The sequence below is a fragment of the Chiloscyllium punctatum genome, chromosome 46, assembly GCF_047496795.1.
Source record: "Chiloscyllium punctatum isolate Juve2018m chromosome 46, sChiPun1.3, whole genome shotgun sequence".
NCBI classification, from domain to species: domain Eukaryota; kingdom Metazoa; phylum Chordata; class Chondrichthyes; order Orectolobiformes; family Hemiscylliidae; genus Chiloscyllium; species Chiloscyllium punctatum.
In genome coordinates this window covers 5096604-5240782 of record NC_092784.1, presented here as the reverse complement: position 1 = coordinate 5240782, position 144179 = coordinate 5096604, and positions in this window count along the sequence as shown.

Genomic DNA, 144179 nt, shown 5'->3' with positions numbered 1-144179 from the left:
GCTATTGTTATTTTGGCATTCTCTAATTAGACTCAGGGGCTCAGCTTCTTTTTTACATGAATGTTCGCGTTTGCTTCGGTGTTTGTTTGGAACTGAGAATTAACCGATGTTCAGTCTGGTTAGTGTCATATAACTTGAGCAGTCATTTAAGCCATGTATCTGCTCAGATGTTCCAAGTATTGACTCACAGTCCATGACTTACAAAGGAAAGAATATCAAGCTGACATGACAAAGAAATTTTAAAACATAACCTCAGAGGATGTTGGGGTGCCATAGAGAAATATAGGTTAAGTAAGTAGTCAATGACCTGAAAAATAGAGCTTTACATGGATAAATGTGAAGTTGTCAATTTTGACTGGAAGCAAAGCATTTTTTTTAAATAGAGGGAGATTCCATAGCTCTGAGATGCAGTATGATCAGAGTCTAACATTACCTGAATCAAAAAATTATAGCATACGATACAGTACGCAATTAGGATAGTGAATAAATGTTTTCCTTTTATCGTGGGGGAATTTAAACACAAAACTGGAGAGCACCGATGCGCTCGTATCTTTAATACTCTAATTCTTATGGTTACCCTGTTTATGGAAAGAAATAAATACATTGGAGGCGAATTCGGAGAATGATTACCAGAATAATACCTACAATGACTTGACATACAAAGGGAATTTGGATAGTCTAGGATTTTGTCAATTTGTGTTTAGGAGAGGACGAGGCAAATTCATTGTAACAAGATGTTTCGTCTTACAGAAGAGACGAGAATGAAGGATTACTGGCTAACCGTCAGCGGTTGTCCATTCAAAACAGATCGAGATGATTTGTTTTCTCTCAAAATGTGGAAACTCTGGCAAGTTATTAAAGCAGAGCTATGGAATATTTCAAAGGCAAAAATAAATAGTTTATTGCTGAGAGAGGGATGGTTTAAGGTTTTCAGAGTAGGCAGGAATGTAGATATAAAGTTACAATTCATGAGACATACTTAGGTGGAATATCTAGTTTATCCCTGTTTGTATGGGATGTGGCGGGTTGATCAATCTACCAAATTGGAGTTTCAATGTAAAGATTCAATAAACAAATTTATAATGTTGAAATCCTCCATCTTCAGAGCTTTTTCAATGGTTGAATTTTTTAAGTGCTTGTTTAAAATCATTTAATTTGTGCTGTTACACCAATTGCAGATATGGAATCTGTGAAACATCCAAGGCAGAAGAGATTCCAGTAATGAATGCAGTGACCACTAAGGAAGTTTCAGTCCAACGTGTGACTTAATTTAGTTTCATCCAGAATACAACAATGTGAAAGAAAATTCGTGCCACTTCCTGTAAATTATATGGAATGGCTTCTGTCTGAGTACATGCCACAGCAATGCAACAAACACCAGCCTGCAGCAGTCACATTAACAAAGTTGCTTTAATATGTCTATAATGTTTGCATTTTTCTGAGAGATTGGAGATTTTGTTTGCTTAAAAAGTAGTTGCATCCGTGCAAAATATTCAAAAGTGGTCAGTGGAAAATTGCTTGTCCATTCAATATTCAGATCTCAATTTGTAGTCGAGCATTTAGACAGCTGAACTCTGAAAAAAGGATAAATATATTGAACAGTTTGGGTTCCCATCTCCTCCGGTCCCCTCATTCTCGCTACAGTGTTATTCAAATTCTCTGTGAAAGTTTTAAAGAAAAAACTACTGTTTTCCATTTTACCGCCACTTCTGAAACTTGATTTACTTGATAATAACAGTAGATCAAAGAATGTGATACTGAATCCCTGAGTATCCAACATTTTCATACCAGGCATCAGCCAATTGTGGATTCAATAGCTAGTTCAAAATGTCTTTTTTCATGACAAATTTAAGCTACGATCGCTGAAGAACCTGGAAATCTAATATCTCCAGGGACTGTTGTAGTGTTCAGAAAATATCTTGGAAGGATTTTCTAGCGCGGCTTGGTGGTTGTAGCTCAGGATCAAAATCATGACATACACACTGCTGGGGATATAGTATAGACTTCCAGATAAAAGAAAGTGCAGGAGCAGATATATAAGCAATTGACTGAGGTGTGTAAAAGCAATAATAGGATCATTATATTCAGGGATTTCAATTCCAAACATTCATTAAGGCAGTGATAACCTTTGAAGATGTGTTGCCTTGAATTTTTTTCCAGAGAGCTTCTTATATCATCATATAGCATATGCAACAATGCGCGGTACAGTGCTAGGTCTCAGTGTGTGGAAAGAAGCCAGTCAGGTGTTCCTGGCAGGACTGGGAGAGAATTGCCGGATCAGTGAATGTGACATCACACGTTTAGAGTTTGCCAAGGAAAAGAATCAAAGAAAGTTTGAAAAATAAATTGTTCTTAGACTGGGGAGACAGATTCTATATAAAAAAAGACAGGATCTGGCCAATGTGCAATTGCTTCTGGATGAAACTGTAGCAGAACAGCGTGTGACGGGGGGTTGTGGCATCACTTGATGAAAATGGAATTGATGAGACTCTCGTCCCAACATGTTACACCGAAGGCGACATTTAGGAAAACAAACTCAGAGAACCTCAGATGTCAATAAATATTCCGAACAGAATTAAAAACGAAGTCGAAGCTTAAAGCAGGTAAAAGTTGAGCAGGTCAATGGAGGCACTAAAATAATACATGGCTAAACTTAAAAAGTCATTAGAAAAGCAGAAGGATGCATGATAAAACGTTAGCGGGTAAGATTAGCAAGAATCCAAAGCCATTTCATCGGTTTACTAAGAGGGAGAGGAAAACACTGAAAGGACGTAGAGTATTAGGGACCAAGGTGGAAGCCTGTGCACTGAGTCGGAGAGTATGGTAAACATCTACTTCATATCAGTCTTCAGTTTGGAAAAGCAGTTCCTCTATTCAGGGAGTGTGACCATGTGATCCTTGAGTGAATTGATACAGAAACTGAGGAAGAATTGGAAGTTTATGCAGGATAAAGAGAGAGCAAGTCCCCAGATTAGGATGACCTTTATTGTAGGCTGACGTGGAAGATGATGAAAGAGTTTACAGGATCGTAACCTTTGATTTTTGTTTTGCCTAGAGCCACAAAGGAGGTGTTACAGGATAGGATAACATCTAATGTCGGTGCAACTTTCAAACAGATTGCCAGAAATACCGCATGGGATTAAAGACCAACAAGTCTCATATCAGTGAGAGGGAAACAATTGGAGAAAATTCGGACGTCTGTTGTAGCTGGAATATTAATTATCTTCAAGTCTGAGGCAGGTTGTTTTTTAAACAAGGTTTACGGGGAAAACGCAGACAAGTGGAATGGTGGATTATCATAATACATATAACCTAATTTATTGGAAAAAGCAGACTCAGAGACCGGATAGGCATACAGTTGTTCCTATGTCTAATGGTATCCTTTTTCCAATAGCCCTGTATTCACAGGAACATTAACCTCTCTCGCTATGGAGTGAGGCACAGTTTGGAATGCAATCGACTGATTTAAGTACAGGTATTTCATAAATGCAATACTAGAAGACTGAAAGTACCAGAGCACTGTAACAACAATGATTGGCTGTCGGGGTGAGGATTTGCATCAGTGCAGTCTACAGAAGGAAGACGTCAGCAAGATACCCTCCAAGACAAGCAGCGTCCTGCTTTGGAGAGCAAGTAAACATGGGTTTAGTATCAAGGAGTGTTTAAGGTCAAACACTGCATCACTACAGTATCTCCCTAATTCCCTAACCAAAAATAAACGTGCTGGAGTGAAGTGACATGCTGTCAGTAGCAAAGTAAGTGGTAAGGCTTTGGTTTGATAGACTTCAGTGAGCAGTCGGTCAGCAAAATGTACAAACAATCTGAAACAAAGTTCTTTTAAGTTTGGTCTTGCAGCATTCCAGACAGCAGTTAGGGTAGTCGCACGATTCTTTTGCGGGATATGGGAGCTCAGGGAGATTGCCAACGTTCCTGATGACTACACGTGTTGGCAATGCATCCAGCATCAGCTCCTGGGTGATCGTGTTCGGGATCTGGAGAAAGATAAGTGCATAAATATGGTGGTCACAACTAAGACCCGCGTCTATCCATGTTTCTGTAATGACTATCATATCCCAGTCCCACGTAAAGATCCACACCCAGAGTTCATCAGGCTTACCTGTAAGGCCTATTGCATTTAAATGAATACAATTTAATTAAACAGACGTTCCTTGCTCCCTGTCGTGTTCCAGGCAGAGAGTAGCTGGGCGACCACCAAGAATGATGAAGGGGGTAGGCAGAGAGCGCAGGAATCACCTGTGGCCATTCCCCTTGAAAACAAGTTTACCATTTTGGATAATGATGGGGGCAATGTCTGTTCAGGGGAAAGCAGTAGTAGCCAGGTTTGTGGCACTACCATTGGTTCAGGGACACAGCAGGAAAGGATAAAGGTAAGCAGGGTCTTCGAGATAGGAGCGCTCTTTGTTAGAGGAACAGATTGGAGATTCTGTGGCCTCAAATGGGAATCCAGAATGGTGTGCTACCTCCCAGGTGCCAGGGTCCAGGATGTCTCTGAGTAGCTGCAGAACATTCTCAAGGGGAAGGTGAGCAGCCAGCAGACATTATGCACGTTGGTACAAATGAAATCTGTAGAAATAGGAATGAGGTCCTGCAGAGTGATAACAGAGAGCTAGGAGAAATATTTTAAAAAAAACTTGACAGCGGGCGATTACATCAAGAGCCGAAGGGCCTGTAGTGCGCTATTACCGTTCGTGACTGTTGGCACATGCAATGGACGAGGCATCAATATCTTGACGGCCAGTTTTGCTCGTGCTAGAAGGGAGGATTTAATCTAGATTTGCAGGGGTGTGCTATACTCAAGAGCAGGGAGACAAGTGCGAGGCTGGAAGGAGATGCAGCAATCAGAAATAGTAAGTTGAAGAGATAGGTTAGACTCAAATACGACAGAGAAAGTAATGCCTTTTGGATTAAATTGCATGTAGTTCAATGCAAGAGGGCTGATATGTACACCCGATGAACTCAGGGTGTGGATAGGTACGTGGAACTGGTATAGTAGATCTATTACTGAAACATGGCTAAGTGAGCGACAGGACTGGTAGCTTAATGGGTCAGGGTACAAGTGCTTTAGACAGGACAGTGACGATGGAAGGAGGGGAGCGGAAGTTGCATTTTTGTTTAAGTGGAGTACCGCAGCAGTAATCAGAGATGAAATAACTGAAGGATCATCCAGTGAGGCTTTGTGGGTGGAGATAAGAAATAGGAAGGGGGTGGTGATGTGATTGTGGTTGTACTATAGTCCCCCAAATAGTCAACAGGAATGAGTGGAACAAATATGCAGGGAGAGAGGGGAGACCTGGAGGAGCAATCGGGTTATTATAATTGGGGATTTTAATTTTTCTAACATTGACTGGGACTGCCAGAGTGTTCACTGATTTGAATGAGTAGAATCTGTAAAATGTGTCAGGAAAGTTTCCTCAAGGAGTGTATAACGTGCCCTAATCGCGAAGGAGCAAAATTCCAAATACCCTTAGGATATTGGGCAGGACAGTTGACTGACTTAAGAGTGGAGGAGCATCTTGGGACCAGTGATCATAATTCAATTAAGTTTCAAATAGATATGGAGAGGAACAAACTGATCCACAGATTCAAGTTCTAACTTGGGGCGTGGCTCGGATACAGGCAACAGGGATCAAGGGAATCCCTGGAAGTATATGGGGGACACAGGAGTCGACGGAAGAAGGAAATCAGTAGTGTGAAAAGGGGGCAAGAAAGAGCCTTGGCAGAGAAGATTAAGGTGAATCCAAAAAGGTGCTTTAAATATTTTAAAGGAAAAAAAACAATAACTAGAGAGGAAATAGAACCCCTCGAAGACCAAAGTGGACATGTATGTGTGGAACCCTAAGAGATGGGCGAAGTCCTCAACGAATATTTTTGCTCTATGTTTACCATGGAGAAAGATACTACGACTTGAGATCTTGAGAAAGTTAGTGATGATATCTTAGGGACAATCCATTTCATAATAGAGGAGGTTTTGGCCGTACTAGAATGTTTCGAAGTGAACAATCTCATGGTCCTTATCAGATATACCTAAGAACACTGTAAGGGGCTACAGGAGAATTTGCGGGGACCCTGACTGATAACTTTGATCATCACTAACCACTGGAGGATAGCAGATTTTGTGCCTTTATTCAATAAGGACTGAACAAAAAATTCCTGGGAACTACAGACCAGGAGGTTTAACATCTGTGGTAGGAAAGTTACTTGAGAAGGTTCTGTGGGATAAGATGTTCATGCATTAGGAAAGATACGCTTTAATTAGGAATAGTAAGTGTAGCTTTTTGCGAGGAAGCTTATGCCTGACAAATGTCTTGAAGTTATTTGATGACGTGACCAGCAAGCTTGAATTGGGCAGGGTTGTAGGCATCGAAACGTGTGGTGTTGGAAAAACAGATCAGGCAGAATTCGAGGGGCAGGTGAATCGATGTTTTGGGCATAAGCCCTTCTTCAGGAGTATTGAAAACATCGATTCTCCAGTTCCTCGGATGCTTCCTTAGTTGCTGTGATTTTCCAGTGCTACACTTTTTGACTCTAATCCCCAGCATCTGCCATGCTCACTTTCTGCAAGGTGGTAAACTTAGCTATATGGATTTCAGTTACACCAGAACAGGATGAGGTTTTTCAGCCCCTGGATCCTGATCTGCAGTAACAAGAGGAGGCCAATCAGCCCCTCGAGCCTATTAAACTGTAGAACATGCAGCACCAATATCCAGTCACACATCAATAGGATCAGTTTATTCAGCTACTTGAAGTCTCTAACACCGGAAATGGAAGAGGCCACAAAGTGACTGGCCTATGGGGTGTACTGGAATAACACCAGACTACATCGCCCCTCGGGCCTGGCCTTCCCTTCAGTAAGGTTAGGGCTGATCTACTCTCAGCTGCAATTTCTCTTTTACGCCTAATTCTTTGTAACCTTCAACTCTCTGATGGATCAAAATCAATTGAAAAATACCCTCTCACCAGCCCCCCCCCCCCCCCCCCAAATATTTCTGTGATGTAGCCTCCTTAACTGTATGGCATAAATAGGTCCCATATACCTTGGCCTATTGACATGGGCAGAAGATATGAACACAATGTCAGAGTGACTGGCCCTGATATCACGGAAATATTTGTCTGAGCAAGGTGTCAAGGAGACTGAATAAGATTCAACTTAATGGGAATCAAGTGTGCACTCCCCATTGGTTGGGTCATTCAGAACAAAACGTGGCTGGTGAATATCAATCCTACCAGTTCCAGGATATCTCTGTGGGTGATCCTCAGGTAGTTTCCTCGGCACAAACACCTTCAGCTGCTTCATCAATGGCTTACCCACCCTTATATGATCAGACGTTGGAATGTTCAGTGAAGATTACATAATGTTCTTTACACAGCGAGTCGTGAGTTCATGGAATGCCCTGCCAGTAGCAGTGGTGGACTCTCCCTCTTTATGGGCATTTAAACGTACGTTGCACAGGCACATGGAGGATAGTGGGCTAGTGTAGGTTAGGTGGGCTTGGATCGGCGCAACATCGAGGGCCAAAGGGCCTGTACTGCGCTGTATTCTTCTATGCTCAATGTTCTATGTTCTAATTTGTCACCTGCTCAGTTGCTAAAATATGAAATCGGACAACATTCAAGCTTGTGCTGTTCGTATATGAGTAACATTAATCGAAAAGTACTGCTAGGCACTACGCATTTCCATGGTTAAAAAGAGGAGCTCATCAGCAACTCAAGCAGGTTTCACAGTAATATAAGAAAGTCATTCAGCCCATCGAAACTGTTGGATAAGAAGAGGAACAACTCATTCACTCTATCCTGACTATTACACAGGAAGACTTTAAAAAATCATGCAGATGTTGGAATCCAAAGTAGACACGCAGGAGGCTGGAAGAACACAACAAGCCAGGCAGGATCAAGTGGTCGAGAAGTCAATGCCTTGGTTATCACCCTTCTTCAGGACTGGGGGTTGGGTGTAAGGTGTTATACAAATAAAGGGGTGCGGTGAGGGAGAAGCAGACAGGGTGGTGAGTGAGGATAGGTGAACACAAATAGAGGGCACCACTGGGTTAGTAATGCGAGGAAAGACTCCAGTTGGAACATTGAGGAAGGTTTGATCAGAGAACTGGAAGGTAGGAGGAGGAGCTGGAAAGGGAGTTGGAGGATTGGAAAGGAGGTTATTTGAAAATGTAGAACTCAGTGTTGAGTCCTCTGGTTTGTAGGCTGGCCAGGCAATAGATGATGTGTTGTTCCTCCAATTTGTGGTTTGGTTCATTCTGACAATGGAGGAGGTCAACGCTGGCCATGTCAGAAAATAATTTGGTGGGAGAATTGAAAATGGCGGTGATTGTGAGGTCAGGTCTGGCCTGACAAGCCTGATGGAGATGCTCAGCAAAACATTCCACTAGTTTACATTTGATCTCCCCCAGGTAGAGAAGACCAAATCGAGTACATGACATGCAGTAAACTAGGTTGGATCCCACCACCTGGCACACCTTCTACAACCACTGTTATCATTGCTTATTGTGCCACACCCCCCACCAATCACTGCAATCGGCCCCAAGCACCTTCTCCTGCAATTGCAAAAGATGCATTACCTTCTGGCACCACACATCCCTCACCTCCTTAAAGCGCCCCCAAACAGTCCTTCCTGTTCAGACAGAGTTCCACCCACCTCTCCTCCAACATAGTTTACTACATCAGGTGCTCCCGATGTTGTCTTCTCTACATTGGGTAGAACGAACGTAAACTAAGGCCACGTTTCACTGTCCATCACAGCTGGGCCTGCAGGGGCCAACCTGACCTCCTCGTCACTGCCCATTTCAATCCCCCTTCCCACTCCGTTTCCAACATAACTATCCATATCCTCCTTTGCTGCCACAGTGAGGCAGACCACATATTGGAGGAACAGCATTGTATCTTCCGCGTGGATAGCTTACAGCCTGGACGACTCATCAATGAGTTCTCCAATTTGAAATAACCTTCCCAGCCATGTCCCTACTAACTTACTAGCCCCTCACCCTCTCTTCAATTCGACTTGATACCTTGCTTTCCAGCCGCCAAACGGGTTCATCCCTCCTACCGACCAAGAATGTTGCACCCAACACTTGTGTCCATGTATCCATACCTCACCATCCCGCTGCTCTCCACACCCAATCCAGTCCCTTCCCTCTTTATCTGCTGCTCCCGCTACCCCCACCCGCCATCCTGAAGAACGATTATAACTGAAATGCTGACTTCTCCATCTGTTGATGCTGCCTGGCTTGTTGTATTCTTCCAGCCTCCTGGTTGTCTCCTATGATGCAGGAAGATAAGGAGTCTCGTCAGCACAAACGCTGGTAAGCTGGAACCACGGGTTGCCCACTGAAGTCCTTGAAACTCTGCCTTGGGGCCAGGAAGAGGACAGTCCTCCCCTAGAGACACTGACATATGAACAGAAGAAGCCGCTCCAAACTGTTAAACTGAAATAGTGGGATGTAATTGATGCTGCAACATGACAAACCGATGAATCAGAGACTGCACAGACAGACTGTTCCATGTTGTTCCTCCTGGCTCCATTGCTAATGGCACACCTGTGTTAGATTAACGTGATTTGCAGATGGTGAGGAGTGAAGTGAATGATTTTTACCAAGCCCCAAGGAGGTTTCTTTCATATCCGAGACTTTATGGACTAGTCTAGACCCCTCAAAGGATTCTTAAGGAGTCAGCTCAGACCTAAACTTTGCAATTTGTTTCGGTAAGTGCACAACAAACATTACCAAGAGTAATTTAACTTGGTTTACTAACAGATTTTAAAACAGAAAAACACTTTATTCACAAAATTACACAATGAAACACAAAAAACAGAATAAAGAACTCCTACAGATCTCAACCTGTTCAGCTAGACTTAATTATTCTGTTCCAAATGCAGACAACAGTCCCAATAAGGAAACTCCCTTGAAAACCCAGTATAAGTGGAACACATGTTTTCAGGTTGAAATTGAAGGGCAGAAAAAAGATGGAATTTCCACACAGCTCTCTGTTGAACTTCCCAGTTCAAGACTCAAGTGAAAACTGCTCAGTCCAACTCAGCAAGTTCAGCTAAATTAGCTGACCACTCGTCTTTCATTATACAGGTCACTTCGAAAGCATGACCACTTTGCCCTGATGACTCATCTGTTTCCATATGAACAAAAGGCCTCTGAAAATCATTTTCATCTCTGTACCAAACCAGAATGATCGGAATCATGCCCCATGTTATTGCCCCTCTGAAAATAAAATCAAGGACAAACTCTCCCTAAGCCAAGGAACAGCTTTTAGACAAAAAAGGGGGTTAGCTGTGTGATACCTCCCATTCCCTCCCCCTCCCACCACCCCAAATGAAAATGACTCATCAATACCAAATGATGGCTGCATTTTTAACTCTTCAAAATTAGTTCGTAGTCTAAAAAAGCATATACACTATACCAACTGTCAAAATGCAAACATGCAGAAACCCATGGAAATTCAGTCCGCAGCACACCCGCCAACGAACGCCTCTGCAACTCATTCGAGTCTCGATAACGCATCAACAATCCTGTTTTCACGACGTGCCAAATGTACAATTGTTAAACTGAATGATTGCTCCATCTATACAGTCTGGCATGTCTGTCCTTAAATTTTTCCACACTTGTCAATGAGTTATGATCAGTGTATATGAATGTCTCCGATACATTGCTGGTAATATAAACACTGAAATATTTTGATGCCAACACCAAGCTTCAATTCTCTTTTTCCACCGTTGAATATTTCTGTTGATGTACGTTCACCTTACTTGAAAAGTACCTAATGGGTCTTTTGATTACCTCATCATCCACTGCAGGAGCACCGCACTGACACACACATCACTGGCATTGATAGACATGTTAAAAGGCTTCTTGTAATCAGGTGTGGTTAACACAGTTTTTAGGCTATCAAATGTCTTTCGACAGTCCTCTGTCCACTTGGAGTTCTTGACCTTTTTTAACAATTCGGAGACTGGAGTTGCCACACTGCTAACGTTTGACACAAACTTTTGGTAAAATCTAGTCAATCCTAGGAACCGTGGTATTGCAGCTTTTATTTGACGACGGTGTGGGAAATTCCCTAATTTCTTTCATTTTCGTATCTGATTGGACCATTTGTCCATGTCTAGCAACGTAGCCCAGGAACAAGTTGCCTCTAGGAATTCCCTCGCCATTCCCTGTTCACAGTGAACAGCCAGGGAATACCTAGAGGCATGGCACTCATCCACAGATTCAATCAATAAGCACATCGATCTGGACCCAATATACTGGCCACTGCAACGGACAGCTGGAACTGACAACCGGAAGCGGCAGATTAAAAATAATGCCGGTGGAAAGATCGCAGAAGCACTACACAGGAGGGTCCCAAGCACTGAGGATGTCACCTAGACGGGGGACGAAACATCTGCAACACAAATGCCCAGTGGCTTGAGCGTTTTTCATAACAAATGCTATGTATGACTTTGAACTAATATAGTCCATTTGATGTTATGAAAGATAAAATTGCCTTTGCTTTCTCTGACAGAGGTACTTGCCAGTTGCCAGTGAGCAAGTCCAACTTAGAAATGTAAGTGGCTTCTCCCACTTTTTCTACGCATTCCTGCAAACATGGAATTGGATATATATCAGTCTTTATAATGGCGTTGACTTTGCGATCGTCCACACATGACCTCTGGGTACCATCTGGCTTGGTCACCCTGACTATAGGTGTATTCCAGTCACTGTAACTCACTTTGATTATGTCATCTTGGAGCATGCACTCTATCTCCTTCTGAACCTGTGCCAAATTTCGGCGGTAATGCCTATAAGGATGTTGCTTAATCGGAACATCATCTCATCTATCTACATCATACACAATTAGCACTTCCAGTTTATTTCTGAAGATGTCTTCATGTGATAGGAAAAAATCGTTCAGGTCATTTCGATTTTCATCTGGAAGGTAACTCAATAATTTCTCCCAATTTTTGGCAACTATCTCATTGTTCAATTTGATTGGAGGAATGTCAAATTCAGAATCTTCTGAACTTATTTTTCCTTTCTGTGTTATTATCATGAACACATTTTCCTCTTAACTTCCTTCTCTATCAAAATACCTTGTGAGCATATTCACATGACACACTCTGTGAGATTTCTTCCTGTCTGGAGTCCTTATCAAGTAGTTAACCTCACCAAATTTCTTCTCAATTTGATAAGGTACACGAAACCTTGCTTTTAAAGGCTCACCTGTCACTGGAAGGAACACCAATACCATATTCCAAATTGCCCAATTGCGAAATTGTGCATTCTTACCCGCTTGCTGTTTCATTGTATGCTGCGATACTCTTAAATGCAATTCAATGAACTCTCCAGCTCTATGCAAGCATTCGCTAACATTTTACACATCGGCCAAATGGATGGCCTCTGAATTCCGGCTTATTAATTTCTCCATAACCAATTTTCTCCTCTTACTTCATGCCTAAAATTTCATTCAAATGGACTGCATTTGGTCGATTCATTCGGTGCATCTCGGATCACAATATGTTCAAAGGAATTTCCTTATCCCAATTATATGCATAGTCCTGACCATAAATCCTCAGTATGATATTCAGTGTTTGATGCCTTCTCTCCTGCACTCCCTCCGATTCTGGTATGGTTTGAGTTGTTTTATTCCCGAGTTATCCATCACCTCCCTGAATAATTTGGATGCGAAGTTTGATCCTTGATCTGACTAGCTCTCTTTGGTGGTCCGTATCTAGTAAAAACAAGTAAGTAAATTTTCTACAACACTCTTAACTGTGAAGCTGCATAATGTGTTTGCCTCTGGAAATCTAGCCGATACATTCATTACTGTTAATAAAAACTTATTCCCACTTTTTTTTTGTGGTAAGGGACCTACGCAATCAATCAAAACTCTTCTGTGAGGTTCCTTTTGTGCTGGAATAGGTATTAAAGTTGCAGGTTTAAATACAGCATGTGTGACATGTTTAACCATCTGGCAAAATTCAACGACATGCTTGTGTCGTCCAGGCCAGTAAAAATGTCTTTATATTTTAGCCGGTATTGCCCTCACCTCGAAATGAGTCTCTCATGCGTCACTCACACCACCTCCTTTCTATACACTACTGGCAAAAAAATTTGATGATTTTCTGCCCATATCTAATCTGCTTGAATGTATGGTCTCCATTTCCTCATTACGACATCATTTGTAAATAATAACAGACAGGTATTTATTCATTCGCTTTCTTGCTAAATATCTTTTGAAATAACTGTTTTGACTCCTCATCTTTCTGCTGTAAATCAATCAGCTTACCAGAGCTAAACATACTTGCATGTTCTCCCACTTGCTCCTTCTTTATTCTACTTCCCTGATCAAAATATGTTTCGGATAATTCTATGTCAGCTTTCTTACCTGTGCATTTGAAGTCTCCTGCATAAACCTGTACATTGGCGATCTTTTGATCACACAATCAAGGAAATTTCCTGGATAAATGTTCTCCAGGTCTTCAGTTTCTTGCATTTCCACTGGCTTTTCAACTAGAGTAGGCAGCACACCTACCAGTGAATCAGCTATATCATTTGCAAGGACAAATTTTAATCCTGGAGCTGAGGGTTAGGGGTCCAGTACTCCTACCACACATTCGCCGCTCTTCTCTGGACTCTCCAACCTCACTTTGCACAACTGAGCACTTTTTTGACTCACCATGAATTCATGTTACCAGCACCTTTTCTGGCGATAGTCTCTCAGGAGTGCTTATCTCCTCATCCCTCAGCATTGCAGACTGAGAAGATCCTGTGTTACTTAATATTAGACCCTCCTTACCTATGTCTCCTGGCCTATGTGAATAAACTTTACCCTTGCATGTAGATTGTTTAAGCAGATCCGGCACGTCCTCCTTAAACAACCCTGATCATCTTGTACACTATGAGGCCGTTGTCTAATTTCCCTTGTGCTTTTTGTTGCTAGTTTTAAAAAAATCAGACTTGTCTGGTTTTCCTACATCTTGCTTTCTCCTAGCCTACCAACACTGATTTCATGTGTCCCACTTTATTAAACTGAAAACACCGGAGATTTTTAACTTCTTTGTCCCCCTCAAGGGTTACTTTTTTAATCCTGTGGTAAATTATGCTTACGATCTTAACTGAGATCTGTCTCTCCCTATCCACGTGAGGATATCTCTTTCCTGCAATTCCTACCCCTCATGGACTGAAATTGATTCTGCAAGGCAAAACGAGTTTATGGACCAGTTCATAATCATCAGTCACTTCAGCAGCTAACCTTGCTGTTTCAACTATCTGCTCTTCTCCAAGTTTGCACTACTTCAGGCATTAATTTTTGAATTCCCCAAAATATTTATCTCTATCGGGTTTACTTGATTATTAAAGCTCTTATCCATTAATCGAAATTACTCTGCTTGAACTTTTCAAACTCAATCGAGGTTTGATCAGAGTCCCTCTTAGATCCCAGAAACGTTACCTATAACCTTCTGGTACAAGCTCATATGCAATTAAAATGGCATTTTTCACCTCTTCATATTCCGCAGATACCTCCTCTGATAGGGATGCGAATACCTCACTAGCCCTACAGCACGTTTCGTTTGGATTAACAAAACTCACATTGTCTCTGGCCACTGCATATGATTAGCCACCTTTTCAAATGTGTTGGAAAAGACTTTCACATACTTGTCATCAAATTTAGGCAATGCTTGAACATACTTAAACAGTTTCTCAATAGGCTTATGACTTCCAGGAACTTGTTCATCCTCACTCTCTTCCCCACGAACACGACCCTCTGCAATTATGTTCAGCCTTTTACGCTGATTTTCCTTTAAAGTGTCAGATTTTTCTGTTCAAAAGCTCTCTCTTTCTTTCTCCTCGCATGCTGCCTCCTATCTCTCTCATCTGCCGCTCTCTCTTTTTTCCCTCTCTTCTGTTTTTAATCGTAACTCAAACTGTTTCACTTCTGATGCCTTTTCCTTAGCTCTCACCTCAAACACGAGCTGGTTTATTTGCAATTGAATTATTGCTACCTCTGGAGATTCTGATGGTTTCTGTAGCAAGTTTATATGATGAGCTATTGCTGTAACTACGTCTCCTTTCCTCACAGAAGCAGGCAGTTCCAATTCCAGCCTCTCTGCTAATTCTTGCAACTTAATCATATTCACGTTTTTGCAAACCTTCCAAAGTCACTGCATCCATATTCAGAAAATGTTTGTCGACTGAAAGAGCCATTACTATCTCAAGCTTTGTCTACCCAACACAACCAACACCCGAAATAAAGACTCAAGCACCTCACACTCACTGTTTAAAATTCTGCAAAGAGCCCCCAATCTGTTATGGACTCGGCTAGACCACTCAAAACATTCTTAAGCAGGCAGCCCAGAGCATAAATTTGCATCTTGTTTCTGTAAGTGTACAAGGAAAAAACCCATAGTAAGATAGCTAGGTTGCCTCCTACATTTTAAAACAGACAAAAAAGCTTTATTACACAATGAAATACAAAGAACAGAATTGAGATATCCTACAAAACTCATCTTATTCAACTAGAGTTAATTATGCTGCTCCGAATATACACAACTGTCGCAATAAGCAAACTCCCTTTAAAAACCAGTATAAATGGAATACATGCTTACAGGTTGAAGTTGAAGAACAAAAAAGAGAGAGTTTCCACACAGCTCTCTGTTGAATTTCCCAGCTCAAGCCTCAACTGAAAACTGCTCCACTCAGCTCAGATTGTTCTGCTAAAAAGAGCTGACCAATCCCTTTTCATTGTACAGGTCACTTCGAAAGCATGAACACTTGGGCCTGAAGTCTCATCTGTTTTCATATAAACAAAAGGCCTCTGAAAATCCTTTTCATCTCTGCAGCAAACCGGACTGACCAGTATCAGGTCCGTTTTATTGTCCTCCTGAAAAAAAAAACAAGGACAATCTCTTTGAGACAAGGAACAGCTTTTAGACAAAAGGAACTATCTTTGAGACAGAAAAGACAGTCTTGTATTCTGTATGGAGGTCACAATCTTGTGAGAATGGTTAATTCTAGAGTGTGACTGCTGACAGATTTGTGAACAACATGACGTTCAGTGCAGGGTCACACACCAATTGCACATTGAGGTGGTGTGAGTTCATTCAGAACCTGGAGACCTATCTCAACCTATATGGGGGCTCAACAGAACTATGCCATCTGTGAAAATGTCATAGATTCCTACAGCAGGGAGACAGGCCCTTAACCCACCTGGTTCATGCTGACAAAAATGTCTATCCATGCTAACCCCATTTCTCTGCACTTGGCCGTATCCTTCTCAACATTTCCTATCTATTTACTTGTCCAAATGTGAAGACATCTATCGGAGAAAACATGTTATATTTCATGCTACGAATGTTTTGTTTTGGAAATAATGAGTGTTAGTCCATAACGATAAGGTTTTAATGCAATCAGATATTTTTTATTATTTTGTAATGATACAGTAGACAATAGACAATAGGTGCAGGAGTAGGCCATTCTGCCGTTCGAGCCTGCACCACCATTCAATATGATCATGGATGATCATCCTTAATCAGTGTCCTGTTCCTGCCTTATCTCCATAACTCTTGATTCCACGATCCTTGAGCACTCGATCGAACTCTTTCTTAAACGAATCCAGAGTATGGACCTCCACTGCCCTCTGGGGACGAGCATTCCTCACAGCCACCACTCTCTGGGTGAAGAAGTCTTTCCTGATCTCTGTCCTAAATGGTCTACCCTGTATTTTTAAGCTGGGACCTCTGGTTCGACACTCACCCATCAGTGGAAACATGTTTCCTGTCTCCAGAGTGTCCAATTCTTTAATAATCTTATATGTCTCAACCAGATCCCCTCTCAGTCTTCTAAACTCAAGGGTATACAAGCCCAGTCTCTCCAGTCTTTCAGCATAAAGTAGTCCCGTCATTCCAGGAATAGACCTCGTGAACCTACGCTGCACTCCCTCAATAGCCAGAATGTCTTTCCTCAAATTTGGAGACAAGAACTGCAGACAGTACTCCAGGTGTGGTCTCACCAGGATGCTGTACAACTGCAGAAGAACCTCTTTGCTTTTATTCTCAATCCCTCTTGTTATGAAGGCCAACATGCTATTAGTCTTCTTCAGTACCTGCTTTACCTGCATGTTTACCTTCATTGACTGGTGTACAAGAACACCCAGATCTCTTTGTACTGTCCCTTTACCTAAATTGATTCCATTTAGGTAGTAATCTCCCTTCCTGTTCTTGCCACCAAAGTGGATAACCATACATTTATCCACATCAAACTGCATCTGCCATGCATCTGACCACTCACCTAACCTGTCCATGTCACCCTGTAATCTCCTAACATCCTCATCACATTTCACCCTGCCACCTAGCTTAGTATCATCAGCAAATTTGTTAATATTATTACTAATACCAATTTCTATATCATCAATATATATTGTAAAAAGCTGCAGTCCCAGCACTGATCCCTGCTGTACGCCACTGGTCACTGCCTGCCATTCCGAAATTGACCCGTTTATCACTACACTTTGTTTCCTATCAGCCAACCAACTTTAATCCAAGTTAGTACCTTGCCCCCAATACCATGCACCCTAATTTTGCTCACTGACCTCCTATGTGGGACTTTATCAAATGCTTTCAGAAAGTCCAGGTACACTACATCTACTGCATCTCCCTCATCCATCGTTCGAGTTATATCCTCCAAAAATTCCAGACGATTAGTCAAGCATGATTTCCCCTTCATAAGTCCATGCTGACTCTGAACCTATCCTGTTACTACTATCCAGATGTTTCGTAATTTCGTACTTTATAATAGACTCCAGCATCTTTCCCACCACTGAGGTCAGACTAACTTATCTATAATGTCCTGCTTTCTCTCTCCCACCTTTCTTAAAACGTGGAAAGACATTAGCCATCCTCCAATTCGCAGGAACTGATCCCGAATCTATCGAACTCTGGAAAATAATCATCAACGCATGCATGATTTCTTGAGCCACCTCCTTCAGTACCCTGGAATGTAGACCATCAAGCCCCGGGGGCTTATCAACCTTCAGACCTAACAGTCTCTCCAACACCAATTCCTGGCAAATATAAATTCCCTAAGTTCAGGTCCTTCAGCCACTGTTCCATAAGGTAGATTGCTGTGTCTTCCCCAGTGAACACAGATCTGAAATACCAATTCAATTCTTCTGCCATTTGTTTGTTCCCTGTAATATATTCCCCTGTTTCTGTCTTCAAGGGCCCAATTTTAGTCTTAACCATTTTTTTTGCCTTTCACATACCTAAAAAAGCTCTTACTATCATCCTTTATATTTTGGACCACTTTACCTTCGTACCTCATTTTTTCTCTGCGTATTTCCTTCTTAGTAATCCTCTATTTTTCTTTAAAAGCTTCCTAGTCCTCCGTTTTCCCACTTATCTTTGCTATGTTATACTTTTCCTCTTTTAACTTTATATGTTCCTTAACTTCCCTCGTCAGCCACGGCCACCCATGCCCCCTCCTAGAATTTTTCTTCCTTTTTGGAATGAACTGATCCTGCATATACTGCATTATACACAGTAATATCCGCCATTGTTCCTCCACTGTTATCTCTGCTAAGGTATTGCACCATTTAACTTTGGCCAGCTCTTCCATCATAGCTCCATAGTTCCCTTTATTCAACAGAAATATTGTCACTTCCAATGGTACCCTCTCCCTCTCAAACTGCAGATTGAAGCTTCTTGTGTTATGGCCACTACGATACAATGGCTCTTTCACTTCGAGGTCCCTGATCAATTCTGGTTCGTTGCACAATACCAGATCCAGAATTGCCTTCTCCCTGGAAGGCTCCAGCACCGGCTGCTTTAAGAATCCATTTCGGAGGCACTCCACAAAGTCTCTTTCTTGAGGTCCAATACCATCCTGATTCTCCGAGTCTGCCTGCATGTTGAAATCCCCCATAACAACTGTAGTAACATCTTTGCAACAGGCCAAATTCAGCTCCTAATTCAACTTACAACCAACATCCAGACGACTGTTTGGGCGCCTGTAGATAACCCCCCCAGAGGGTCTTTCTACACTTAGAATGTTTCCGTTCTATCCACACTGACTCTACATCCCGTGATTCTAGATTCTCCCCGCGCAAGGGACTGAATATCATTCCTTTTCAACAAGGCCACCCCACCCCCTCTGCCCGTCAGTCTGTCCTTATGAAAGCACGTGTAGCCTTGAATAATCATTTCCCAGGTCCTGTCCACTTGAAGCCACGTCTCAGTTGTCTCCACAATATCGTATCTGCCAATTTCCAAAAGAGCTTCAAGCTCATTCATCTTATTTCTAATGCTTCGTGCATTCATGTTTAGTATTTTTAATTTGTTACTGCCCTCGCCCTTCCCATCAACTCCTATTTCACTCAACCTTACAGCATGATCCCTTTTTGAGTTTTCTGTCTCATTGATACAATTGTCTTTCTTGACTTCCCTTGTTCTAACTTTCCCTTCAATTTCCTTTTTAAACATCCAGTTTTCCCCTCCCCCGCTACTTAGTTTCTTTGCAGCTGTGCTGGAGCAGCAGACTTGTCTGTCAGAATGCTGGGCCCTAACCTATTAAGGTGCAAACCGTCTCTCTTGTATAATTTATCCTTACCACAAAATATACCCAGTAATCCAAGAATTTAAATCATTGCTTCCTGCACCAGTTCCCCAGCCACACGTTCAAGTCCATTATCTCCCTGCTTCTGGCCTCACTAGCCCGAGGAACTGGAAGCAAACCGGAGATAACTACCCTGGACGTTCTGCTTTTCAGCCTTCTTCCTACTTCTCCTAAGTCCCGCTGCGGTATGTTCCTCCTCTTCTTCCTGACTTCATTTGTGCCGACATGTTCCACCACCGGTGGCTCTCCACCTTCATCCTTGAGGATTTCCTGCACTCCGTCTGTGATGTCTTTAACTCTGGCATCAGGAAGGCAAAACACAACATTCTTAAGTCCCGCCTGCTGCCACAAAAACCCCGGTCAGTTCCTATCACTATGGAGTCCCCTATTACCACGGCTCTGTGCGATGTCCGACTCTTCCGCTCTCCCTCCACGACGTTTGATTGACTGACGTGGGCACCTCGCGGACTAGCAGTTTCATCTGTCTCTATTGTTTCCAAAAGATTCAATTTGTTCATGACAGGTACAGGACAGAAAAATAAAAAAATTGCAATTTTGCAATCAGGAATGAGGTATTACTGTTACTCCCAGTGAAAGGTGAACCTTGAATAGAAAGTTTTAGTGTAAATTATCGAATACCAAGGATATTGAGTGAGGGTAACTACTTGATAAGCTCTCCAGACAGTAAGAAATCTCACAGCGTGTATAATGTGAATATGCTCCAAAGGTATTTTCACAGGGAAGGAAAGCCAGGGAACAAGGTGTTTATGATTCTGGCACAGAAAGAAGAATCATGTTCAAGGATTCTGAAGCGGACATTCCTCAAATTAAAGTTGACAATGAAGCAGTTGTCTAAAATTGGAATGAATTATTGAGTTACATTCCTGAGAAAAACTGAAATTACCAGAAAGAGTAATTACTGTCACATATGGAGATAAGCAGAAATTAACTTGGAAGTACTAACACAATTGTACATAATGTAGCTATAGGAGATCCTGTTATGAATAAGCAAGATTCTGACAGGGTTAATCCTCTAAAGTTGGCACAGGTTCAGATTGAAATTGAATGCGTGGTCTAAGATGACATAATCAACAAACGTTTCAATGAGTGTAACTCACCCAAAATCATGGTGCCAAAGCCAAATGGTACCCAACAGTTATGTGGAGACTATTGTAACATCAATGCAGTTAAAAAGATTAATGTATACTCTTTCCATGGTTGGAAGACTGTGTTGAAATTTTGGGACAAGCAACTTACATTTGGCATGAAAAATGTTGTTTCGTAAAACTCTTTGCAGGACTTTTCACTCCTTCTACGTATGTCATTCGTATCAATGTGTACCACGACCGCTGGCTGTTCACCCTCCCCCTTCAGTTTGCCCTGAACATGCTCGGAAACTTCCCTGTCCTCGCACCAACCGCCCTTTGTATGAAGAATTCATAGAATCATAGAATCGCTGTGGTGGGGAAACAGTCCATTTCTCACAGCATGTCCACGCTGACCCTCCGAAGAGTTACACACCATAACTCATTCCCCTACTTTATGACTCTGCATTTACCCCTGACGAATGCACCTTCCGGCACATTGCTGAACACTATTGGCAAAAGGTCAGCAACCTAGACCCATTCCGTTACCCTGTGTTAAATCTGCTTTCTCACAACAGATACTTCCAGAAAAACTGAGCATTCACAGCAATTTCTGGTTTTATCACCGGTGATAGTTGCATATTGATTAAAACATATGCAACTCAGACTTGAAACAAAGCTGAATTTAAACTCTCAGTAGAAAACTAAATATTTGGTCATTCAACCATCCCTTAAATTACTCCTCTTCCGTCCGTGAACGTCATTTGTTTACATTCCCAATCCTGAATAAAGGAGTTTTTTGCATTTTTTTTAAATATCAGAAACCTTGGAAAAGTTGAACATCTACTTCTTCATATGGGAATGTGATTACATCACATTCTTTCATCTCAGTTCAATTACAGAGGAGTATTCACAAAACACACACACACACACACACACACATTAGTAAATGGAATCATAACGGGAAAGACGGATTTAGATAAAGAAAGGAATAGAGAAAACGGGTCTTTTTTTTGAAACAGAATAAAACGTATTATGAGAGCTTAGATGATCGAATTTATGGAAGACTATGTAGGGCTGACAAACTATATTGTTATGAAAGAAGTTAAAATGAAACGTTTGACTGTGAAGCCGATCGTGAGTCTGAGTTACCATGGAACAAAAACAAATTCAGTTTAAATTATGCCCCAATACATGGAAATCCAATCGAGTTTGAAATCTAATATATTTGATGACGTCAAGATCAATGAAATAATCCAAAGTTTTGAGGTGTAAAACCGGTCATTTTGAACATTTAGGTGCAGAACTCTCAAGGAAATCCACAAAGATAGATTGCTGGTGGAAGAGCTTTCTGAAAGGTACCTGTCTGTAAGAATTTTGCACAGCAGAAGATCGAAGCCAACAGAGATAAAAAAAACTACATTGCAAAATATACAAAGGAGAATTGAGAAAGTTGACTGGTTTTGAAACGTGATTTTTTTTTTGTAAATCTTAATCGCATTTTGTTTCATCTGACCAGTATTGTAGAGTGGGAGTTAAAATATAGGTTTAACGAAACGAGTTCTAAATAGTGACTCTTTTTAATATTCTCTGTTGGACTTAAATAGCAAAATTGTCCATTTTACTTTAAATAGTGACCTATGTAAATGGATCTTTGCCTCTCGAAATTTAAGAAATTCTGGCATGAGGAGAACCTTTTCTCTGTGGCTGGTTTAAATTAGGAGAGGGATTTTCCCTGTGTCATAACAGTTTGGGACCCATCAAATGCGATTTGAACAGGTTTTGACAGATCCAGTCTGGGATTCGGACAGATTTAAATAGATTTGGGGTATGAAAACGCACAGTAGATTTAAACATTTGCACGTTATTGTCCAAGAGCTTTAAATAAAAAGACGGTGAAACACTTTGTTTAATTTCGGTGACTTGTGGTTAGTTAAATTAAAGGTGAGAGAAATGGCTCTTAAAATGTTAAAGACGTTCTGGTGTTTGAAGATGATTGTCACATTTGCCGAGGGTGTTTAGAAGGAAACATAAAGACAAAACTTTTAGAATTAGCAAAAAAACTTTGATTTGTGTTTAACCAAGAACAAGAGTAAAGCTAAAATTATCAGGAAACTACTCAAACACTAACTTGTGTCAGAGAAACACACAAGTGCAGTAGATTTTGAAAGAAAAACTTAATTTACAGTTCAAGAAAATGCAGTTTAAAGATAAACGAAGGGAAAGTGACAGAAATAATAAAGAGAACGCAAGACAGAAGAGGGAGAGAAAAAAGAGGAGAAAGTTCTTAGCTGAGCAGAGAGAGAGATGAAAAGGAGAGAGAAAGAGAAAGACGGTTTTTAGCTGAGCAAAAAGAGAGCGAATTTGAACTTGAGAAGTTGCAATTTAGTTGGTAAAGTCAAGTTAACATGATGGAGATTAAAAGGGACATTTGTGACATATACAACTATGTCAAAACTCTGCCACATTTTGATGAGAAAGACGTTGAAGCCCTTTTTCTTTCATTTGAAAAATTGGCTAGGCAGATGGAGTGGTCTGAGGATTTATGGGTAATGCTATTTCGGACTAAGCTGTTCGGCAGAGCGAGAGAAGTGTTCGCTGCGCTGTCAGGTGAGAGGGTCAAGAGATTATGAAGACATCAAACAACGTGTTTCATGTGCTTACGAATTGGTACGGGAAGCATATAGATAGCAGTTTCGAAACATAAAGAAGGAACCAAATCAGCCTTATGTTGAGTTCGAAAAAATTAAACATAGACATTTTGATAGATGGGTGTAGGCTTTAAAGATTGATAAGACCTATGAGACTCTAAGGGAGATTATTCTGCTGGAGGAATTTAAAAACTCACTTCCAGAGATGATAATAATTCGCGTGGAGGAACAGAAGGTTCAGGAATTGAAAAGGGCAAGATAATTAGCAGATGAATACAAGTTGCTGGATAAGACAGGCTTCCAGCCAGAATTTCGTCCTGTGAGGGATAGAATTTGGGAGAAGGGGAGATGCTACACTATAAAACAAAGAGTAGAGAATAAGAGTTTACCACAGATTGAAGAAGATGCCCAAGAGAGTGAAAAGGAGGTGAAAGGCCTCGGCAGTTTTCATTGTAATTGAAGGGTACACAGAAAATTCCAGTGCCTGTGGTTTCAGATAGACATTGGGAAAAGATGTTTGCACTGATAAGAAGGGATATGTATGCACACAGTGCTGATCGTTAAGAAAAGGACTGTGGGAAAAGATGTGGTGAAAGAATGTAAGCCAGTGGCATCAGTGAAAGTCTCAAAGGAGACCCCAACAAGAGCCAAGAATCTGCAGTAAAGTCGCAGCCTAGGCAGGGGCTGGGTATGGAGTTAGTACCAAATCTCTATAAAGAATTCGCCTCTGTGACTGAAATTTACTCAGAAATAAGAGGGGTAGAAGGGCAAGGAGTTATAATTTTGAGAGATCCATGAACTAACCAGTCACTAATAGAAAGAGATGAACGATTTTGCAGTCTTTCTGATAACAGAGAGTATAGTAATTTATGGGAAAGATGCACAGAAATTTAGCGTTCCTCGATGTAAGAGCAGGTTGCAGGTCCAACTCCAGACTGGGGAAGTTACAATGGGAATGATTGACAGAGTGTCGGATTCAGGAATTCAGTTTGTTCTTGGGAATGATTTCGCAGGGTCCAAGTTGGGAGAGACACCCCTCGTTGTGGAGAAGCCCAAGGAAGACCAAGAAAGTGACGAGTTAAATCAGAAATATCCTGGTATTTTCCTAGACTGTCCAGTCGCCAGATCCCACCATCATAAGTCACAGCATGAAGCACAGCTAAAGACAAAGATTAAGGAGTTGAGGTTCAGTTAGCTGGTACTCTGTTTGCCTTAATGGTGCAGGGAAAACCTGAACAAGCAAAGGTTCAGATAGAGGTGTTTTGTCCTGAAAGGCAAAGGGGCTTGCAACAGGCAGACAAGATGATAAAAGATTTGTATGTGAATGTGTACTCTGAAAAGGAGGCAGAGGATATTCTTCAGAGTTATTATCTGATAGATAGATCTTAAGACGGAAATGGTGACCACATCGGGTTCGTGCAGAGGAGACATGTGCCAAGGTGCACCAGATTGTGTTGCCGGTAGCATAGACACAGGAAGTTTTACGTGTCGCATATGAACGACTTGTAAGAGGTCACCTAGGGGTATGAAAGACTCGGGCTAAGGCAGAAAACATTTTTATTGACCTGGAATGTACAAAGATGTGGTTAACTTTTGACATACATGTCATTCATGCCAAATAGTAGGTAGGCAACGGACAGTAATGAAACTAACACCTCTGTTGCTAATTCCCTCATTCGAAGACCCCTTCATGTGGGTTATAAATGAATGTGTATGTCCCCTCCTGAAAAGTAGAGTAGAGAAAGGATTGGAAAAACAGGTGTCAGTTACTGCCCCACAGAGTAAGGAATCAAATCCAAATGTTTTGGATCTTGGTATACCTTAAAATATGTTTAAAGTGCAGAAGTCCTTGAGCAGTGGGTTGAGTTCGTAAGCTATCTGTCTCAGGAGCATAGAGCACAGCTGAAAGGTTTGTTATTGCAGTATGTGGACACATGTAAGGCTCATATGGAGGGGGACTAATGCTATTGTACATGAAGTAGACGTAGAGAATACTGTTCCTATGAAACAATACCCATATCATCTTAATCCTCTCAAAGACAGACAGATCCAGAAGGAGGTGGAGGCTATGCTCAATGAGAACATCATCAAACCGAGCCAGACCGCGTGGAGTTCGCCGATCATCTTAGTTCCCAAAATGAATGGGACTCAATGATTTTGCATGTATGAGAAACGAATCCCACTTCATCAATAATTTTCAGTCCGAGTCAAAGAATTCCGAAGCAGCACGTTTATTCGAACAACTTTAAAGATGGGTGGCTCTACGAGGAGAGACACAGCCGACAGTAAAATACAGAGCTTTTTATACTTTTCTGAGGGGTCTCTCGACACCCCTACACTGAGCAATAAACCTTTCATAAGTGTCTATTTCATTCTATCACCTTAATTGATTATTATTTGCGCCCGTTATTCCTTCATTTGGTAATTCCCAGCACCCAAGTCTAACTCTATCATACTTATTAATTACCTCATTTGTTTTTCTTTAAATCTGCCTTATTTGTCTGCCCTTGTTCGTTACAGCCTACCTGTTACTTTGTCCAGTTCCTATTTTCTTATCTAACTGTCTGACTTCTGAGATCATCCTTTACTATCTTGATAGTCCAAAAAGCGGACTTACAAACTATCAGCTTATTGCGAAATGTCAGTGCTGCTTTTTTTTTTCCTTTTGTGGTCAGCTACAACACTCAAAGTAATTTCTTAGTTTAAAACTATTTCTTAAAAGACTCTCTATATCCCTTAAAATCAACATACTCCTGACAACCTGATTTTTTTTTTCTCTGTCGATCCGTCCTTTCATTTTTATCAGTGTATGTTGACCTTCTTGATTGTGGGTTAATGAGGCCTCCAGGTTAGAGAGCATCAGACCTGAAAGTTTATCTTCTTTATAAAAGCATTCGGGGGTTTTCTCAACGTCATAAGTTGTTAACAAGTAAAGGTCGTCCCCCTGCATACCCTTCAGGGGCATCGGGTTTGGTCAAGGCCGTCTCGATCATTCTTTGAGCGAGACCCCGAATACAAGGAATAATACAACAGCCTAGTGCTGCCAGAATCCCAACGACCACGGTCAAGGAGGTTAGAATAGAAACCACAACTCCTTTCCATTTGCCGAACCAAGACTCCAACCACTCCATTATTGAAGCGTCCGCTCCAGACTTTTCAGCCAATTCACGTGAGAGTGTCGTCAATCCTTGTAAGGCTCGAGTAATCGAGCCGTCTGGGGCGTTGTTCTTTGGAATAAAGATACAGCAATTTCCCCCTAACATAACACAAACTTCCCCTTTTTCTGCGAACATCATATATAAGGCCATCTTATTTTCCCAGGCCATCCTGCTTGTGGCATCTAACTATTCAGCTATTTCTTTAACAGTGTTTCTGGTGCAATTTATAAATCTTTGTTGGTTATAAAAAGTGTAATTAAACCAATCGACATTTTTATTAATCGTTACCCACCAGAAAAGAGTCCCAAATCCAGCTGATATCTGGTTATGAGCCTTAAATTCATCAGGCACCCCCTCTTTGAACCCCTATACAGTCCAAATAAATATCATCATCAAAGGGGGCACCAAAGACTGACCATGCACTCCTCGTTTTCCCCATTTCAGGAATCTTACCTTTTTCAAATGCTCGGGTGAATGGAATAGCCAATTATGCAATTGCACAAGAGCCTCACCAGTCAGAGGGCATAGTGGGTCTTAGAATCTTTGCAACAAATTACCACCACAAATCCACTCGGGGTATCTTAAAAGCTGAGTAGTTTCCTCCCAACTCTGTGTCGGGAACCGATTCAATTTCAGAGCAGAACTTTAAGTCTCCTTGAAATCAGGACTGGTCTGGCCCCTGCCTTCACACACAGTGGTGTGATTCCCGACCATGTCCGAAAATGAAGGCGGAACATTTAATTCCTCTTTCTTCAGGGAACGGAACAACAACAGCAAAGACCGACAGCCTGGGTGGCCCCATGCCGTCTCATCCTGGTACAGGGCTATCATACATATCATACCAGCCCTGTCCTGCTTCCGTCCGAGCGGAAATAGAACCACACAAGCCACCGGTCTACCTGAGGCACATGCATAGAAAATGCTTTTGTGTAGACTTTTCACAGTGTACTTCACCCATTCAACCCAGGCATTTGTATCCCCGTATACAGTTTCTATTTCAATAGACTGTTTCAAGTCTTTCATCTCGACAATTGTGCCCCCCCAACCTTGGTATTCATACTTTCCACTACGGTCCCGTTTCTCACCTGATGGACGAAAGCAACATCCCGAGAAAATCAAATACTGCCTGCCAATTGTCATTTCTGTGCCAAGTGTTTCATTGAGCTGGACCCTCCCATCCACGCTGCCGGTCATATATCCCTTCCATCCACGAGGTATTCTTTACTGTAATGTACACTGGGTTGCATCTTTGGTCTGGACAATCAGGGGGTGGCTGAACAGGGCTTTGATGTATTTGGGTGAGTGGATTTTCCCAAGGTTTTCCCTTACCGTAAAATGTATTCCAAAATATATTCCTATCACCAAGAGTAGCCATCTCTGCCATGGGGGCCAGGGGGTCAGAGGTTTTGATGTGTAATTTATTTCCATTTTGTACTGAGTAACCTCCATATGATTGGAGATGAACTGCTGAGTTAATATACTTCCTCTGACTTTCCACAGTCCCACAATCTACCAACTGCAAATATCAGCTTCTATGACATTGGGATTGGTTCTGTCAGGGACCATTAGTATCACATAAGACATTCCTACTAAAGTGCAATCAAGGAAGGGGAGCAAAAAAGCTAAACTATACACTTTCTCCATTCGTGAAAAGGGCATGCCGAGAGACTAAACCAACAAAGTGACAGAAGCTTTTCCTGCGATCACGTCGCAAATGTACAAACACTCACTTATCAGTCCATTAAACGGTTCGTTAAACAGTTCTCTTTCACTTGAGTTGAAGCAGGTCAGTTGTTGTTGCTGCTCTCCAAATTCCCTTGTCGTTCGGGGGTTTCACAGGCACTTTGATTCTTGTATAATGTGGCCAGCCCTTTTCGGCCGTCCTAATTGTCATCTCTGTCGTGAGGAGGGCTTGATACGGAACTTCCCAGTCTGGCTGAAGTTTTGTCTGCGACCATGATTTGATTAGGACCGAATCGCCCGGTCTGAGCGGATGCACTGCAAAGTCAAGGGGTGGCGTCTGGGCAAGCAGACCCTGAGTTTGAAGAAAAGATAGAGAACTGGACAGGGCAAGTATATACTTCTTTAACTTCTGTTCGTTAATTGGAACTAGCCCTTTTGTGGCCAAATAAGGTAAGCTGAACAATATTTCATAACGGGACAATCCCAAGTCGTTTCTCGGTGATCTTCGCACCCGTAGGAGGGCCAAGAGTAGACACTTTGTCCACGGGCGTTTGGTCTCAGTTAGATAGTTGCTTTTTCAGCGTCCAATTCATTCTTTCATCCTTTCCTGATGAGGATGGGTGCCAAGGGGTGTGAAATTCCCAGGAAATTCCTAAACTCTTCATTGTCTCGTCTAATACTTTGGAAGTAAAATGTGCACCTTGATCTGAGTCTATATGTTCTACTACCCCGTACCTGGGAATTATCTGTTCAAGAATCGCCTTTGTACCCCATTCGCAGTGGTGGTAGCCAAGAGGTATGATTCAACCCATCCGGATAGATGGTCAACGATCACCAACAGGTACTTCAACCTTCCCACGCGGAGTAACTCGGTATAATCGACCTGGATATTCTGAAATTATCGTGGCCCAGGTGGTCGTCCTCCCTGAACCTGTCTCCTCAAAACCTTTTTTGTTTATCTTTTTACACGTTATACATTCTTCGCATATCTGTTTGGCAATGGTATATACTCCTTTACGCCCATATTTTCGCAGGACTAATTCGAACATTACCTGCCCCCCCACCCCCCCCAATGACCTCCCTGATTCAAAATGGTCATAATTTATTGCGTCATCATTTTATTAAGCATCTCCCTTCCATCAGGTAGCAGCCAACGCCCCTCTTCTGTTTTAACTGCACCTATGTATTCCAGTTCCTCCTCCTCCTTAGTATTAAATAACGGAGTACTCGGAGGATCAAGGAGCGAAGGTCTCAGAGAACATATTTCTGCTTCAGGTGGACTGATGGCTACCACCCTAGCTGCCTTATCCGCTTATCTATTCCCCCTTACTTGTAGGGTATCCCCCTTCCTCTATCACATCCTTTGTCTTTCTCATCCTGCCACATATTCCTTCGGTTATCTATTTCCTTTGTTTCAGTCTTTTTCAATGCATCTTATCAACCGTGGGCTAGCATTATTTTTGCCTTTTGTTTCTGCTTTTCATCCTCTCTCCTTGCAAATACGCTCTGAGCCTCCCTCAGCAATTCATCTAATGGTTTCTCACTCCACCCCGATATTTTCTGTATTTTCTTCTGAATATCTGGCCAAGACATAGTCACAAAGTGTATTTTCAACAATCCTTCCCATACTGGCCCATACATAAGCAGTATATCCTGCACAGAACTATAAATACATATCTGAGTTTACCCTATAATTTGTAGTTATTCATAGGCACAGTATAACCTGCAGTGGACTGTAACTAGATCTCTGATTTTACTCTGTATTTTGTTTTTTATTGACATGAGCAGTGTAATCTGCACTGAACTGTAAATCTCTATCTGAGTTTACCCTGTAGTTTGTAGTTATTGGCATGAGCAGTGTAATCTGTGTTGAACTGTAAATAGTTGTCTCAGTATGCACTGTACTTTTTAGTTATTAACATGAGTAGTATACCCTGCTCTGAACTGTATATAATTCACTGAATTTACTCTGTAAATATTTAATTATTGACATGAGCAATATAATCTGCAGCGAACTGTAAATAGCTGTCTGAATTTACACTGTAGATTATATTTATTGACATGAGCAGGTTAGCCTGCACTGTAGTGTACATAGATGTCTGATTTTATACTTAGTTATTAGTTGTTGAAATGAGTAGTATAACCTGCACTGAAGGAGAAATAGCTTTCTGAGTTTACCCTGCAGGTTGTATTTTCTGACATGTGCAGGAAACCTGCACGGAATTTTAAATATCTGTCAAGTTGGTCATGTAATTTGAAGTTCTTAACATGAGCCACTCTCCACTGAACTGTAAATTGCTGTCTGAGTTTACCTTACACTTTGTAGGTATTGACATGATCAGTATAGCCTGTTCTGAATTGAAAATAGCTTTCAGAGTTTACCCTGTAGTTTGAAGTTATTGACATGGGTGGCGTATCCTGCACTAATGTGTAAATAGATGTCTGATTTTAAACTGTCCTTATTAGTTATTGAAATGAATAGGGCATTCTGCATTGAACTGTAAATATCTGTCTGAGTTTACCCTGTAGTTTGCCGTTATTGACATGAGCAGTATACCCTGTGCTGACCTGTAAGTAGATCTCTGAGTTACCCTGTAAATGTTTAGTTATTGACATGAGCGGTATACCTTACTGTAATGTACATAGCTGTCTGAGTTACTCTGTAAATGTTTAGATATTGACATTAATGGTATACCTTACTGTAGTGTAAATAGCTCTCTGAGTTACCCTGTAAATGTTTAGTTATTACATGAGTTGCATATCTTAATGCAGTGTAAATATCTATATGAGTTACCCTGTAAATGTTTAGTCATTACATGAGCAGTATACCTTACTGTAGTGTAAGTAGCTACCTGAATTTCCCTGTAAATGTTTAGATTTTGACATGAGCAGTATACCTTACTGTAATGTAATTAGCTCTCTGAATGATCCTGTAAATGTTTAGTTATTGACATGAGCGGTATACATTACTGTAGTGTAAATATCGCTCTGTGTTACTCTGTAAATTTTTAATTATTGACATGTGCATTATACCTTACTTTAGAGTAAATATCTATTGCAATGACCATGTAAATGTTTCGTTACTGACATGAGCGGTGTACCTTACTGTAGTGTAAATCTCTATCTGAATTACCTTGGAAATGTTTAGTTATTGACATGAGCAGTATACATTACAGTAGTGTGAATAGCTCTCTGAGTTACCCTGTAAATGTTTAGTTATTGACGTGAGCGGTATATCTTACTGTATTGTAAACATCTGTCTGAGTTGCCCTGTAAATATTTATATATTGACATGAGCGGTATATCTTACTGTAGTGCAAATATCTATCTGATTTACACCATAAATGTTTAGTTATTGACATAAGTACTATACCTCACTATAGTGTAAATAGCTCTTTCATTTACCCTGGAAATGTTTACTTATTAACATGAGTGGTATACCTTACTGTGCTGTAAATATCTATCTGAGTAACCCTGTAAATGTTAAGATATTGACATGAGAGGTATACCTCACTGTAGTGAAAATATCTATCTGAGTTACCCGGTAAATGTTTAGTTATTGACATGAGCAGTATATCTTACTGTAGTCTAAACAGCTCTCTGAGTTACCCTGTAAATGTTTAGTTATTGACATGAGCGGTTTACCTTACTGTAGTTTAAATATCGATCTGAGTTACTCTGTAAATGTTTCGATATTGACATGATAGTTATAACATACTGTAGTGTAAATAGCTCTCTGAGTTACCCTGGAAATGTTTAGTTATTACATGAGCAGTGTACCTTACTGTAATGTAAATAGCTGCCTGAAATTCCCTGTAAATGTTTAGATATTGACATGAGTGCAATACATCATTGTTCTGTAAATAGCTCTCTGACCTACCCTCTAAATGTTTAGATATTGACATGAGTAGTATACCTTACTGTAGAGTAAATAGCTCTCTGAATTACCCTGTAAATGTTTAGATATTGACATGAACGGCATACCTTTCTGTAGTGTGAATAGCTATTTGAATTACCTTGAATATGTTTAGCTATTTCATGAGCAGTATAACTAGCTACCTGAGTATCCCCATATGTGTTTAGATATTGACATGAGTGGTATACATTGCTGTAGTGTAAATAGCTCTCTGAGTTACCTTGTAATTGCTTAGATATTGACATGAGCGGAATACCTTACTATAATGTTAATAGCTCTCTGAGTTGCCCTGTAAATGTTTAGATATTGACATGAACGGCATACCTTTCTGTAGTGTGAATAGCTATCTGAATTACCTTGAATATGTTTAGCTATTTCATGAGCAGTATAACTAGCTACCTGAGTATCCCCATATGTATTTAGATATTGACATGAGTGGTATACATTGCTGTAGTATAAATAGCTCTCTGAGTTACCTTGTAATTGCTTAGATATTGACATGAGCGGAATACCTTACTATAATGTTAATAGCTCTCTGAGTTGCCCTGTAAATGTTTCGATATTGACATGAACGGCATATCTTTCTGCAGTGTGAATAGCTATCTGAGTTACCCTGAAAATGTTTAGTTATTTCATGAGCAGTATATCTAACTGTAGTGTAACTAGTTACCTGAGTATCCCTGTAAATGTTTAGATATTGACATGAGCAGTATATCTTAATGTGGTGTAAATTTCTATCTGAGTTACCCTGTAAATGATTAGTTATTACATGAGTGGTATACCTTACTGCACTGTAAATAGCTATCTGAGTTGCCCTGCAAATGTTTCGATATTGACATGAGCGTTATACCTTACTGTAGTGTAAATTGCTATCTGACTTACCCTGTAAATGTTTATATATTAACATGGGCAGTTTATCTTATTGTAGTGTAAACATCTATATGAGTTACCCTGTAAATGTTAAGATATTGACATGAGCAGTATACCTTACTGTCGTTAAATAAATCTGAGTTACCCTGTAAATGTTTAGTTATGACATGAGCGGTATACCTTACAGTAGTGTAAATAGCTCTCTGAGTTACCCTGTAAATGGTTACTTATCACATGACTCGTATACCTTACTGTAATGTAAATACCTCTCTGAGTTACCCTGTAAATGTTTAGTTTTGACATTAGCGGTATTACTTACTGTAATGTAAATATCTATCTGAGTTACCCTGAAAATGTTTAGATTTTGACATGAGCGGTATACCTTCCTGCAGTGTAAATAGTTCCCTGAGTTACCCTGTAAGTGTTTAGTTATTGTCATGTGCGGTTTCCCTTACTCGCTTGTAAATATCTATCTGAGTTACCCTGTAAATGTTTAGATTTTGACTTGAGCAGTATACCTTACTGCAGTGTAAATAGCTGTCTATGTTAAAATGTAAATGTTCACATTTTGACATGAACGGTGTACCATACTGTAGTGTCAATATCTAGCTGTGTTTACCCTGTAAATGTTTAGATATTGGCATGAGCGGTATACCTTACTGTAGTGTACATATCTAAATGAGTTATCCTGTAAATGTTTCGTTATTACAGGAGCGGTTTACCTTACTGTCGTGTAAATAGCTCACTGAGTTACCCTGTGAATTTTTAGAGATTGACATGAGCGGTATATCTTACTGTGGTGTAAATTTCTATCTGAGATACACTTTGATTGTTTATGATATTGACAAGAGCGGTATACCTTAGTGCAGTGTGAGTAGCTCTCTGGGTTACCCTGTAAATGTTTAGATATTAACATGAGCAGTTTATCTTACTGTAGTGTGAATATATATCTGAGTGCCCTGTAAGTGTACAGTTATTAATATGAGTGATATACATTACTGTCTTGTAAATAGATCTCTGTGTTATTCTGTAAATGTTTAGATTTTGACGTGAGTTGAATACCTTACTGTACTGTAAATATCTATCTGAGTTACCCGGTAAATGTTTAGTTATTGACATGAGCGGTATACCTTACTGTAGTGTAAATAGCTCTCTGAGTTACCCTGTAAATATTCAGATATTAACATGAGCAGTTTATCTTACTGTAGTGCAAATATATATCTGAGTTGCCCTGTAAATGTTTAGTTATCTCATGAGTGGTATATCTTACTGCAGAGTAAATGGCAATCTGGGTTACCCTGTAAATGTTCAGATATTGACATGAGCAGTATAACTTACTGTAGTGTAAATGGCTCCCTGAGTTACCCTTTGAATTGTCAGATATTGACATGAGCGGTATACCTTGGTGTAGTGTAAATAGCTCTCTGAGTTACCCTAAAATTGTTTAGATATTGACATGAGATGTATACCTTACTGTAGTGTAAATATCTTTCTGAGTTACCCGGTAAAAGTTTAGTTAATATCATGAGCGGTATACCTTACAGTAGTGTAAATAGCTCTCTGAGTTACCCTGTAAATATTTAGTTATTGACATGAGTGGTAGACCTTACTGTAGTGTAAATATCTATCTGAGTTACCTTGTAAATGTACAGTTATTTATATGAGTTATAGACATCACTGTAGTGTAAATAGATCTCTGTGTTATTCTGTAAATGTTAAGATATTGACATGAGTTCCATACCTTACTATCGTGGAAATAGCTCTCTGAGTTCCCCGTTAAATGTTTAGTTATTGACATGAGTGGTATACCTTGCTGTAGTTTAAATAGCTTTCTGAGTTATCCTATAAATGTTTAGATATTGACATGAGCGGTATTCCTTACTGTAGTGTAATTGGCTCTCTGATTTACCTTGTAAATGATTACTTATCACATGAGTGGTATAGCTTACTGTAGTGGAAATAGCTATCTGAGTTACCCTGTAAATGTTTAGATATTGACATGAGCGGTATATCTTACTGTAATGGAAATTGCTCTCTTACTTACCCTGTAAATGTTTAGATATTAACATGAGCAGTTTATCTTACTGTAGTGTGAACATCTATCTGAGTTACCCCGTAAATGTTTAGTGCTCAGATGAGTGGTATACCTTACTGCAGTGTAAATAGCAATCTGAGTTACCATGTAAATGTTCAGATATTGACATGACCTTACGGTAGTGTAAATAGCTCTCTGAGTTACACTGTAAACATTTAGATATTGATATGAGTGGTATACAATACTGTAGTGTATATAGCTCTCTGAGCTAAACTGTAAATGTTTAGATTTTTGACATGAGCGGTATACCTTACTGCAGTGTAAATAGCGGTCTACGTTACAATGTAAATGTTCACATTTTGACATGACCGGTGTACCTTACTGTAGTGTCAATATCTATCTGTGTTGACCCTGTAAATGTTTAGATATTGACATGAGCGGTACACCATACTGTAGTGTAAATATCTATCTGAGTTACCCTGTAAAGGTTTAGTTATTGAATTGAGCGGAATACCATACTCTGGTGTAAATATCTATCTGAGATACCCTGTAAATGTTTAGTTATTACACGCGGTATACCTTACTGTAGTGTAAATAGGTCACTGAGTTACCCTGTGAATGTTTAGAGATTGACATGAGTGTTATATCTTACTGTGGTGTAAATTGCTATCTTAGATACCCTTTGAATGTTTAGATATTGACATGAGCAGTATACGTTAGTGTTGTGTGAATAGCTCTCTGAGTTACCCTGTAAATGTTTAGTTATTAACATGAGCAGTTTATCTTACTGTAGTGTGAACATATATCTGAGTTGCCCTGTAAAAGTACAGTTACTTATATGAGCGATGTACATTACTGTCGTGTAAATAGATCTCTGTGTTATTCTGTAAATGTTTAGATATTGACATGAGTTGCATACCTTACTGTACTGTAAATATCTATCTGAGTTACCCGGTAAATGTTTGGTTATTGACATGAGCAGTGTACCTTGCTGTAGAGTAAATAGCTCTCTGAGTTACCCGGTAAATGTTTAGTTAATGACATGAGTTGCGTACCTTACTGCAGTGTAAGTATCTATCTGAGTTACCCTTGAAATGCTTAGTTATTGACATGAGCAGCATACCTTACTCAGTGTAAATAGCTCTCTGACTTACACCTTATTAACGTCTCTATTCCTTCAAAGCTGATTCAGAGCAAGGTTATTAATTCTTCCTTCTGATCACACAACACCAAATCCAAAATAAACTGCTCTATAGTTTGCTTCACAACATACTCTTCAACCCACCTCACATATACATACAGAATTTATTTTGCACCGCATAAGCAGTCACTTAGTTAATACAGTTTAGATGCAACTTGAGAACATCCAATAAAACTGCAGTATCCATGATACTTACATATCTAATTTCCAGAGCATATGATGCTCAGATATTCTGCAACCGATACATAACACACCAATATTTGCTGTGCCTTGCTATTTGTAAGTTCTACATAAACAGATTCTGTGGAATCTGAGGGACAGGTCTGTGTCATTATTTGTGATAGACTTGGACAAGATATTCGGGGAGGCTCACCTTGACGCTGAGAAGATCTGAAGATATCTCCATCAATACAGGACAAGCATCAATATCCTTCCCACTCTGTCAGGATAATGTTCACCGAATACTCTCTGCTCCGTCACCCTCTCTGTATATCTGTTATAGCACCTCGCCCCAGAAAATCCTCATGCTCTATCTCTCAATAAGGCTCAGACACTACCGCTCTCACTATTGAATTCAGCAACTTCCTTCCCACACTTTCTCTGTCACCTATGCAATACGCCCACACATTAATAATACTATATGGATTCAAGACTGTCATTCTGGACGCCTCACAATTCCTCCCAGATACACCTCCACCAGTACTAACAGCAAGGCCATTTACTCCTGACCTCACCCCTTCCATCCCTTTCTTCAATTCCAAGAGAAACAGCCTAGAATAGGACAGAAATGGCCAATCCGGGTGGTGGAGTACCCAATATTATTCCCTCACCCCTCCCCGACACCCGTCATGTGTGGAGGAACCTAGTACAAGATGAAGCGGACTGGGATGCCTCGCGTGAAATTTCTGAAACATCCATGTCCCACTGACTGATTAAGGAGCAGTGCTCAGGGAAAGGCAATTCTCACTGTAAACACACTGGCATTTCAAACGACAGTCCTTTAACTCCCACCTCCTCCCCCCAAATGCAGTTACCTCACTGCACAGAGATGCAGACACAGAAATACACAGAATTATTGGTATCACCCCAATATACGAACAAACACAATACATACAAAGGAATAGGCATACACGCACGTAGAAACACACGCAGACATATAGAGACACACACAAATAGACACAAACGTAGATAGAAACACACAGGCTGATACACAGAAAGACAAATGTAGATGCACGAATACACAGATGACAAGCAGATGGACAAACATACGCACACGTCGACACAGATACAAATTGCTAAGTTTTTTTGTTTTAGAATGGGATCAAGGATTCTTGGGGGAAGGCAGGAGATGAGGTTGAGGAACATATAAGAAATTATTGAATGGCATATCAGACTCAATGGGCCGAATGGCCTCATTCTGCTCCTTTTTTCAAAGTGGTGCTATGCTAACAGGTATTCTCTTTCTGAGACAGCAGCAGAGGCTGGGTTTGATACATATTCGATTGGAAAGGTTCAGTGGGAATATGGGACAAGTTTGGAGTCCGGAATGGTTTATGTTTATTCCTAATTATTCTGTCCTTATATCTGCCAAGAGGTGGTGATTTGATGATCAGTTAACAAAGTTTTAAAATAACACGTCCCACAAAGAAATAAGGACGTACCTTTCACTTTAGTGTTGAGCTACCTATGGTGTCCTCATCCTCAGGGAGCAGTGAAGACTCGTTTATAGAGCCATAGAGATGTACAGCATGGAAACAGACCTTTCAGTCCAACCCGTCCATGCCGACCAGATATCTCAACCCAATCCAGTCCCCCCTGCCGGCAACTGGCTCATATACCTCCAAACCCTTCCAATTCGTATACCCATCCCAAAACCTTCTCAAATGTTGCAATTGTACCTGCCTCCACAACTTCCTCTGATAGCTCATTCCATACAAGTACACCCTCTGGGTGAAAAACGTTGCCCCTTACGTCTCTTTTGTATCTTTCCCCTCTCATCCGAAACCTATGCCCTCTAGTTCTGGAGTCCCCGACACCAGGTAAAAGACTTTGCTTATTTACATTATCCATGCCCCTCATAATTTTGTAAACCTCTATAAAGTCACCCTCAGCCTCCGATGCTCCAGTTAAAACAGCCCCAGCCTGTCCAGCCTCTCCCTGTAGCTCAAATCCTCTAACCCTGCTAAAATCTTTGTAAATCGTTTCTGAACTCGTTCAAGATTCACAACATCTTTCCGATAGGAGCGAGACCTGAATTGCACGCAATATTCCAACAATGGCCTCAACAATGTTTATTACAGCAGCAACATGACCTCCCAACTCCTGTACTCAATACTCTGACCAATAAAAGAAAGCATACCAAACGCCTTCTTCACTATCCTATCTACCTGCGACTCCACTTTCAAAGAGCTATGAACCTACACTTCAAGGTCTCTTTGATCAGCTACACTCCCTAGGACCTTGACATTAAGTGTATAAGTCTGCACTTGACTGATCTTTGTTGGACAGGAGAGTCAATGTTTATTGGGAACAGACAAGAGACGGATGGACAGACACACTCGGATCAGCCATGAGCATTCTGAATGGTGCAGCCAAATGACCAACTGTTGCCCCTACCCCGTGTGTTGTTCCCTCAATCCACCCTCGAGGCTAATACATGGTAGGGGACAACCCCATTCAATCAGACAGGATCGATACAATGAGACAGGAGGAGACCATTCTGTCACTCTAAGGAATTGCACAGCAACATAGAATGAAGTAATTCAGTTCGTTGAGAACATTACACAGCCCAGCAGGTGGCCATTCAACCTGCCTGAAAGGCTACCCAGGAGCAGGGAACATTGACTCTCCTGTCCAGCAAAGATCAGTCGCTAACAGGAAATCGAGAGTAGAGACAAATGTTTATTTTCAGGCTGCAAAGCTGTAACTGATGAAGTGCCTCAGAGATCACTGTGGGGTCATCAATGATCAACAATTTGTATCAAAGAACTGAAAGAAGGGGAGGGAAGTGCTTGGAGCTCAATTAGCTCGTACACCAAGATGGTCATTTAATGTGTCATCAAATGGAGGTAGTGAATCTGCAATGTGAAACAGAGAGGGAAGGTTAGTGAGCAAACCTTCAGCAGAAATAACATAAGGTAGGTTGTCTATTTTAGTATGAAGAATAAAGCAATGGTAAAAAATGTAAATGCAGAGAGATTGCAGAACTCTGTGATACAGGCGGTTTCCATGTTCCTGGGACATGAATCATATGAAGTCTGTCTGCAGATGCAGCAAGTGATTTTGAATTTTAGTGGAATGATGCTGTTCTTAACAAAAGAGCATTGGTTTTAATTGCAGGATCGTTTTACTGCAACTGTACAGGGCATTGCTGAGCCCACACCTGAGGCACTGTATGTAGTTTTGATAGCCTAAACTAAAATAAAATGATGTATTATTTTCGAAAATTTTCAAAGAGGTTTCCTTTTACTCATTCCTGGAATGCCAAACTATTATATGGTATTATCAGTTTCGATCTTAGCTGAGGAATAGCATTGAACCGTCCATGACTTTCTGAAAAGTGTATCCATTGGATGCATATTATCTCTTGTCAGGGAGACTAAAGCTAGAGAATACATTTTAAGAAAAAGCTGTCTTGATATTTACACACATGCTATGAAGGCACTGACCAATATTTTCAAATTGCACAGACATATGTAAGCATGTCATCAAATTATAAAGTGGTGACTTTTTTTGCGATTGAAAGGAATGACACACTTGCATATAATCTATAATCAAGTTTTCCAGAGAATGTTCCAGGAGAGCACACATGGTCCAGTTTGGTGTTCTGTTGACATCATTGTATGTTTCAACACAGAGAGGGAGAAAAACGTTACCTGCCTGAGAAGCAGCAGCATATTTATCTCTCTCTCTTACATTGTTCCACCCAATAGCAAAGTGTCAGTCCATAAAATCCCTGAGTTATCTTTACCAATTGTGAAGGATTCCTGGTGAGGATTCATTGAAGTCTCTCCACTGCCTGAAACAAAGGGAACTCAGCCAAATCCAACTGTTCCAGAAAGAAATCCCACTACCAGTATCTTGTGTGAGCGTAATAACTTCAAAAGCAGAATAGCGTTTGGGACACTCTATCATTTTACCATTTGTTATGAGTTTAACTTTTTATGTCTCCCATTTTTCTAGAAAATGACCTACTCTGAGACCTATATCATTGGACACATCACTAAACTATTTAAGATTGGTGTAACTAGTGGAGGAGTGGGACTGCGAAAGGAAACAGTGACCCTCCAATATTGGTTCTAACACAAATGAGAAATTCTCAAAGGACTGCTCAAGTGGAAATTCCCTTCCACAGATGTTTGTGGTACCTGGATGTTTGCATTTGTACAAAGTTGTTTTTGGTGACATTTGACAGACAAGTGAATGTAGGAAAATGGTATGCCGACAGAAAAGTGCTGCTGAGACCACAAACACATCACCCATGATCTTGGTGCATGATGGAATAGTGACAGAGTGACTAATGTCCCAATCCTGTTGCTTGTTCCTATGTTCCTATGTTCTATTCAGCCCCTCACAGTTCCTGAAAGGAGCAAATGGATGCCACATGCTCCAAATACCTGGTCCACAGTTACTCAGAATATCTATCATTCCCTCTAGACTGTCACACAAGGTTTGATGTGGGTTGGAAAATATTTTTGGGAATTTGAGGTTGGGTTCGAAAGATACCTCTAGTCTCTTTACAGAGTGTGTCCTCTCTGCAACTTGTGCTTCATTTGTTGGTCATGGTGTTGACCCAGATTCCCTGTGAATACAGCCCACATACCTCACCCACAGGTAAGTCACAAAATGCTTTGCTCTTTCTGATTGCAATGTTCAACAACGGAACGTTCAGGAATATTGCAATCATTAACATCGTAATGACAGAATATGAGGACATAGGAAGAGAATCAGATAATTCGGATGATCAAGCCATTGTATACCATAATGGCTGATCAACTGTTGACGTTAACTCCTCTTTAATGCCCAATCCTGCACCCCTTAGCTCTCTGACAGCTCAAAAATGCATCTACCTTCTCTTTAAATACTTTCAGTGATTTAGCTGCCATAACCCTCGATCCCAGAGCATTCCTGACAGTGATTACCCTCTGTGAGACACCCTGCACAGACACCATCACTTATTGATTCGAATAAAAGGTGAGCACATGGGCTCAGAAAAGGGTGAATGGCTTTGATATCAAGGCAGTATTTGTCTTAGGATGGCATCGGGACCCCCTACTTTATTGGGCTGAAGAGAAATCAGGTGTAACCTCCCACTAGTTGGGGTCTTTCAGAGCACAAAGAAAGATGTTTGTGCTCGATTGCCAACAAACATCTCTGTCCCCGGATATCTCCGCAGGTGATCCTCAGATTAGCATCCTCAGCACAAACATCTTCAGCTACTCCATCAAAATCTTTCCCCATTATAAGATCTGAAGTGGGGTTGATGACTGAAGATCACACAACGTTAAGAACATTTTGTCCCCCATCAGCTCGTGAACCATTCTGTGTCCATGTGCAACAAGACCCGGACAGCATTCCGGGTTTATGCTATTAAAGTGTTGGTAACATTCATGTAACAGCACGGCCCAGACGCTACACATGTCCACAGTGGAAAGAGGAGCGCATTCAGCATCTCAAGCGGGTTACACACTGATATGTGGAAGCTATTCAGCCCATGGAAACTACTGAACAAGAAGAGGGACAGCCGATTCAATCCTCCTGCCTGTTCAACTGGAAGAGAAGGTGTCTGGTCAGTACATCGAGATGTTTAACAGGAACAGATCCCAATCCGACCCTTAAAGCTGCTCCATGTGACGAGGAGGAAGCTATTCAGCCACACGTGATAGTTATAAAGGAACAGGAGGGTGGCACTGATACTTCAACATGACAAACTAATGAAACCCAGTCTGCACTGATAGAGGGCTCCATGATATTAATCATGGCTCCATTGATTATAAATGGAAACGTACAGTCTGTAACTACTGATCAGTGATTACAATGTCTGTAAAACATGGAGAGAACTGTTCTAGTCCATAATCTGACAGGGAAATGTGCCTACGAGCAGCATGAGTTATAGCAGACAAATGGGCATGAATATGTTTACAGAGAATATGGTGTGATACACAATTCAGATGGTTATTCGACGATCAGAGAGGGCAGGTGAGGGACATGATGTTAATGTTAACGACGTCAATCAACTGTGACTGAGTACCATTCACTGGATTTTAATTCCAGTGTGATCATGATATTGGGGTCGTGGCTACTGAGACTGGAGGGAGAGAACATGATATTTCCCAGTCATCAGTATTGGAATGTTACTCTTTATAAATCATATTAAGATCAAATTCCAGGATACATCTCCAATGAGGAATGAGGAGAGCCAATATTAACAAATACGACCAGAAGACATAGGAGCAGAAATTTGGCCATTCAGCCTATTGAGCCTGCTCCATCATTCAATGATGGCTGTTAAGCTTCTCAACTCCATTCTCCCGATTTCTACTTGTAACCATTGATCGTCATTACAATAAAGAACCTATCTGTCTCACTCTTAAATATACTCAATGACCTTGCCTCAGCAGCCTTCTGTAGCAGTGAATTCCTTAGATCCACCACTCTCTGGCTGAAGAGGTTCCTCCTTTTCTTTGTTCTAAAGGTCTCTTCTTTACTCTGTACCCACGGGTCCTAGTCTCTCCTACTATTGGAAAGATATTTCCAATATCCACTCTGTCGAGGTCATTCGGTATCTGTAAGTTTCAATTACAACTCCTAATATCCTTCTGAACTCTATCAAATATAGACCCAGAGTCCTCAGATGTTCTTCGTATGTTAAACTTTTCATTACTGGGACCATTCTCGTGAACCTCCTTGGAAAACGTTCCAGGGCCAGTACATTCTTCCTGAGATTTGGGATCCAAAACTGTGCACAATAATCCAAATGTGGTCTCACCAAAGCCATAGAGAGCTTCACAAGTACATCCCAACTTTTATAGTCAAGCCCTCTTGAAATAAATGCCATAAGTGTATTTGTCTTCATAACAGCCGACAACATAAAGTTTGACTTTCGAAATTCCAGGACTAGATCTCCCTCGTCTTTTTGCACTTCAGACTTATGAAATTGCTCTCTATTCAGAAAATTGTTCATGTCTATATTCTTCCTGACAAAGTACATGACATCCCATTTTCCCACATTATACTCCATCTGCCACTTCTTTGCTCACTCTTCTAACCTGTGCAATTCCTTCAGCAGAAGAAAGTGAGGACCGCAGATGCTGGAGATCAGAGTCAAAAAGTGTGGTGCTAGAAATGCACAGCCAGTCAGGCAGCATCCGAGGAACAGGAGATTCAAAGTTTCAGGCATAAAGTTTTCATCAGGAATGAGGGGGTGGATGTAATGGGGCTGAGCGATAAATGGAGGGGCTAGGCTCGGAGGAAGGTAGCTTGGAAGGCGATAGCTGGATGAAGGTGGGTAGTGATAGTGATAGTGATAGGTCAGAATGGAAGGTGGACTGGATAGATGAGAAGGAATATGGACAGTTAGGACAGTTCAAGAGGGTGGTGCTGAGTTAGAGGGTTAGATCTGGGATAAGGTGGTGGGAGGGGAGATGAGGAAACTGGTGAAATTGCCCTTCATACCGTGTGGTTGAAGGGTCCTAAGGCGGAAGATGATGCGTTCTTCCTCCAGACAACTGCTGGCTAGAATTTGGCAGTGGAGGAGGCGGAAAACTTGCAAGTCCTTGGTGTAATGGGGGGGGGGGGGGGGCGGTGTTGAAGTATTCAAGCACAGGGAAGTGGGTTGTTGAGCGTGTGTGTCCGAGAGTGTTCCCTGAACCGTTCTGCAAGTTGATGTGCAGTCACCCCAATATAGAGGAGACCAGGAGCAATGGACAGAGTAGATGAAGTGTTTGGATGCACAGGATGTTCTTTGCCTGATGTAGAAGGACTCTTTGGGGCTTTGGATGGACGTGAGGAGGGTGGTGTTGACACAGGTTTCATACCTCTTGTAGTTGCAAAGAATGTGTCAGGAGTGGAAGGTGGCTTGGTGGGGGTTGGGGAGGCGGGCGTAGACCTAACGATGGGTTGTGAATGGAATATTCTTTACAGAATGCTGATAGGGATCGGGAGGGAAGTAAATCTCAGGTGGTGGAGTCTGACTGTTGGTTGTAGAAATGTCGGAGGATGATGCCTTGTACCCTGAGGTCGGTCGGATGGGAGGCGAGCATTAAACGTGTTCTGTCTTTGTTGTAATTGGAAGGGTGAAGTTCAAGGCAGGAAGTGTGGGAAGTTGAGGAGATGCGTTACTGCACCCTCCTGCAGCCGAACCACCTCTTTAATGCTACCTGTCCCTCTATATATCTTTGCACTCTGTGAAAACTTAGCCAGAATGCCATCAGTTCCTTCATGTAGATCATTAATGCACAAAGTGAAAAGTTGTTTTCCCAATATTGAGTCTTGTGGAACACTAGTTGTCCTTGGCTGCTATCCTGAGAAGGATATTCCAGCTCTCTGCTTTCTGTCAGAATGCCATGCTACTATCCATGCTAGCACCTTGCCTCTAACACCATGGGCCCTTATCTTTCTCAATAGCCTCCCGTGTGGCACCTTGCCAAAGGATTCTTGAGGAGAAAGTGGATAACATTTATTGTTCTCCTTGGTCTAATCTGCTTGTTACTCCCTCAATGTACTCGAGCCGTTTTTTCAGGTCTGACCTCCCCTCGATGAAACCATGCTGACTCTGTCCTACTTTGACCAAAGACTTCCAAGTGATCAGAAATCCCATCCTTCACGATGGATTCCAGGTTGTCACCCACAATTAAGGTTAGGCTAATCAGTCCGTAATTTTCCATCTTCAGTCTAACTCCCTTATTAAACAGGATGTGTTGTTAACAATTTTCCAGTCTCTTGGCCCTTTCCTGATTTTAGTCATTCCTGAAAGATTACCACTTATGCTAGCACTAACTCTTCAGCTCAATTACAAGGCTGGGGTGTAGTCCACCTGGTCCAGGTGATTTATCCACATTCAGGCCATTCAGTTTTCTAACATGTTCTTCTTGATGATGGCCGCCATACTTAGCTCTGCCCTCTCACTATCTACAATTTCTGGGAAATTACTCATTTCTTCCACCATGAAGATTGATGCAAAGTTCCTCATTCATTTATTTGTTTCCCACTACTGTCTCTCCAGCATCATTTTCTAGTGGCCCATATTACTTTTACCTCTCTTTCGCACTTTATATATCTAAAGAACCTCTTACAGTCTCTTTTAGATTACTGGTTCGCTTACCCCTATATTTAATCTTCTCCCCACCTTATAATTTTTGCCCTCTATTGGCCTTTGTAAGTTTTCCAATTCTCTAGTTTCTTCCTGTCCTTCACCACATTATATGCTTGCTCTTTTGCTTGTATGCAATCCCTGACTTCCCTCGTCAGCCTTGGTTGCCTTATCCTCCCTGTACCATGCCTCTGTTCCTCAGCATGAATTTCTGCAGTGTCTCCTGAATTAATCTTGGAATCTCCTGCCATTGCTGTTCCCCAGTATTTCCTCACAGACGCTCTCCTAGTCAATCCTACCCAGCTTCTCCCTTATGCCTCTGTAGTTGCCTTTATACAGCTGAATTACTGTTACTTCGGATTCTATCTTATCTCTCTCAAATTGCAGAATAAATTCAACGATATTCTGATCACTGCTTCCGAAGTTTTCCTTCACCTGAAGCTCCCTTATCTAATCTGCCTCATTAAATCCAGCATCATCAGTTCCCGAATGGGCTCCACAACAAGCTGTTCCAAAAAGCCATTTCGTAGACATTCCCCAAACTCCTTTTCTTGTGAATCATCGCCAACCTGACTTTCCCATTCCACCTGAATATTGAAACTCCTTATGGTCACTGTACTTTGCCTTTCCTATCCATCTTTACTATCTCCTGGTGCCTGTTGTCCCCCAGCTCCTGACTACTCTTTGGAGCCCTGTACAAGACTCCAACTGTGGTTGTCTTACTTTTGTAGTTTCTAAATTCTACCCAGGCTGATTCTACACCATCTGACCTTACGTCCTTTCTTACTATTGATTTAATTTCATTTTGTACTAATAATGCAAATACACTCCCTCTCCCCACCCACCTAACTTTTCGATAGGATATATGTCCTTGAATATCCTGATCACCTTTCAGCCACTTCTCCGCAGTGCCCATCACCTCATACCTGCAAATTTCAACCTGCGCCACAAGCTCACTTACCCTATTCCTGATGCTGCATGCATTCAGTTATAACCCCTTCAGTCCTGTATTAAGCATCCCTCTTCTCGTTGTCATTCGTTTGATCAGTGTGCTTGAAGTTTGATTGTTAAACATTACCAAATGCTCTATCCTATTTGTGTCTGTGCTGGAGATTTTATATAACACTCTGAACACACACACACACACACACACACACACACACACACACACACACACACACACACACACACACACACACACACACACACACACACACACACACACACACACACACACACACACACACACACTCCTAACCAGTTTAAAGCTCTGTCTACAGTGCTAATTAGGACTGACCCAGACTCTGGTCTCAGCAAGTCTCAGATGAAGACTGTCCCATCAGAGCAGGTTCTTTTCTCTTCCGTAATAAAATGTGTTTACTCAATACAAAATACAGGGCCAAAGATAGCTTTTCTGTACATACCAAAATATGAAAACTAAAAAGAGACAAGATTGTGAAAATACACTTACTATGTGGAGCTATATAAATTGAAATGTGTATTACAAAACCATGGAAATGGTGTGCAAACTTCATCAATCATTATTTGAACGAAAGCTGAGACCCTGATTTCCCCTCTGTCTGTAATCCCCCTTCCTGAGATTCTCTCGCCCTGTCTCTCACACAGTGTCTAGATGGCTACAAGTTAATGATCTCCCTGGAAAAAAATCTATTGGTCTATTGGATTCTGATTAGCTGTCAGCAACTCAGCTCTGTGATGTCTTTGGTGATAAATGATCTGGGATGACAGCCAGTATCAGCATGGTGCTCAAAGGTATGGCACCAGACAAAGGGCTTACAGTCTCTGGCAGTTTCTAAATAAATTTTCAGTGTATTTCTCCTCATGCTGTCTCCTGATCTAACTTCACACTCATCTGACACCCCTTCCTCTCACTCAATCGGTCGCTCCGTTTTCTCTCCACTTTTTTTTATCTCACTTCACTTGCTTTCTCTCTGTTTCTTTCTCCCTCTCATTCTCAGTCTATATCCGATCATTCTCTTTATTTTCAAGTTGTCAAATTGGAGAGCTCGTGGACGCATGGTGGGCTGATTGGCCTCCTTCTGTGCCATATTAATTCTAAATTTCTCTGACCCATAATAAGCACTTTAGATGCCTGGAGAGACAAGCTGGTCCAGTGAAGGACACAGTGGACAATTAATCACTGTCTCCACCAGTTTTCTGACATGCAGCAGCATTGAAATATCTGTTCAAACAAACAGACTCCTCACATTAAAATCAGCACACTTCAGACTGCTAGGTCCATTATGTTCAGTACCCTCTGGCTGTTTGCAGTTGGTCTTCGTTGTGTTGGCATGAATCTCCAAATCCCCCTCTGTCACTGTGCCTGTGGACATACTGCTGTGGTTTCCAACACCCCTCCCGCCGCCCCCCACCCGCACTCACCGCCGCAACACACTAGTTTAAACCCTCCTAAGGGACAATAGCAAATCTGCCTGCCAGGAGACTTCTGCCAGTTCAGGTTTGTCCTGTCCTTCTTGTGCAGGTCCTACCGACCCGGGAATCCCAATGATCCACATCTCGGAGACTGCTGCAAGTTCAGGTCCATCCCTTCCTTATTGTGTATATCCTACCGACTCGGGAATCCTAATGATCAGAAGTGCTTCCAACTAACCTACTAGCTCTTTGGCCATTTATTTAACTGTGCTACCTTCGTATTTCTAATCTCACTCGCACGTGACATATTCTAGTGTCTCGAAAATTCAAATATCCTTGCAACATAACTCCTGCTCGGCACTTTCTTTAAAGTGGATAGACTTGATAATAAGTGCGACCTCAGGAAAGTGCAGTCCACCGAATCAGTACAATGAACAGAGGAACTGATATCTATTACGTTTCGAAACCTGTTTGACAAGGTATATATATGGACCATTTATTTGCAGGTGGACGAGGATAAACAGAAGACTAGAAAATGTCAGTGCAGATGAACGTCATTCAGCTTGTTTACTCTGCTTTGCTATTCAATTGGATTTTAATGATTCTGTTCCTTTCATTTGCAGGATCTTTACCCAGCATCCCCAGTAGGTCAAAACGTGCCCAGTGTCGTTGGGTGCACAATCTTGTGAAGGAGTATCCAGTACCACGCAATCGAACATAGAACATAGAACATAGAGCAATACAGCACAGAATAGGCCCTTCGGCCCACGATGTTGTGCCGAACTTCTAACCTAGATTAAGCACCCATCCATGTACCTATCCAAATGCCGCTTAAAGGTCGCCAATGATTCTGACTCTACCACTCCCACGGGCAGCGCATTCCAGGCCCCCACCACTCTCTGGGTAAAGAACCCACCCCTGACATCTCCCCTATACCTTCCACCCTTCACCTTAAATTTATGTCCCCTTGTAACATTCTGTTGTACCCAGGGAAAAAGTTTCTGACTGTCTACTCTATCTATTCCTCTGATCATCTTATAAACCTCTATTAAGTCACCCCTCATCCTTCGCCGTTCCAACGAGAAAAGGCCGAGAACTCTCAACCTATCCTCGTACGACCTATTCTCTATTCCAGACAACATCCTGGTAAATCTTCTCTGCATCCTCTCCAAAGCTTCCACATCTTTCCTAAAGTGAGGTGACCAGAACTGCACACAGTACTCCAACTGTGGCCTAACCAAAGTCCTGTTCAGCTGCAACATCACTTCACGACTCTTGAATTCAATCCCTCTACTAATGAATGATAATACTCCATAGTCCTTCTTACAAACTCTATCCACCTGAGTGGCAAATTTCAAAGATCTATGTACATAGACCCCAAGATCCCTCTGTTCCTCCACCTGACTAAGAACCCTACCAATACCCCTCTATTCCACATTCTTTTTTGTTCTTCCAAAATGGACAACCTCACACTTGGCAGGGTTGAACTCCATCTACCACTCCTCAGCCCAGCTCTGCATCATATCTAAGTCCCTTTGCAAACGTCAAATGCCCTCCTCACTGTCCACAACTCCATCTATCTTCGTATCATCTGCAAATTTACTGACCCACCCTTCGACTCCCTCATCTAAGTCATTAATAAAAGTTCCAAACAGCAGAGGACCCAGAACTGATCCCTGCGGAACTCCACTTGTAACTGGGCTCCAGGCTGAATATTTACCATCCACCACCACTCTCTGCCTTCGACCGGTTAGCCAGTTTTCCAACCCATTGGCCAAATTTCCCTCTATCCCATGCCTCCTGACTTTCCGCATAAGCCTACCATGGGGAACCTTATCAAATGCCTTACTAAAATCCATGTACACTACATCCACTGCTCTACCCTCATCCACATGCTTGGTCACCTCCTCGAAGAATTCAATAAGACTTGTAAGGTAAGACCGACCCTTCACAAATCCGTGCTGGCTGTCCCTAATCAAGCAGTGTCTTTCCAGATACTCATAAATCCTATCCCTCAGTACCCTTTCCATTACTTTGCCTACCACAGAAGTAAGACTAACTGGCCTGTAATTCCCGGGGTTATCCCTATTCCCTTTTTTGAACAGGGGCACAATAATCGCTACTCTCCAGTCCCCTGGTACCAAACCCGTTGCCAGTGAAGACGAGAAGATCATTGCCAACGGTACTGCAATTTCCTCTCTTGCTTCCCACATAATCCTCGGATATATCCCGTCAGGCCCGGGGGACTTGTCTATCCTCAAGTTGTTCAAAATGTCCAACACATCTTCCTTCCTAACGAGTATCTCTTCTAGCTTAACAGTCCGTTTCACACTCTCCTCTTCAACAATACGGTCCCTCTCGTTCGTAAATACTGAAGAGAAGTACTTGTTCAAGACCTCTCCTATCTCTTCCGACTCAATACACAGTCTCCCACTACTGTCCTTGATCGGACCTACCCTCGTTCTCGTCATTCTCAGGTTTCTCACATACGCATAAAATGCCTTGGGGTTATCCTTGATCCTATCCGCCAAGGATTTTTCATGCCCTCTCTTAGCTCTCCTCATCCCTTTCTTCAGGTCGCTTCTGGCGATCCTGTATCCCTCCACTGCCCTGTCTGAACCCTGTTTCCTCAACCTTATGTAAGCCTCCTTCTTCCTCTTTACTGGACATTCAACCTCCCTCGTCAACCAAGGCTCCCTCACACGACCATTTCTTTCCTGCCTGATAGATACATACATATCAAGGACACGTCGTATCTGCTCCTTGAAAAAATTCCACATTTCCACCACATCCTTCCCTGACAGCCTATGCTCCCAACGTATGCTCCTCAAATCCTGTCTTACAGCATCGTAATTTCCCTTCCCCCAATTGTAAAATCTACCGTGTTGTGCGCACCTATCTCTCTCCATAACCAAGGTGAAAGTCACAGAATTGTGGTCACCGTCACCAAAATGTTCACCACTAACAAGCCCACCACTTGTCCCGGTTCATTACCGAGTACCAAATCCAATATGTCCTCCCCTCTGCTTGGACAATCTACATACTGCGTTAGAAAAGCTTCCTGGACACACTGCACAAACACCGCCCCACCCAATCTACTTGATCTAAAGAGCCTCTAATCAATATTTGGGAATTTGAAGTCGCCCATGACTACGACCCTGTGGCTTCTGCACCTTTCCAAAATCTGTTTCCCAATCTGTTTCTCCACATCTCTGCTGCTATTGGGGGGCCTATAGTAAACACCCAACAAGGTGACTGCACCTTTCCTATTTCTGACTTCAGCCCATACTACCTCCAGAGGCAGATCCCCCTCAAACTTCCTTTCTGCAGCTGTTATACCATTTCTAATTAGCAATGCCACCCCCCCCTCCTTTTTACCACCCTCCCTAATCTTACTGAAACATCTGTAACCAGGAACCTCCAACAGCCATTCCTGTCCCTCATCTATCCACGTTTCCGTGATGGCCACAACATCGTAGTCCCAGGTACCGATCCACGCCTTATGTTCACCCACCTTATTTCTGATACACTTATACTGATAATACGGTATGGAAATCCCAAGTATGGCACAAGGAAAGGCTGCATGTAGTGACGATGGACTGAGGGACTGAAAGAGATGGAATGGGTGTCCAGGGACACTGCGCTCAGACAAGTGGCCGGGCAAGATTCCTAAACACCCAGAGGAACCCGCGAACCTGTTACAAAAATCTGTCACGTTTGCTGCATTTCTCCATCGAACCAATGCAAAAATACTGTAGATGGTAGAAATCCGAAGCAAACACAGAGACATATTGTGGAGAGTCGAAAGAGTTATGTTCCCAATGCAAACACGGGAAGAATTCACACCGTCCGCATAGATAGGGTCCACAGATTGGAATTGAACCCGAGTCCCTAGCACTTTGAAGCAGCAGTGATATGTCACCGTGTTCCCCAGTGATGGATAATTGGAGATTGTATAGTTAGAGACATAGCTACTGTTCTCTGTCATTGTAATTGGGAGTCCTGAAGATTGTGTTGCCTACCTGGTGCTTGGGTTTGGGATATGTCATCTGGGCGGCAGAAGAACTCGGAGTGGGCGGGGAATGATCCAGTGGTTTTGTTCGTGTAGGTACCAACGGCTGGACAAACAAATGACAATGAGGAGAGAGACGGGTAATACAGGACTGAACTATTACATCGGAATGCATGCAGCATAAGGAATAAGGTAAATGAGCTTGTCACTCATTCACAAATTGGCAGGAACGACATGGTGGCCATTACAGTGACATAACTGCAAGAAGATTGGGATTAGGAGCTGAATATTCAAGGATACTCATCCTGTCAAAAAGATAGGCAGGTGGGCAGAGGGATAGAGTTGTTTCATTATTAAGAATGGAATTGAATCAATAATCAATAATAAGAAATGAAGTAAGGTCATATAGTGTAGAATCTGTGTCAGTAGAGTTGAGGAATCAAAAAGGTGAAAAAAATGCAGTTGGAGTTATGTACAAGGAGCTGGGGTGCAAGATACACCAGGAGGTAGAAAGATCCGTAGGAAAGACAAAGTTGCAGTGATCCTGTGGGAATTCATTATGCAGGTGGATTTGGAATTCAAGTAGGCAGTGGTTCCCAAGAAAAGGAATTTGTGAAGTAACTATGAGATAGCTTTTGGGAGAAACTTGTACAGGCGAACTAGATGAGGGAGCTTAAGGTGAAGGAAATCGTCGGAGGCTGTGATCATAATATGATTGAACTTACTCTGCAATTTCAGATGAGGAAGTTATAATCAGAAATAACGGTATTACAGCTGAATAAAGGCAATTGCAGAGACATGAGGGAGGAGCTGGGTAGAATTGACTAGGGGCCGAGCCCAGCAGGAAAGACAGTGCAACAGCAATGGCAGGAGATGTTTGGAGTAATTCAGGATACAGCAGAGATTTATTAAGTGGAAAAAGAGGCTTGTTTAGGGAGGATGAGGCAACCATAGTTGACTAGGGAACTCAGGTGTAGCATAAAAGCAAAAGAGAACGGTTAGAATGTGTCAATGTGCAGAGGGAAACCTGAGGATTGGGAAGCTTACAAAGATAAAACAGAGGGCAAACAAAATAAAATAAGGAGGGAGATTTTTAAGTCTGGGGTAATATAAAGGAAGACTGTAACAGTATGTTTCGATATATAAAGAGCGGCAAAAGTGAATTTTGGACGGCTGGAAAATGATACTGGAGAGATAGCAGTGGGGAACGTGAAAATGGCCAAGGAATTCAATAATTGCTTTGAATCAGCCTTAACGATGGAAGACACGAGTAATACATTAAACATTCAAGAGATTGAGGGGCCAGAGCTGGGTATGATTGCCACTACAACGGAGAGCATGCAAGAAAACTTTAAATGGCGTAAGGTGGTTAAATAACCTTGACCACATGGACTACATCCCAATGCTGAAGAAAGAATAGAGGCGATCGTCGTGACCTTTCAGGAATCACTAGAGTAATGAGCAATTTCAGAACACTGGAAAGCCACTAATGTGACACTCCTCTTTAACAAGGGAGTAAGGAAAAAGACAAAAAATCCACAATGAATAGCTTAACTTCGGTCGTGGGTAAGACCCTGTAATCCATTGTAAAGGATGAGATTTCTGAATACTTGGAAGCTTTTGGTAAAATAGAACAAAGTCACTGTGGTTTCATCAAGGTAAGGTCATGCTTGATAAATCTGTTGGAATTCTTTGAAGACGAAATAAGCAGGCTCGACCAAGCACAGCCAATGGATGTTATCCACCTGGTCGTCAAGAAGCCTTTGACAATGTGTCACACAGGAGATGACTGAGTACGATATGGATCCCTGGTGTTCGAGGCAAGGTAGTGGCATTGGTAGAAGCTTGGCTGTCTGACAGAAAGCAGAGAGTGGGGATGAAAAGATCCATATCAGAATGGCAGCCGGTGACAAGTGGTGACAAGGCTCAGTGTTGGAATCGTAGCTATTTATTTGTTACGTTAACAATCTAGATAAGGGAATTGAGGGAAATCTGGATAGGTTTGCAGATGATAAAAAGATAGAGAAATGGACAAGTCGTATTGAGGAGGCGGAGAGGCTGAAGAAGGATTTGGACATGTAAAAAGATTGACAGATGCATTCCAATGTGGGAAAGTGTGAAGTCGTGAACTTTGGCACGAAGAATAGAGGCATGATCTATTTTTTAAATGGGGAGAAAATTCAGAAAGCTGAAGTGCAAAGGGACTTGGGAGTTCTAGTGCAGGGTTCTCTCAAGGTAAGCTTGCAGGTTGAGGCAGTAGTTAGGAGTGCAACTGAAATTATTATTGATGGCATTTATTACGAGAGGAATTGAATATAAAACAGGTTGTATACGTCTCTAGTCAGACCACATTTGGAATATTGTGCGTAAGTTTGAGCCCCATATCTCACGAAGGATGTACTGGTCCTGGAATGTGTTCACAACATCTTCACGAGAATGATCAAAGGAACGATTGTATAAGGCATGTTTGAGGACTCTGAGTCGATACTCGATAAAATTTAGGTGAATGGGAGGGATTGAAATGGAAGCATGTAAAATACTGAATGACATGGACAGAGTGGATGTTGGTAAGATGTTTCGATTGGATGAGGACGCGAGGGCACAGCCTTAGATGAAAGGGTACACCCTTTAAAACAGTGATAAGGAGAAATGTCTTTAACCAGAGAATGGCGAATCTTTGAAATTTATTGCCACAGAAGGCTGTGGGGGCCAGGTCATTAAGTTTTTTCTGAGACAAAGATAGATAAGCTTTTGATTATCCAGGGGATCAAAGGTTACAAGGAGTAGGTCATAGAATGGGTTAGACAAAACTGTCAGCGATGATTGAGTGGTGGTGCAGACTCGATGGGCTAACTGGTCTAAAGTCTGCTCCTATGTCTTATCGTCTTATGGTCTAAACCTCAAGCAGCCACCTTGCATCTTGGAGAAACTTGATTCATGTTCTTCATGAAGGTCAGAAGCTGGTGGGAATAGTTAACCGTTTTAGGATGAAGGTGTTGTGGCTGCTGTCGAGGTGGTGGATAATGTGATATTCAGTGCACAATCACACACCAAGTGCACTGTATTAATAAGGGGAGAGTTTATTCAAAACCTGGACCTTTCTGTCTCTGTCAATGACCGTGGGGAGTGGGGGTTGTGGTAAGAGGGCGTAACGTCCTCCCAGGCACTTAAACTATCCAGAATCATGCATCCTGAGTGAAACAGCAGACATCGAATTTATGACCTTCTCATTGGCTGTTTAGAATATAAGGAGTGATTGCCCATCCCACTCAGTGTTCAATGCAATCACCTCTTTTTCCCTCACAGTGTCCCCGATCAACCTTCACTCACTCCTCATGGTGCCATCATCCCAGGGGTTAATCTGGTGGAACTCCTCTTCACACTCTCTGTGGTAAGGAGCTCCCACCTTCTAAAGGAGAGAAAATCTGTCCACAATGCCCCACATGCTCCATCAACAACACTCTCAGGTTTGATCGCAATAATTCCTTTCTCTCACTTAGCTGGCTCCGTTTCTTTTGTGTGAAATAGGAAACTATTCATTTACGATGCACTGTCACTGAATTGGAATTTAAAACATCCTTACATCTGTAGGTCAGCATCAATAAAGCCAGCACTGGAGGTGCCTAGTCAGATGGACATCACTCTAGGGGAGAGAGTCAATCACAAAGAATCCATCTAAAACAGAGAATGGCCACCGACCTGAATGGAAATGAACTGTTGGAATTTGGGATACAGGCAGAGGAAGGGAGCTATCTTTCCTTTTTATCTGCCCTGACGGGATGTGTGCAGACCTGATCAGGTCAGCGTCTTAGGCCGGTCTTGAACTGAGTGGCTAGGTCAGCTGTTCCACAAGACAGAAAAGAGTAAAACGCAGTACTGTGGGTTTGCAGTCACACAAAGACCTGACCAGGGAAGGATGACCCGGTGCTTTCTCTAATCGGCATGAGGCAAGCCGATATCACCAGATAATTATTCTGTGGCTCCGGATTATGAACCAATGACGTGACCACCATACACTGTCTCCCCATCTTTCAGATTCTGTGCAGACAAAAGGTTAAACATCTCAAGTGCAAATTGTTCGCAATGAACACGTTGTAAGAGGGGACTTGAAACAGCTGTATGCGTAATGAACAACAGCACAAACGATGGTTTATTCAGGAGTTGCACTGAGGATGAGGAGGACACTAGATGTCACAATGGTGTTACTGGAAATGATTGGTGAGAGGGGAGGGTATGGAGATGTAAACTGTGCAGGTGAAAATGAATCAAGGAGGTTGTGAACAGTTTGTTTCATCATCGCATATTGGTGAGAAACTTGTATTGAATAATTTGCTAGTTACAATTTCTAAGGAATGGAATCTTTGATTAAAAATGAAAACGTTGACGTGCCCCTTTCCAAAATTTAAATATTATGAGCATTAATTCAGTTCAGACCGTTTCACTCGACAGCTCGAGTGACTTACCAGGAACAGCAACTATAACAAGGATAGGACAGTATCCAGCTTGAATAACCATCAGTACATCTTCAATCCGCGATACTAATTATATTCAAGGCTGGGAAAGCCAGACCAGACCCAAGGATAAACTCCTGTGCATTGCTGGCACATTCCAGTCTAATGCTCACAGATTCTGATCCATTGTTGGAACATTCCAGTCTAATGCTATCAGTTTCTGATCTCTCCTCACCCTCTCTTTGAAGTTGCAGATGCCTGTTACTGGTGTGGGTGATGGTCCCGCTTATACGATGGGATATAACACTGAAAGCATTCCCTTATTCATAGGAGAGAGAAACTCTCCAGGGACGCATAGGATCCATGGAGACTGACATAATCACAATCGCTGAGTAAACAGCTCAGTTAATCCCTTTCAATTCAATACTATTTCATTAAAGGTCAAAATAACTTTGAACATTCATGCATTCTGGGTGTGATATGTGAGTGTGACTGAAGGATGGAATGTTGACGATGGAAGATCGATTGTGTACAATCGTTCAGTCTGCCTTGGATATGGAATTAATGCCAGAGGTTTAACATAACATAAACATGCTTCTCCGCTCATACATGGAGAAACAAATCCTGTAACTACAGATCAGTCATTGCAATATCAGTAAAACATTGAGAGAACATCTTTCATCCATGATCTGATGTCAAAATGTGCCTGAGACAATGTGGTTTTATAACAAACAAACGTCATGGATATGTTAATGCAGAATTGTACATGATAAACACAATTCAGATTGTTATTCCAGAATCAGAGAGGGCAGGAGTGTTGGTCTTGTTGTTGATGTTGTCGATGCTAAAGAACTGTTGTGAAGTATCATTTACTGGACTTCGTTTTCATTGTGATTATGACATTAGGGAAAAGAGACAAGATGGAGAGGACTCAGGGACATGACTGTTCCGTCTGGGCGGAGGGACAGTGGTGTTCCCAATCACTAGCATTTAAACGTTATTCTTTATAACTCATATCCAGAACAGATTCAAGGGTATATCTACAATGAGGAATTAGCAGAGACGAGATTAATGAAATGAATTTATGCAATGCAAAATACAGGGAAAAAAATATTTCCTGTACAGACCGAAATATGCAAACTACAGAGATAATGTTGTTAAAAAGCACTCCTGATATGGAGCTATATAAATTGGAATGTGGATTACAAAACTATGGAAGTGGTGTGTAATATTTATCAATCATTATTTGATCCACAGCTGAGATCCCGATTTCCCCTCTGTCAGTGTAACAGAAAAGTAACAAAACTAACATTTCTGTGAAAGAGAATGCTATGCTAAATTTAAACATTTTCTTAACTTTGCTAATAGTTCGCTGAATTCTGCAGTCGAGGAGACAGCTTTTCTTTCCTGAACTTTGTATACATTCAACCTGGACTGGCGAGCAGTCGAATTCAGCAGAAAAGCGAAGGAAAACAGAAAGCGAGTTATGTCCACGGCAAAGCATTTGAATGGGAGCAGCGGCCGAGTAAAAGCGAACCCGGGAGACTACAGCTAAGGTAAGACAGTTTGTTTCAAAATTACTTACCAGTAGCGGGCAGCGGAAGTGAGGTTGGAGCGCATAGCTGGGCGGGAAGGTAAGTGATTAGTATTTGAGTGGTTGTGTTCTAAACCCCAGGTCCTACTTTCGTAGGACCTCCCTCCCACCCTGCTCCTCTAACCTAACTTTAGAGTCCACAGGTAAGTGACTCAGTGTTATTGACTCAGTCTTGTTTTTGGAGACAAAGTGTACAGTCATGGCAGCGCAGGCGGTGGAATGTTCCTCCTGCAGGATGTTTGAGGTAGGGGTGACCACCGATACTCCTGCCGACTTCGTCTGCAGGAAATGCAGTCAGATCCTCATCCATACCGAACGAGTTAGGGAACTGGAACTGGAGTTGGATGAACTGAGGATTATTCGAGAGGCTGAGAGGGTGATTGATAGAAGCTACAGGGACATAGTTACGCCGGAGAACAGAGGTAGCTGGGTAACAGTTAGAGGTGGGAAGGGGAAGAAGCAGGCAGTGCAAGGTTCCCCTGTGGTCGTTCCCCTAAAAAAATAAGTATACAGCTTTGGAAACTGTGGGGGACAGCCTTGCAGGTGTAAGCTGCAGTGAAGGGGTCTGTGGCTCTGAGACTCAGAAGGGAAAGGGGGAGAGGAGGAGAGCGCTAGTTATAGGGGACTCTCTAGTTCGAGGGACGGACAGGCGGTTCTGTGGACATGGGCGAGACTCTCGGATGGTTTGTTGCTTCCCGGGTGCTAGGGTCCCAGACGTCTCGGACCGTGTCTTCAGAATCCGTAAGGGGGAGGGTGTGCAGCCAGAAGTCGTGGTACACATTGGCACCAACGACATAGGTAGGAAGAGGGGTGGGGAGGTCATTCAAGAGCTCAAGGAGTTAGGCTACAAGCTAAAAGCTAGGACAGAGAGTCGTCATCTCTGGGTTGTTGCCGGTGCCACGTGACAATGAGGCAAAGAATAGGGAGAGAGTGCAGTTGAACACGTGGCTGCAAGGATGGTGTAGGAGGGAGGGCTTCAGTTATTTGGATAATTGGACTGCATTCTGGGGAAAGTGGGACCTTTACAAACAGGAGGGGTTGCACCTGAACCAGAAGGGCACCAATATCCTGGGGGGTAGGTTTGCAAGCACTCTTCGGGGGGGTTTAAACTAATTTGGCAGGGGGATGGGATCCGGACTTGTAGTCCAGCAAGTAAGCTAGCTTTGTCAGGATGCCCAAGACTGTAGGGAGGCTGTGGAGAAGGTAGCACTGACAGGGACTACTTGCGGACAAAGAGATGGGCTCAAGTGCGTATACTTCAACGCAAGGAGTATCAGAAATAAGGTGGGTGAACTTAAGGCGTGGATCGGTACCTGGGACTACAATGTTGTGGCCATCACGGAAACATGGATAGAAGAGGGACAGGAATGGCTGTTGGAGGTTCCTGGTTACAGATCTTTCAGTAAGATTAGGGAGGGTGGTACAAAAGGAGGGGGGGTGGCATTGCTTATTAGAAATGGTATAACGGCTGCAGAAAGGCAGTTTGAGGGGGGGCTGCCTCTGGAGGTAGTATGGGCTGAAGTCAGAAATAGGAAAGGTGCAGTCACCTTGTTGGGTGTTTACTATAGGTCCCCCAATAGCAGCAGAGATGTGGAGAAACAGATTCGGAAACAGATTTTGGAAAGGTGCAGAAGCCACAGGGTCGTAGTCATGGGCGACTTCAACTTCCCAAATATTGATTGGAAGCTCTTTCAATCAAGTAGATTGGATGGGGCGGTGTTTGTGCAGTGTGTCCAGGAAGCTTTTCTAACGCAGTATGTAGATTGTCCAAGCAGAGGGGAGGCCATATTGGATTTGGTACTCGGTAATAAACCGGGACAAGTGGTAGGCTTGTTAGTGGGTGAACATTTGGGTGATGGTGACCACAATTCTGTGACTTTCACCTTGGTTATGGAGAGAGATAGGTGCGCACAACAAGGTAGATTTTATAATTGGGGGAAGGGAAATTACGATGCTGTAAGACAGGATTTGAGGAGCATACATTGGGAGCATAGGCTGTCAGGAATGGATGTGGTGGAAATGTGGAACTTTTTCAAAGAGCAGATACGACGTGTCCATGATATGTATGCACCGATCAGGCAGGAAAGAAATGGTCGTGTGAGGGAGCCTTGGTTGACGAGGGAGGTTGAATGTCTAGTAAAGAAGAAGGAGGCTTACATAAAGTTGAGGAAACAGGGTTCAGACAGAGCAGTGGAGGGATACAGGATAGCCAGAAGGGACCTGAAGAAAGGGATGAGGAGAGATAAGAGGGCATGAAAAATCCTTGGCGGATAGGATCAAGGATAACCCCAAGGCATTTTATGCGTATGTGAGAAACCTGAGAATGACGAGAGCGAGGGTAAGTCCGATCAAGGACAGTACTGGGAGACTATGTATTCTGTCGGAAGAGATAGGAGAGGTCTTGCACGAGTACTTCTCTTCAGTATTTACGAACGAGGGACCGTATTGCTGAAGAGGAGAGTGTGAAACGGACAGTTAAGCTAGAAGAGATACCTGTTAGGAAGGAAGATGTGTTGGACATTTTGAACAACTTGAGGATAGACAAGTCCCCCGGGCCTGACGGGATATATCCTAGGATTATGTGGGAAGCAAGAGAGCAAATTGCAGTACCGTTGGCAATGATCTTCTCGTCTTCACTGGCAACGGGGGTGGTACCAGGGGACTGGAGAGTAGTGAATGTTCTGCCCCTGTTCAAAAAAGGAATAGGGATAACCCCGGGAATTACAGGCCAGTTAGTCTTACTTCTGTGGTAGGCAAAATAATGGAAAGGGTACTGAGGGATAGGATTTACGAGTATCTGGAAAGACACTGCTTGATTAGGGACAGCCAGCACGGATTTGTGAAGGGTCGGTCTTACCTTACAAGTCTTATTGAATTCTTCGAGGAGGTGACCAAGCATGTGGATGAGGGGAGAGCAGTGGATGTAATGTACATGGATTTTAGTAAGGCATTTGATAAGGTTCCCCATGGTAGGCTTTTGCGGAAAGTCAGGAGGCATGGGATAGAGGGGAATTTGGCCAATTGGATAGAAAACTGGCTAACCGGTCGAAGGCAGAGAGTGGTGGTAGATGGTAAATATTCAGCCTGGAGCCCAGTTACAAGTGGCGTTCCGCAGGGATCAGTTCTGGGTCCTCTGCTGTTTGGAATTTTTATTAATGACTTAGATGAGGGAGTCGAAGGGTGGGTCAGTAAATTTGCAGATGATACGAAGATCGATGGAGTTGTGGACAGTGAGGAGGGCTGTTGTCGGCTGCAGAGGGACTTAGATATGATGCAGAGCTGGGCTGAGGAGTGGCAGATGGAGTCCAACCCTGCCAAGTGTGAGGTTGTCCATTTTGGAAGAACAAATAAGAATGCGGAATACAGGGTTAATGGTAGGGTTCTTAGTCAGGTGGAGGAACAGAGGGATCTTGGGGTATATGTACATAGATCTTTGAAATTTGCCACTCAGGTGGATAGAGTTTGTAAGAAGGACTATGGAGTAGTATCATTCATTAGCAGAGGGATTGAATTCAAGAGTCGTGAAGTGATGTTGCAGCTGTACAGGACTTTGGTTAGGCTACAGTTGGAGTACTGCGTGCAGTTCTGGTCACCTCACTTTAGGAAAGATGTGGAAGCTTTGGATAGGGTGCAGAGAAGATTTACCAGGATGTTGCCTGGAATGGAGAGTAGGTCGTACGAGGATAGGTTGAGAGCTCTCGGCCTTTTCTCGTTGGAACGGCGAAGGATGAGGGGTGTTTTGATAGAGTTTTATAAGATCAGAGGAATAGATAGAGTAGACAGTCAGAAACGTTTTCCCCGGGTACAACAGTGTTACAAGGGGACATAAATTTAAGGTGAAGGGTGGAAGGTATAGGGGAGATGTCAGGGGTGGGTTCTTTACCCAGAGAGTGGTGGGGGCATGGAATGCGCTGCCCGTGGGAGTGGTAGAGTCAGAATCATTGGCGACCTTTAAGCGGCATTTGGATAGGTACATGGATGGGTGCTTAATCTAGGTTAGAAGTTCGGCACAGCATCGTGGGCCGGAGGGCCTGTTCTGTGCTGTATTGTTCTATGTTCTATGTTCTAAAGGAGTGAGAAAATAAGAACTCGAATGTTTTCCAGCCCTTGTCCTTGAGCGTGTGATAAGAAGAGCACAAAATGAATACGTTATGTTCAGGGACATTCCACAAGGTGTTTGTATTGATTCCCTGCAGTGGTTAAAAATAAAGCTTTTCCTTTGCTCTTGCTAGCATCTGAGTCCTGTCAGTTTAATTTCCACGCCTGTCAGTGATCCACCTGACTGAGATTCCCTGGACCAGTCTGTCACACAGTGACAGTTATCATTTCTTGCTGTTCTTGGCATTGTCTGTTTTTAAAATTCCACCTTCTCCATGGTATTAATCTATTGGCCGAATGGCTTTTGTTTAGCTGTCAGTAACCTAACTGTGACATTATTGTAAATAGGTGATCTGGGATGACAGCCAGTCTCAGTACACTGTAAGCAGTGTACTATGACACCCAGACAAATCGCTTGCAGTCCTGAGGAATTTCTAGCTAAAATTTCTAACTTCTGTCTGTCCATATCTATCCAACTTGATGCTGTCTTCTGATCTATCTAACTTCATCCTCATCTAACACCTCTTCATCTCCTACCCAGTTAGTTGCTCCCCTTTCTATTCTCTCTGTTTATCTCTCTTCACTTTCTTTTCTGTTTATTTCTCTATCACAATCTATCTCCACACACTCTCTATCTCCAATTGTGCAGTTGGAGATCTTTTGACCCCAAGATGGGCGGACTGACCTCCATTTGTGCTATAATAATTCTGCGGTTCTCTGACCCACAATAAATACTTTCAATACCTGGACAGACACGCTGGTCTGGTGACAGTTACAGTGCACAATTACCGATTATCTCTTTCTGTTCTTCTCTGATGTGCAGCTGCCTTGAAATGTCAGTTCAAACAAAACAGACTGAAAGAAATTCGAGCAGTCGAGATGACTTTCATCACCATGTATTTCAATCAGGATTTACTGAAGGATGAGGTTCCACAATAATATAACAATGATAGCAAAACAGGGCAACACAATGAATAGCAGGTGAGTACAACGTGTGGTTCCAAGTAGGCCTCATGATATTACCGCGAGATTATCAATCCAGAAACTCAGCTCTTTTCTGTGGACTGAGGTTCGAATCCTGCCACTGCAGATGGTGGAAATTCAATTCAATAATTTAAAAATATCCCTGGAATTAAGAATCTACCTATGAGAATGAAATCGTTGCTGATAGTCAGAAAAGTCCATCTGGTTCACTGATATCCTTCAATGAAGGAATCTTCCATCCCTCACCTGGTCGGACCGACCATTGACTCCAGACCCAAAGTAATGTGATTGACTCTCAATCGCCCTCTGAAATGGTTTAAAGAGTCATTCAGATGTGCTACAAAATCTCGAAGAAATGAAACCGGATGTATTGACCTGGGCAATGGAAAAGTCAACATGAGAAACATCATTGCAGATTCGACAAAGTCCTCCTTACTAACAATGAGGGCTCGTGCCACAATTGGGACAACTGGTTTTCAGACTAGTCAAGTAACAGCCTGACATAGGCATACACACGGAATTCGACCTTACAGATATAACCCAGACAGCACCATCAACATCCCTGGATATGTCCTGTGGGGACGGGAGGCAGCTTAGTGCGAAAGAGTCGGGCGGTGGATGCTCTGGGAGGCCCAGTAACCTGGAACTTCATATACCCAGCATATTCCCCTCTTAAACATTACCATCAAACAAGATGATTAACCCTGGTTCAATAGAGAGTGCATGAGGGCAAGCCGAGAGAGGGCATACATAAACACAAAATGTTAATTTCCTGAAGCGTCCAAACAGAACTACTTGCATGCCATATAGCATAAAAAGCAAGGGACAGACAGAACTAAGCGATCCCAGAACCAACACATCAGATTTAAGCTCTGCAGTCCTGCCAATCCGATCGTGGATGGTGGTAGACGATTAAACAACTCACGAGAGTAGGAGGCTCCAGAAATATCCCCAAACTCAATGATGGAAGTGCCCATTTTTGCATGCTGTTCAGTGCAAAAGGTAAGGCCGAAGCTTTCATAGAATTCTTCGGTCAGAAGTTTTGAGTGGATGATCTAGTTCGGCCTCCTCCAGTGGTCCCCATCATTACAGATAGCAGTCTTCAACAAATTCGATTAACTGGTATCAATGAACAGTTGAAGGCACTGGATACTGCAAAGGGTATGGGCCCTGATAACATGCTGACAATAGTCCTGAAGACTTGTGCTCCAGAACTTCTCGCTCCCCTAGCCAAGTTGTTGCAGTATGATTACAAACCAACAATGGAGAAAAACCGCTCAAGTGTGTTCCGTACCTAAAAAACAGGACAAAGTCAACCCGGCCAAATACCACCTCATCAGTCTACTCCCCATTATCGGTAAAGTGATGGAAAGCGACAACAACAGTGCTATCAATCAGCAACTGCTTAGTAATAACCTGCTCAGTGACACCCAGTTTGGGTTCCACCAGGGCCAATCAGCTCTGGACCTCATCACAGTCTTGGTTCAAACATAGAAAAAGGAGCTGAATTCCAGCCCTTACCAACATACTACATTCTTTCGAATGTGGCATCACGGAACCCGAGCAAAAAGGGTATTGCGGGCAAATACTCCATTATTGGTGTCATACCTGACACATAGGAAGATGGTCATTGTTGTTGGAGGTCAGTCATCTCAGCTCCAGAACATCTCTGCAGTAATCCCTCAGGATAATGTGGATGTTGGTTTGATCGCTGAGCTGGAGAGTTCATTATCAGACGTTTCATCACCATACTTTTAAGATCTTCAGTGACTCTTCAGATAAAGACAAGATCCAAGTATCTTCAGCTGCTTCATCAATGAGCTTCCCTCCATCATAATGTCAGACGTGGGGATATTCGGCAATGACTGCAGTGTTCAGCACCATTCACAAATGCACAGATACAGAAGTACTCCATGCCCAAATGTAACAAGATCTGCACCCTCTCCAGGCTTGGGCTGACAAGTGGCAAGGAACTTTCACACCACACAGATGCCAGTTAATGACCATCACCAATTAGAGACAATATAACAATTTGGTATTCAGCAGCATTATAATCACTAAATTCCCCACTACCAATATTCTGGGGGTTATCATTGACCAGAAACTCAACTGGACTCGCCACATAAATATAAGAGCAGATCAGAGTCTAGGGATACTGTGCGAGTAACTAACCTCCTGATTTCCCAAAGCCTGTCGATCATCTATAAGGCACAAGTCAGGAAGGAGATGGAACTCTCCCACTTGCCTGAATGAGTGCCGCCCCAAGAACACCAAGAAGCTTGACACCATCCTGGAAAAATAGTCCATTTGATTGGCATCGCATCCAAAAGCATCCACACCCTCCACCACCGTCGCTCAGGAGTGGAAGTGTGTACTATCTACTAGACACACTGCAGAAATTCCCCAAAGATCCTCACACAGCACCTTCCAATCTCACAAACACTTACGTTTAGAATGACAAGGGCAGCAGACTTATGGGAATAACACCACCTACAAATTCCCTTCCAAATCAGTCAACATTCTGATGTGGAAATATATCACCGTTCCTTCACTGTTGCTGAGGAAGCAAATCCCTGGAATTCCCTCCTTACTAGCATTGCGGGTCAACACACAGCAGGTGGACTGCAGCGGTTCACGAAGGCAGCTGAGCACCACTTTCTCAAGTGGTCAAAGAGGGACGGAGAAGAAATGATGGGATCATCCAGCGATGCCCACATCCGAATAAAGATTTTTTTAAAATTAGTTCCAAGTTGAACATCTCAATGGGACAGGTTATCTCATTTGAACATGAACATTGAAGCAGTGTTTCTTATACAGAACATTGTAAACGTTTCTGTTATTAGAAGGGTGATCAGTATTCGATGACTTATTGTTGCTGTGTGCTGTGATAAATTGCAACTGTTTTGTTAAATTCCACAACACTGGCGTAACAGGATAGATCCTTAGAAAATATCAGACTGAAAATGACAATCATCGGAGAGACAGTATATTCCCGCTAGATGAGACTTACAGATAGCTGTTGATATTCAACGTTTAATGGACTACTGGCCGACATTGGTTCCTCCCACTACCCATTCACAGGGGTTACTATTGAACAGAACGTGAAGTAAAATCAACATACAAATACAAGCGTTACAAAAGCAGGTCAGTGACTTGCAATTCTGCAATGAATAATAGACCCTATTACCTAAAAGGCATGAGATATAGTAATAGATTTAGGCCACTCAGCCCATTCCTTCACTCTGAAACTGCCATTTTGTCATTGTCTCTATGACTAGTGGAAACATCTTCTACACACTGACTGTATCAATATTTGCAGTAATTAATCAGTTTCTATCAGATGCCACGCCATCTATTCTTCTCAATTCTATCGAGTACACACACTGCCGTGCATATGACAAGCCACCATCCCCAGGATAGATCACCTCCAACACCAGCAGACCTTTCCCCAGAGATAGTGACGAAAACAACTCCCAATATTCCAAATGGCGTCTGAACATAGCCCATTACATTCTCAGCAGTATGTCTCCTCTCTTGTATTCTAGATCCCTTGAAATGTATGCTAACATTGCATTTGCTTTCGTAACCGCCAACTGAAGCTGCACATTAACCATAAGTGAGGAAGAGTGCTTCAAAATCCTTTTGTGCTTCAGATTCAATGGACCCTATTAGAACATAGTGTCTGACTCTAGTCCGCCTACCAAAGTGCGTAACCTCACACAATTCCTTATTGTGTTCCATCAGCCACGTGTTTGCCCACAGTCCATAACTGTCCAAGCTTTTCTGCAGCCTCCCCAGTTCATGAAGATCACCTGCCCATCCAACCATCACTGTGTCATTTCCAAACTTAGCAAAACTACCCTCAGGCCCTTTGTTCAGGTGGCCCATGTAATTGGCATTTCCTTACTCCCTAAGGACTGTCCACCATTGATAAGGCACACCACCCAAGTTGCTTGACTCCATTCAGGTTAAAGCAGTGGCTTGACTGGAATTATATCTGTAAAATCTTCACTCCCTGCACCACTGATACCCAGTAGGAGCACACGCTGCCCCCGTTTTGTTGTGAATTTACCCTGTAATGGTGACACAGAACTTGATGGCGCACAATCCCAATCTAATGATGTCACACTGTCTCAACCCGAACTAAGTGTTGCTCACACCATACAATGTCACTGTGTGTTGATGATGACGGAGAGTGATGGGGGAGAGAATATCTACGATGAATGACTATGTGACTGCCAGCGTGAAACCTGCCCCGACAGCTTCGGATGTACCGGTGCCCGCTGTCACCGCTGCAGGCATGATCAGCCTTCCTGCAGGTTAGATCAAGGAAAGCAACGGGCCTGGAGAATGTTCCCGGCTGAGCACTCAGATCCTGTGAAGACCAACTGGCAGAGGTATTTACAAACATCTTCAGTCTCTCCCTCCTGAAGCCGAAGTCCCAACCTGCTTCAAGAAGACCACCATCATCCTTGTAAGTGAGATTGTACATGCAACGTTCCTTAATGACTCCCGCCCAGTGGCTCTGACATCAATAAACATGAAGTGCTTTGAGACGCTGGTTATGGCCCACAGTACCTTCAGTCTCCCAGTCTGACCTGCTGCCTATAGTGTGCCGACTGATGTAATAGGTTCACAATGGATGCCATATACCGAGCCTTGCCCTCATACCTGGAATATCTGGACAACAGACTCTGCTCATTGACTACAGCTTCACCTTCAACATCATTATCCCCTCCAGACTTATCTCAATACAACATGACATTGGTCACAGCTCCACCCTCTGCAATTGGATACCCCGGTTTCTGACAACAGACCATAATCTGTGAAGATAGGTATCGGAACCTTGTCCACAATGAAACTCAACACTTGGAACTCCAGTGTTCTCAGCCCCCTATTGTACTCTCCGTGCACCTCAGCGGTGTCCTCAGACCCCTACTGTATTCCCTGTACACCCATGGCTGTGCCCTCAGCCCCTTACTGTACTCCTTGTACATCCACGGCTGTGCCCTCAGCCTCTTACTGTACTCTCTCTTCATTCACGGCTGTATCCTCAGCCCCGTACAGTACTCCCTGTATACCCAAGGCTGTGCACTTAGGCCCCTACTCTACTCCCTGTATACTCACAGCTGTGCCCTCAGTCTCCTATGTACTTCGTGTACATCCACGTCTGTATCCTCAGCCCCCTGCTGTACTCCCTGCACATACACACGGCTGTGTCCACACACCCCTACTGTACTCCCTGTACTCCCATGGCTGTGTCCCTAGCCCTTACTGTACTCCCTGCACTCCCATGGCTGTGTCCTCAGCTCCATACTGAACTCCTTGTACACACACGGCTGTGTCCTCTGCCCCCTACTGTACTCACTGTTGTGTCCTCAGCCCCATACTGTACTCCCTGTACACCCATGGCTGTGTTGCAAAATTCCAAACAACGCCAGCTACAAGTTCGCTCATGATATCACCAAATCAGGATGGATAGCAAGCAACGATGAGTCAGAATACGGAAAGGAGGTCGAGGACATAGTGGCATGGTGTGATGATAATAACCTCTCTCTCAAATTCGGCAAAAGTAAGGAACTGATCACTAACTTTAGAAGAAAAGGAGGGGAACACACCCTTATCTACATCAACTGTTGAGTGAGTGCAGAGCATCAGGTTCCTCGGAGTAACGATAACTGACAAACTACCCTGGAGTTCTCACATAGCTGTGACAGTCAAGAAAGCTCAACAATGCCTCTCTTTCGTCAGGTTACTCAGGAAATTCAGCATGCTCTACTTCTAAAGATGCACCATTGTGAACGAACTGTTCGGGTGCATCTGTAGAAGTAGTACGGCAAATGCTCCGCCCAGGATCATCAGAAACTACAGAAGGTTGTGTTCACAGCCCAGACTGTGACGGACTCCAATCTCCCAATCATTGACTCTATTTACACAGCTCATTGCCGCAGAAAAGGCTGCCAACATCTATCCCAGACTCATGAGGGAAGGGAGGGAAGAAATAGCTGGGCCCTTAATAGATATCTTCAACACAACTGAGGCCCTGGAGGACTAGAAAATTGCTAATGACGTTGTTTAGGAATGGTAGCATGAATGGTCCAGTTAATTATAGACCAGTGATCCTGTCATCAGGGCTAGGGAAGCTGCTAGAGAAGATACTGAGGGATAACATCTTTTCTCATTTGGATGAAATTGTCTTCTTAGTGATAGGCAATATGGTTTTATGCAGGGAAGGTTATGTCTTGACAACTTAATAGAACTCTTTGAGGAAGGGACATAGTTGATTGATGAGGGAGGGGCTATAGATGTCATGTACATGGACTTCAGGAAGGCGTTTGATAAGTTTTCCTATGGTCGGATTATGGAGAAGGTGAAGTCACATGCCATCCAGGGTGTGCTAGCTACGTGGATAAAGGACTAGCTGGGCCAAAGGGGACAGAGCGTAGTAGGGGAAAAGAGTTTCTGAAAATGGAGAACTGTGACCAGTGGTGCTCTATTTAAGATGATTCCAGAAAGATACATGAATGGGCAGGGAAAATAGGGATACAGACCTTTAGAAAGTCGGAGACAGACTGAGATACAGGATTTGGCTCGGCGCAGGCTTGGACCGCCGAATGGCCTCTTCCTGTATTTCAATGTTCTTTGTTCTAACATTACCAAAGACACATCACATGCCTGTAAAGATCTCCCATAACCTCTTCCATCAGGCCAAAATATACAGAGGCTTGGAAACACAGAGCAGCAGGTTCAGGAACAGCTTCTTCCTGGCTGTTATTCGACTGATGAATGGACTCTCTAATCTCAGATAATGCTTATCTTGTTCATGTTGAATCCGCCAAGGGCACACCCTGGCAGCACAATCTAAATGCCTCTCAGACATGTTTTACAGCCATCGTTTTGTACATCCTTGCTTACGATGACCTGCCTGGACATCTTGGTACAGGTAAAAAAAATACTCACCTCCCTCCTCCCAGCTCCCTCCAATGCTCACACCAAGGTCTCCCTGGTTCTTACCCTCAGCTCCTCCAATTTCCTGTGACTCCATCCCCAGCTCCCCGTGGCCTTTGTGTCTCACACTTTCACAGTGTCTGTTTCCCTGTGTTTTCCTTTTCCCTGTCTTCTGTTTCTTTCACTGAACCTATTATCTTCCCTTCTCCCTGCCCACGTGACTGTTGGTTTCCTTGTTTTGTTTCCTTTCTCTCTTTCCTTCCCTTCGTGTCTGACTCTTTCTCCCTCGTTGTGAAGGTGATGGCTTCTCTATTCGTTTGAAGCAGGTGAAGCAGCTCATTGGTTCGATGTTGGCAATGCAATTAACTCAACTGGGTTTTGTTATCGTGGACATAACTTATATTTATCGGTTACATTTCAAATGTTGTCAAAACTGCAAAAAGAACGTGGGTTTCCATTTATCAGCCAATTGTTACATCTAACTATTTTGGAACCGCCCGTCTCCCAGTGCTCTGTATACTGGCAATTGAAAGCATTCTATTCACGTGCTTAATTGCCTGACAAGGACCATAAGAAACTACAGACGGTTGTGTGCACAGCCCTGCCCATCACGGAAGATAGCCTTCCATCCATTTGTACTTGTCATTGTCACAGAAAGGAGGGCAACATCAAAGAACTCTGCCAAACTGGTAATGATCTCCTACAACCTCTTCCAACAGAGAGGAGACACAAAGGCTTGAAAACATGGACCAGCATGCTCAGGAACACTTCCTTCCCTATTATTATTAGACTGACGAATTGACATCTCTAACTTTTCAAATAATATTAATCTTGTTGATGTCGATTTTGCTTTGTCCACCTCCTGTGAAGCTGTAACCATGTATGCCTCACTCTGTGTAAGTACCCCACGATCTCTGTTTTCTTATTTACTATGATGTGCCTGCACTCCTCGCAAATCAAACCTTTCCATTGTACATTTGACTAAAATAAAGTTAATCAAATCAGATCAATCATGTGGACTGCAGTGGCTCAATGTCTTCTCAAGGGCAACTGTGAATATTAACTAATGTTGGCCCAGTCAGAGATACACATATCCCGTTAACAAAGAGAAGAAGATGACCACACTCAGCGAAGACAGACAGGGGAATCAATCGCTTAAGACACGCTCTTAGACGAATACAGGTTTCCCTCGCTATCTGTAAGTAGAGTGTTCGTAAGAAACCGTTCGCAAGCTGGTATGGTGTGAAGTGCAGTAACACTAATTTATATGGGAAAAATTTCGCCTTTCTTCGTAAAAGTGAAAGACCTCTTCGGATTTCTTTTGGTTAGCAAAACAAGGCTCTGATGTAAGTCATTCGGAAAGGGAAGTGGCCAAAGGCAAACTTTTGAAAAGCAGCGGATACCTGTATTTACATGGGCATGTTATTCAGGAAGATGGGAATGGCGAAAAATAAATGTGGTGAATTTCACATTTTATTTCCAGCCCAGTTGACCTTCATTCTCTTTGTTTGCTGCAACATATTCTCGACTCTGACCTCCAGCATCTGCAATCCTCACTTTCTCCCTTGAGTTAGTATATCCAGAAATTTCCTCATCAGAAATTTTATGCAGCAAGTCTGTTAGTTTATCCCTGTCTCCTTTTATAAACAGAGTGGGACATATACGGTCCTGCACAGCTCTGACAATTCTTCCAGATACAAGGAAATAGTAAAAAGAAAGATTGAAATATTTATAGTCGGTCTGGCAGTAACCCTCACCCATTCCATCCAGATTGAGTAAATATTCCCTTTTATTATGATGTGAAATGTGATTTAAGGAAGGGGTTAACTGAACCTGTTTGTTCAGTGACTGTGGTTAATGTTTGTCTCCATGGATTGTAATTATTCCAGTGGAGGGTTTCCATCTTTTACTGATAAATGGGCTCTGTCAATGTGTTATTCCGCAATATGAACGGGGGCATCACCGACAGCACTAACCGGGATCAGTGGCTACAGAGAGAGAGGGAAGAGAGATCAGAATCTGAGAACATTAGACTGGAATGTTCCAACAATGGATCAGAATCGGAGAACATTAGACTGGAATGTTCCAACAATGGACAGGAGTTTATCCAATTCTGTTTGGCATCTTTCTGCATTTTATGAATGGTTGTCATTATCATGGCGGACCTATTATGCTCTTCGCATTATTCAATATATTTATTACCCTCTCCTGTCTATCATTGGTGTCCCTGGTAAGTCTCACGATCCAGATATTTTCTTTCTATGAAACAGTTTTGACTGCATTTCTGTTCTTTCATATAGTCTACACTTCCTGCCATCAATCGTGTTCCTGTTGATACATTGAATCCAGTTCAATTCCTGTCTCCCTCCTTTCTTCTGGCAGTATTAGTCATGGGTCTCTATGTTGACCTTCTCAGTTGCAGAAGTGAACCATTGTCTCTCTACCCTTGTTATTTAACTATTCTGGGCGTGGAGGTCATTGTCATCTATTATGTTTACCAACTCCATTTCCTTCCTGGGATTCCATCCCATCCCTGGCTAATATATTTTATTTTCATTCATTTTTGGGACTTGCGTGTTGCTAGCTGGACAGCATTGATAGCCATCTCTACTTGCCCTCGAGAAGGTGAGACTGAGCTGGTTTCTTTTCTTTTTTTTTAGCAGCAGAGGACGCAGGCCCCTCCTCAGGCCACAGCAGCAGCAGTGGTGGTGGAGGTCCTGGGGAGTGGCCCCAAGGCAAGTCCCAGGCAGCAGCAGGGAGGCAGGCCCCAAGCAGCACCAGGGAGAGTCCTTGCACGTGTGCGCACACACACACAGAGTCACAGTCCTACACTGATCTGATATCTCCACACAATGGGGGAAAACACCCGAGTGGCCAGTGACAAGCACTGCCCTTCACATCAAAGGATTCCTCTATTTTTTTTCTTTGTTTTTATTGGCTAGTGACAAGCACTGCCCTTCACATCAAAGGGCAATGCTGTGGACACCCCTATTCTTTTTTTTTCTTTTTCTTACTTTAACCCCCACACGACCGCCTAAGTGCGGTAGTGCTTATTTTTATTCCCCAGCACCCATGGTGTGTGTGTGTGCAGGTGTTAAACACAGTGAAAGACACTATTTGCACCAATCTTTATTCAATTTCCACCACCAGGAAAAAATGAAAAACACCCGAGTGGCCAGTGACAAGCACTGCCCTTCACATCAAGGGGCAATGTTACTCCTGGTTATATTTGAGCTGGTTTCTTGAATCCCAGCACTCCACTTGCTGTTGGGTGACGCACAATGCCAATAGGGAGGGAATTCCAGGATGTTGAGCCAATGGCTGTGAAGGAACAGCAGTATATTTCCAAATCAGTGTGGTGATTGGCTTGGGTGGGGGGTGGGGTGCGATGGGAGGTGAAAAATGCAGGTGTTGTTTGAAACAGACGAATTACAATTTTGGTGATCCCGTTGGCCATGAGCTGATTCCTGACACCACGCCCTGACCATTATTATCTTTATCTACTCGCTGCTTCACAATGTACTTCACTGGCTTGACCCATCTGCTGTTTGAACGTTGAGCTGTGAAATACAGATTTAGTGATGACCACAATCTGCTGCTGACACTCGGGATGCAACCTACAGAAACAAATCTGATTCGAACTCAGACCAAAATCCCATCCATCTGATATTCCTGTGAACGCTGATCTGTATCGCTGTTGTCTCTGACAATGCCTTTATTTTAATATTCTTTAAACACTTTAACTCATCTGTACACGAAACTTCCCTCAATTTCTTTGTGTCCATTATGCAAATCCCTTCCAGTTGTTCATAGTTAACCTGGTTTTCTACAAGTGCATTTTCTCTTAAGCAATGATTTTCACATTCAATCACCCAAATGCACGCCTGACACACCACACACACACACACACACACACACACACACACACACACACACACACACACACACACACACACACCTTATACTGGTCAAATGGAGAGAGAAACCTTCATCTGCTGTGTCTATTTGATATGTGTGTCGTTCCCATATGATAGTAAAGGTTAGCAATACTCCTCATGCTAGGCAGATAATCCAGTTTACTGAACAATACACTAGCCCAGTCTGCACAGTTCCCCATGCTGGTCTATCATCTTGTCCCAGCTTATGCTGCTCACAGAACACTGTGAAGTGTTCTGTAAAGCCGATGCAGAATTCGATGAAACAAAGTATTTCAGCTGATCTGAAAATACCTTTATTTAATATTCACATTCCTGTAATTTTGCTCTCTCACGGTTCAATCCTACAGTTAGTCACACTACCCAGTCTTTTTCTATATATTTTCACAACATATTCCAAGTTAATTAACTGTCTGTTTCTGTCCTTAATGTGGATCTCTCTGTTCCTCTGTATCTTTTCCTGGCCTTGGTTTTTGGCTCCCTAGTGTATTGAGTGCTGGCATTGTGAAGCTCAGAGACAATGAAATGGTGTTTGTCCAGCTGTTGTTCACTTCCCGGTGTGACCTATATGGTGTTCCATGTTCGGGAGTGTGGGTGTGTGTTGGGATTTTGTTCCCTTCCCGGTGTGTCCTAAGTGGTGCTCCATGTTGTGGGGGGGTATTGTTGTCGGGCTGTTGTTCACTTTCCGGTGTGTGTCATGTGCTGCTCCATGTTGGATAGGGGTTTCAGCAGCTTTGACTCACATCTTTTAAACTTGATCTGTGCCTGGCCATTGAACATCTGGCTTTAGTGTTTGTCCCTTTGAGCTGACTGTGTGGTCAGTAACACGAGGAAGCCCCTTGAGTATTATTGTGAAGGACCAGGTACCTAACATCTCTGACAGTGCTGTCACTTAAAAAAGGTTATTTGCTCTTTTCCTTTAAAAAGAAATCTTAAAGGCCGAACTACGTAAACCAAATGGCTGAAGTAAATAACTTAGGAGGCGTTTAGTTTGTTTTATATATAGTGATAACAATGGTCAGTTCGCACAGACCAGGCTTTCCAGGTTTTCTGAGCTGTGACAATCACCAGGTGCCTGGGGTGGGAGTAGGGTTGGATGCTTCAGTAAATGACTCTGAACTGCTATTCTCTCTGAAATCTGTCTTGATGCTGTTTCCCCCTGGATTGGAGAACTGCATGCATGACTGACTGGCCGTGGATGTGTATTTTTGCCAAGCTTATGTGATGATCGTACAATGAAACAGTTAATTAGTGGAAGGTACTATGTCTATAATTCTGTTAAGATTTCCAGTGGTTAAGTTATTCTACGTACCTCTTCTTTTAGCATGTATATTTAATAGAGTGTTTAAATAATTGTGTTTTGCTTTAAGTTGAGTAGTTTGACCAGCTGCATCACATCTGGACCACCCATTTCACATCCACCTTTACTATAAGACAAAGTTGGCGTCCAGGCTGCCATCTTAAAACATTTTAAGGCAGTCTGGTCTGGTCCATAGCAAAGTGGGGACTCTTGTCCGTTTCGAAATCGATAATTCCAAATTGGGTTCAGGTTCAGAATCCCTACACTGTTTAATCAGGTCATTTTTCCCAACAATTCCACACCAATCCACCGAAGAGTAACCCATCAAGACCCATTCCCCTATCCTATTCTTCCATACTTACCCCTGACTAATGCACCGAACATAGACATCCCTGAACAGTATGGACAATTTAACATGTCCAATTCACCTAACCTGCACATTTTGAGGCTGTGGGAGGAAAACTGAGCACACAGAGGAAACCCACGTGAGGAGGGCGAGCATGTGCAAAGGGAGATTGTTGGGCTCGAAAGCGACGTTTGGTAGTTGTTTGTGCTTTTGTTCTGAGTGTTGAATTCGGTTGGTTTGAACAGCGCTTTGTACAGTAATGGTTTTTTTCTGTCTGTAAGAGGTCTCTGGGTGTGGAAAAAGTGAAGTTGGAGATTTTACAAAAGGTGAGCAAGGCAAAGCTTTTAGAATGGGCGAACAAGCTGGAGTTGGGTTTGTGTTTGTCTGTGAGAAAAGGAGATAATTACAGCTATAGCTTGGAATTTGAATTTTGGTGGAACACCATCAGAATCTTTTGAAATGGCTGGAATTCAATTGCAGATGAAGCAGCTTGAACACGAAAAAGAATTAAGGCAATTTGAAATTTGATTTAAAGTAAAATTAAAAGAGAAGGGGAGGAAGAAGGAATACAGAAAAAGAAAGAAGAAACGCAGGAAGAGAGAGAGTTTCAACTTCAAAAGTTAGCAATTAGGAAAGTCGACTTAGCTGGGTGGACATGAAGTTAGACGGTAGGCTGAATGAGGACAATAGTGAGGATGAGCAACTCTATAGTAGCCAAAGGTCTGATGGTTATCTGTTTAAATACATGCAGACATTGTCTAAATTTGATGAGAAGGATACAGAGGCCTTTTTAATTTCATTTGAGAAAGTAGCTAAACGCATGCAGTGGCCTCTGATCAAGTAGATTTAGTTGATCCAAACAAAGCTGGTAGGTATAAGGAGTCAGGTATTTGTATCCCTATCGGAAGAGGTATCTGGCCAGTATGAGGGGGGTGAAGAAAGCCATTTGAAGTGCATATGAGCTTGTGCCAGAAGCCTACAGGCAATGTTTCAGGAATCGAAAAAAGCATGCCTGGTTAAATGTACATTGAGTTTGAAAGAATCAAACAAAGTAATTTTGAAAGGTGGGTAAGTGTATTAAAAATAAAGCAACCTATGTCAATCTTAGAGAGATTCTTACTTTGGAGGAGTTCAAACATTGACTTCCTGCAGTCGTGAGAACTCGTATGCAAGAGCAGAGACTTAAAATGTCGTGATTAGAAGCTGAACCTTCTTCAGGAAACGGGCTCATGCCCGAAACGTTGATTCTCCTGCTACTTGGATGCTGTCTGACCTGCTGCGCTTTTCCAGTAACACATTTTCAGCTCTGATCTCCAGCATCTGCAGTCCTCACTTTCTCCTCGAAGGTACAGAAGCATGTAAATCTTGTAAGCTGAGACATGAGGAGACATGTCATTGAGAAGGACTATTGGAGAGATGAGATTTGCTCCATTATGTATCGTGTGGTTGGAGTGTCCGGTGAAACCATCAACAGAAATATTTCACAATTGGGCCTTGAGCTTGGTGTTAACGTTACAACATTTCAGCATATAACTTGTAAATAACGTGCCTGAGACAAATCTACATACGATCATATCTCCTAAACGCTTTTGGAGAAATTTAGGGAGAAAACTTCCGGGCTATTCAGATAGAGGTTATTATTGTTGCAATTCAATTTGGAAGTTATACAGGTGACAGGAAGAGAAACCATACTTGCTGCCAAGTTGTCGAGACTTGGATGAAGAAAGACAGAGGTGTTCTGTGGCCGGAGTATACTGACTGAAATAAAATGGAGTTGAGAATGTTTGCATACTTAGTGTCAATACAAGATATGTGTATTGTAGTCTACTGCAACAGTAAGAATAAGGACTTTAAAATGAAGTCTCCTTTGCATATTGATTGTTCTTTTTTTCAATGGGGGAGTTGTGACGATACTATCACTTTATAAAGGTCATTTTCTCCTGGGTTCTTTTTGAAGAGAGGTCCTAAAGGCAGAGGTTCTGAACTGCCCACGAGAAACTGGCTGAAGTAATTAACTGAGGAGGCCTTTAGGTTGTATGAAAACGGTGAGAATAATGGAAGGGCAGCGGCCTGCTCTCACAGACCAGGTTTTCTCGTTTTGTTTTTGGCTGCAGCATTCAGAAGCGTTCGGGGTCCCAGAAGGGCTGGAAGCTTCAATGCATGACCCCTAGTTCCGAATCTCTCTGAGATCTCTTCTAATATTGTATCTTTCTGGATTCGAAAACTGCAAGTAAGAATCTGTATTTGAGTTTATCTTTGTGCCAAGCGGTGTGTACCAGGAAAGTACGGCATCTATTGTTTGTGTATGTGTTCCAAAATATAAACTATCGCAAATTGTTCTTTTTTTTTGATTGTATTTTAACTATGGCGTTTGAATAGGTTATATTTTGCTTCACACTTCATATCTACGGTTAAACTAAGGAAACGTTTGGGTAACTTTCTTAAAATATGCTCTTCTCATGCGTAACTCTCGCAGCTCATGGGCTTCTGTCACTCTCCTGCTATTGAAACGTTAGTGGAGGGGCTGGGGATGTTTTGCTGGAGGTTGTGCTGATGGCTCCTCAGACATTCAGGGAAACCTGAGGATTTGGTGATCCGACTCTGGATGGAGCATGGGTACTGTAGTTACAACGTCTGGGTCTGCAACATGAACACTAAATGGAGCAGAGGCTGCAGAGAATTGAAGCTCTGAAACCATGAAGTGCGTGTATGTGGGAAAAGGGATCTGCTCTTTCCACCCCGGGTTTTCCAAGACCAGCTTCGCAAGCTACAATTAACCGAGGAGCAGAATGTGAGAGGATGCTGATTGAACTAGGAGCTGGTCACACAGCAGTGTCATCTCCTAAACCATAGCCTACAGCTTCACACCAGGGGAGGACGGTGTTGCCAGTAGATGTGAGGGTCTTTGTTTCAGTCAACGTCTATGATCTGGAAATTTCCAGGCAGGACTGGGTGGCATACCCATCATTTCCCAGTATGTCGACATCAATGTCATCATTCAGAATCGGAGGATATATATGGTGGATGAGCTGAATACAATGTTTTGTCCCTCAGCAGGGAACTGCCGAGTGTATCCTTGTTTTCCCAGTAAAGCGGAATTCCCAATGATGTACGTGCCTCTGCGGGTCCCCATGTCATTGAGGAGATGGAAGGGAACTGAAGGACATCTCACTCCATTAATGTTACAGTGCATCCATGCATGCACAGGACATAATGTTGGTGAATACCCACTGTCCTCGCAGCAGCCACAGCCTCTTCATTCAGAAGTTGTCAAACCATCCCTTCATCATCGGTCTCCATGTAGAAAGAAATTATTGTATCTTAAAGGACGTTCCCTTGCTACATGTTTCAAAACACTGTCCCCACTGCCAATCAACAACATCAAAATATCCGGTATGTACTGAGAGCAATTGGGCCATTTGGGAATATCACGGAGCAGACCATCCGAGAGATGGAGCAAAACCTCGAATGTCTGAACTGTCTGAGTGAACTCCCCAATACATAGTATTACTAAGGTCTGTAATATTTCTCCATTTCAGGAACATACTCCCTTACATTCCTCCTGTAAATGTAATGACAGATCATATCATGTTATATTCCACCTGCCTTTCTTGATAATTTGATATCTTGCTCATCACAGATTCATCACCAAATCTAGTTATATTACATCTGTTCCATACTCCTGATCATTGATATAGATTACAAATAGTTGAGGACCAAGCACTGGTCATTGTGTGATTCCACTGCTGACGTTCTGTCAAACTGATTCAGACTGATTTATCCGTAGTGCCTACTTCCTGTCTGATAACCAGTCATTCCCCCATTCCTGTGTAACACATTCAAAGAGCTAAATAAGAACAACGAACATCAGTCAGTAATTCAGCCACTCCAGTCTGCTCCATCACTGAATACAATCATGGCTGATGTCATCGCGGCGTCTGTTCCACTTTCCTGCCATCTCTCCATCCTGAAACTCTGGTCTGTTGTTGTAGATTGCTGCAGATGAAAAAAATATCCACTCCACATCTACACTGTCAATTACTTTTAGGATTTTACAGACCTCAATGAGATCTCTTTTCATTATTATAAACATGAGACTATAGTCATGAACTGCTCAAACTCTCTTCATAAGACAAACACCTCATCTCTGAAATCAGTTTAATGAACCTGTTCTGAATTACTTCCAATGCGAAATGCATCCTTCCGCAAGTCAGCGCACCCAAACTGAACTCTAGTGGCAGCGTCAATAATGTCTTGCACAGCTACAGCAACACTCCCACCTTTCTACTCCATCCTTTTACAAATAAAAACTGAAACTACGTTTGCCTTTACCATTACTTACTGTAGCTGCATGCAGTTTCTCTGTGAAATGCAAGTGAATACTTTGACCGCTCTGCACCTGAGCACTTTGAAGTTTCTCTCCATTTGGATAATAATTTGCCTTTCTATTTCGCTGGCCAAACTGGATAATCTCATAGTTATCCACTTTACTTTTCATTGCCAAATGTTAGCCCATTCACCCAACCTTTCCAGATTCACTATAAAACCTCTTACATCTTCATTCCGAAGTAATTTCCCACCTACGTTAGTGTCATCTGAAAATTTGATTATAGTATTTTCTATTCTGTCAACCGACTAATAATGTTGATGACAAATAGTTAAGGCATGAGTACTGAAATCTGTGGCACCCCACAAGGTACGTTTGAGAAAGGAAAATGACACATTTATTCCATCTGACTGCATTTTGTTGGTTTACCAATCCTCCATGCAAGCTAATTAATTACTCCTAAATCCATGTTTTCTGATAATACTGCTTACTCTTTGGAGAAGCGATTTATACAATCCCTTCTGGAAGACCAGATGTAGTCCATCTCCAGGATTCCCGCAATCCACCCTGTCTGTGACTCCTTTAAATAACTCAATCAAACCAATTCAAATACGATTTAGCCTTCGTAAAGCCATGTTGACTCTGACGGAGTGGGGTTTAACTTTGCAATGGATTCTAAAAATTTGCCTTAAATTGCTATAGTTTATCATTAAACTTTACTCTCTAATGTATACCATTATTAAAAGTTCTTCCCTGTCGATAACCTTTACGTTTTCTTTGAATGCCTGTTTAACAGGCATAAGGCGTTAAGAGATCAGCTCCAATTGCTGTGTAAGAGGCATGTGTGGCTGAATGGACTCATCATCCTGCTGGTGTACAATATCGATGGGATGACGTCTTTCTGGTGTTCCCATGTTGTCATCTCCAAGGCGAGAATGACCTCCTCCTGTTGATATGTTAGAGGGTTGGGGGATTATGGAATCTTCCTGTTGCTGTGTAACAGCTCGAGTGGAGGATGGGTCTTCTCATATTACTCCATAACAGGCTGAAGAAACTGAACAGTCTCCTCAGTCTCCTCGAAATGTTCTCCTCCTGTTCCCTTACAACAGACACGTGTCTGAATTTCCTCCTCTTTTCTCATAAAAAATGTCTCAGACAGTTTGTATCCTTATCCAATTCATTTGCAGTAGGCTCAGTGGGGCTAAATGGCCTCCTGTTATCCCAGTGTAGCAACCTCCAGTCACTGTGTAGTCTCTGCCAGTTCCTGTGTTACAGATTTGGGGAGGCTGAATGGACTGATCCTGTTGATGTGTAATAGGATACTGGTCCATTATCGCCTACTCGGGGTTCAGTGTTATAGGCTCAAGGGGCTGATTGGACTCTTCCTGTAACTGCACATCAGACTCCAGGGACTGAATTGCCTCGTCCTGTTTGGTGTAACAAGGCCTGAATATCCTTCTGATGATCCTGTGTAACAGGCTGGAGAATGGCATGGATTTATCCATTATGTGTTTAATTGGTTTCTGTTTATGACTCCTTCTGGTCACCTATGCTGAAATAAGACCATCTTTCATTCTTGTAAGGTCCAATGTGTGTCAGATCAACCTGACCATCCTTTTGTTATAAACTAACAGCCTCATTCCATAAATCAGTTGAGGAAACCATCTCAGAACTGTTTCCAATGTAACAATATTCTTTCTTCACTGAGGAGATTAAATCTGTACACATTACTCCAGATGTGATCTCATTAAGATCCTGTACAGCAGCAGCAATGCTTCACCAGCCTGCTGTAAGATTCCCACCCAGGTTAGAGCAGTCTCCGCTGTCTGGAGGAATACACAGCATGGTTGAAAGATCTTTGTCCTTCTCTACTCCACCAGCATAACGGGAGGTCTGAAGTAAATCTCTCATAAAGCTTGAGAAGAGCGTAAGTGATGTGGCGAGATGATTTCTACCATTAATCTCCTCAGAACCAACTTCAGTGAGATTCCACTGAATCATGTAAGGCGGAGCTCAGAAAGAGCAATGCGAAACAAACATTGATGGGAGTTATATGTCAAAGTGAAAGCTGCAATACAAACGTTGGCAGGAAATGGGATATGCACGTTAGTGGGTACTACAGTAATAATGTAATATTTAAATAATATCTAAGCTATGTTAACACAACTGAATGCTAATGTTGGGAAAATTGATTTCATATTCATACGTGAGATGGCTTGCATTGACATTATTTCGAACACCGAGGTCGACATCAGGTTATTTAGGAATTGGTGTTGGATATAAGAAGAGCTAATTGAAAACTTTGCTGTAAATGACCTTTTGGAAACAATGACCTCAACTTTTTTATTTGAGATTCGATTCGCTACAGAATGGAAACAGGCCCTTTGGACCAGCAAGTCCACATCAACCCTCCAAAGATTTACCCACCCAGACCGATTTCCCTCTGATTAATGCACCTACCGCTATGGGCACTTTAATGCGACCAATTCACTTGACCTGCACATCTTTGGGCTGTGGGAGGAAACTGGAGCACCCAGAGGAAACTCACACACACGCGGTGAGAATGTGTAAACTCCACACAGTCAACCAAGGCTCGAATCAAACAGGGGACCCTGTTGTTGTGAGGCAGCAGTGCTCGACAATGACCCGCCGTGCTGCCTCTATTAGTTTTCTGATGTTTGAGTACACGACAGTTGTTGTTTAATTTGAAGTAACCGTTATAAATCTCCATCATGCAAGCCATGAAGGTTAGCGGAGAAAGTGGAGACTGCAGATTCTGGACATTAAAGTCGAAGAATGGGGTACTAGAAAAGCACAGCCGGTCAGTCAGCATATTAGTAACATGAGAATCGATAATTCAGGCATAAGCATTTCATCAGGAATAAGGCTCGTGGGCCAAGGTGGCTGAGAGATAAATGTGAAGGAAATGTGGCGGTTTGAAATTACCAGGTGATGAAGGGAGACAGAACGCCTCATCGACTGCATCCATTAAGCCCGATATGGTCTTCTCTACAGTGGCAGGACAGGATATCAACTATTGGATCGTTTCATAGACCATCTTTGGTACAGCTTCACTGGCCAACTTCACCGTCTTGTGGCTGAACAATTTAACTCCCCTCCCACTCCACAACGAACATGCAGGTCCTGGGCCTCTTCCATTGCCAAAACCTAACCACCTGAGTAATGGAGGAATAACGCCTCACCGTCTGCCATGGTACTCTCCAACTACAGGGGATCAATGTGGATTTCACCAGTTTTTCCATTTCCCCTCCACCCACCTTATCCCAGTCCAACTTTCCAACTCGGTACCGCCCTCGTGAATGTGCCCATATGTCCATCTTCCTTCCACCTCTCCACTCCACCCTCCTCTCCGAACTACCACTTTCACATCCCCCCCCATCTACCTGTTTGATCAAAGGAAGCAGCTTAGAAAAATGTCAAGTATTGTAGTAAGCCAATGGATTCAGACAAACGTAGGACGCAGCAAAGGAGGACAAAAAAAATTAGAAAAAACTCATAAAGGAATAAAGCATGCAAACAAAAAAATCAACATAAAAATTGCTAAAAAAAAAGCTTCTATCAATATATGAAACAAAAAAACCAAGGTCAAACTTGGAACAGTGAGTGTGCGGACAGGGTAATTTATTATAAGGAACCGAGATATTACATGGTAAAGAAACAGTTTATTTGTGTCTGTCTTCAAGGAAGAATATCCAGAAATTCTCCCAGAAAGACCAAGTGACCATAGGACTTGTGTAAGTAAACAGTAAGATCATTCTTGTCGGTGTTGACGTAGTATTTGAAAAGACAGCTGGATTGAGTATTGATAAATCTGACAAACCAGATTTACTTCATACAAACATTTCAGTAGAAGCAGCAAGAGTCATGTTGTTTGAATTATGGATTTTCACGTTATTTTCCGACACATTCCCGAAAGGCAGGAAGCCAATAGGGATAAGGGACGGTTATAAATATTATCCGCCAGTTTAAGTAAGAATGAAGATGGAGAGTTGTGGAATGCTACAGTCTATGTAACTTGTCATCTGCAGTCTGGTTTCTGTTGAACTCGATTACGAGATATATAGAAGGTAACAGCAAACCTGGGGAGTACGATAATGCATCGATGAAAGGAAAACTGTACGTGGCAAACTTTTTTTTTAAATGGTTTGAAGATGATTCTTGTAGATATCAGCAATGAGGAACCAATGGATAACGTATAGTTGAATATTCAGGTGGATTTTTTTTAGAAACCACACACTAATATCATAAGAAACGTTGAAGCAAAAGGCATTGGGAAGAACATATGCAAATGGGAAAATAATAATTATGTTTACATTCACGTGAATGTAATTGGAATATAATCTGATTGTGAAACTCAACCAGTGATCTCGAATTTAAAATAATGAGAGGTGATCGCAGTGAATCTTAGAATCTTAGAAACATAGAGGAGACTGAATAACAGAGGGACATGGAGAAGTGCACGGAGCCGCAATTAGGAAGAATCCCATGGTATTCTACACGGACAACAAGTAGAGCAGAATAATCAGTGAACAGTTAGTGTCTATCAGAAACCAAGGGGGAAATCTGTGTGTGAAGCTGTAGAACATTGAGAAATTGTGACATGAGAGCTTCACAACTGTTTTACTTGGCTGAAGAAGGATGCAGGGACAGAATTCGAGGAGATGGATGGGGAAGCTCTTTAGCAGATTGATGTAAAATGCTAGCAGGAATTTGAGGCTTTGGCTGGTAGAAAATTGGACTGAAAGCCAGGTCTAAATGAGTTGTATCACAGGCTGCTGTTGGAAACAAGGGAGGAAAGATCCTGACTGAAAATTTTAATTAGCATATGACCATAGGCGAGGTGCCAGCGTACTGGAAAACAGTTAATGTTATTCCACTTCACAGTAAGGGTGGGAGAGATAGACCAGGGAACTATAGACAAGCGAGTATTTCAACATTGTTAGGGAAACTACTGGAGAAAATAGGGAAGGAGAAAATTGAACTCCAATCACAACGGCAAGGTTTGATCAGGGATAATCATTATGACTTGATCAGTGGGACATCAAAACTAACGAATTTGAATTAGTTTGAGGAGGTTGCTTATTTAGTTTTGCAGCAAGGACATTGACAAATCTCCACATGGGAAAGTGAAGAATAAAGTAAAATCTCATGGAATCAAGGATAACTTGACAAGTTACAATGAAAATTGTCTTGGGGCAGGACACAGAGTTTGGTGGGAGAAGGCTGTATGTGTGACTGGAGACCAGTGTCCCCTGGTGAACCAAAGACAACAGTGCTGCGTCGCTTATTATTTGTAATATTCATAAATTGTGGGGATGTGAATGGAGGGGGTGGGTGGAGGGTGTGGGGGGTTGTGATAAGTACGTTTGTGTTTGCATTGAGGAGGAAGGTCTTATGTTACAGAAAGATAGAGATGGATTGGTCAGATGAGCAGATCAATTTCAGTTGGAATGTAACCCTAATAAGTATGAGATGATGCACTTTGGAAGAAGAAAGCAGACAGGGGAGTACTCAATACATGAAAACACACTAGGAAGCTCACAAATTGCTTCACCAATCATTCCTGAAAGTGACTGGACAGGGCAATAGTTTAGTTAAGAAGTGCACCTTGGGTGTAGCATTTATTAATAGGGGCGGAGATTATAAGAGCTGTACGGGGCTTTGGTTAGGCCAATATGGAGTACTGTGTGTAATTCTGGGAGCTACATTACAGGAAGGACGTTATTGCACTGGAAAGGGTGCAGAGGAGATTCACCAGGGTGTTCCGTGGGATGGAGCATATCAGCTATGGAGAGAGGCTGGATAAGCTCGGGTTGTTTCCTTTGGAGCAGAGGAGGCTGAGGGGGATGTGATTCAGAAGGATAAGATTATGAGGAGCATGGAGAGGGGAGATGTACAGCAGCTGTTCCTTTTAGCCAGAGAGTAAAGAACAAGGGAGCACACTTTTAAAGTCAAGGTTTTGAGGTTTAGAGAGGATTTAACAATAGTTGTATTTCACGCAGAGGATGTTGGCATCAGGGATGCACTTCCTGAGAGGGGAATTTTCACGGGTAACCTCACAGCCCTTAAAAATTATTTGGACGAGCAATTGGAAGTGTCATAACATTCCTGGCTATGGGCCTGGATGAGGAAAGTGGGACTAAGATAGATCGTGTTGTATTTTTGTTAGCACAGATTCTATGCTCCTGTGAGTGTATGGTGTGGAAGGTCAATCATTGAGCAGCTTAAGGCAGGAATTGATGAGTTTCTGAAGAGTATATTCACAAGGGTTATAAGAGTGAACTGTAATATCTTGTCAAATTATGTCAATGTGAGAATTATAAGAAAACACGTGCAGCTTCCTTACAGTTTGAGACCAGAGAATAGAGAATGGGGAACAGAAATGGCAGAACTATGAAGCCACTATTTCAGTTCTGTCTTCACAGAACTTTCCAACAATATTAGGAAACTCGAGTCTGGTGTGCAAAAATAGTATAGTACATGGAACATAGAACATAGTAAGTAAATGGTTTACGGGGAATTATTGGGAAAGGAAATAATGGTCATAGACAACACTAAAATAGATTTATGAAATAGGAATTATGTTTGAGAAACAGACTGAGAGACAAATGAAAGAGAAGCAATGGATGTAAAACATTTGGATTTTTAGAAACATTTTGGTAAAGCTCCACGCCCAGTTTGTAAAATCAAATCTGAGTGGATTGGGGCGAATATATTGCCATGTCTCTAGAATGGGACAGCTAGCAGGGAACACTGAATTTAAATACACAGATTCGTCAAGCAACAGCCTGGCATTGTCTGTGAGGTATGATTCTGTGAGCATGACTATGTCCCAGACACCCCATCACGTTTCCCGGATATCTCCTGTCTCACCAACAGGACAGACACAGCAGAGGTGGCGACACAATGGGATATAGGTGGAAGGAAATTGTTCTGGTAGTCCTCAACAGTGACTCAGATGATTACCATGTACCAGCGTCTCTCAACTGATGAATCAGTACTCTTTCATGCTGAACAACACTTGGAGAAAGCATTGAGGGTGGCAATGACGGAAGATGTACTCTGGGTGAAGGATTTCAATGTCCACCAGCAAGAGTAGCTCAGCTGCAGCATTACTGATTGAGCTGGCCGGGACCTAAAGGATATAACAGCTAGACTGGGTCTGCGGCAGATGGTGAAGGAACCAACAAGAGAGAAAAAAATCATACCTGACCACACCCTTACTAATCTGCCAGTTGTAGAAGTATCTGTCCATTACAGTATCGGTAAAAATGACCACCGCATAGTCATTGTAGAGACAAAGTCACACTTGCACATTGAGAATAACTTCCACCATGTTGGGTGGTACAATCACGGTTCTAAATTGGACAAACTTCGAACAGATCTAGCAGTTCAAGTCTGGGTGTACATAAGGTGTATTGAGTCATCAATAGCAGCAGAATTGTAATCCCGCACAACTTCATGGCCTAGCATATCTCCCTCACAACAGTTGCCATCAAGCCAGAGGATCAACCTTGGTTCAATGGAGTGTGCAGGATGGCAGGAGCAGCACTGGGAATACCTGAAAATGAGGTGTAAGCCTGGTGAAGCCACCAAACAGGACTACTCGTGCACCAACAGCATAAGCAGTAAGTGATAGACAGAGCTAAGTGATCCCACAAACAACAGATCAGATCTAAGCTCTGCAATCCTTCCACACCTTGTCGAGAAACGATGGGGAAAATTAACCAATTCACTGGAGGAAGAGACTCTTCAAATATCCCCATCGTTATCGATGGAAAAGCCCAGCACTTCAGTGTATAAGATAAGGATGATGCATTCGCAACAATCTTCAGTCAGAAATGCTGAGTGGATGATCCATCTCAGCCTCCTCCAGTGGTCCACAGCAATTCACTTACCAGCCATCAACCAATTTGATTCAGGCCACGTGATATCCAGAAACGGTTGCAGACACTGGATACTCCAAACGGGATACATACTGACATCAGTATGGCAATAGTACTGATAACATGTGCTTCAGAACTTGTCACTGCCCGAGCCAAGCTGTTCCAATACCGTTACAACAACGACAATTCCCCGATTACATGGAAAATTTCCAAGTATCTCCGATACATAAAAAGCAGAACACATGCAATCCAGCCAATTACCACCCCATCAGTCTACTCTCAATCATCCGTAAAGTGATAGAAGGTGTCAGTGCTTTCAAGAAGCACCTGCTCAGCAACAAACCTGCTCAGTGACGCCCAGGTTGGGCTGCCTCAGGGTCACTAAGCTCCTGATCTCATTACCTTGGTTCAAACATGGACAAAAGAGCTGAATTGCAGAGGTGGGGTAAGAGTGACAGCCCTTTAAAACAGGGCTGCCTTCGACCAAATGTGGCATCAAGGGAAGTTAGCAAAACGGGAGTCAATGTGTATCCAGGGCAAACTCCCCGCTGATTAGAATCATACCTGACATGTAGAAAGATGGTCATGGTTGATAAAAATTAGTCAACCCAGCTCCAGGACAAGTCTGTAGGTGTCCCTTGGCAGTGGCCTAGGCCCAAACATCTTCAGGGCTGCTCCATCAATGACTTTCCCTCTATTAAAAGGTCAGAAGTGGGAATGTTCTCCAATGATTGCACAATGTTCAGCAACATTTGTGGCTCCTCAGATCCTGAAGAGTCCAAATGCGACAAGATCTGGACAGTATCCAGGCTGGCAAGTGGCAAGTAATATTCACGCAACACAAATGCCAGACCGTGAACATCACCACTAAAATACAATCTAACCACTGTCCCTTGACATTAAATCCGCGGGGGGGTGGGGGGGGGGTGGTAATCATTGTTCAGAAACTGACTGGACTTGCCACATAAACACAAAAGCAGGTCAGAAGCTAGGAATTCTGCGGCGATTAACTCACCTCCTCACTTCCAAATGTCTGTCCATTATCTACAATGCATAAGTCAGAAGTGTGATCGAATACTCCCCATTTGCCTAGATGAGTGCATCCGCAACAACACTCAAGAAGTGTGATACCATCCAGGACAAAGCAGCCAGTTTGACTGTCACTTCATCCACAATGTTGCACAATCAACGTTCAGCAGCAGCAATGTGCACTATCAACAAGCTGCACTGAAAAGATACACCAAAGATTCTCAGACACCGCCTTCCCAACTCACGACAGCAGTGGTTCAACAAGGCTTCTCAGCACCACCTTCTCAATGGCAACTAGGGATAGGCAATAAATGCTGGTGACACCCAGATCCAAAAAATATATAAATTGAAAAAAAAAACACTTTTTTTTTTAACAGAGGATGGTTGCTGAGGTATCGCAGGGTGCGGTGCTTGGGCCCCGGCTGTTCACATTACCAATTAAACATTCGGTTGAGGAAGTTAAATACAATATATCCCAGCCTGCTGACAGTGCTAAAGGATGTGGGATTGTAAATGAGTGAGGAGATTGTAAAAAGGCTTCAAGGTGACTGACACAATGGGGTGAATGGGCACATATGTGGCAGATTCAGACCAAACTGAGTAGAGGTGAAGCTATGCCCTTTGGTGGGAACAATAGTTTGGTGGCAGCTTACCAATTGAAAAGGGATTAGTTGAAACATATTGATCTACAAAGGGAATTGTGTCCCTTTTGTTATTTCCTTCTGTGCAGCCCTCCGAGGCCCATGCAGATCAGTGAGTTCTGAATCCAGAAGTCAAGACTGGGATTGGCATTGGCACGCTGAACAGTATACACAGATCAACACGTGGGTAGATGTAGCATTGAAAAGCATCTGATCTCCCTGTACACCAATCACTGAAAGTAATATTGCAGGAAAATAAAGCAGGTCAGAAGATAAATGGTGTGTTGACCTTCATTTCAAGGTGATTTGAGTCCAGGAGTAAGGGTGTCTTACTGCAGCTTTACAGGTCCTTGGTGAGACCCCATCTCGAACATGGTGCAATATTGTGTGCAGTTTTGGTCTCCATACCTAATAAAGGACAAATCTGACATTGAGGGAGAGCAGCGAAGGATAACCAGACTGACCTCTGGAATGACAGGCTTGTTGTGGGAGCAGAGTTTGTGGACTGGGCCTGTATTCCATGGGGTTTTGGAAAATACGTGGAGGTCTCAGTGAAATATCTAAAACTCTGACAGGGTGAGACAGATGGGAAGCAGAATGATAATTCCCCTGGCTGGGACTTCTAAAACAAGTTGCCCCAGTATTCGGTACAGGCAGGTCACATTGCATTGAGATGAGAATAAATGTCTGCGCTCAGAGACTGGGGTACCTGGGGAATTCTCTCCCACATAAGGCTGTGGAATCAAAGGCACTGAAAACAATATGAGGATTTCTAGCTACTAACAGAATGAAAAGGGCAGGAGAATGCTGTGGAGACACAGGATCATCCATCATTATAATGGATGGTTTAGAAAGCTCAATGGACCGAAGAAACTACAGCAGTTCCTATTTTATATTTTTCCAATGGTTCATCACATTAAGGGATGTGTACATTGTGTGGCATAAGTGCATTGAGGAGATTTTCTGCATGAACGAGCATATGGGAGGGCTCAATGTGTTGTATGACTACTCCTTTCCCGATGTTTCAGTGCAGTCTGTAGGAAAGCTCTGCAAATATTGACACAAGCTCTCAGATGTTCGGAAAGAGGTCTCTGCAGGGTCAACAGAACTGTGTTTCCCGTTCCCTTTTCCGATACCGAGGCTGTGGCTGGGTGTTCGTGATCGTTTTTACCCTTTACGACCTCAGTGCAGTTTGATAGAATTGAATGCCTTGCTTGGTGTTTCAGAAGCCATTGAAGAGTTTATCACTTATCTGTGCGTCTGGAGTTTTACTTCCTGAAAGTCCATTGAGGAAGGCAATAGATGTTTCCAATCGCCATTGACTTCAAGGTCACTTTTAGATTAGATTAGATTAGATTACTTACAGTGTGGAAACAGGCCCTTCGGCCCAACAAGTCCACACCACCCCGCCGAAGCGTAACCCACGCATACCCCTACATCTACATCTAACCCTTACCTAACACTATGGGCAATTTAGCATGGCCAATTCACCTGACCTGCACATATTTGGACTGTGGGAGGAAACCGGAGCACCCGGAGGAAACCCACGCAGACACGGGGAGAACGTGCAAACTCCACACAGTCAGTCGCCTGAGGCGGGAATTGAACCCGGGTCTCTGGCGCTGTGAGGCGGTAGTGCTAACCGTGCCACCATGCCGCCCACAGACAGCAGATTTTACATCTCAATATTTTATTAATTGTTTTTAACTTCCACCAGCTGCCAGTGCAGTAGCCTGGTCTGGATTAATAATCCAGTGACATTTCCACAACAGCGCCATCTCCACATGGGGATCTATTGGAAACCTCGCTGAGCAGGTTATTTCTTTGCTGCTTGACAGCTCTGTCAAAATGAACTCCCACCAATTTGACTATCGTCATGGGACTGAGGGGGTAGTAATTGGTGAGATTGTAATTATTCGCTTCTTAGTGGACTGGACATAGCTGAGTAATTTTCCACATTGCCAGGAAGATGTCAGATATGAAACTGGAATGAAACAGTTTCCCCAGGACACGGCTTGTTGTGCAGCACAAGTCTTCAGCCCTATTACAGGAATGGTGTCGGTGCCCATTGCCTTTGTCATATTTACTGTGTTCAGTTGTTTCTTCATGTCACGTGCAGCCAATCGAATTGGTTGAACTCTGGCATCGGTGATTCTGTGGGGATCATGAGAAGGGTGTGGTGGGTCATAGACTGAACGCTGCTGGCTGCGGATGGTGGAGATAAATCACATTTGTCTTTTTAAATGATGTACAAGGCTGTTCTGTTATTTAAGATGCCAATATTTGGTGAACCCTTCTTCCAGTGAATTGCTTAATCATCCATTACTATTTATGACTCAATGTGGTAGGGCTACAGAGCTTTGATGTGATCTATTAGTGTGAGGGTCATTTGGCCCTCTTGTTCAGATGTTTGTTCTGCTCTTTAGAATGTAACCAGTCAAGCGTGGTTGCTTTAATGGGTTATCATCAGGTGCAGGTACACATGGTTCGGACCCTGTCATATTCACCCACACTGTTACAGAAACATATATCGGCTTCATGGAAATGGCAGACTGAGGGATTATATCAGGCATTAATTACAGATTGTAGTTGTATGTAATTCACCTTCTTCTGCTGCTATGATCTGCAGCACCACATGAATGTCCTGTTTTTAGCTTCAAAATCTGCAATGCAATTCTGTAGCCGGCTCCCAATTCACACCGAGACCCATTCAACCATCAGTCCTGTACCCAATGACCTCCTCTGGTTTCTGATGCTATAACACTTCCATTTTAATGTTCTCATTCTGCTGAGGGTCTCTCCATGGTGTCACAGCTCCAATTCGTCACAGCTCCAATTCCTCAAAAATCCTAAAACCAATTCATCTGAATCTTCTTTCTTTCCAGTTGTACCATCCTCTGTGCTTGAAGTGAATGTGTTTCCCTGTTTCTCTCCCTGAACATGTCTAAGAGCTCTGCAGTGTCAGTGATGCCAGCCTGATGTAGTTTCAGAGCCAATGCATTTGTGCAGTTTGCGTTATCATTAATTTCCCGCTGTGTGGCGCGCTGTGTTGGACAGGGCGTTTGAGCAGCTTTGATACACGCCTGTGGAACGTATTCACAAACAGAAATTGCTGAAGAAACTAGGCAGGCCTGGCAGCAACTCTGGAGTCAATGCAGATTATTTTTTACGTTCAGTGACCCGTCAAAGTTTCTAGTTTTTTTATCAACTTTTGCTTTTGTGTCAGATTTCCATTATCGATAGGTCTTTTTTTATTAAAAAATTGAAGTGCCTATTCATTTCTGGAGAAACTCAGCAAGTCTGGCAGCATCTGCGAAGACAGTGAAACTGAGTTAACCTGATCAGTCAAGGGTGCCATTTCTTCACAACTATAAGGATTTGAAATGAGCTTTTCCATCCCCTGCAGAGGTGAATGTTGAGGTGAGGGAAATCAAAGGATGTGGAGATGCAGTGCAAATAGATAAGTGTGCTTTTAATGGCGGTGCAAGAGAAATAGATTTAAAGTAGTTGTAAATTAATGTGCAAATGGGAGAAATGAGTTCCCTCTTTTGACTGCAATAAAAACAAGACACGGTCACAGGTAGACTTGAAGGAAGAATGTATGCAAAATTTTTAATAATCATAACAGGGTTGGGTTGTGAAGTTATGGAATTGAATATTAACACCTATAGGCTTTAACGCACCAAAGTGTAAAGTGAGGTGTTACTCGATTTTAGGTTGTCATTCCTTCGAACATTGCAGCAGCCCAGAACGAAAAGTTAAGATGCCAGCAAAATAGGTTATTGGAATGGGAAGCAATGAGAATGTCAGGGTTATTCCTACAGGTAGAGTGAGAATGTTCCTCAGTGCAATCTCTGTTTGATCTTCCCAATGTAAGGGAGAGACCATTGTGAGCGGCAATGACAGGAGACTGGATTTAAAGAGTACAAGAGAAATGCTGCTTCATCTGGAAGTTATATGTTGAGTTGCTCAGGAATGAGGAATGTGTCAGCCATCTTTCCAAATATCTGGCGAAATCGACTACATCATTGGGACTCCAGCAGCAACAGCTTTAGTTGTGCTTTTTTGACAGTGATTTTGTCTGTCTGTTTAGTCACAAGCTGTTGCTCACATCTTAACAAGAGGGTCTAGATAAAAGTCTGTTTGTCACATATGCTCCTGCCTGGTTCGAACTAATTTACTTTGTTTCAAACATACTTGCAAGTCTGCTCTTTGCAATAGCGTTTGTAAATTCAACCCTTGTAATGCTATAGATTAAACACAGAACTCTGTGTCTTCCTTTTTTTTATACTCTATACAACTATTCACAAACCCAAGGATCCACTAAGCCTTCTTAACAATAATTTCAACTTGCCTGGCCACCTGTAATTTCCTGTCTTCTGCATCCCTCTCTCCTTAAACAGGGGTTATATTTGCCAGTCCTCTTGGACCCTCCCTGACTCCAGTGATTAGTGAAAACTTCCTGAAATATCACCAACAGGACCTCTGAAACCACCTCAGCTATCTACTTAGAAGAATGAGGTGCGGTCCATCATGCCTGGGCGATTTATCCATTTTCAGAGCTTTCAGCCTCCCCAGCACCTGCTCCTTCGTGATGGTCACTGCCATTACCTCGCCCCATGACTGCCTTGAAGTTCTGGTCGGCTGCTGGTGTCTTCCACTTTGACAACTGATGAAAAGTATCTCTTCAACTCCACTGTTATTTCATTCTTTCCCACAAACTATCACAGCCTCATTTTCTAGCAGTCTAATGGTTGCTCTTCCCTCCCTCCCTTCACTGTGACATAACTAAAAACCTCTTGCGCTCTTCTTTTATATCATTTACAAGCTTACCATCCTATTTCATGTTCGCCTCCTTATTGCTTTTAGTAGTTAGCTTCTGCTGGTAATTAAAGGTCTGTCTATCCTTCGGATTCTCAATAATCTTCACTACATTGTATGCTTTCTCTTTAGGTTTGATGCTGTCTCTAACTTCTCATATCACTACGGCTGTCTTGTCCATTCCCGTGTACGTTTCTTCTTCTTTGGGATGAATTTCTGATGGGACTCTGAATTATCCCCAGAAATTGTTGCCATTGATGCGCAATGGCCTTCCCTGCTCGGCTCCCGTTCCAGTTAAAACTGGCCAGCTCCTCCCTCATGTCTTCGCAGTTACGTTACTCAATGAAATCACATCATAATAAGAAAAATTAATACAAAAGGAAAAACAACACAGAGAAATCAGCAGATGTATGATTGAAGACAGTGGAGAAGACAGAGACTGTGTGGTCTTGAGATTATATTAATGCAATGTTCAGTAAGTGGAACAGAATATTTTTATAGAAGTTGAATCAGATAGTAAGTTATTAAAAAGGGGGCTTGAATTTTATGAAGAGTTGTTGTTTCGTATTCAACGTTAGATTTAAGAAAATGAATTGTTAATTTTCTTTAAATAATGGAATTTAGGAATCTCTGTCACTCATATTTTGACAGATTACGAGGTGAGGCGAGGCGTTCTGGGTGTTTGGTTTAATTAACAGAGGGGTTCGACTCCTCATCGTAAACGTCCATCCACACTAACCCTGTTTCCCTGCATTTTGTGCATGCCCTTCTCCTCCTTCCCTGTCCAAATATTCATCTAAATTCCCTTTACACGTTGATAATGTACTCACCTCAACGACTTCTGCTGTTAGCTCGTTCTATATGCGTACCACCTTCTGTGTAAAAAAAAACAACTTGCCCCTAAGGTTCCCTTTTATTCCTTCCCCTCTAGTCCTCGATTCTCCAATCCATGGCAAAAGAATGAGTGTATTCACACTATCCATGCCTCTTATGATCGGATAAACCTCTCTAAGGCCCTGCTCAGTCTCCTCTGCTCACAAGAAAATGTCCTAGCTTGTCCAAACGCTCCATATAACTAAGATCATTGAGTCCTGGCAACATCCTTGCAAATTCCTTCTGCACTGTTTCCAGCTTAACAGCATCCTTCCAATAACAAGGTGACCAAAACTAAACAAAATTCTGCAAGTACGGCCTCGCCAAAGACTTGTACAACCAGAACATAACTTCCCAATTTCTATATGCAAAGCCCTGACTGATGAAGGCCAGTGTGCCAAAAGCCTTTTGTCTACTGTCTACCTGTGACTCCACTTTCAGAGAACCATGCATCTTCCGTTCCACTTCAATCCTTGAGGCCCTAATATTCGCCATGATTTGAGGTTCCAAAATTCAAGATCTCACACATACCTATATTAAACTCCATTTGCCATTTCTCAGCCCATCAAGGGCTGATTAAGGTCCTACTGTAATTTCTAATAACCTTCCTCACTCTCCACGATACCACCTATTTTAGTGTCATTTGCAAACTTACTAATCGAGCCTTATACATTCTCATGCAAATCATTGATTAGAGAACAGCAATAAGACCAGCACTGAGCCCTGAGGCACTCTACTAGTCACAGGCCTCCAGTCCAACAAGCATCTTTCCGCTTTTACACTCTGCTTGCTACCATCAAGCCGATTGTGTATACAATTTGCCAGCTCGTCCTGGATTCCAGGCGATGTAACTTCCAAAGCAGCTGACCATATTGAACCTTCTCACAGGCCTCACTAAAATCTGGATCAATTACGTCTACCATCCTGCCCTCCTCAACCTTCCTGGTCACGTTTTGAAGGAATGTTAACAAATTTGCAAGGCATGATCTCCCACTCACAACGCCATGCTGAGTACTCCTAATCAACCCTGATGAAGGGCTTATGCCCGAAACATCGATTGTCCTCCTCGGATGCTGTCTGACCTGCTGTGCTTTCCCAGCAACACACTCTCTCGTTTTAATCAAACTCTAACTAAGTTATGAGGGCAGAAAATGATGTTGTAAAATTACTGAAGAACCTAAGTAAAGCCAGTTATCTGTTAATGTAGAGCCTTGATGACAGAGTATTTGTTGCACTGTGCACAGGTTTGATCTCATTTGTAAAGAATAATGCCCTTACCACAGTCACAGATGATGTTACCATGAGGGGAGAGTGAAGAAACTGAGTGTTTAGTCAGTAGGGCAGTGAGAGACGAAGGGATGTTTGCTTTGAAACTTTAGAGTTAGCGATGATCACTTATTTCCAAGAGAGACATTCATAGGGTGATACATTCCATATTTCACGCAGGATTGATTGATACGATTAATTGTCACGTGCACCTCAGTACAGTGAAAAGGTTTGTTTGTGATCGATATAGGCAGATAATAGTAAGCAAAGGCGTACAGATCAGAGGGTGAAAATTAACAGAGAGAGTAATGCATCCAGATTACACTGCACAAGACGTGCACCAGGCAAGATCAACATAAGCAAGATCAGCATCAGTTGATGTTAGACAGTTCATTCATCATTCTAATTGGACATTCTGAATAATTCATATGCCTCAATAAGCTCTCCCCACATTAACGTGAAGATGGTGTGACCGTGTATCGAACATTATGTTGTTCACAATCCTCGACAGCAGCCACAACACCTTCTTTCTAACACAGTCAGCCATTCTCACCAGCTTCGGCACTCTATAGGGAACTCCAGGCTGACTTCTCGGAGATGGAACGTGCCTCCTTGAGATAACATTTGCCTTCCCCTCAATGCTAGAACACCACGTTAAAGTTCCACGTGTGTACCATGTGCAATGGAGGCACAAGGATCACCATGGTGCAGTCTGTTTTACAGTCTCTGTTCCATTTTCTTGTCAAGTTGGAATATCAACTACCTCCTTCTGTCTCTGTGTTAGTGACTCCAGAGGCTAAATTGACTCCTTCCATTTCTGTGTAAGTGACCCAAATTAGTGAATGGTTTCTTCCTCGTCCGATTGGACAAGTTTAAGAGCCTGATTGGGTTAACTCCGATTCCTGTCGAATAGCTCGATGTGTTGACGGGTGTGATGATGCTGTCACTTGTTATTTTCTCCTGATTTCTATCAAGGACAAATTGAACAATAGAAACCAAATTGGCTAGTTCCGACACAAAAGTAAACAGCTTTGGAAATGTTGGGTTTATTTTAATGCAGCCTGAATGAGTGTGACCAGCTCTCACAGATTAGAATTTCTAAGTTTTGTTTTCTCAGTAATATCAGAGGCTATTGGGGTCACATTGGAGAATCGGAGAATCATGCATCATGGAAACAGACCCGTTAGTCCAATCTGTCCACTCGGACCAGAGAACCAAATCTGATCTAGCCCCATTTGCCAGCATTTGGTCAATATCCCACCTCTTTCAGGTCCATTTAAAATGTGCGACTGTAACCGCCTGCACCACTTCCTCTGACAGCACTTTCTGTACACACACCACTCTCTGTGTGAAACATTTTCCCCTCAGGTCCCCTTTCAATCATTCCCTTTTGCCTTCAACCTATTTCATTTTGGTTTGGACTCCCCTGTCCTGGGAAACAGATCGTGGATATTCAGAATATCCGTGCCCCTGATGATTTTGTAAACCTCTACAATGTTACCCGCCAGCCAGTGACACTCCAGGGGGAAACATCTCAATTTATTCAGCCTCTCCATAAAACTGAAACCTTCCAGTCCTGGAACATCCCTGTCAACCTTTTCTGCTGCCAACTCAATTGTATGCAGGATTCTTAAAATGGCGTCGCCAACATCCTGTACCGATGCAACATGCCACCCCAACTCCTATACTCAGTCCTCTGACAGCTGAAGGCGAATGTGCCAAGTGGGTTCTGCACCACACTGTCTACCTGTGACTCCATTTTCAAGGAACTATGCCCTCACAGCCCTAGGTCCGTTTGTTCCGGAACACTACCCAGGACCTTACTATTAAGCACATATTTCCTGCCCTGATTTGTCTTCCCATAATGCAAAACCTCATATTTATCTAAATTAAACTTCATCTGCCACTCCTTGCCCCTTTGGCCCGTGTAATTGTGGTCTTGTTGTACTCTGACATAATTCACTACATCCACCGTCATCTGTAAATTTATTAACAATGCCTCCGATATTCATATCAAAATATTTTATATAAGTGTCGGAATTCAGTGAATGTAGTACTGATTCTCGCAGCACACTGCTGGTCACAAGCTTCCAGTCGGAAAAACAACCCTCGCTCTTCAAGTCAATTTTTAATCCAACCGACTAGCTTCGACTCTATCCCATGTGACAGAACCTTACTCATCTGTCGACAAATTGGAATGTTATGAACACCTTGCTGAAGTTCATACAGACAACGTCTGTCAAACTGTCTTCTACAATCTTCTTTGTCACTTCTTCATAAAACTCAATCAAATTAATGACCCATGATTGCCCATGCAAAAAGCCATGTTGCCTACCTCTGATCAGCCCTTGCTTTCCCAAATGTACATAAATCCGGTTAAGCATGACAGAAGTCAGGCTCACCTGTGAAGAGTTCCCCAACCTTTTGGGTCACTGTTTCCTTTTCAAACCTACTCCTCGACGGCTCATGATAAATGTTAAATGTAACCAGGTTGATAATATGGCCGACGGTATAGGTCTCAGACTGGGTAAGGGTAAGTTTTAGGAACAAGTCAGGCTGGTTCTTTTTAATCTGCTAAAACAAGATGTTTATGATCCAGAGCAATGTTAGTCAAAATCTGATGAAATGATGAATGGCAAACAGTTTTTATATTGCAAATATATAATCGATATTTCTCTTTTTAAAACACACACACACACACACACACACACACACACACACACACACACACACACACACACACACACACACACACACACACACACACACACACACACACACACACACACACACACACACACAAAATGCATAAAATCCCTGCAATTTTAAGTTGAAAGAACTTTGTCCAGATATTGGTGTAATTCATGACAAAACGAATAGTTGAGAAAATGTCCAAAACATTATTCTTCTTCTCAGATGATTCTGCTCACACAAGGTACTTGTGATGGGATTTTATTCTGGAAGAGTTTGATTTGATTGAATTCCCTTTTTTTAGGCAGTCAGGAGATTCCAACAATTTCTGGTCAGAAGTCCTGCATGAAGGTCGCTCAATGGTTAGCCCTCCTGCCTCATAATGCCAGGGACTTGGGTTCTGTCCAGGCTTGGGTGACTGTCTGTGTGAATTGCACTTTGCACATTCTCCCCATGGCTGCGTGGGATCGTAAAGGGTGCTCCAGGTTCCTCTGGCAGTCCAAAGATATGTCGGTTATGTGGATTGGTCATGTTAAGTTATCCATAGTGTTCAGGGATTTCTACTTTAGCTGCATTTGTCGGGGTATGTATATGGTGGGAGAATGGGTCTGTGGAGGCCAAAAGCCTTGTTTTCACATTGCTCTGATGAGCATCAATAAGTGAGAGAAAGTTCAACAGGCCGTTCCTACTTCGGCAGATTACATTTTCTCCCTCTCTGAGTTGAATCACGCAGTAATGTCATCCTCTCCCAAACTGGACCATGTGAGGTCTGCTTGCACATTGTCCGAACTATGACTCCATCACATTCTCTGTTCCATGTAGGTGCAGCATTTTTACTGTCATACACAGAGCCATACCCTTTGCAGAAAATGGGCCGACTTGATTTGGAGATGTGTTCATATGTCACTGCGTGATTTAAAAATAAAATGTTTAATGTAATCAGAATACCTGAGTTAAAATGAATGCATCTTTAACACAAACTGAAATTGTTGGAAAAGTTCAGCAGATCTGACAGCGTCCAGATGTCTTTTAAATGTAGCAGTTATACCAATCTCCATCACATCCTCTGATAGCTCATTCCATAATGCTCTACACTCTGCATGAAAAGGTGCCCCGAGGCCTCTTCAAAATCTTTGCCCTCTCACTTTTTACCAATGGCTTCTAGTTTTAGACGCCCCTACCTTGGGGGAAAAAAACCCTTGACTGTTCACCCTATCCATGACCGTTAAGATTTTATAAACCTCCACTGCGGCGAAATGTGACTCCAATCAACACGAATGGCTGTACTTTCAGTCACCCTGGGCCGAAATTCTGAAATTCAATACTGACACCTCTTCCTTCTCCATCAGTTTGATTAAACACACCAGGAAACACCTTTGTGGGATTTGAAATGAGAACCTTGTGCCCAGAGATAGGGCAATAGCCCCAAAGCTGCAATATTATTCTCCTGTGTGTTTGTTCATCAGCCTGTTCAGACATGCTGTGACACACCTCCACAACAGGTAGGACTTGAATCCAGACCGTCTGGTCTAGAGTTAGGGAGAATATCACACATGCTCAGCAATTGGAATCAAATCCAGAATTCTGGCTCAGAGGCAGGGGTATTACCCACGATGCAAAATCTAATCCATGCCCAGAATTTGGGTCACATTTTAACTACCAGCTTTCAGTCGGTGTGGATTTAGTAAAATCTGTGTAATATTGCTGTACTACACAAAAAACATTGTTAAACAAATGTAAGATGTTTGTCGCAACTGCAACATGCTGAGTGCATGTGCTGTACCATCAAGATAAACCATGAACATTAGATTTAGATTACATTACAATGTGGAAACAGGCCCTTCGGCCGAACAATTCCACACCGACTTGCAACCTACCCATGCCCCTAATCTAACACTACAGGCAATTTAGCATGGCCAATTCACCTGACCTGCACATCTTTGGACTGTGGGAGGAAACCAGAGAAAACCCACGCAGACATGGGGCTAACGTGCAAACTCCACACTGTTAGTCACCTGAGGCGGGAGTTGAACGCGGGTCTCTAGTGCTGAGAGGCAGCAGTGCTAACCACTGTGCCACCGTACCGTCCACACGATCTTTTATTGCTTGGCTTTGATTTCTATTTTAAATCGTTATTATCTGTAGTCTGCAATACTAAGGACATAAATCATGCAGAGACACTCTGCACAATGATGGGTCCCGAATAGATATTTATTACTGAACACCAGAGACCAAGAAAGACTATAATCTCTGGTCCCAAAAAACCGATCACTATTACCCACCTCTAACGTGTGACTACCCTCTTCCTAAAACCATGAAATGATACTAGGTCGCTGATTACTGTCCAGCCTCTCCTCCCCACTGACTGTGTCTGCAATCTGTCCCTCCTCCCCCAACCGCACAAGGCAAACCAAGCTCAGGGTCTTTGTGAAAATCAAGGCCGAAGTGTGCATGCCTCCTGGAGAGGGGGAGAGATTTGTAAAATTAAACTGCGAAGGTGACAATGTGGTATTATCACTCACTGGGCTGAGAGGTGGCAGATGGAGTTTAGTTTGAATTAATGCGAGGTTTTGAATTTGGTATATCAACCAAGTGCAGGACCAATACAATATAAAGTAGGGCCTTTGGCGGTGTCGTAGAACAGAGACCTTTACCATCAGGTATAATTTTTAAAAATTTGCATCTCATATAAATAGTGTGGTTAAGAAGGTGTATAGCACTCTTGTCTTCATTGGTAAGACTTTTTATTATAGGAATTGGGACGTCATGTTGAGGTTGTAGAGGACATTGGTGAGACCTCTTCTGGAATACTGTGTCCAATCTGGTCATCCTGCCCGCTCATTTCATAGGCGCACCATCCTCTGGGTAAAAAAGATGCCCCTTATGTCACTGTTAAATTTTTCACCTCTTACCTTCAGCCTTCTGTCCTCTAGTTTTTGACTTCCCGTACCCTTCAAAAACACCTTAACTATTCACTTTGATATTACTGACGTTGATATTAAGCTGGAGAGGGTTCAGAAGAGATTAATCTGGATGTTGCTGGGAATGGAGGGAGTGAGCTATAAGGAGAGGCTGGGTAGGCTGGGACATTTTATCATTGGAGAGTATGAGATTAAGGGGTAACTTTACAGAGGTTTATAAAATAATGAGGGGTACAGATAAGCTGAAGGGCTGATGTCTTTTCCCTCGAGTTGGGGATTCACAACTGAGTGACATTTTAAGATGTGAGGAAAAAAGATTTACAAAAGTGATGAGAAGTAATTATTTTAGACAGAAGTTGGCTTGGGTGCGGAATGAACTTCCAGAGGAAGTGATGAACGCAGTGACAGTTACAACGTTTAAGGGACATTTAGATTAGTGCATGGATAAGACATCCGATTGGATGGTGCTGTGAGCAGCTGCCCTCTCCCTCTACCTCTCTGAATGAATCTCTGTTGGTTTTCACCCTCTGCCATTGCCTGTGCAGTGGCGTGGGGAGGCCAGCAGAGGGTAGTATTGCATCACTCTAAACACCACAGTGACTGCTGGACCTGCCCCTCACGGAGACAGACAGATACACACAATTGTTAGGACACGGCGTGAAGCTCATCTGGTTATTTTACCTAAACACCATGAAAAGCACAATTTGCATCATAAACTGTTAAAATCGGAGTGACAGAAAACTCCCAAATTCCACTGTTTAAATAAAAACATCAATTTATTTTTTAACTCTGAAAGTGAACATTTTACATCTACTATTCACAACTCTGGGACCCCCAATCCCTTAACCGCCTATTACCCCACTACAACTCTATAGCAATATACTATTTCAATAAGAAACTTATTAAAATTACGTCAACTTAATTTCAAAACCACACAGCAGCTGTTGTTTTCGGTTTGTTCGTTCAGCTGTGGATCTCCCTGGGTATCTTCTTTCTTTTTACTCTGAATATGTTTCATATGAAAAGGAACCTTTGAGAGAGATTGTTTTCCAATTTCTTGGATCTGTGTTGATGGCATTTACTCTGTTTGCAATTTTCAAAATGCCTGCATTCTTCATATTCCCAACATCGGATCATTTATCGAAAACCAATAAATTCAAACTTGATTTGGTTTGAGTATCCTGGGGCATTATTTAAACGGATTGGTAAAATTCCAATTGTTGTCCCAAGAGCAACCAAATCAGGGATCAATTTCACAGCCAAATGTGACACATTTTGAGTTGTCCTTGACACTCTGTGTCTGCCATCCTCTCATATGCACAGGAGCTTGGAAGCTCTCAGTTCAGAACCGCATTCACTCTCTCTTAAAGGTACAGTACACACTTTCAACTTCATAACATTAATAGCATGATGTCAATGAAGATAAGCAGAGCACATCCGGATTTATCTTGCCCCATGGTTTGTCAATGTTTCAGTCACTGTGCCTGGTGGGTGTCAGGATTTTTGTTGGTCTGTTGACAGTATGTCATTATTTGATTCCCTCCGTGGGAATATATCAATATTTCACTTGCCCACACTCGTGAGTGTGGCAGGATTTCAGCTGTTTCATGAGGACTGTGATACTATGATAATTTCAATGTTTGTGAATGGCACCGAAACTGGAAGAACTCTGAAGTCTATGGAGGACAGTGTGGAACTCTAACAGTAAGATCACTCATTGGTGTCGTTTGCACACAGATGGGGATCAATGCAGAGCAGTGTGAGGTGGTGCACTTTGGTAGGTAGGACAATGAAAGACAAAACAAAACAGGCTGCACCGTTATAAAGGGTCTGCAGGAGCAGAGAACGTTGCTTGTATATGAGCACAGATTGTTGAAGATGTCAGGACAAGTGGGGAGAGCAGTAACTATCACAGATTAGTTTCAGTATCTGAGCTATTTACAGGGGGAGGTGTAGGAGGGAGTCTCCGTGCTCCCTTCCTGGGAGGTGGTGGTGACGATGTGTTGTGAGCCCCCCCTCCTGCCCACCGAGACCATGGGGATCCCATTTGTACCAGCTCGACACAAAAGGGAAATCGCATCAGGGCCATGGCTTCCATGTTGTGCCAGGGTGAAACAGAGCTGCCAGTGGGTTTAAAGTGAGAATTGCCCTTCACTGAACTCGGTCGGTGGGACGTGGAGTGTTCAGAATCTCCACACGAGGCATCCCCGTCCTCTCCAGCTCGTGCCAGAGTCCTCCCCACATGGCAGGGGAGGGAGGAGGGAACGGATATCGGGCACTCCACCACCCGGTTTGGACCTTTCTGTCCTATTCCAGGCTGTTTCTCCTGGAATGGGAGGGAGGGAGGGAGTGAGGGTGGGAGTGGGTGGTACTGCTGTTTGTGTCGGTGTAGGTGGGGGTGGGGGGACGTTTAGTGAGGTGTCTGGAGGGAGTCAGTCCACAGTGTTGTATCCGGGCAGTGTTATTGGTGTGGGAGGCAAAGTGGAGGGAGAGAAGGAGAGAGAGTGAGAGAGAGGGGGGAGAGAGAGAGGGAAGGGTGAGAGAGAGAGGGTGAAGGGAGAGAAAGAGATACAGAGACAGAGAGAAGGTGCTACAAACAGTCGTGAGAATGGTGGAGCATGAGCCTTGTTCGGGGGTTGGTGCTATAACAGATATACCGTGAGTGTGAGGGAGCAGAGAGACTACTGCGACCCTTAGGCTGACAGAACGGTGAAGGTTATTGATGCTTGCCCTGTGTTGCTGGGCATTTCTACAGACTGCAAATAGTGCACTGAGCTGAGTGGGGAGCTCAGCCCATGCTCGGTGGGTCTGGTGGTGTGCCCTCTCTGGGAAGAGAATGGTCCCCCTCTCTACTAGGATCTCCGTGCCCCTGTCGACAAACCGTGGTGTAATTGTCCCTTATCTCCCATGCTCGGGGTAAACTGTGCAGGGCAGTTCCGAACTAAGAAAGCTCAACCGTGTGCCCATTTGCCTTTTAAAGATGGCACCTGTGTCAGGGATCACAGAATATCCAGGTATAGCCAGGCGATGGTGAGTACCTCCAGCCATGATGGGTGGGAGAATCGGGCTGGTATTGAAGGACAGGGACACCATGGGGTGGGGTGGGTAGTTAATGAGCTTGATAAGATAGCACCAGGAAACTAGCTCAGCCTCGTGCAGATAATCCCTCTGTCACACTCAATGAAAATGTCACTGAGACAAATTATTGTTAGAAACTGCCCAATGAGTCATAGATTGTGTTGAAACCAATTGCAGTTAAAAAGATGCAGAACAAATGCTCATCTGACTTCACACCAATATCCCTTTTTCCCATCTTTCCTGGGAAGGTTGGCTCATGTTACAGGATGCTATCCAAGTGTCTACATTTCAGCAATCTGAAACGTAGGAACACATCCTTCCATGACACTGTCTCTCAGTCTCCCCCTCACTGTCTATTCCACAAAACCATGTGGTGATGTTTAAACTGATTCCCCCGCCATCTCTCTCTGGCAGTGATGTTCGCACCCACAGCACCCCCTTGTCAGGGCAACAATGAAGATATGGAGCTGTAAGTGGATGGGAGCTGCACAACTTGTCATTTCCAGCGCGGGCTGCAAGGTTCCCTGCGCTGGACAGGGATCTAACACAGTGTTACTGAGCAATGCACTGGGCTGGGGTACACAGCTCCATATTCTGGGAGGATAACTGCTCCTGGTTTACAGATCAATGCACTGCGGTGGGGTACACAGTCCTACATGCTGCGAGTATAACTGCTCCTGGTTTACAGATTAATTCACGGGAGAATCACTGCACAGGTCGCTGTACTGGTCAGACTATCTTGTTGTGGTTTATAGATAATCTCCGTGCTGGACAGATATCTAGTCCGGGATTATCAATCAATGCACTGCTGTGGTCTGCACCTCTCCCGGTGCTGGACAGATATCTCGTCCGGGTTTATAGATCAATGCACAGGTGTGTCTGCACAGTTCACCGCGCTGGAAAGATATATGGTCTGGGTTTATCGATCAATGCCCTGATCTGATCTGTGCAGTGTTCCACTCTGAAAAGATTGCTGGGCCGTATTGACCAGCGCAATGGATGAACCTGGCCAGATTGCTGGGTTGTGCTGAGCAGTACATTGGCCTTGTCTGCGCTGTGTTCCACGGTGAACAGACATCTCCTCTGGCTTTATGGTGTCTGGGCTGGTTCTGTTCGGTGGATTGAGAATGTGATATATCTAACCATTTCAGCTGATCTGGTAATGCCTTTAGTTCTCATTCCTGTGATTGGACCCTCCGTCTCTCACCCCATTAATGTTACAGTGTTTCCCGGCAGACTACATCATGTTGGTGGGGTTGGTAAGGGGGAAAGGTGATGGACAGGTCAAGGAGACCCCCGCAACGTTCTGTCCCCAACATTCTATAAACAACATTCCCCGGAACATTCTGTCCCTGACATTCTATAATTGACATTCCCCAGAACGTTCTGTCCCTGATATTCTGTAACTGACGTTCCCTGGAACGGTCTGTCCCCAACATTCTATAATTGACATTCCCCAGAATGTTCTGTCCCTGACATTCTGTAACTGACATTCCCCGGAACGTTCTGTCCCTGACATTCTATAACTCACATTCCCCGGAACGTTCTGTCCCCAACATTCTATAACTGTCATTCCCCGGAACGTTCTGTCCCTGACATTCTATAACTCACATCCCCAGAACGTTCTGTCCCCGACATTCGAGAACTGTCATTCCCCGTAATGTTCTGCCCCTGACATTCTGTAACTGACATTCGGCGGAACGTTCTGTCCCCGACATTCTATAACTGACATTCCCCGGAACGGTCTGTCCCTGACATTCTATAACTCACGTTCCCCGGAACGTTCTGTCCCTGACATTCTATAAATGACATTCCCAGGAACGCTCTGTCCCCGACATTCTATAACTGTCATTCCCCGGAAAACTGTCCCGACATTCTATAACTGTCATTCCACGGAAAGTTCTGTCTCTGACATAGTTTGTGAACGGCCAGACGTCAGTGAATTGAACAAATGATAAGATTCCGAGGGAGAGATCCCATTCCAGGGAGAAGGAGACGCTGTTCCGAAGGCCCCTTAGGCGGTTAAAGAGGTGTATACGTTTGCCCTGCGTTTACATTTCTTCACGACACAGGATCGTCCATAATTGAGACCAAAATACAGAACTTCCCAAACTTCGTTTGTCTTCAGGAAACTGGGAGAGAATCCTTCAGGACAGCAACGTTTCCACCCTCCGTTTGAGGAACTGGGAAGGAGTGACCTGTGTCTACTCTCGAGTGATCGAGTGTATGGGAATGTTCTCGAAACCATCTCTCCTTATGGATGTATTTCTGTGTGTTTGGGGAGGGAGGGTTTCTTGTGGTTTTTGTCACATTTTTGTCAGTAATTAAGACCTTCCCATTTGTTATTCCCACTGCAATTATTTCAATAAATCCCTGAATACAGGGACACATTTAAAAATCTCACTGGGTCCCAAATCAAACGGGTCCCTTTGCCTCCAGCCTGATGGATAATGGGTTTGTTTTCCTTCCTCACAGTTAACGTAGTGACCATCAACGTCCTGCTTTATAAAGATTGTGGATTGTCTCCATGTGTCAGACGTTACCTGGGAGCCATGGCAGCGGCGGATCTCCTGGTCATTATCCTCGACCTGATCCTGAGACACATTCCCGTTGTTTATCGGGAACAGTTTTATTTCCTGGATTACTCCGCCCCCGTGTGTAATATCCACGCGGTCCTGCTTTATGCAGCCACTGACTGCTCTGTCTGGTTCACCGTCACTTTCACCTTTGATCGGTTTGTGGCCATTTGTTGCCAGATGCTGAAAAGTAAATATTGCAGTGAGAAAACGGCGGCTGTGGTTCTGGGAGCAGTGACTGTGCTGAGCTGTTTAAAGAACATTTTCTGGTATTTTATGTTCACGGCTCGGTATTTGCTGAAGAACAATCCCTGGTTTTGTGATTTAACACACTATGTTCAATCCTCCATTGTCTGGGTCACAATCGAGTTCCTCCATCACATTCTAACCCCGTGTGTTCCATTTCTCCTGATTCTGCTGCTCAATGTTCTCACCATCAGACACATTTTTGTGACCAGCAGAGCCCGCAGGAGACTCCGCGCTCACACGAATGGGGGCGCTCAGTCTGACACAGAAATGCGAAACCGAAAAAAATCCATCATTTTACTGTTTGTGATCTCGGCCAATTTCATCCTCTTATGGTCAATGTTCATGCTCTATTCTATATGGGCCCGGATGTCGTGGATTCGGTATTGGTCTGTGTATCTCAATCCCTTTGTGCGGGAATTGGGCTTCATGCTGCAGCTCCTGAGTTGCTGCACAAACACCGCGATTTATGCCGTGACCCAGACTAAGTTCAGGCAGCAGCTGAAGAATGTGCTGAAATATCCCTTCACTCAAATCCATCCATCCCTCAAATTCTCGCATTAATCAATCCATCCGGGATTTTCTCATTTCAGTTCAGTGTTTCAGCGATGGAACAGCCTGTCGCTATGGTAACAGACTGAGGGTAGCGCTGGTTTGTCCAACCTTATCCCACAGCGGGGTTACAGGGAAACATTTCAATGTTTCTCAAAACTTAGGGGCCAGTGAGAAAAGGCACCATCCCACTGACTGTGTCCATCACTTCCATTTGTAAACAATAAAAATGTTCATTAAAGTGTGCTGAGTAGCAGATTGACCGATGTTGTTGTGTTTCTTTGTGTTGGAGAAGCTGAGCTGGAAAGAGACAGACTTAGCCCTAAGTCCTGGTCCTCAGGGAAGGGGAGGGCACCGCGCCCTGAGCTCAGGAGCTGGGTTTAATTTTCCTTCACCTCTGGGTCTCCCACTCCAACTTCGCTCTCAGCAGAATTCACCTTGCTCTCATTGTCAATCTCCCTCCATATATCCCTCCCACTCTCACACTACACTATTATTTCTCTCTCTTTTTCCCAGTTACACACTCAATTCCACTGTCCTTGCCTTCCCCAATCTCATTCACTCTCTCTCCATCTTGCGATCATAACCTCCCAATGTTACTGTCTTCCTCGAATCCTTCCGTGCTGGGGGAACAGAAGAGGGTTGTCGATTTTCAGGCCGATGTTAGGGAACAGAGATTGAGATGACATGTCAGGCCATTGCCAGGGCAACAGTACGGAGCTTGGGCCAAACGCCATTGCTCGGGGACATAGTGGGTGTGAGAACATGAAACGTTACTAGGGGGTAATAGGTGGATTGGCACCGTAGGCTGTGGCTGAGACTGGTACGACAGGATATCACAAACAGAACACATTGTGTGGGACATACTGTCTGTTACTCAAGGAATAGAATGGGGATGGGGTAAAAGGCCATTTAGAGGGGATCAACTGGGTCGGTGTTCACAGGCAGGAGCTCAGTTTAAGGTGTGTGGGGAGTGTGATGGTGGGAGACTGCGTGGGCGTGTGAGCGTGATGCAGGGGGAGTGTGCAGGGGAGTGAGCCTGATGGTAGGGGATTGTGTGGGAGAGTGAGCGGAAGTATGGAGGAAAGTGCGAGGGAGTGGGCCTGATGGTGGGGGTGGTGTCGGGCAGTGTGTGTGATAGTGGTGGAGTGTGTGCGGGTGAGCATGACAGTGGGGGAGGTGTGCAGCAGTGTGTGTGATGGTGGCGGATTGTGAGGGGGGTGAGTCTGTCGGTGTGAGTGGTGTGGCGCAGTGTGTGTGATGGTGGTGGAGTGTGAGGGGGTGAGCGTGACAGTGAGTGTGATGTGGGGCAGTGTATGTGATGGTGGTGGAGTGTGAGGGGGGTGAGCGTGACGGTGGGGTTGGTGTGGAGCAGTGTGTGTGATGGTGGTGGAGTGTGAGGGGGTGAGCGTGATGGTGGGGGTGGTGTGGAGCAGTGTGTGTGAGGGTGGTGGAGTGTGAGGGGGTGAGCGTGAAGGTGGGGGAGGTGTGGGGCAGTGTGTGTGATGGTGGAGGATATGTGAGGGGGTGACCTTCACCGTGAGCGTAGGTTGGCGCAGTGTGTGTGAGGGTGGTGGAGTGAGAGGGAGTCAGGGTGACGGTGGTGGAGTAAGTGTGAAGTGGTCAGGCTGATATTGATGGAGTGAGTGTAAGAGGGTCAGGGTGACAGTGATGGAGTGAGTGTGAAGTGGTCAGGGTGGCAGTGATGGAGTGAGTGTGAGGCAGTCAGTGTGTCAAGGATGGAGGGAGTATGATGTGGTCAGAGTGATAGTGATGGAGTGAGTGTGAGACTGTGAGTGTGTCAGGGATGGAGAGAGTGTGAATTGGTCAGGGTGACGGTGATAGAGTGAGTGTGAGGGGATCAGTGTGCCGGTGATGGGTCAGGATGGCAGTGATGGAGTGAGTGTGAGGGGGTCAGGGTGACGGCAATGGATTGAGTATGAGGGGTTAAGGGTGATGGCGATAGAGTGAGTGTGAGGGGTTAAGCATGACGGTGATGTTGTGAGTGTGAGAGGGCCAGGGTGACAGTGATAGAGTGAGTGAGAGGGAGTCAGGATGATGCTGATGAAGTGAGTGTGAGGGGGTCAGGGTGACGGTAATGGAGTGAGTGTGAGGGGTTAAGTGTGACGTGGATGGAGTGAGTGTGAGGGGTTAAGTGTGACGTGGATGGAGTGAGTGTGAGGGGTTAAGTGTGACGGGGATGGAGTGAGTGTGAAGGGGCCAGGGTGATGGTGATGAATTGAGTGTGAGATAGTAAGGGTGACAGTGATGGAGTGAGTGTGAGAGGGTAGGTGTGATGACAATGGAGCGAGTGTGAGCGGTTAAGGGTAACGGCAATGAAGTGAGTGTGAGGGGTTAAGGGTGATGGTGATGTTGTGAGTGTGAGGTTGTCAAGGTGGCATTGATGGAGTGAGTGTGAGGATATCTGGGTGATGGTGATGGAGTGAGTGTGAGGGAGTCACTGTGACGGCGATGGAGTGAGTGTGAGGGAATCATTGTGACGGAGATGGAGTGAGTGTGAGTTGGAAAGCGGGACGGTGATGGAGGGAGAGTGAGGCGGTCACTGTGACAGTGACGCAGTGAGTGTGAGGGGTTAAGTGTGACGTGGATGGAGTGAGTGTGAGGGGTCAAGGGTGACAGTGATGGAATGAGTGTGAGGGGGGTCATGGTGACGGCGATGGAGTGAGTGTGAGGGGTTAAGGGCAACGGCGATGGAGTGAGTGTGAGGGGTTAAGGGCTATGGAGTGAGTGTGAGATGGTCAAGGTGGCAGTGATGGACTGAGTGTGAGGGCGTCAGGGTGATTGTGGTAGAGTGAGTGTGAGGAGGTAGGGACGACGGTGATGGAGTGAGTGTGAGGGGATCTGGGGAACGGGGATGGAGTGAGTGTGAGGGAATCATTGTGACGGTGATGGAATGAGTGTGAGTTGGTAAGGCTGACGGTGGTGGAGTGAGTGTGAGGGGGTGAGCCTGAAACTGATGGAGTGAGTGTGAGGGGGTCAGCGTGACGGTGATGGAGTGAGTGTGAGTGGGTCAGGGTGACAGTGATGGAGTGAGTGTGAGCGATTAATTGTGACAGTGATGGAGTGAGTGTGCGTGGGTCTTGGTGATGGTGATGAAGTAAGTGTGAGGGGTTAAGTGAAATGTGGATGGAGTGAGTGTGAGGTGTTAAGAGTGACGGTGATGGAGTGAATGTGAGGGGGTCAGGGCGACAGTGATGGAGTGAGTGTGAGGGGAACAGGGTGACAGTGATGGAGTGAGTGTGAGGGAGTCAGGGTGACGGTGATAGAGTGAGTGTGTTGGGTTAAGCGTTACGGTGATGGAGTGAGGGTTTAGGGGTCAGGATGACAGTGAAGGAGTGAGTGTGTGGGTTTAAGGGTGTGGTTGATGGGGTGAGTTTGAGGTGTTAAGGGTAATGGCGATGGAATGAGTGTGAGTGCATCATGGTGATGATGATGGAGAGAGTGTGAGGGTGTCAGGGCGACCGTGATGGAGTGAGTGTGAGTGGGTCAGGGTGATGCTGATGGAGTGAATGTGAGGGGGTCAGGGTGACGGTGATAGTTTGATGGTAACGGGTTCAGGCTGACTGGTGGAGTGAGTGTGAGGGGTCAGGCTGAGTGTACTAGAATGAGTGTGAGAGCATCTGGGTGATCGTGATGGAGTGAATGTGAGGTGGTCCAGATGACAGTGATGGAGTGAGTGTGAGAAGTTCACGGTGATGTTGATGGAGTGAGTGTGATTGGGTCAGGGTGATGGTGCTGGAGTGAGTGTCAGTGGGTCAGGGTGACTGATGGAGTGAATGTGAGGGGTCATGGTGACGGTGATGGAGTGAGTGTGAGAGGGTCAGGGACACGGTGATGGAGCGTGTGTGAGGGTGTCACTGTGATGGAGGAGGAGTGTGTGTGAGGGGATCAGGGTGATGGTGATGGTGTGTGTGAGGGGGTCAGGGTGACAGTGATGGAGTGAGTGTGAGTGGGTCAGAGTTTCGAAGATGCAGTGAGTGTGAGTGTGTCAGTGTGATGGAGATGGAGTGTGTGCGAGGGGATCAGGGTGACAGTGATGGAGTGAGTGTGAGTGCATCAGGGTGATGTTGATGGAGTGAGTGTGAGGGTGTCAGGGCGACGGTGATAGAGTGAGTGGGAGGTGGTCAGGGTGAAGGTGATGGACTGAGTGTGAGGGGGTCAGGGTGAATGTGATGGAGTGAGTGTGAGTGCATCAGGGTGAAGGTGATTGACTGAGTGTGAGGGGGTCAGGGTGAATGTGATGGAGTGAGTGTGAGGGTGTCAGGGTGTTTGTGATGGATTGAGTGTGTGTGGGCCGGTGTGACGGTGATGGAGTGAGTGTGTGTGGGTCAGGGTGAGGGCGATGGAGTGAGTGCGAGGGTTTAAGGTGATGGTGATGGAGTGATTGTGAGGGTGTCAGGGCGATGGTGATAGAGTGAGTGGGAGGTGGCCAGGGTGAAGGTGATGGACTGAGTGTGAGGGGTTAAGGGTGAATGTGATGGAGTGAGTGTGAGGGTGTCAGGGTGACGGCGATGGAGTGAGTGCGATTGGGTTCAGGCTGACTGGTGGAGTAAGGGTGAGGGGTCAGGGTGAGTGTACTGGAATGAGTGTGAGGGCGTCTGGGTGATTGTGATGGAATGAATGTGAGGTGGTCCAGATGACAGTGATGGAGTGAGTGTGAGAGGGTCACGGTGATGTTGATGGAGTGACTGTGAGGGGTGCTGGGGACGCTAATGGATTGAGTGTGAGGGTTTCAATGTGCTGGTGCTGGAGTGAGTGTGAGTGGGACAGCGTGACGGTGATTTGGAGTGTGTGTGAGGGGGTCAGGGTGATGGTGATGGAGTGAGTAAGAGGCGTTCAGGATGATGATGATGGTGTGAGTGAGAGGGGGTCAGGGTGACAGTAATGGAGTGAGTGTGAGGTCGGCAGTGTAATAGTAAAAGATTGAGCGTGAGGGGATCAGGGTGACAGTGATGGAGTGAGTGTGAGCCCGTCAGTGTGATAGTAAAAGATTGAGCGTGAGGGGATCAGGGTGACAGTGATGGAGTGAGTGTGAAAGGGTCAGAGAATCGGAGATGCAGTGAGTGTGAGGGTGTCAGTGTGATGGAGATGGAGTGTGTGTGAGGGGATCAGGTTGACGATGATGGAGTGAGTGTGAGGGGGTCATGGTGATGGTGACAGCGTGAGTGTGAGTGGGTCAGGCTGACAGTGATGGAGTGAGTGTGAGGGGATCATGGTGAGAGTGATTGAGTGATTGAGGGGGTCAAGATGACAGTGATGGAGTGAGTGTGAGGAGGTCTGGATGAAGGTGATGGAGTGAGAGCTTAGGGGTCAGGATGACAGTGATGGAGTGAGTGTGAGGGTTTAAGGGTGTGGGTGATGGGGTGAGTTTGAGGTGTTAAGGGTAATGTCGATGGAATGAGTGTGAGGGCTGAAGCGTGACGGTGATGGAGTGACTGTGAGGGTTCAGGGTGACAGTGATGTTTTGAGTGTGAGTGCATCAGGATGACGGTGATGGAGTGAGTGTGAGGGGGTCAGGGTGACTGTTATGGAGTGAGTGTGAGGGGGTCAGGGTGACGGTGATGGAGTGATTGTGAGGGTGTCAGGGTGTTAGTGATGGAGTGAGTGTGTGTGGGCCGGTGTGACGGTGATGAAGTGATTGTGTGTGGGTCAGGGTGAGGGTGACGGAGTGAGTGCGAGGGTTTAAGGTGATGGTGATAGAGTGAGTGTGAGTGGGTCAGTGTGATGCAGATGTAGTGAGTGCGATGGGGTCAGTGTGACGGTGATGGAGTTAGTGTGAGTGGGTCAGGGTGACGCTGATGGAGTGATGGTAAGCGGTTCAGGCTGACTGGTGGAGTGAGTGTGAGTAGTCAGGGTGAGTGTACTGGAGTGAGTGTGAGGGTGTCTGTGTGATCGTGATGGAGTGAATGTGACGTGGTCCAGATGAGAGTGATGGAGTGAGTGTGAGAGGGTCACGGTGTTGTTGATGGAATGACTGTGAGGGGGTCTGGGTGACACTAATGGAGTGAGTGTGATTGGGTCTGGGTGATGGTGCTGGAGTGAGTGTGAGTGGGTCAGGGTGACGGTGATGGAGTGCGTGTAAGGAGGTCAGTGTGATGGTGAAGGAGTGAGTGTGAGGTGTTCAGGGTGATGATGATGGAGTGAGTGTGAGAGGGTAAAGATGACTGATGGAGTGAATGTGAGTTGGTCAGGGTGAAAATGATGAACTGAGTGTGAGCGGGTCAGGGTGACTGTGATGGAGTGAGTGTGAGTGTGTCAGGGTGACGGATATAGAGTGGGTGTGAGGTGGGCAGAATGTTGGTGATGGAGTGAATGTGAGAGACCCAGTATGATGGTGAAGAGTGAGTGAGTTGACAGTGATGGAGTGAGTGTGAGGAGGTCAGGGTGACGGTGATGGAGTGAGCGTGAGGGGGTCAGGGTGACATTTAAGGAGTGAGCATGAGTTTTTCAGGGTGATGGGAATGTTGTGAGCGTGAGTGGGTCAGGGTGACGGTGTTGGTTTGAGTGTGAGGGGCTGATAATATGTTGCTGGAAAAGCGCAGCACGACGGGCAGCATCCAAGGAGCAGGAGAATCTACGTTTTGGGCATGAGCACCTATTCAGGAATGAGGAAAGTGTGTCCAGCAGGCAAAGGTAAATGGTAGGGAGGAAGGATTGGGGGAGGGACGTTGGAAATGCGATAGGTGTAAGGAGGTCAAGGTGAGGGTGATAGGCCGGAGTGGGGGTGGGGGCGGATAGGTCAGGAAGAAGATTGCAGATTAGGAAAGCGGTGCTGAGTTTGAGGGATTTAACTGAGACAATGTGGGAGGATGGTAAATGAGGATGGAGTGAGTGTGAGGGGGTCAGGATGATAGTGATGGAGTGAGTGTGAGGGGTTCAGTGTAATGGTGAAGGAGTGAGTGTGAGGGGATCAGTTTGACGGTGATGGAGTGAGTGTGAGAGGGTCAGGCTGACGGTGATGGAGTGAGTGTGAGGGAGTCACGTTGAGGGTGATGGAGTGAGGGAGAGGGGGTCACAGTGATATTGATGGAGTGAGTGTGATGTGGTCGGGGTGACAGTGATGGAGTGAGTGTGAGGGGTTCATGGTGACAGTGATGGACTGAGTGTGAGGGGGTTAGGGTAACGTTGATGGAGTGAGTGTGAGAGGTTCATGGTGACAGTGATGGAGTGAGTGTGAGGGGGTCAAGTTGACAGGGATGGAGTGAGTGTGAGGGGGTCAGGTGGAGGGAGATGGAGTGAGTGTGAGGATCTAACGGTGATGGAGTTCGAGTGTGTGTGAGGGTGTCAGGTTGATAGTGATGGAGTGAGTGAGAGATGGTCAGAATGACGGTGATAGAGTGAGTGTAAGGTGGTCAGGGTGACGGTGATGGAGTGAGTGTGAGGGGGTCAGTTCGACAGGAGAAGAAGTGAGTTTGAGCGGGTCAGGATGATAGTGATGGAGTGAGTGTGAGGGGATCATGGTGACAGTGATGGCATGATTGTGAGGTGGTCAGGGCGACGGTGATGGAGAGTGTGTGAGGGGGTTTGTGTGACAGAGATGGAGTGAGTGTGATTGGGTCTCGGTGATGGTGCTGGAGTGAGTGTGAGGAGGTCAGGGTGATGATGATGGAGTGCGTGTGAGGCGTTCAGGGTGATGATGATGGAGTGAGTGTGAGAGGGTAAAGATGACTGATGGAGTGAATGTGAGGGGGTCATGGTGACGGTGATGGAGTGAGTGTGAGAGGGTCAGGGTGACAGTGATGGAGTGAGTGTGAGGTCGTCAGTGTGAGAGTAAAGGATTGAGCGTGAGGGTGTCAGTGTGATGGAGATGGAGTGAGTGTGAGAAGGTGAGGGTGACAGTGATGGAGTGAATGTGAGGGGGTCCTGGTGTCGTTGATGGATTGAGTGCGAGGGAGTCATGATGATGGTGATGGTGTGAGTGTGTGGGTGTCAGGGTGACAGTGATGGAGTGAGTGTGAGGTCGTCAGTGTGATAGTAAAGGATTGAGCGTGAGGGTGTCAGTGTGATGGAGATGGAGTGAGTGTGAGAAGGTGAGGGTGACAGTGATGGAGTGAATGTGAGGGGGTCCTGGTGTCGTTGATGGATTGAGTGCGAGGGAGTCATGATGATGGTGATGGTGTGAGTGTGTGGGTGTCAGGGTGACAGTGATGGAGTGAGTGTGAGGTCGTCAGTGTGAGAGTAAAGGATTGAGCGTGAGGGTGTCAGTGTGATGGAGATGGAGTGAGTGTGAGAAGGTGAGGGTGACAGTGATGGAGTGAATGTGAGGGGGTCCTGGTGTCGTTGATGGATTGAGTGCGAGGGAGTCATGATGATGGTGATGGTGTGAGTGTGTGGGTGTCAGGGTGACAGTGATGGAGTGAGTGTGAGGTCGTCAGTGTGATAGTAAAGGATTGAGCGTGATGGGATCAGGGTGACAGTGATGGAGTGAGTGTGAGAGGATTAGAGTTTCGGAGATGCAGTGAGTGTGAGGGTGTCAATGTGATGGAGATGAAGTGTGTGTGAGGGGATCAGGGTGAAAATGATGGAGTGAGTGTGAGGGGGTCATGGTGACTTTGATTGAGAGAGTGAGAGGGCGTCTGGGTGACGTTGATGGGATGAGTGTGAGGGGATCAATGTGACGGTGATGGTGTGAGTGTGAGGGGGTCAGGGTGTTAGTGATGGAATGAGTGTGAGGGGGCCAGGGTGACAGTGATGGAGTGAGTGTGAGGGTGTCAGGGCGACAGTGATGGAGTGAGTGTGAGGGGGTCTGAGTGATGGTGATGGAGTGAGTGTGAGGGGACCTGGGTGACGATGATGGAGTGAGTGTGAGGCGGTCATGGTGAAGTTGATGGAGTTCGTGAGATGGGGGTCAGAGTGACAGTAATGGAGTGAGTGTGAGAGTGTCAGAGTAACTTTGATGGAGTGAGTGTGAGGGGGTGGGGTGACTGTGATGGAGTGATTGTCGGGGTTCAGTGTGACGGTGATGGAGTGAGTCTGAGGGGGTCTGGGTGACATTGATGGAGTGAGTATAAGGGGTCAGGGTGACGGCGATGGAGCGGGTGTGAGGGGGACAGGATGACGGTGATGGAGTGAGCGTGAGGTGTTCAGGGTGACAGTGATAGAGTGAGTGTAAGAGGGTCAGGTTTTCAGAGATGGAGACTGAGTGTGAGGGTTTCTGTTTGATGGAGATGGAGTGAGTGTGAAGGGATCAGGGCAACTTTGCTGGAGTGAGTGAGAGGGGCTCAGGGTTACAGTGTTGGAGTGAGTGTGAGGGGTTCAGGGTGATTGTGATAGACTGAGTGTGAGTTGGTCAGGGTGAAAGTGATGGAGTGAATGTGAGGGGGTCATGGTGACGGTGATGGAGTGAGTGTGAGAGCGTCAGGGTGGCGGAGATGAGTCAGTGTGAGGGTATCAGTGAGAGGGGGATGGTGCGAGTGAGAGGGGCTCAGGGTGACAGTGATGGAGTGAATGTGACGGGTCCAGGGTGATGGTGATAGAGTGAGTGTGAGAGGGTCAGGGTGACAGTAATGGAGTGAATGTGAGGGGGTCATGATGGCGATGGAGTGAGTGTGAGTTGGTGAGGGTGAAAGTGATGCTGTGAGTGTGAGGGGGTCATGGTGACGTTGATGGAGTGAGTGAGAAGTGGTCAGGCTGACAGTAATGGAGTGTGTGTGAGAGTGTCAGAGTGACGTTGATGGAGTGAGTATGAGGGGGATAGGTTGATCGTGATGGAGTGAGTGTGTGAGTGTCAGGGTGACATTGATGGAGTGAGCGTGAGGTGATCAGGGTGACGGTGACGGAGTGAGTGTGAAGAGGTCGTGGTGACGGTGATGGCGTGAGTGTGAGGTTGTCAGAGTTACAGAGATGGAGTGTGTGTGAGGGGATCAGGGTGACGTTGATGGAGTGAGTGTGAGGGGGCAATGGTGATGGTGTTGGAGTGAGTGTGAGCCGGCCATGGTGATGGTGTTGCAGTTAGTGTGAGGGGGTTAGGGTGACCAGGACGGTGGGAGTGTGAGGGTGTCAGGGCGACAGTGATTGAGTGAATGTGAGGTGGTCAGGGTGACCGCGATGGAGTGAGTGTGACAGTGTCAGAGTGACGATGATGCAGTGAGTATGAGGCAGAATGGTTGATCGTGATGGAATGAGTGTGAGTGGCTGGGGGTGACTTTGACAGAGTGAGTGTGAAGGATTTAGGGTGACGGTGATGGAGGGAGTCTGAGGGGGTCAGGGTGACATTGATGGAGTGAGTGTGAGTTGGTCAGGGTGACAGTGTTAGAGTGCGTGTGGGGGTCAGCGTGAAGGTGATGGAGTGAGTGTCAGAGGGTCAGGCTGATTGTGATGGAGTGAGAGTGAGTGGGTCACAGTGACCTTGATGGAGTGAGTGTGAGGGGATCAGTTTGACTGTGATGTAGGGAGTGTGATGGGTTCAGTGTGACGGTGATGGAGTGAGTGTGAGGGGGTCAGGGTGACGGTGATGGGGTGAGTGTGAAGGGTTCAGTGATACGGAAATGGAATGAGTGTGAGGGTTCAGTGTAAGGGTGACGGAGTGAGCGTGAGAGGCTCAGGGTGATGGTGATGGAATAAGTGTGAGTGGTCAGGGTGACAGTGATGGAGTGAGTGTGAAGGGTTCAGTGTAACAGTAATGGAGTGAGTGTGATGGGGTCATGGAAACGGTGATGGATTGAGTGTGAGAGGTTTTGGGCGATGGTGATGGAGTGAGTGTGAGTGGGTCTGGGCGATGGATATATAGTGAGTGTCAGGTGGGCAGGGTGATGGTGATGGTGATGGTGTGAATGAGAGACTCAGTATGATGGTGAAGGAGTGAGTGTGAGGGCGACAGGATGACAGCGATGGAGTGAGTGCGAGGGAGTCAGGGTGACGGTGATGGAGTGAGTGTGAGGGTATCGGTGTGACAGTGATGGAGGGCGTGTGAGGGGATCAGTGTGATGGTGATGCAGTAAGTGTGAGGAGGTCAGGTTGATGGAGTGAGTGAGTGTGAGGCGATTGGTATGACAGTGATGGAGCGAATGTGTGAGGCTAAGGGAGAGAGTGATGGAATGAATGTGAGGGTGTTAGGGTGACAGTGATGGAGTGAGTGTGAGGGTTTCAGTGTGACGGCAAAGGAGTGAGTGTGAGGGATTCTGGGTGACGGCTATGGAACGAGTGTGAGCGGGTCCGAGTGACGGCAATGGAGTGAGTGTGAGGGGGTCGTGGTGTCGGTGATGGCGTGTGTGAGAAGGGGCCAGGGTGACGTTGATGCAATGAGTTTGAGGGGGTCATAGTGACGTTGATGGAGTGTGTGTGAGGGGGTCAGGGTGACAGTTTTGGAGTGAGTGTGAGGATGTCCGGGTGACGGTGATCGAGTGAGTGTGAGGGGGTCAGGGTGACGGTGTTGGTTTGAGTGTGAGGGGCTGATAATGTGTTGCAGAGTGAGGGATTCAGTGATATGGAGATGGAGTGAGTGTGAGGGTTCAGTGTGAGGGTGATGGAGTTAGTGTGAAGGGTCCAGGGTGAAGGTGATGGAGTGACTGTAAGGTGTCAGGGTGACAGTGATGGAGTGAGTGTGAGGGGGTCAGGGTGATGGTGATTGAGTGAGTGTGAGTGGGTCAGGGTGACAGTGATGAACTGAGTGTGAGCGGGTCAGGGTGACGGTGGTGGAGTGAGTGTGAGTGCGTCAGGGTGACGGATATAGAGTGAGTGTGAGGTGGGCAGAATGATGATGATGGAGTGAATGTGAGAGACCCAGTATGATGGTGAATGAGTGAGTGTGAGGGATCCGTTTGACAGTGATGGAGTGAGTTTGAGGGGGTCAGGGTGACCGTGATGGAGTGAGCGTGAGTGGGTCAGGGTGACAGGGATGGAGTAAGCGTGAGGGGGTCAGGGTGATGGTGATCGTTTGAGTGTGAGGGGCTGATAATATGTTGCTGGAAAAGCGCAGCAGGTCAGGCAGCATCCAAAGAGCAGGAGAATCTACGTTTCGGTCATGAGCCCTTATTCAGGAATGAGGAAAGTGTGTCCAGCAGGCAAAGATAAAAGGTAGGCAGGAAGGACTTGGGGGAGGGACGTTGGAAATGCGATAGGTGTAAGGAGGTCAAGGTGAGGGTGATAGGCCGGAGTGGGGGTGGGGGTGGATAGGTCAGGAAGAAGATTGCAGATTAGGAAGGCGGTGCTGAGTTCGAGGGACTTGACTGAGACAATGTGGGGGAATGGTAAATGAGGAAGGAGTGAGTGTGAGGGGGGCAGGGTGACAGTGATGGAGTGAGTGTGAGGGGTTCAGTGTAATGGTGAAGGAGTGATTATGACGGGATCAGTTTGACGGTGATGGAATGAGTGTGAGGAGGTCATGATGATGGTGATGGAGTGAGTGTGAGAGGGTCAGGCTGACAGTGATGGAGTGAGTGCGAGGGCATCCCGGTTACAGTGATGTAGTTGGTGTGAGGGGTCAGAGTGACGGTGATGGAGTGAGTGTGAGGGTGTCACGTTGAGGGTGATGGAGTGAGTGTGAGCGCCTAAAGATGATGGTGATGGACTGAGTGTGAGGGGGTTAGGTTGACAGTGATGGAGTGAGGGAGACAGGGTCACAGTGACGATGATGGAGTGAGTGTGATGTTGTCAGGGTGACAGTGATGGAGTGAGTGTGAGTGGTTTAAGGTGACAGGGATGGAGTGAGTGTGAGGGGGTCAGGTGGAGGGAGATGGAGTGAGTGTGAGGGTCTAAGGGTGACAGAGTTGGAGTGAGTGTGAGGTGGTCAGGGAGAGGGTAATGGATTGAGTGTGAGGGTGTCAGCGTGATGGTGATGGAATTAGTGTGAGGGAATCCGGTTTTGCGTGATGGAGTGAGTGTGATGGCCTAAGGGTGACAGAGTTGGAGTGTGTGTGAGGGTGTCAGGTTGATAGTGATAGAGTGAGTGAGAGATGGTCAGGTCGAGGGGGATGGAGTGAGTGTGAGTGGGCCAGGATGACAGTGATGGAGTGAGTGTTAGAGGGCAGGGTGACAGTGATGGCATGATTGTGAGGCAGTCAGGGTGACGGTGATGGAGAGTGTGTCAGGGGGTTTGTGTGACAGAGATGGAGTGATTGTGAGGGTGTCAGGGTGTTTGTGATGGAGTGAGTGTGTGTGGGCCGGTTTGACGGTGATGAAGTAGGTGAGTGTGGGTCAGGGTGATAGTGATGGAGTGAGTGTGAGTGGGTCAGGATGACACTTATGGAGTAATGGTAAGGGGCTCAGGCTGACTGGTGGAGTGAATGTGAGGGTTCAGGGTGAGTGTACTGGAGTGAGTGTGAGGGCGTCTGGGTGGTCGTGATGGAGTGAATGTGAGGTGGTCCAGATGAGAGTGATGGAGTGAGTGTGAGAGGGTCACGGTGATTTTGATGGATTGACTGTGAGGCGGTCTGGGTGACGCTAATGGAGTGAGTGTGATTGGGTCTGGGTGATGGTGCTGGAGTGAGTGTGAGTGGGTCAGGGTGACGGTGACGGAGTGAGTGTGAGTGGGTCAGGGTGACGGTGACGGAGTGAGTGTGAGGAGGTCTAGGTGATTGTGATGGAGTGCGTGTGAGGCGTTCAGGGTGATGATGATGGAGTGAGTGTGGAAGGGTAAAGATGACTGATGGAGTGAATGTGAGGGGGTCATGGTGACAGTGATGGAGTGAGTGTGAGAGGGTCAGGGTGACAGTGATGGAGTGAGTGTGAGGGGGTCGTGGTGACGTTGATGGATTGAGTGTGAGGGGGTCATGATGATGGTGACGGTGTGAGTGTGAGGGGGTCGGATGACAGTGATGGAGTGAGTGTGAGGTCGTCTGTGTAATAGTAAAGGATTGAGCGTGAGGGGATCAGGGTGACAGTGATGGAGTGAGTGTGAGAGGGTCAGAGTTTCGGAGATGCAGTGAGTGTGAGGGTGTCAGTGTGATGGAGATAGAGTGAGTGTGAGAGGGTGAGGGTGACAGTGATGGAGTGAGTGTGAGGGGGTCGTGGTGATGTTGATGGATTGAGTGCGAGGGGGTCATGATGATGGTGATGGTGTGAGTGTGAGGGGATCAGGGTGACAGTGATGGAGTGAATGTGAGGGGGTCATGGTGACTTTGATTGAGAGAGTGAGAGGGCGTCTGGGTGACAGTGATGGAGTGAGTGAGAGGGTGTCAGGGCGACTTTGATGGAGTGAGTGTGAGGGGGTCTGGGTGATGGTGATGGAGTGAGTGTAAGGGTATCAGTGTGACGGAGATGGAGTGAGTGTGAGGAGACCTGGGTGATGATGATGGAGTGAGTGTGAGGCGGTCATGGTGAAGTTGATGGAGTACGTGAGAGGGGTCAGAGTGACAGTAATGGAGTGAGTGTCAGAGTGTCAGAGTGACGTTAATGGAGTGAGTGTAAGGGGGTTAGGGTGACGGCGATGGATTGAGAGTGAGGTGGTTAGGGTCACGTTGATGCAGTGAGTGTGAGGGGGTCAGAGTGACGGTGATGGAGTGAGTGTGTGGGAATCAGTGTGACGGTGATGGAGTGAGTGTAAGAGGGTCAGGGTTTCAGAGATGGACTGAGTGTTAGGGTTTCCATGTGACGGAGATGAAGTGAGTGTGAAGGGATCAGGGCGACTTTGCTGGAATAAGTGAGAGGGGCTCAGGGTGACAGTGATGGAGTGAGTGTGAGGGGTTCAGGGTGATGGTGATAGAGTGAGTGTGAGAGGGTCAGGGTGACAGTGATGGAGTGAGTGTGAGGGGGTCATGATGGCGATGGAGTGAGTGTGAGTTGGTCAGGATGAAAGTGATGGAGTGAGTGTGAGGGGGTCGTGGTGACGGTGATGGAGTGAGTATGAGAGTGTCAGGGTGACGGAGATGAGTCAGTGTGAGGGTATCAGTGCGAGGGGGATGGTGTGAGTGTGAGGGGATCAGGGTGACGATGATGGTGTGAGTGTGAGGGGGTCATGGTGACTATGATAGAGTGAGTGAGAAGGGGTCAGGGTAACGGTAATGGAGTGTGTGTGACAGCGTCAGAGTGACGTTGATGGAGTGAGTGTGAGGGGTTCAGTGAAACGACAAAGGAGTGAGTGTGAGGGGATCAGTTTGACGGTGATGGAGTGAGTGCGATGGCATCCCCGTGACAGTGATGGAGTTAGTGTGAGGGGTCAGAGTGACGGTGATGTAGTGAGTGTGAGGGTGTCACGTTGAGGGTGATGGAGTGAGTGTGAGGGCCGAAAGATGATGGTGATGGACTGAGAGTGAGGGGGTCAGGTTGACAGTGATGGAGTGAGGGAGACAGGGTAACAGTGACCGTGATGGAGTGAGTGTGAGGGGTTTCGGGTGACGTTGATGGAGTGAGTGTGAGAGGTTCATGGTGACAGTGATGGAGTGAGTGTGAGGGGGTCAGTTGGAGGGAGATGGAGTGAGTGTTATGGTCTAAGGGTGACGGAGTTGGAGTGAGTGTGTGGGGGTTAGGGTGAGGGAGTAGGAATGAGTGTGAGGGGGTCAGGGAGAGGGTAGTGGATTGAGTGTGAGGGTGTCAGCGTGACGGTGATGGAATGAGTGTGAGGGAATCCGGTTTTGGGTGATGGAGTGAGTGTGATGGCCTAAGGGTGACAGAGTTGGAGTGTGTGTGAGGGTGTCAGGTTGATAGTAATGGAGTCAGTGAGAGATGGTCAGGTCGAGGGAGATGGAGTGAGTGTGAGGGGGTCAGGGTGACGGTGATGGAGTGAGGGTGAGGGGGTAAGGTCGAGGGTGATGGAGTGAGTGTGAGAGGCTTAGCGTGATGGAGTTGGAGTGAGTGTAAGGTGGTCAGGGTGACAGTGATGGAGTGAGTGTGAGGGGGTCAGGTCGAGGGAGATGGAATGAGTGTGGGGGGGTCAGGATGACAGTGATGGAGTGACTGTGAGGGGGCAGGGTGACAGCGGTGGCGTGATTGTGAGGGTGTCAGGGCAACGGTGATGTAGAGTGTCTGAGGGGGTTTGTGTGACAGAGATGGAGTGAGTGTGAGGGGGTCAGCGTGACGGTGATGGTCACCATCACCCTGACCCCCTCATACTCACTTCATCACCGTCACCCTGACCCCCTCACACTCACTCCTTCTCTTTTACACTGATCCCCTCACACTCACTTTTCATCGTCACCCTAACACCCCCATACTCACTCCAACACCGTCACACTGTCCCACTCACACTCACTCCGTCACCATCACCCTGACCCTCTCTCATTTACTCCATCACTGTCACCTGAACCCCTCACACTCACTCCAACTCCATCACGCTAGGCCTCTCACACTCACTTCCATCACCCTTAACCGGACACTCTCACACTCACACCATCAACCTCAACCTGACTCCATCACACACACTCCATCACCATCACTCTGACAGCCTCACAATCTCTCCATCAACCTCGCCCTAACCCCCTCACACTCACTTCATCACCGCCACATTGATCCCCTGACACTCACTCAGCACCGTCACCCTTTACGCCCCGTACTCACTCCAACACCTTCACACTGTCCCATTCACACTCACTCTGTCACCGTCACCCTGACACCCCACATTCACTCAATCGCCCTCACCTTGAACCCACAAACTCACTCCATCCGGGTCATCCTGACCCCCTCACACTCACGCCATCACCGTCACACTGCTCCCCTCACACTCACTCCATCACCATCACACTGACCCACTCACACTCACTGCATCACAGTCACAATGACCCCCCCACACTCACGCCATCACCGTCATACTGAAACGCTCACACTCACTCCATCACCATCACACTGACCCACACACACTCACTGCATCACTGTCACCCTGACCCCCTCACACTCACTCTATCACCGTCACACTGAACCGCTCACACTCACTCCATCACCGTCAGCATGACCACCTCACACTCACTCTATCACCGTCACTCTGACCCTAATCTCACTCACTCCAACATGACCAGACTGACACCCGCACACTCACTGCATCACCCTCACCCTGAACCCCTCACAGTCACTCCATCTCCGTCAAAATGACCCCCCACACTCACTCCATCACCAACACACTGACCCCCTCACACTCTGTCCATCATCGTCATCCTGACACTTTCACATTCACTCCATCACCCTCACCCTGAACCCCTCAGTCTCACTCCATCTCCGTCACAATGATCCCCACACTCACTCCATCATCCTCACCCTGACCCCCTCACACTCACTCCAACATCGTCACCCTGAACGCCCTCACCCTCACTCCATCACCTTCACCCTGACCCACTCACACTCATTCAATCACCATCACAATGACCCCCTCAACTCACTCCATCACTGTCCCCGGGACGCCCTCACACTCACTCCATCACCATCACCCTGACAACTGACACTCACTCCATCACTGTGACCCTGACCCTCTCACACTCACTCCATAACCATCACCCTGAAACTCTCACACTCACTCCTTTGCCATCACACTGATCCCCTCACACTCACTCCATTACTGTCACCCTGACACCATCAGACTCACTCCATCACTGTCATCCAGATACCCTCACATTCACTCACTCACTGTCACACTTAGCCCCACACACTCGCTCCATCAGCGTCATACCGATCCCCTCACACTTACTCCATCAACGTCACCCTGACCCACTCACACTCACTCTATCATCGTCATCCTGACCCACTCACACGCACTCCATCAGTCTGAGCTCCTCACACTCACTCCATCACCCTCATGGTGACCCCCACGCGCACTCTAACACTGTCACCCTGACCACCTCACACGCACTCCATCAATGTCACCCTGACCCCCTCAGATTCACTCCACCACTGTCACCATGACCACTCACACTCACTCCATCACCGTCACCACGACCCCCTCACACTCAATCCACCACTTTCACCCTGACCCCCTGACACTCACTCCATCACCCACAATATGACCCCCTCAAACTCACTCCATCAATGTCAACCTAACCGCCTCACACTCACTCCATCACCCTCACACTGACCCCCACACGCACTCTAACACTGTCACCCTGACCACCTCACTCTCGCTCCATCAACGTCACCCTAACCCCCTCACACTCACTCCATCAATGTCACCCTAACCCCCTCAGACTCACTCCATCACCGTTAGGCTAAATCCCTCACACTCACTCCGTCACAGTCACTCCCATCCACTCACATTCACTCCATCATCGTCACCATGATCCCCTCACACTCAATTCAACACCATCACCCTGAACCCCTCACACTCACTTCATCACAGTCATCCTCACCCCCTCACACTCACTCCATCACGATCAACCTGTCCACCTCATACTCACTCCATCACCGTCACCCTGACCCCCTCACACTCACTCCATCACCCACACCATGACCCCCTCAAACCCACTCCATCATCGTCACACTGACACCCTCTCACTCACTCCATCAACGTCACCCTAACCACCTCACACTCACATCATCACTGTCACCCTTAAACCCTCACACTCACTCCATCAACGTCACCCTGACCCCTCACACTCACTCCATCACTGTCACCCTGACCACCTCACATTCACTCCATTACCATCACCCAGACGCCCTCACAATCACTCCATCTACATTTCACTGTCATCCTCACACTCAATCCATCTCCGAAACCCTGACCCCCTCTCACTCACTCCATCACCGTCACCACGACCCGCTCACACTCACTCCATACATGTCACCCTGACCCCCTCAGAATCACTCCATCACCGTCGCACTGAACCCCTCACAATCACTCCATCACGATCAACCTATACACCTGATACTCATTCCTGAAGAAGGGCTTATGCCTGAAACGTCGATTCTCCTGTTCCCTGGATGTTGGCTGACCTGCTGCGCTTTTCCAGCAACACATTTTCACAGCTCTGATCTCCAGCATCTGTTGTCCTCACTTTCTCCCCTCATACTCACTCCATCAACATCACTCTGACACTCTCACACACACTCCATCACCGTCACCATGACCCCCTCACACACACTTCATCACTGTCACCCTGACCCCCTCACACTCACTCCTTCACCATCACCCTGAACCCCTCACACACACTTCATCACCGTCATCCTGACCCAATCACACTCACTCCATCACCATCACCCAGACACCCTCACACTCGCTCCATCAACGTCACCCTGACACCCCCTCACATTCACTTCACCGTCACACTGATCCTCGCACTCTCACTCCATCACTGTCACCCTCACACCCTAACACTCATTCCATCACTGTCACCCTGACGCCCGCAAAATCACTCAATCACAGTCACCCTGAGCCCCACGTTCACTCCATCACTGTCACCCTGACACCCTCACACTCACTCCATCACTGTCACCCTGACCCCCTCACACTCACTCCATCACTGTCACCCTGAACCCTCACACTCACTCCATCACCAACATACTTAAACCCTCACACTCACTCCATCAATGTCACCCTGACCAGCTTACACTCACTCCATCACCATCACCCTGATTCCCTGACACTCACTCCATCAACGTCACCCTAACTCCCTCACACTCGCTCGAACACCGTCACGCTAATCCCTTCACAGTCAGTCCATCACTGTCACCCTGATGCCCTCATGCTCCCTCCATCACCGTCACCTGACCCCCTCAAATTCACTCCATCATCGTTACCATGACACCCTCACACTCACTCTTTTTCTGTTACCCTGAGCCTCTCACACTCACTCCATCACCGTCACCATGAACGCCTCACACTCACTATATCACTGTCACCCTGACACCCTCACACTGACACCATCACGGTCTCCCTAACCCCCTCACACTCACTCCATCACCATCAAACTTACACCCTCACACTCACTCCATCAATGTCACTGTGACCAAATCACACTCACTCCATCACTGTCACTCTGACCACCTCACACTCACTCCATCCCCCTTACACTTAACACCTCAAACTCACTCCATCATCGTCACACTTACACCCTCACACTCACTCCATCTACGTCACACTTAACCCCTCACACTCACTCCATCAATGTTACCATGACAAACTCACACTCACTCCATCAATGTCGCCCTGACCCCCTCGCACTCACTCCATCACCATCACACTTAAACTGTCACATACACTCCATCACTGTCACCCTGGAACCCTCACACACAATACATCACCGTCACCCTGACTCCCTCACACTTACTTCATCACCGTCACCAATGCCCACAAACACTCAATCCATCACCGTCACACCAGCCCATGCACACTCACTCTATCACTGTCACCTTGACCCCCTCACAATCACTCTATCACTGTCACCCTGACCCCCTCACAATCACTCCATCACTGTCACTCTGACCCCCCCACACTCACACCATCAGCGTCACACAGATTCCCCCACACTCATTCCATCACCGACACCTGACACTCTCACACTCACTCCATCACCGACCCCAGACCCCCTCACACTCACTCCATCACCGTCAGCCTGATCCCCTCAAACTCACTCCATGACCATCTCCATGACCCCCTCACACTCACTCCATCACCATCACCCTGACCCCTTCACACTCACTCCATCCCCGACTCACTTAACACCTCACACTCACTCCAACATCGTCACTCTTACACCCTCACACTCATTCCATCCACGTCACATTTAACCCCTCACATTCACTCTATCAATGTCACCATGACCATCTCACACTCACTCTATCACCGTCACCATTAACCCCCTCACACTCACTCTATCACAGTCACCCTGACCAACCCACACTCACTTCATCCCGACAACCTTACCCCCTCCCTTTCAGTCCATCACCATCACCCTTAACCCCTCACACTCACTCCATCACCGTCACACTGACCCTCTCACACTTACTCCATTGCCATCACCCTGACTCCCTCACACTCACCCCATCACTGACACCTTGACCCCCTCACACTCACTCCATCACTAACCCCTGAACCCCTCACACTCACTCCATCACCATCACTCTTAACACCTCACACTCACTCCATCACCATTACTCTTAACACCTCACACTCACTCCATCACCGTCAGACTTACCGCTCACACTCACTCCATCACTGTAACCCTTATCCCCTCTCCCTCACTCCATCAATGTCACCCTGACCCCCTCACACTCACTCCATCACTGTAACCCTGACTCCCTCACACTCACTCCATCACTGTTACCCTGACCCCCTCACACTCACTCCATCACTGTAACTCTGACACCCTCAAACACACTCCATCAAAGTTACACTGACCCTCTCACAGTCATTCGATCTCTGTTACCCTCAGCCCCTCACACTCACTCGATTCCTGTTACCCTAACCCCCGCACATACACTCCATCTCTGCAACCCTGACACCCTCAAACTCACTACATTACAGTCACCCTGACCCCTCAAACTCACTCCACCATTCAGCCAGACCCCCCTTCCCATCAGACTATCACAGTCACACTGACTCCCTCACACTCACTTCGTCACCATAACCATGACCCACAAACACTCATTCCATCACCATCACAGCAGCCCACGCACAGTCACTCGACCTCAGTCACCCTGACCCCCGCACACTCAATCCATCATCATCACGCTGACCCCCTCAAATTCACTCCATCGCCATCACACTGACCCCCACACATTCACTCCTTCACTGTCACCCTGACCCACTAACACTCACTCTATCACTGTCATTCTGACCGTCTCACACTCATTCCATCACTGTCGCCCTAACCCCCTCACAGTCACTCCATCACCAACCCCTGACCCCCTCACACTCATTCCATTACCATCACACATAAACCCTCACACACACGCCATCAATGTCACCCTGACCAACTCACACTCACTCCATCACCGTCACCCTGACCCCCTCACACTTACTGCATCACTGTCACCATGTACCCCTCACAAACACTCCATCACTATCATACTTAAACCGGCACACACACTCCATCAATGTCACCCTGACCCTCTCACACTCACTCCATCACTGTCACCCTGACCCCCTCACACACACTCCATCAATGTCAACCGGACCAACTCACACTCACTCTATCACTGTCACCCTTTACCCCTCACACTCCCTCCATTACAGTCACCCTGACGCCTCACACTCACTCCACCACCGTAACCCTGACCCCTTCACACTCAACCATCACTGTTACCCTGACCCCCCTCACAATCACTCCATCACTATCACACATAAACACTCACACACACTCCATCACCGTCACCCTTAACACCTCATACGCACTCCTTCACTGTCACCCTGACCCACTCACACTCACACCATCAATGTCACCCTGACCAACTCACACTCACTCCATCACTGTCACCCTTACCCCCTCTCACACACTCCATCACCGTCACCCTGACCACCTCACACTCACTCCATCACTGTCACCCTTAACCACTCACACTCACTCCATCCCCGTCACACTTAACCCCTCCCACTCACGTCATCACTCTCACTCTTAACCATCACACTCACTCCACCTACGTCACACTTAAACCCTCACACTCACTCTATCACTGTCACAACAGCACACACACACTCACTCCATCACTGTCAACCTGATCCCCTCACACACACTTCATCACCGTCACCCTGACCCCCTCACACTCACTTCATCACCGTCACACTGACCCCCTCACACTCAATTCATCACCATCACCATGTCCCACACACTCTCACTCCATCACTGTCACACCGTCACATGCACTCTCACTCATTCACTGTCACTCTGACCCCTCACACTCACCCCTTCACTGTCACCATAACCCCTCACACTCACTCCATCACCGTTATACTGATTCATTCACAGTCACTCCATCACTGACCCCTGACCCTCTCACACTCACTCCATCACTGTCATCCTGACACCCTCACACTCACTCCTTCATCGTCACACTGACTCCCTCACACTCACTCCATCACCATCACTCTTAACCCCTCACACTAACTCCATCACCGTCACCCTCACCCCCTCACACACACTCCATCACTGTCAACCTGAACCCCTCACCCTCATTCCATCACCGTCAAAATTACATCCTCACACTCACTCCATCAATGTCACACAGACCCCCTCACACTCACTCCATCACCATCACCCTGACCACCTCACACTCACTCCATCTCAGTTACACTTAACACCGCACACTCACTCCATCATCGTCACTCTTACACCATCACACTCACGCCAACCATGTCAAATTTAACCCCTCACACTCACTCCATCAATGTCACCATGACCATCTCACACTCACTCCATCACAGTCACACTGACCCCCTCACACTAACTCCATCACTGTCACACTGACCTCCGCACACTCACTCCATTAGCGTCATCCTGACCTCCTCACACTCACTCCATCACCGTCAGACTGACCCCCTCATACTCACTCCATCACTGTCACCCTGACCCCCTCACACTCACTCCATCACCAACCCCTGACCCCCTCACACTCACTACATCACCATCACCCTGACCACTAACACTCACTCGATCACTGTCATTCTGACCCTCTCACACTCATTCCATCACTGTTGCCCTGACCCCATCACAGTCACTCCATCACTGTCACCCTTATCCCCTCACACTCATTCCATCACCATCACACATAAACCCTCGCACACACTCCATCAATGTCACCCTGACCAAATCACACTCACTCCGTCACCGTCACCTTGACACCCTCACACTCACTCCACCACTGTTACCCTGACCCCCTCACACTCACTGCATCACAGTCACCATGTCCCCCTCACAAACACTTCATCACTATCACACATAAACCGTCACACACACTCCACCAATGTCACCCTGACCCTCTCACACTCATTCCATCACTGTCACCCTGACCCCCTCACACACACTCTATCACCGTCACCTTTAACCGCTCACACTCAAAACCATCACCGTCATCCTGACCCCCCACACTCAGTCCATCACTGTTACTGTGACCCCCTCACACTCACTCCATCACTGTAACCCTGATCCCCTCAAACCCACGCCATCACTGTTACCCTGACCCCCTCACAATCACTCCATCACTATCACACATAAACCCTCACACACACTCCATCAATGTCACCCTGATCAACTCACACTCACTCCATCACCGTCACCCTTAACACCTCACACTCACTCCATCACTGTCACCCTGACCCCTCACACTCACTCCATCACTGTCACCCTGACCCCCTCACACACACTCCATCACAGTCACCCTTAACCCCTCACACTCACTCCATTACAGTCATCCTGACCCCTCACACTCACTCCATCACCATAACCCTGATCCCCTCACACTCACACCATCACTGTTACCCTGACCCGCTCACAATCACTCTATCACTATCACACATAAACCCTCACACACACTCCATCAATGTCACCTTAACATCTCACACTCACTCCATCACTGCCACCCTGACCCCCTCTCACACACTCCATCACCGTAACCCTGACTCCCTCACACTCAATCCATCACCGTCACCCTGACCACCTCACACTCACTCCATCACTGTCACCCTTAACCACTCCCACTCACTCCATCCCTGCCACACTTAACCCCTCCCACTCACGTCATCACTGTCACTCTTAACCATCAAACTCACTCCATCCACGTCACACTTAAACCCTCACACTCAATTTATCACCGTCTCACCGGCCCACACACACTCACTCCATCACTGTCACCCTGATCCCCTCACACACATTTCATCACCGTCATCCTGACCCCCTCACACACACTACATCACCGTCACCCTGACCCCCTCACACTCAATTCATCACCGTCACCATGACCCACACACACTCACTCCATAACCGTCACACCGGCCCATGCACTCTCACTTATTCACTTTCACCCTGACCCCTCACACTCACCCCTTCACTGTCATCCTAACACCCTCACACTCACTCCATCTCCGTTTTACTGATTCCTTCACACTCACTCCATCACCGACCCCTGACCCCCTCACACTCACTCCATCACAGTCACCATGACCCCCTCACACTCACTCCGACACCATCACCCTGAGCGCCTCACTCTCACTCCATCACTGTCACCCTGACACCTCACACTCAAACCATCACTGTCACACTGACCACTCACACTCACTCCATCACTGTCACACTGACCCCTCACACTCACGCCATCACTGTCATCCTACACCCTCACACTCACTCCATCCACGTCACCTTAACCCCTCACATTCACTGCATCAATGTCACCATGACCAACTCACACTCACTCCATCAACGTCACCCTCAACCCCCTCACACTCTATCACCGTCATCCTGACCCCCTCACACTCACTCTTTCACCGTCACACTGACCCTTCACACTCAGTCCATCACTGTCACCCTGACTCCCTCACACTCACTCCATCACCAACCCCTGACCCACTCACAATCACTCCATCACCGTCACCCTTAACCCCTCACACCATCTCCATCACCGACACCCTCATCCCCTCACACACACTCCATCACTGTCAACCTGAACCCCTCACCCTCATTCCATCACCATCAAAATTACACCCTCACACTCACTCCATCAATGTCTCCCAGACCCCCTCACACTCACTCCATCACCATCACCCTGACCACCTCACATTCACTCCATCACTGTCACCCTTGACCCCTCACACTCACTCCATCTCAGTTACACTTAACACCTCACACTCACTCCATCATCGTCACTCTTACACCCTCACACTCACTCCAACCACGTCAAATTTAACCCTCACACTCACTCCATCAATGTCACCATGACCAACTCATACTCACTACATCACAGTCACACTGACCCCCTCACACTCACTCCATCACCGTTAGACTGACCCCTCATACTCACTCCATCACTGTCACCCTGACCCCCTCACACTCACTCCATCACCAACCCCTGACCCCCTCACACTCACCGCATCACCATCACCCTTAACCCCTCACACTCACTCCATCACCTTCACTCTTAGCCCCTCACACTCACTCCTTCACCGTCACACTTACCCCCTCACAGTCACTCCATCGCTGTAACCCTGAACCCCTCACACACACTCTATCACTGACACCCTGACCCCCTCCATCTCACTCCATCACTGTCACCCTGACCCCCTCACACTCACTGCTTCATTGTAACCGTGTCCCCCTCACATTCACTGCTTCATTGTAACCCTGACCCCCTCACAATCTCTCCATCAATTTCACCCTGGCCAACTCACACTCAAAACCATCACCTTCATCGTGACCCCCCACACTCAGTCCATCACTGTTACTGTGACCCCCTCACACTCACTCCATCACTGTAACCCTTATCCCTCACACTCACTCCATCACTGTTATCTTGACCCCCTCACACTCACTCCATCACCGTCACACTTACCCCCTCACAGTCACTCCATCACTGAAACCCTGACCCCTCACACTCACTCTATCACTGTCACCCTGACCCCCTCACACACACTCTATCACTGACACCCTGACCCCCTCCATCTCACTCCATCACTGTAACCCTGACCCCCTCACACTCACTGCTTCATTGTAACCGAGACCCCCTCACATTCACTGCTTCATTGTAACCCTGACCCCCTCACATTCACTCCATCAATGTCACCCTGGCCAACTCACACTCACTCCATCCCCGTCATCCTGACCCCCCACACTCAGTCCATCACTGTTTCCGTGACCCCCTCACACTCACTCCACCACTGTAACCCTTATCCCCTCACACGCACTCCCTCACTGTAACCCTGACCTCCTCACACTCACTCTATCACTGTAACCCTGACCCCCCAAACACACTCCATCAAATTTATACTGACACTCTCACACTCACTCCATCACTATCACCCAGACCCTCTCACACTCACTCCAACACTGTTTCCCTGACCACCTCACACTCACTCCATCACTGTCACCCTAACCCCCTCACAATCACTCCACCACTGTAACCCTGACACCCTCAAAATCACACAATCGAAGTTACACTGAACCGCTCACACTCATTCAATCTCTGTTACCCTCAGCCCCTCACACTCACTCATTTCCTGTTACCCTAACCCTCACACATACACTCCATCTCCGGAACCCTGTCACCCTCAAACTCACTACATTACAGTCACCCTGACCCCTCAAACTCACTACACCAGTCAGCCAAACCCCTTTCCCATCTCTCTATCACAGTCACACTGATTCCCTCACACTCACTTCGTCACCGTCACCATGACCCACAAACACTCACTCCATCACCGTCCCACCAGCCCGCGCACACTCACTAAATCACTGTCACACTGACCCCAGCACACTCACTCCATCACCATCACGCTGACACCCTAACACTCACTCCATCGCCATCACCCTGACCTCCTCACATTCACTCCTTCACTGTCACACTGACACCTAACACTCACTCCATCACCGTCACTCTGACCCCTGAACCCTCACTCCATCACTGTCATTCTGACTCTCTCACACTCACTCCATCACTGTCGGCCTGACCCCTTCACAGTCACTCCATCACCATCACACTTAACCCCTCACACTCACTCCATCCACGTCACACTTAAACCCTCACACTCACTGTATCACCGTCACACTGGCCCACACACTCACTCCTGCACTGTCACCCGGACCCCCTCACACACACTCCATCACCGTCAACATGATCCCCTCACACACACTACATCACTGTCACCCTGACCCCTTCACACTCACTCCTTCACCGTCACACTGACCACCTCACACTCACTCTATCACAATCACCCTGACTCCCTCACACTCACTTCATTACCGTCACGATGACTCACGCACACTCAATCCATCACCGTCACACCGGCCCTCGAACTCTCAATCCTTCACTGTCACCCTGACCCCCTCACACTCACTCTATCACTGTCACCCTGCCCCCCTCACACTCACTCCATCCGCGTCATACTGACCCCCTCACGCTCACTCCATCGCTAACCCCTGACACCATCACACTCACTCCATCACCGTCACCCTGAACCTCTCAAACCCACTCCATCACAGTCACCAAGACCCCCTCAAACTCACTCCACTGCCGTCAACCTGACCCCCTCACACTCACTCTATTGCCATCACCCTGACCACGTCACACTTACTCCATCACTGTCACCCTGGCCACTCACACTGACTCCATCACTGTAACCCTGACCCCCTCACATACACTCCATCACCGTCATACTGATCCCCTCACACTCACTCCATCACCATCCCCGCCACCCTCACACTCATTCCATCACTGTCACACTGACCCCTCACACGCACTCCATCTCCGTCACCCTGACCCCCTCACACTCACTCCACCACCATCACTCTTCATGGCTCATACTCACTACATCCACGTCACATTTAAACCCTCACACTCACTCTATCACCGTCACACCAGCCCACACACACTCACTCCATCACTGTCACCCTGACCCCCCACACTCAGTCCATCACTGTTTCCGTGACCCCCTCACACTCACTCCACCACTGTAACCCTTATCCCCTCACACGCACTCCCTCACTGTAACCCTGACCTCCTCACACTCACTCTATCACTGTAACCCTGACCCCCCAAACACACTCCATCAAATTTACACTGACACTCTCACACTCACTCCATCACTGTCACCCAGACCCTCTCACACTCACTCCAACAAAGTTTCCCTGACCACCTCACACTCACTCCATCACTGTCACCCTGACCCCCTCACACTCACTCCACCACTGTAACCCTGACACCCTCAAAATCACACCATCGAAGTTACACTGAACCTCTCACACTCATTCAATCTCTGCCTCAGCCCCTCACACTCACTCATTTCCTGTTACCCTAACCCTCACACATACACTCCATCTCCGGAACCCTGTCACCCTCAAACTCACTACATTACAGTCACCCTGACCCCTCAAACTCACTACACCAGTCAGCCAAACCCCTTTCCCATCTCTCTATCACAGTCACACTGATTCCCTCACACTCACTTCGTCACCGTCACCATGACCCACAAACACTCACTCCATCACCGTCCCACCAGCCCACGCACACTCACTAAAACACTGTCACACTGACCCCAGCACACTCACTCCATCACCATCACGCTGACACCCTAACACTCACTCCATCGCCATCACCCTGACCTCCTCACATTCACTCCTTCACTGTCACACTGACACCTAACACTCACTCCATCACCGTCACTCTGACCTCTGAACCCTCACTCCATCACTGTCATTCTGACCCTCTCACACTCACTCCATCACTGTCGGCCTGACCCCTTCACAGTCACTCCATCACCATCACACTTAACCCCTCACACTCACATCATCACTGTCACTTTTAACCCCTCACACTCACTCCATCCACGTCACACTTAAACCCTCACACTCACTGTATCACCGTCACACTGGCCCACACACTCACTCCAGCACTGTCACCCGGACCCCCTCACACACACTCCATCACCGTCAACATGATCCCCTCACACACACTACATCACTGTCACCCTGACCCCTTCACACTCACTCCTTCACCGTCACACTGACAACCTCACACTCACTCTATCACAATCGCCCTGACCAACTCCCACTCATTCCATCACCGTCACGCTGACCAACGCACACTCGCTCCATCACTGTCACCCTTAACCCGTCACACGCACTCCATCCCCGTCACACTTAACCCCTCACTCTCACTCCATCAATGTCACCACGAACAAACCCACACTCAATCCATCACTGTCACCCTGAACCCCTCACACTCACTCCATCGCCTTCACATTTACACCCACACACTCACTCCATCAATGACACCCTGACCAACTCACGCTCACTCCATCACCGTCACCCTGAGCACTCACACACTCTATCATTGTCACGCTGATGCGCTCACACTAACTCCATCATTGTCAACCTGATTCTCTCACTCTCACTTCATCACCATCACTCTGACCGTCTCACACTCACTCCATCACCGTCAAACGTACACCCTCACACTTACTCCATCCACTTCACACTTAACTCCTCACACTCACTCCATCAACGTCACCCTGACCAACTCGCACTCACTTCATCACAGTCAGCCTGACCCCCTCACACTCACTCCATCACTGTCACCCTGTCCCCCTCACACTCACTCCATCACCATCACACTTGAACCCTCACACTCACTCCATCACCGTCACCCTGACACCCATCACTCACTGCATAACTGTCACACTGACCCCCTCACACTCACTCCATCAACATCACACTGACACCCTCTCACTCAAACCATCACTTTCACACTGACCCCTCACACTCACTCCATCGCCGTCACCCTGACCATCTCACACTCACTCTATCATTGTCACCCCGACGCGCTCACACAAACTCCATCAATGTTACCCTGACCCCTTCACACTCACTCAATCACCGTCACTCTTACACCCTCACACTCTCTCCATCACCGATCAACCTGACCCTCTCACACTCACTTCACCACCATTGCCATGATCCTCTCACACACAGTCCATCACCATCAACATGGCACCCTCACACACACTCCATCACTGTCACACTGACCCCTCACACTCACTCCATCCCCCTCACACTTAACACCTCACACTCACTCCATCATCGTCACTCTTACACCCTCACACACACTCCAGCCACGTCAAACACACACACTCGCACTCACTCTATCACCGTCACCCTAACCACCTCACACTCACTCTATCATTGTCATCCTGACCCGATAACACAAACTCATCACTGTTTCCCTGACTCTCTCACACTTACTTCATCACCATCACCCTGACCTCCTCACACTCACTAAATCACCGTCACTCTTAACCCCTCACACTCACTCCATCCACGTCACACTTAACCCCTTACACTCACTCCATCAGTCACCCGGACCCCCTCACCATCACTCCATCACCGTCACACTGATGCCTTCACACTCACTCCATCACTGTCACCCTGACCCCCTCACACTCACTCCATCACCGTTACACTTAAACCCACACACTCACTCCATCAATGTCACATTGACCAACTCACACTCTCTCCATCACCGTCATCCTGACCGCCTCCGACTCACTCCATCACCGTCACCCTGGCACTCTCTCACTCACTCCATCACTGTCACACTGACCACTCACACTCACTCCATCACCGTCACTCTGACCCCTCACACTCAACACCTCACACTCACTCCGCCATCGTCATTCTTACACCCTCACACACACTCAATCCACATAAAACTTACACACTCACACTCACTCCATCAATGTGACCAACTCACAGTCACTCCATCACCATCACCCTGACCCCGTCACACTCACTCCATCGCCGTCACCCTGACCACCTCACACTCACTCTATCATTGTCACCCTGACACGCTCACACAAACACCATCACTGTCTCCCTGACTCTCTCACACTTACTTCATCACCATCACCCTGACCTCCTCACTAAACTCCATCCACGTCACACTTAACCCCTCACACTCACTCTATCAGTCTTCCTGATCAACTCACACTGACTACATCACCGTCATCCTGACCCCCTCACACTGACTCCATCACCATCACACTGACACCCTCACACTCACTCCATCCCTGTCACCCTGACCCCTTCACACTCACTGCATCACTGTCACCCTGACCCCCCTCACACACACTCTAGCCACGTCAAACACACACACTCGCACTCACTCTATCACCGTCACCCTAACCACCTCACACTCACTCTATCATTGTCATCCTGACCCGATAACACAAACTCATCACTGTCTCCATGACTCTATCACACTTACTTCATCACCATCACCCTGACCTCCTCACTAAACTCCATCACCGTCACTCTTAAACCCTCACACTCACTCCATCCACGTCACACTTAAACCCTCACACTCGCTCCATCAGTCTTCCTGATCAACTCCCACTGACTACATCACCGTCACCCTGACCTCCTCACACTCACTCCATCACCATCACACTTAAACCCTCACACTCACTCCATCAATGTCACCTTGACCAACTCACACTCACTGCATCACTGTCACCCTGACTCCCTCACACTCACTCCATCACTGTCACCCTGACCCCCTCACACTCACTCCATCAGTCACACTGAACCCCTCACACTCACTCCATCACTGTAGCCCTGACACCCTCAAACACCCTCCATTACCGTTACACTGTCCCCTTCACACTCCCTCGATTCCTGTCACCCCATCCCCCGCACACTCACTTCATCCCCGCCACCCTGACACCCTCAAACTCACTCCATTGCAGTCACCCTGACCTCTCACACTCACTCCAACACTGTCACACTGATCCCCTCTCACGCACTCATTTACCGTCACCCTGACCACCTCACACTCGCACCACCACCGTCACGCTGACCCACTCACACTCACTCCATCACCGACATCCTGTCCCCCTCACACTCACTCCCTCACCATCACCATGACCCACTCGTACTCATTCAATCACCGTCACGGTGACCCCCTCACACTCTTTCCATCACCGGCACACTGACCCATCGCACACTCACTCCATCACCATCACCTTGACTCTCTCACACTCACTCCCTTACCGTCACGCTGACTCCCTCACACTCACTCAATCACTGTCACCCTGACTCTCTCACACTCACTTCATCGCAATAACCTGACTCCCTCACACTCACTCCATCACCGTCACACTAACCCTCTCACACTCACTCCATCACCGTCACCCTTAACCCCTCACACTCACTCCATTGCCGTCACCCTTAACCACTCACACTCACTCCATCGCCGTCACCCTGACTCTCTCACACTCACTTCATCACCATTACCCTGATTCCCTCACACTCACTCATCACAGTCACCCTAACCCTTGCACACTCACTCCATCATTGTCACCCTGACCCCCTCATTCTCACTCCATCACTGGCACACTTATTCCCTCACACTCACTCCATCACTATCACCCAGACCACTTCAAACTCACGCCATCCCCGACACACTGACCGCCTCACACTCACTCCATCACCATCACACTGACTCCCTCCCGTCTGACTCCCGTCATTCAAACTCACTGCATTCACGTTACACTTAACCCCTCACACTCACTCCATCAATGTCACCCTGACCAACTCACGCTCACTGCATCACCGTCACCCTGACCACCTCACACTCGCACCACCACCGTCACGCTGACCCACTCACACTCACTCCATCACCATCATCCTGTCCCCCTCACACTCACTCCCTCACCATCACCCAGATCCACTCAGACTCACTCCATCACAGTCGCACTGACCCCTTCACACTCACTACATCCCTGTCACTCTTAACCCCTCACACTCACTCTATCCACGTCACACTTAACCCCTCACACTCACTCCATCACCGTCACCATGACCCATTCACACTCACTCCATCACAATCACACTTAACCCCTCACACTCGCTGCATCCCTGTCACACTTAACCCCTCACTCTCACTTCATCACTGTCACTCTTAACCCCTCACTCTCACTCCATCCACGTCACCCTTAAACCCTCACACTCACTGCATTAACATCAACCTGACAAACTCAAACTCTCTCCATCACCGTCACCCTGACCCCCTCACACTCACTCCATCACCATCACACTGACCCTCTCACACTCACTCCATCACCGTCACCCTTAACCCCTCACACTCACTCCATCGCCGTCACCCTTTACCCCCGCACACTCACTTCATCCCCGCCACCCTGACACCCTCAAACTCACTCCATTATAGTCACCCTGACCCATTCACACTCACTCCATCACAATCACACTTAACCCCTCACACTCGCTGCATCCCTGTCACACTTAACCCCTCACTCTCACTCCATCCACGTCACCCTTAAACCCTCACACTCACTGCATTACCAACAACCTGACAAACTCAAACTCTCTCCATCACCGTCACCCTGACCCCCTCACACTCACTCCATCACCATCACACTGACTCTCTCACACTCACTCCATCACCGTCACCATTAACCCCTCACACTCACTCCATCGCTGTCACCCTTAACCACTCACACTTACTCCATCGCCATCACCTTGACTCTCTCACACTCACTTCATCACCATCACCCTGATTCCCTCACACTCACTCCACCACAGTCACCCTGAACCTTGCACACTCACTCCATCACTGTCACCCTGACCCCCTCACACTCACTCCATCACAATCACACTGACCCTCTCACACTCACTCCATCACCATCACCCTGACCCCTACACACTCATTCCATCACCGTCACACTGACCCTATCACACTCACTCCATCATTGTCACCCTGCTCCTCTCACACTCACGCCATCACCAACACCCTGAAACCGTCACGCTCACTCCATCACTGTCTCCCTGACCCCCAAACGCTCACTCCATCACTGTAAACCTGCCCTCTCATTCCATCACCGTCACACAGACCCTATCACACTCACTCCATCATTGTATCCCTGCCCCCACACTCAATCCAACACTGTCATCCCGACCACTTCACACTCACCCCATCCCCGACACACTTAAACCCCTCACACACACTCCATCACCGTCACTCTTAACCCCTCACACTCACTCCATCACAATCACCCTGACTCCCTCACACTCACTCCATCACTGCCACCCTGACCCCTCACACTCTCTCCATCATTGACACCCTGCCACCTCACACTCACTCCACCACAATTTCCCTGACTCCATCACACTCACTCCATCACCGTCATCCTGACTCCCACACTCACTCCATCACTGTCACCCTGACCCCCTCACACTCACCCCATCAGTCACACTGAACCCCTCACACTCACTCCATCACTGTAGCCCTGACACCCTCAAACACCCTCCATTACCATTACACTGTCCCCCTCACACTCCCTCGATTCCTGTCACCCCATCCCCCGCACACTTAAACCGCTCACAATCACTCCATCACCGTCACTCTTAACCCCTCACACTCACTTCATCACCGCCACCCTGACACCCTCAAACTCACTTCTTCACTGTCACAATTTACCCCTCACACTCACTCCATCACCGCCACATTGACTCCCTCACATTCACTCCATTGCCGTTCCCCTCACCCCCTCACACTCACTCAATCACTGTCACACTGGCACCCTCAGACTCACTCCATCACCGTCACAGTGACCCCCTCACACTCTTTCCATCACCGGCACACTGACCCTAGCACACTCACTCCATCACCATCACCCTGACTCTCTCACACTCACTCCCTTACCATCACGCTCACTCCCTCACACTCACTCAATCACTGTCACACTGACCCTCTCACACTCACTCCATCACCGTCACGCTTAACCCCTCACACTCACTCCATCGCCGTCACCCTTAACCCCTCACACTCACTCCATCGCCGTCACCCTGACGCCCTCACACACACTCCATCACTGTCACCCTGACTCTCTCACACTCACTTCATCACCATCACCCTGATTCCCTCACACTCACTCCATCACAGTCACCCTGACCCTCGCACACTCACTCCATCACTATCACCCTGACCCCACATACTCACTCCATCACCGGCGCACTTATCCCCTCACACTCACTCCATCACTATCACCCAGACCACTTCAAACTCACTCCATCCCCGACACACTGACCGCCTCACACTCACTCCATCACCGTCACACTGACTCCC